The sequence below is a fragment of the Embiotoca jacksoni genome, unplaced genomic scaffold (assembly GCF_022577435.1).
Source record: "Embiotoca jacksoni isolate LCO1_2020_lvr unplaced genomic scaffold, fEmbJac1.0.p SCAF_16, whole genome shotgun sequence".
NCBI lineage: Eukaryota > Metazoa > Chordata > Actinopteri > Embiotocidae > Embiotoca > Embiotoca jacksoni.
In genome coordinates, this window is record NW_027185296.1 from 7,702,914 (window position 1) to 7,844,757 (window position 141,844).

A 141,844-nucleotide genomic window follows, 5' to 3' on the forward strand; every position below is an offset into this window, starting at 1 on the left:
TACACATCAGGCAGATATATATTGGGAAAATATTAGATCAGATTACACTATATTTTCAGACTGTCTCGCATCCCGAGCGCATGTCACATAAATAGTAAATACTTTCAATTCTCTTTATGGAGTCGGACTTTCTCCATCATAAACCCCAACCAACTTTTTGTTAGCCTCACTCTGTCAGTTTGTATGACATACATAATTATTTTCAGCGGACAGAAATGTTTAAAAAACAAAAAAAAATAGTGCCAGTCAGTTCTTAAAGCCATTTCATAAGGAATCCAGTAAACATACTGCATGTTTTGCCTTTTATTTATTTTTTTACAAGACAAAAATCACGAGAAAAATAACTGACATCCACATCAGCATCTTTTCTATCAGACTGCTTGTGTTTTTTGTGAGTTTAACCGGAGTCCAGAGGAGATGGGAACGACATGATGAGGTCACTGATGGTTAAATGGTGGAAAGTATATATACAGATATACAATTAGAGTCAAAACACTACTATGGACATTTAAACGAGGACAGATGGACACCAGAACCATAAACTGCTGTCCATGCGCTAAAGGCCCATCATGAACAGAAACAATCTGGTCTCAGTGGAAATACAAATGCTACATCTCAAAGCATTACTCTTGATTATTGACATTTTTGTGCACAGCTTTATCGTCATAAAGTAGATTAAGGCCACACTGTTTAAGTACACTTTTTTTCCCCCTATTGCTAGTGGCTATTTCATTGAAAAAAAAGAACAACCCGGCAGTTCCTTCCTGCTGCTTTATCTGTGCAGGAAACGTGCATCAGTAAATGTCTGGCATCTGGCTGTACGTCCTGTCCCAGTAACCACCGGAGAAGAGCCAGTCCTGGGAGCTGGTGTGGGGGTTCGGTCCCTGTTGAAACCACCTGACAACACAGTTGAGAGCATTCAGAGAAACCGACCAGACAAATACAACTCAAAGCGAATCAGAGGAAAGCGAGGGAGGATGGTCAGGCATGCTTCATCTCAAGGTCATGAAGGATTTCTATGGGAGTTCGCAGTTTCTGGTTGTTAGCTTTTAACTGGCATTAAATGCACGTAAGTAGGGACGGAACAACTCGGAGGGAAGACGCATGTGGAGTTTGAGTAATTGCATTTAGTGCCAGAGAGTGGAGCTGTCATGCTGGTGGGAGGAAAAGAGGCTTATTGACATCGTCTGCACACTGATTCTATTGTCTGTGATAAAGTGGGACACGGTTACAGATAAGAATTACATTTAGAGACAGAGAGAAAGAGGGAGGGAGGGAGAAATGTCTGGAAACATAGAAGATCACACGATCACATCAAACATTTCAGGCACATCAGTCAAGCAGCTCTAACCTTGGGCCCAGGGCAGGACTCCTTAACATCAAAGCAAGGACGCAGCAGGAAAACAAGACAAAGTGAAGAGAAAATTTAGCTCGAGTATTTCAAAGCAACACAGTGTGACAGAGTACACACAGACATGATACAATGGCAGCGTTAAAGGCAGAAACCAGAATTCACCATTCACAATAAAAAAATGCATGTAAAGTAAAGGCATGACAATGGTACTGTTTCCACCCTGATGAAGACTGTTGTCTTAATATTGCCTGTAGCTGGTTGCTAGCTAGCGCGTGCATTAACTGACTACACGAAAGCTCGTTGAGTAAATTTAAGAGAGGAGAACGCTCACCTCGTCTTCCACTCCTCGTTGGACTTGGAGCGGTTCTTGCGAACAGCTCTCTGTTTATCCTCGAGCCTCTTCTTCTGCTCACTGGCGAGGTCTGTTTGAATCACAACAGTGGGGTTAGTGAGAGGTTTTTTTTCTTCAGTTAATTACTTAAAACAATTCTTACCGATGTCGCCGTTCTCCATGGCTCTGATGTCCGGTCTGAGCCTGCAGTCGGTCTGAGGAATGACTCCCTCCATCTCCTTACGCAGCTCGTTCAGCTGCATCGCAAAGGATGTGAAGCTGTACATCTGCAATTAAAAGGAAAGATTTATTTGCTATTGTAAAGTGTCATTATTCTTTTAAGACTACACTCTAACGAAGGCTTATTGTAGACGAGTGAGGGTCAAAAGGGTCAGAGACTGCTCCTGTTGCACACGAACAGAGCGCAGTGTAACTTTTGTGAGTAAGTATTCCAAGTTACGTCTCTGGATCAACATCAGCACCTGAGTGTTAGTGACCCTGACGTGTTTACATTTGCACTGTCAATGTGGACACGAGCAGAGAGCGCACATCCCATCGGCAGCAAAGACCCTTCAAATGTTTCAGAAAGCCTACGACAATGAAGCAGTGAGCCGGGTGAGGTGGCTTAAGTGAGAGGGGCACAACGTCACTGTCCAAGACTGAAAAGAGAGTCAGGTCAGGACGATGGCACTTTGGTTCTCCAACATTGCAACACACCCGCTCACAGCGCTCCCCACCAGCCCTACTGATCAGATTTGTCTCCCTGCAATTTCTTTCTGTTCCCCAAAAATTTGAAACAAAATTTGATGTGCACTCTTTGCTCAAGATGGTCACCTTTGACTGGTCCCAAAAATGTGTCGAACTCAGGTGCTGATGTTGATCAAGAGCCATAACTTGGAATACTTACTCATGGAGGTCATATCGTCCCCCTGCTCTGTGCACATCACAAAGCTGCGCTCCGTTCACACACAACAGGAACAGCCTCAGAAACTTTTTCTATCGCCCCTTGTAGTGTGTATTAATCAGTGGAACCTCGGCAGAGTTGGCCGGTCTGGGTGCGATCTTCCACAGTAGCTGGCTGCCAGGAATTGCCTCCACAGTGTCTGCAGCTGGTGAGGGAACCTCCTCCTGATCTTCACTGGCACCCTAAACACCAGCAGAGGCAGCACACAGAAATAATGCTGCACTGACAGCTGTACTCTCAGCAAGGTGCATTATTAAAGCAGAGCTCAGAACGGATGCTCGCTTTTTGTCTTTTTTTTCCTTCATTGAAATACATTATTTATGTTATGCATCATAACAGTAAACTGAGAGGACTCTCTTCTGCTCAGTATTTCATACCGCTTTGCTGCCTTTCTTCTCCTCGGACACTTTTTTGTCGTTTTTCTTATGCGCTTCAAACGCAGCCGAATCCACGACATAAAGGCGCTCCGTCCACTTCCCGTAGAGAGCGCACAGCTTCTTTTTGCTGTGACACACAAACACACAAACACACACACGTCCTCAGGCACAAACTGTAGTACTTATTTCAGTCAGTTTGAGCTAACAGATAAAAAAGAGCACTTTGATGTGCGATAGATTTCTGGAAGTTAAATAGAACGTTCCCAGGAAAAGAGGAGCCAGAAGTCCGCTTCAGGCTCTGCCAGCATCCGACTTAGCGCATATTTTCACATCTGTTTGTTTCCAGCTTGTATATAACTTATCTCGGTGTCATTGTGTGCATTATGTTTCTATATGTCCATATATCTTTATATCTGTCTGTATATCTTTCGGTGTATATTTGGTCTAGTTCTCGTAGTCGTTATACCACACTAGTTGTGTCCAGTCATTTATCACTGGCTCTGCTCGTGCTCCATCTGAGAGCACCATCTGCTCCTCTTTGTTTTTGCTGTTATTAGCTGCCTTTCAATTTGCACCAATGCACATATCTCTTAAGGCTTGATTATCAATGCCATGAACTATTAACTGCGTGTGTTTCTGATTGATAATTTGCATGAGGATTTGATTTTGTAATGGCTTCTGATGTCACATTTAAAGTTAAAGATGTGCTGAGCAGAGGGCAGCTGCTTTACTTTGTATGTCCTGATTTGCAAACGAAGCATCTTTAAGCAGCTCTAAGTGGCTTATTGAATCATATGTGCTCTAAAATGTGGGCAAAGGAGGACATACTATTTGGAAACCATCATCCAGATAAATTAGCAATTTGACACTGACTCTCATTCAATCTGATAGTGAAGAAAACTAATCTTTTCAGGCACTCGTGGCATCCTAGTTCATGTTACAAAGTGCAAAGAGTATTCACAGTGATGAATAATCCAACATGTGTGAATTGTGTATTAAATATTAGCGGGGCAGCAGTTACTCAGCATTCAAGATTAGAATAATGTTAAGTCTCCTCACAAGAGATGACTAATTATTCATCACGATGTACCTTTTGTCCAAAATATACCCTTCGACCTTGTGCAATTCTTTTCCAAAAAGGCCACACGGTTTGAAATTCAGGCAGCATCTCTCACCAGTTCTGCATGAAAAGGGAGCAAATGAAAGCACATTTTCTTTTCACTCTCTGACGGTTGAGTCATTCAAAACTTCCTCATTCACTCTGTCCATTTTCCTCCGTGACGGTCAAACTTCCTCAAAATGTTTTCAACAGTTGGATTAGACTTATACTTGATAAATATTCAAAACTTCAATTTAGGATTTTAGTATTTGTATGAAAGATTTTAACTGCCTAAATAAAAACAAATCAAAGAACACACTTTTCTATGTTCCTTTTTATGGACGCGGTTAATGTGCCATATTGAAATGAACAAATGCAAAACAAGGCATTAGTAGTTAAAAGTACGGTCCCTCTGGCTGGCTGGCACACAGGAAGCTGTTTTAAATGTGAATGTTTAAAATAACTACCACTACAGCTGTGATTGGACTGCTAATTTTTTTCATCCATCTCTAAAAATGAAAAACCTCTCCAGAAATTTCCCATGACAACCAATGACAGTGCTTTGTATTGAGAATTAAAAAGTCCTCGCTGCTCTCCACAAGACAAAACTGAAATGCAACAAACCTCCTTACTTTGTTTTCTGTTACAATGTTGGATGTTAATATTGACTTAATTTCATTGTGTGATCATTAAAAATAATTTTATTAAAGTGGAACAATTGTGCTTATTTCCTGTTTTTATTTTTTTAATCAGGGACTCCAATAGACGAGTTGTGAATTGTCCTTTAGCTTATACTGGCCCTTTATGCAATCCGGAGCAAGCCGTTTTAGCTCCTATCTCTTTTTTGGGACCCGCCTCCTAAAAGTCCAATATCTTCTGATTGGCCGACCTCCGGACACCTGCTGAGCGTCAGCACCCAGTGGAAGTGTGAACAACTTCAGAGACAGACTGAAAGGATGGCTGGACTTCTACTTGGGCGTGTTGTGCCCGCAGCAAATGACCATATAAGGAAATCTGTTACAAGCTGATGAGTGTTCAGAGCAGTGTGAGAAATGAGGCTTTTTCTCAAAGGAATTACTTTTACATTCATTTACCTCATTATTTGAGACTTTGCGCACCTTTAATATGAACATGCAACATTGTAACATGGCAGCAAATACATAGAAGCATAATAGGTCCTCTTAAGAGACAAAAAGCTGTTTTACCATTTAATTATGACACAGCAAATGCCTGCATACAAAGGAAGTACATATAACAATATGTATTGTATATAATTTATTTCTTTTATTTGTTTTAATATAAGCACTTTCAGTCTTCCATATTATAGTTCCCACAACATATATGCAGACATCTTACGAGTTATTTTTACCCTCCTACCTGTGGTTGACCACCTCCACATTTCCATACTGCTCAATCCACAGCTGACCCACAATGATATTGTGAACACAACATGTGGGATTTGTCCATGTGTAAGCTTCATTGTACCTGCACAAAAAAAATAATAATAAAAAAAAAAAGTAGTTAAAGACTGCTCATACAGAAGATAAACTTGGTTGCAAGTTTTGTTTTATTTGGCTAGAAGCTCTTACTTGGGCAGCTCAAGTGTGATGAGGCCTTTTGGCTCAGCTTCCACACTCTTGCCCCAGAACTTTAGCTTGGGGTAAATGGATCCATGAAACACAAAGTCCTGCTTCAGACCTTCAGCGTAAAAGGCGCTGACTGGAGGGTGGTGGCTCACCTGCTCCGATATGAGCCGAAAGCCCAGATCATCTCTGGAATCACCACGGAGACAGCAAGGATCAGAGCACGGACAAGCACACAGCTGTGATGCATATGTTTGGTAAGCTAATGTATATACAGTTGTATGCAACCTTTTGGGTACCTTTTGATGATGTTTTGTTGATTTTTGAGGACAAAGCAGTAAACACAACCACTGCAGTAATTGTGGTATGTGCAAAAGTTTTGGCACTTTGAAAATCAACAGAATATGTCCCCAAATACAGCTTTTCCCACTTACCTGACCAGTTCGTAGGTTTCTCCCAGCAGAGGGTTGAAGGGTTTACCAGTCCGCTCCCACTGCGAGGCCACAGCGGAAACTGCAAATGCAGCCACACACTGCCGACAGCAGATAAACACACACACACACACACACACACACACACACACACACACACACACACACACACACACACACACACTCCAAATCAAACACACCGAACTCAAAAGCAAAGCTAAAATCCAGTCACATGATATCTGCAGGATGTTTCAGAGCTCGATCACTACCTTCATCCTCTCAATCGAATCTGAGGTGGCGTTGGCCTGGTGGATGAGGTACGTGTGCTCCATGTACTCTGTGAGGCGCTGCAAGAAGCTGAGCGGCTCGTTGAAAATCACTGGCATTGTAATTTTGGACAGCTCCTTAAAAGAGACATGAGGAGGAATTGAGGGATAAGGTTTCATTGCAAAGAGAAAATGAAGTCCTCTCACATGGCAATCTTCTGAAAGTGTAATATTAATGTTGAGTGTTGAAAAGGCTGAAAGTACACTAGTGTGTATGTTGCTCTGAACAAAATCATGTACGAAGTGACTATAAATAGGCAACATTTATTGCTGTATTTACTGTATCCCACTCTGGCACCAAGAATTACAAATGGCTTCAGAAAATACAATCCACAAATACAAGATTTATAAAAATAGCTTTTCAATATTCCACTTCAGGATTGTGGTGCCTTGAACTCTTTCATGGCCTAATCTGAAAATACAGAAACTGTCACAGTAATGCTAAACACCCTACTTAACTCAATACAATAGATTTTTTTTTTTTTTTTAAAGATGATAATGAAGTCTCCAGCAATGCAAGCGGCTCTGTGAGGCTTTAATAAGCACTAAGATAAATGCTAATGCTAGCATAGCATTATGCTCACAATGACAATGGTAATGTGTTGACGTGAAGTAGGTATCACGGTATGTTCACCATTTAAACCTGCGCCAACTGTCGTTAATAAGACATTAATGCATATTGTTTTGACAGTGGATATGGTGAACTTGTTAGCAGACACCTTTTAATGTTGTTTTCACGTTGCCATTTCATACATTTTTATTTTGAAACTAGAGATCATAGCTGCTTACGGTCAGCACGATAGCCTTTGCTAATTTGCATTAAATACAATCTGCATCTGACAACATCTCATTTGGCTGCTATATTTGGACAATTTAAAATGTCAGCTGACTACTGTCAGACAAAAATTAAGATAATGTAAAATTTATAGTGAGGAGGAATATAAGGTTTTGGATCCAGACATTTCACAAAAGGCCTAGAAATGTCAATTACTGGAGGAAAAGTTTGGGAATCATCAAGGTCACTGGGATTTATCCTGTGGGCACAAGGATTTTCTTTACAAAATATCACACTTTGTCCATAAAGATGATTTAGAACCAAAGCAGACCGACTGACTGACACCCGTGTGTCACGGCTAATAAAAACAACATTTAAACGTTATTCTCACCATTCCAATGCAGTTCCTCAGGATACTCCAAATGCTGAAGTCATTTCTTGAAAACATCGGTGCAGGTAAACTCGTCCTAATAACACACAAACATAATAACACACAATTCCATTAGGCATATATATATATTGCAGTGCTCGTGCCCTAAAAATAAACACATTTCATTAAAAGTGAATGCATCAGACATATAATAGCTGCTGATGTCATATCAAGTGAATATGGTCAACAAAAGCCTGTAATGTATTATGTGACATACTGGATCTAAGCCCAGACAGACAAACAACACCAGCAGGAAAGGTGGTCAGCAGCCTTGGTATCATCCATCAGCGGCACTTATTCCTTGTAAGTCTACAGACTGGAATTTGGCTTCTGTACTTAAAAGCACAAGATTATTGTATATAATCCATGTAAAAAAATAAGATGTTGAAATAATGATTCTGTATTAAAACCACCCAAATAATCGGAACCACATTCTAAAACTGCCGAAAGGGTCAGCCAACAAGGGATCATACTGCAAACTGATTATTGCATTATACCGTAGCCGTATCAATATTTAATAGCTCCAACACAGAGCTCGGTCCTTTCAATACAACTCTTTCTCGTGCCTACCCGACCGGCCCTGACTGTGAATTATTTACACTATGAAGTGGAAAGATGTGAGGGAGGACATAAAAAGGAGAAAGATCACCAAGAAAACAAAACTCTCAAAGCAGGTTGTCAAATATCTAATTCTAGGAAGAACAACATATTCTAGCAAGAAAAAAATGAAACAATAATAGACTAATATGCGAAGACAGGCCTTTGCACAGTGAGGTCAGTGGTACATTTAGAAAACTGTGGGGGCATATGACCTATGCTTTGTTATCCCATTGGGATGAGTATCATCCTTGTCGCCATGGTGATCCTCCTTTGACATGCTGGTGGGGCTGCTGCAAGAGCTGCTTAACATGACAGAGCCTTCGTCCTCTTCCTCGTCGTCCTCGAAAGAATGGCTGGCCACCGTCTCAAAGCCGCTCAGAGAGAGCTCCGAGTCTGATTCTGACGGAGACAAACGAACCGCGACGATTTAGTGAGCAAGAGATCGTTTCACAGACTCAGAAAGTGAACTGTTACAGAGCATAAAGTCCAGTTGGTTTCATTAAAAGAGAAAATTAAAAAAATATTATTATTCTTATAGTGCTATGGTTTGGTGGGAAAGCAGGTGTCAACAGTCCACACAGTTTGACAAGTGATGTAAGCCACTATAAACGATAAACCACTATCTGTGTATAGATCGTCTAATAAGTCGCAAGAAACTGCAGTTCAAAACAATTTCTATCCACCAAAAACATCTGACAAGTTTACTTTTTAACTGCAAATCATAATTTTTTTTTATATCTTGGTCAAAATTACATGATGAAAGGTCCTTAAACTTTACTTGATTCTGTATATTTTAGGCATAAACAAATACATGGATGTAATGGTGGACTAGAGTGAGACAGATAAATTATCCAGGCCAATATCGGCTGATATTACAGTTTTTATGTCAAGAAATTTCAATATACTGAAGCCACAATTGGTTTGAGGCCACTTGGAGACCATGTTTAAATTTTAACTGTAAAATGACAGAGATTGGTCATAATTCTTCTGTATCACATTGTGTTTATGTAAAAAAAGAAAAATAAACTTTCCGCAAATACAGTGTTATGAGATTTTTTTTTGAATCCCAAATTTTGTTATCAGTATCGCCTAAGTAGGGAATGTAAATGAAGTAAATTAACAACAAATTAGTCATTTAAAAACCATAATTAAGTGAAGTGAGAAAAGTAAAAGGTTAATTTTGTCACTTCTGCTTTATTAGTATTAAAAACATAGATGCTATGCAACAATGAATGCAAATCTCCCTTGCAGATCCGTTTAATTTTATTCTGCTGTGATGTATCAATGTTCACTTCCTTTCATCTATAAAACTGCAAACTTTATAAAATGCCACATTTTCTGTTTTGCAGACACTTTAAAAAAACGTCAAGCATTATTCAGATCCACATTTTTAATGTTTCTACACCATGCAGGTTTTTTTTTCACATCAAAAACACCCATTAAAGAGAAAACTCTTTTAAAATTTTTTTTTTTTTTAACACAACCAGGCAACACTTGATGCTCGATGAGCGGCAAACATACCAAAGACATTCACTGGCAGGAAAAAGTATTCCAGTGTCCTACAGGTGAATGACAGAGCAGCGCGTGTGAGCGGCAGCTTGTCACAGAATCTCCTGCATGTCCTGAGTGTGTTTGATAACTTGTCAACTCACCAGACAAGGCGTCGTGGAACTCATCCTCACTGAGGGCACTCCGCGGTGAAGATCCTTTGACGACGGATTGCTCAAGTTCGTGGTGCTCCGTGGCGAGAGTCTGCAGTGCCTCAGAGAGGATCTTGTTCTTCTCTACCTCCTGCTCCAATTTCAGACTACGCACCTGAACTCGCCACACACAAACACAACAACACATGCACACAAACACAACAACACGCACACACACACACACACAAGCACAACAACACGCACACAAAGACAAACAGACTGATCACTCACAGAAACACAACAATTGTTAAAGTCTTCTCACACAGCCACTAAAATTTTATTCCAACTCTCATTACAGACAGAAGACAAAATGTGTGTGAGTGTCAGACAGGCTGTGATGGCAGCAAATAAACAGAATGGTGACTGATTGATCCTCCCCTCTGCCCCGTCCTCTCATTATCAGACCCACGCAGAGAGAGGCAGCAATGGAGCTGAGAGGGATGAGCCAGGTTTATCTGTAATGGAGGACAGCTGCCTCGACGCTGCCGTCTCAAATGGCCTGCCGGAGAACATGATTCTCGGGGAGGAGAAGGGATCGAATGACGCGTAATGGACATAAACCATCAGCTAAACCTTCCTTTTACACAAAACAGTAGTGTTGATCATATGAGGGTGCGCTTCATCGTGCAGCAGCACCTTTACAAAAAATATCTAACTGAAGTGACAATGTGTAAATAGAAAGTTAGAGACCACTAAGAAGGCAGGTTTTTTTTCTTTGGGGCGTCAAAGAAAGAAAAGTAGGAAGAAGTGAAGTTAAATAAATTGTAAAGTGTGTTAAAGTGCTGCATACTGACAGACGATCATGTCATAATACTGCACTTTAAAGAAGAAATTCCTGCTGCTGACCTCTCCTCAGGTGGTGCTGAAGTGCAAACCAAAGCTGCAGGAGCTTAAAGTGATTCAGTATCTTTCCTTTGCACGGGGAGCGAGCGTAAGGACCTGCCGCTTCATTCACACTGCGAGCCATCATGTGCCGACTGAGCCATAAACTGCACATGTGTAAATTATTCCTATTGGGCTCAGGCCTATTCATGGCGAGCTCTGAGATCCTATGGGCCTTTCATCGCGCTCTGCCTCTGCAGATCGCAGTTCAAAAGGCTTACACAGCTGAGCGATCGAGGCCCGGCCCAGGTGTAAACCCTGAAAGCACCGGACCGGCTGTCAAACCCAGAACATTCAAAGAGGTTTTTGGCAGCCTCTGCTTCACCAGCAGTGACGTTTCCTCAAAAGATCCCGCAGGAATACGACTGTCTTGATTGTGAGATGAAGCTGGGTGAGCACGAACGAGGAGACGCTTTATGTACAAATAAACAAAACAACGCTCACAAACATCTTGACTGGGAATGATTGTGTTCCCAACACCGAGTGCGTTTAATAATTCAGCCCTCGGTAGTCAACAATTTTGTCCCCGTCTTTATTCATGTTTAGCAGAAAATGACAGGCAGTCAGAATGTCACGCATAAAAGGGCTGGATCTGTGCATTATCATGTAAACTCAACATTGTGTTGATTTACATATCCAACAACTGGAGAGTGCATTAATTCGGTCCATCAAAAGCAGCAGCACAACCCCAAATCAGCGTGAACAATCAGAGGGGAGGAGACAGCGACTAATTCTCATCCCGACGTGACGTTCAGATTCAAATCTGGTTCAGAAAAGTGCTGCAGCTGATCTCAAACGGGGACGGGCGATAATGCAGGACAAAAATGAACACTCCAACTCTTAGATCTTCAGAGCCGGAAAACTACATTTTGCTTTCCAGCTAACAAAACAGAGGTAAGAGATTAGGATTATTAGATTTTTTTGTGAATTAGTTCTTCCCGAAATCTGTCCCTAAATCTCCTGTTGTCTCTTCAATCTCTACATATCTCTGTTCACATCTTCCTCTTACATACGCTGCTTCAAATTATAAAAACATAACCACATACGTTTACTTCCATTAAATAACTTTTGCGCGCACGCACACACACACACACACACACACACACACACACACACACACACACACACACACGCACACACACCCTGCTGACTTTGGTGATCCTCTGACTTCCCCCCCTCAAGCAACACTGTCAGTTTTATATATATATATATATATATTTTTTTTTAACATTTTTGCAAAACAAATGACATTTTTTTCAGCCTTTCTGCTGCTGTGAGTGGTGTTAGCATGCTAACACACTGAGCTAAGACTGCTATCATGCTAAACATTAAACCTGCTCTAAATCAGTACATAGTGGAGATTTGTCCTCAAACTAAACAATAAAAATAAAAATAAAAAACTCAAATTCAAACAATCACTGAGGCACCAAGGAGTTCAGGGAAGAAAAAAAAAAAAAAAAAAAAAAAAAAATCCGTTTCACGTGGTTCCTTTCATCATTTCAGAAAGCAAACAGACAACAACAAAAACAAACATGTCTGTGCCTGTCTTGCCCTGATAAAGAACATAAACCACCCTGGTGCCTGGCTGTCCTAAAACTACCTACCCATATACAGTATGTAGATTCACCTGATACGCCCAAGCTACCCTTCAAAATAAAAGAATGAACACTTATTTAATTAATCAAAATAATATAAATATTGTTGTCAAACAAATTCAGCCATATCTTTCAAACAAAACATCAACAGAATAAATAGATGTGATTTGAATTATTACACACTACAAAAATACCAAATGGCCCCAACACAGTAATTTTACCATTGTTACTGTGAACATGCTAATTCGCTCACATGACTAAAGATTGTTGTTGTTGTTTTATGGTGTTTGGATTAATTTTATGAAAAAAAAAAAAAAAAAAAAAAAAAGAGTACCATCACATTATCAATGTCACAAAAATGCATTTTGAAGATACATTGGTGAAGGATTAAAAACATATTGTCCTCCCTCGCTGAACCATGTTTGTCTGCTGCTGTGACTGACAACAGCTGAGCCGGAGTGCTGCTGGGCCTGAAGCCAGCGTAGTAAACAGGCTCACCACGGCCTGTGTATTTGCTACTAATGCAGTTTCACAAACTGATGCCTTCAGCTCAGCATCAACTCAATTGCCGTGAAGTACGCATCAAAAACACACGGAGCAACTCGAGAAGTCTCCTTCACCAGACGCAAGAAACAGATCTTATCATGTGCATCACCATGTGTTGAGTCAACCACTGTCGAAATATGTTTTACATAGTTATAAAACCCATGTCCAAGGTTGCTGTGGGCTGTAAGCAGTGCCATTCTACTTTTTTCTTCTTGGGGGGGGGGGGGGGGGGGGGGGGGGTGTAATGTGCCCACCGAATCCTTCCATTATAATCAAATCCATTGAATCAGTCACAAAGAAAACCCATCTGACAGCTAATAATCACTGCGCTCCACTCAGCTGCTTTCATAAGGAGGTGGGAATTATACAGGCGCTTTCTTATGAATGATGTTTTGCTTTTACATTGCAAGCTTAAGAAAAACACCACTATATATCTGAGGGTCACAAACAAGAAGGATCCTGTTGATTACAATATTTATAGTCTGCATTTGTTTTTTTTACAGGGTCGGTGCACTCAGATCATAAATAATATTATCTTTCTTAGCCTGCATGGTCTCTTACAGAAGCCTTGAAGACAAACTAAACATTTATTTGTAGAAACAATGTCCTGCTTACATAATATTCAAATATCAAAGCAGACTGGAGTTCTTTAAAATGTCCTTCGAGACCAAATATTGTCCCATTTAATGAGTTGAGTGAACTCATACAGTGAAGGAAATAATGATTTCTTGCTGGTTGGTACGGGATCAAATATTTATTTCACACAATCAAATGCAAATCAATTTATAACTTTTATATGATGTGATATTCTGGATTTATTTTTTTTATATTCTGTCTCTCATTGTTAAAATAAACCTACCATTACAATTATAGACCGTTCATTTCTTTGTCAGTGGGCAAACTTACAAAATCGGCAAGGGATCAAATCATTATTTCCTTCACTGCAAGTATTCTGCTACAGGAAAGAGAGAGTAAACTGTTGATAATCATTTACATGACGCACATAAACCTGACACATTGCAGCCACTCGGCATTCAAATGAAGCCAGACGTCTGTCAAAGGGAAGATGACACTTACCCCGTCCTGTCTGGAGAAGAGGCTGAGACACACACTGAGGCTGGACGTGGTCTCACTGGACAGCTCACAGATTTCCTGCATTGTTTGCAGAACGGTCGATGGAAATCCTGAGTGAATCAAAAACACAAACTAATGAGTGAAATAGTAAAAGTCACAAAACAAGTTCCCTAAAAAGGACAAACTCAAAAAATGTTCATGCTGTCAGAAAAGCAACAAACAACATGCGTAGAAATCTCTAATGACAGGGACAGATGACGCAGCCTCTTAATTAAGAGTATTTCAGATATTATACTTTGTATTTGAATCGGCTTGATGGTGCTTGTAATTTTAATCATAAGGTTTTCATTTCCCCTCTTCCCTCTGCTGCATAAATTACAATTTATAGAAAAAAAAAACCATAAACAGCAGTTTAATGACAGGTTTTTACTTTCTGACAGCCCATCATTTTTCAGCATGGACAGGAAAACTGCCACCTCCTTCTCCAGTTTCTTCTGGCTGACCTCTGCTGCCTGGTGATTCAGAGAGATGGGAGAAGACCGCCGATGAACAAAAGCTGCAGGGGGGTAGGACTTTTGTAGTTCGGGGAAAACACTGCGGATCATTATGCTGACATGCTAATTATGGATGTTTTTGTTAACGGCCACCTGTAGTGAGTCTGTTAGCTCCCCAAGTGACATCGCTTCCTCCTCCTCCTCCTCCTTCTCGCTGCCCTGCTCTTGGGAGCAGTAGTGTGTGCTGTAGGCAGAGTGCTCCTCCAGCGCGTCTAGCCATGCCTGGGAGAAAATAAATGATTTTTATGTGGTTTGTCAGGAAAATTAAACAGGTTACTCATATATTATACAGATTGTGACCTTGCAATTACAAGGTTCAAGGTTAGCACAAGTTGTCCAGTTGACATTAGCGAGACAGCTGTATTTAGCAGGTAGAAGTTTAAGGCGAGATTAACTAAGGTGACTCACCTCAGTTGGCATTTTTGCTAGTGCCTTTTACAATGTTTTTGACAAAAGGATTAACTTTTTTAGCAATATTTCGTCATTTATTTCAGCTTGTTTAACCTCAGCTACAGGGCGTCGGGGGTGACACACATAAAAAGTGGAACTAGATTGGTTCTCCTGTTTTCAATCTGAGCACTCATAGATGCTTCACAGGTGGAACCTTATAGTAGCACCTGACCAATATATTGATTTTCTTGCCCAATATTGGGCAAAAAAATAATGCAGAAAATGATTGGGGAAAATTAGAAGCAGTTATATTTGTGTCTTTTTTTCTATGTTTATCTGAATTCTTAGTAAAGTTTACTGTTTCAGTGCACTGATGCACGTTCTTTCTTTTGCAGATGTCCCGTCATGGCGCTGTATGTCTCTGCCCTGCGCTTGTCATCTCCACCAACAGTTCTTCTCTTCTATCTCTATGCTGTCCTTTTCTCTCTCTGCTCTCCTCTCACCCCAACTGGTTGAGGCAGATGGCCGCCCACCTCTGAGCCTGGTTCTGTCGGAGGCTATTTCCTGTTAAGAGGGAGTTTTTCCTTCCCTCTGTTGGAGGTTTTCCTCCCTTAAAAATGAATTATTTCCCTCCTAGCTTATGTGGGAATTGTTGAATTGTTGGGTTTCTCTATAATATTGTAAAGTCTTACTGTAAGGACTTTAATGTGTTAAGTGCCATGAAATAACCTTTGTTGTGATTCGGCGCTATATAAATAAATAAAATTGAATTGAATTGATGTCAGTGTGGACAATAAACTCTTAGATATCCTGCTTCTGGCTTTGTCACACGTGTCAAGTGTTTAATAACCACCTTTATGAGATCATTGGATATACAGTATAAATGTAAACAATATTTGGCTAAATATTAATATCTAAATAATTTTACTCCCTAATGTCGGTAACAGACCCAAAAATCCAGTATTGTATGGACGATCGCTTTACTTTTTCCAAATTTCAGAGCCACTAATAATGTCAATAATTTGGCAAAAAAAAGTCAGGAAATAGTTGATGAAAAGCGTGTTTGACGTTACAGCTAGAGGATAAATGAAACTCACTTTTCTTGTTGCCTCTGGGTCTGTTTTAGGTGATACTTTGAAGTGATGCACGCTGTCATCGAAGCACTTGAGGGTAAAAAAGCAGTCATCTTTGGCTCGTATCTGGAAATAAGAAACGATGAGAAACATTCCCTTTGTGAAAAATTTGTACTCACTTAAATTGGGGTCAAAAAAGGGAGTGCAATTCTTAAAATGTTGACTTACCAAACAGTGGGCGTGTGTGAGGGACTTACAGCCCTGCCTTCTGATGTTGGCAGCTGCATCTGACCTTCATATGGAAGAGACAGAGGTGAGGACTTTTCTTTTGAGGAACGATCCTCAACAGATGACAGATTTTCAGTGGAGGAAGAGCAGACAGGATCGGTCTATTTTTAACTAATTTGTCTGTCACCTCCAGCATCTTTCCAATCAAAAGTGTGCAGTACTTCCATTTATCTGTTGCTGAGATCTGTTCAAACATCTGATTCAAGGAGCACAGCCAAAGTGAGAGATGCACTTACTGTTTTGAGTACCAGGATAAAACCCCGTCCTGAAGGGAGACCCAGTAGGACCCCCAGCCAAAAAATCTGGAGCTCTGCAGGATGGCACGCAAGAAAATAATCAGCAGTCTGATTTTCAGTGACTTCTATTATTGTTCAGTCTTTTCTGATTTCAATGATGACTGAGAGAGCGACAGATCACAGACCTCAGAAAACTCATTAAACTGAGAATACAGTCACAAATCTGATAACACTTGCTGCAAGTAGAAACATGCTGCAAATGCTAAAAGCACGCACACACACACACACACACACACACACACACACACACACACACACACACACGAGTTACATCCGAGTTTGTTTTCTAACTGATTGGCTCAGCGGGTGAAAATGGTTATTTTTTTTAGGGCTTCTCAATGCTGCACTCACAGAAATTGGACGCTGCCATAATTGGATTCTGACTTTGAAATAGCACTCACATCAATATCCAGGCAGTAATTAGAACTGGGCCTATTTTCAGCTGTGGAATAATACACTTTTGGGTTTTTTTTCGGGTTTGAATGAAGGAACATCATCCAGTGAAACGATGAGGGATTGATGTGTTTAAAAAAATGTTTTGGCACAGAGGAATTCATTTTCAAATAATACCTGTTAGCACAATAAGTTCACTGTCGCCTTTTTGTTCTTTGAAGCTGCTATGATCAATGTCTTTGAATCACATGACTACTATGTGTAAAAATTCGCTCCTAGTAATGACACCAGACAGAATTATCATGTGACTCTGCATGACCCTTCAGCACTGTTTTGGTTTTCTTTACTCTCAACACTCTCATTGTTTTTGGCTGCCACAGGCAGCTACTTTTCCACAGAGCACATCTAGAAATGTATCATGCATTACTTTCTCTGCAACTAATAAGAAACATCAAATAGCTTTTAACATAGAGGCGCATAAGCAGAATCGAAAGACAACAGTGGAGACCAAAAAACAAAAACAGAGCTAAAAGGAGAGTGATTATAGAGCTGCAAAGTAGGAGGAGTCGCTGGTTCAGGAAGTGGTTTTCCAAATTGTCTATAGTAGGTCAAACCTTCAGGAACAGTGCAAGGCTGCATAGCCATTTTGCCATAGCGGCCAAACAACATGACTGTAACTTCGACATTTGTCACGATTCACGCAGGCTCGAAAAGTATCTTTTCCACTCACAATGATTGGAAAGGGAGTGGCTAAAAGCATCACAGACCACGTTAAGTAATTATTTTTATGATCAGAATTTTCTCAATAACTTTTGGGAAGCCTCAAAAACTGCAAGACATTTTAAATTTTATTCCATTGTGGAGCAAACAGGAGTCAGCCAGCCCGACCTGCACTCAGCCTTAGTGGAGCTTGCTCTTTACTGGCTCAGCTGAAGCTAACGCATGTGCTTTGTGGGCATGTGAAACATCCAGGTACCACATACAGGAAACTTGAAATGTTTTCCGGCATATTCTCAACTGAGCAGCTTTTCACTGACATGAATGAGGAACTATCTTGTCATCTGGCATCTAGTTCTTCTTAATAAATTCATGTTATATTCTCATTTAAATATTTTCTGTTCATCAATATCATTCATGTTACTGAACACAGAAACCATGTTTTGTCATCATTGCTATGGAGAAGAAGTCTGTCAAATCTGGAACAAAAGGGAATTCAAATCACTTTATCTTTTTAACTAAACGTGGCCCTGCAGCTGCTGACTTCAAGAAAAGAAATCTGCAGATTGTGTTTTCAGTTTTCTCAACACCATTATCTTTAGACAGGGACAGTTCCATGACAGGGTTTTAAAGTAGATGTTTCGGTATGTCTCACTGAAGTCAGAATATGTGCTGTGAAAAAGGTCTATTATCACACTACATCCAGCATGTTACAGTTTGTTTGTAGAGATTATTTTTTGTTCTCAGCCCTCAATCACCACATGCTGATGAGCCTGCAGTATCTTAGTAAAGCCCGTGCTATCTTCTGCTGATGTGGCCTCTTATTGTGAAAACCTGGTAATCAGTGCGAAGGTCAGTGCCCCAACATTTGATGAAGCAGTAAACTAATCAATTTCCTAATTCAGCACACTGTGGAGTGACACATTACACTGGTAGACCACCATGTTCCATTTGTTCGAAACCTTATTTAATTTTAAATGACAAGAGCCAGATTTTTCATAATAAAAGCATTGTTACCAAAAATGGTATCTTTAAACTAGAAAAAGGTAAATTAAAACAAGCCCTCAAAATCATTTAATTGTCAAATAACAACAAACCCACAGCAAGAATCCAAAATGCTTGTCTACATGTTATTGTGTTGCTAAATTACACATTGTACGGGATATTTTGTTTTAGAAGAGTCTTTGAATACATTTTTATTTTACCCATTTTTTCTACAGCCTGGTAATAGAGTACACCAATAAACATGGTGCTATGGGAATGCTTTGAGTTTTCTGTACCAGCAGGGTCTCTAAAGTCAACATGTGATGGGTCAATTTCTCCACTTTGCTTGTTATTTCTCAATCTGTAATAATTTAATTAATTTAATTTTAATTTTATTCAATTTAAATTGGGTTCTGTCAGCCACCAAAGTAAATATTTCTCAAACTTTACCTTCCAGAGGAGTCCCTCGTACTTCTTGACATGACGAGTCGTACCCTGCAGGGGTGACAGAGGAGACAAAGTAAGAAATAAATCAAACAGCACATCAAAGAAAACGTCAGGAAGCCGGCTGTCAGCTGAACACTCACTTGATGAACGGCGCCTTCGAGAAACTGTGTCATTGCTGTGTCACTGGCCAGGTCGAACACTGTCTGGCCTGGGAGGTAGGGATATACACAAAACGAGTGGAGCATTATCACAGAGCACATTTATACAAAGGGAGAAAAATACAGCTTGATTGAACGATATTTACATGCTGGTGACAGAATTATAAATAACAAGGATTCATTTACATCTGAACCAGCGCCAGCTTGTGCCTCACATGTAAACATAGTTGTAGTTTTTCCGAAGATAATCATGTTCACAGAAATAGCCAACATGCTTGGCAAAACTAATTAGTTTAAACTTTGAAAATCTTCCGGAGAAATGACAGCTACATGCCAAGACAGTTGCTATTTTTGTCTGGATGAAGGAAGAGAGACAAGACCCTATGAAATGAGCTGAAACTGTCACTCAACACCTGAAGCTACAGTTTTTGTACAAGCAGCATGTGGAGATTAGAGCTTGTAAAAGAAAAAGGTGGTGTTATTCTATATTTTTCTGCTTGACAGATAGTTTTCTTATTTTTCAAATCCTCAGAAGAGACTAAAATGAACATGTTAGCTGGTCTCTCAATACTCTCCATCCTCCTCCCTGTCTGTGGCTGCCAGCCCAGAGCACATTTATTCCTACTGAAGATGCACAGTAAATAAAGCATTCTTGGCAGAATATTTACAGCTGTGTATTAAGCATACACTGTATATAAAAATAGACATCGACTCTGCGTTTGAAAAGTGAAGCCAATGTGCCTAAAGTGCAATACCATTGAGGGCCACCAGAGGCTGGCTCCAATAAAACCCTCAGTAGACCTCCTGCAAAAAGTGTCAACTTCTCTAGTGAAATACAAAGTCGAGAAAAAAAAAATTTAAGTAATTTTTGTGTCATTCGCTAAATGTACTCCTTCTGATCAGTGCTCTGTTAGTTCTACTGAAACGGGCTCTTTAATCAATTAGATATGAGGCTTCAAAGAGAGGTTTGTTTGGGGTCGTGCCTGGTTTGATTGACATGCCTGAGGTGCAGTCAGGTTGCCGGTGGAGGTGGATGTGGCGTAGTGTCCCTGGGTTCAGTCAGATCCACCCCCCGCTCCCCTAGCTCATCCAAATATGGTCACTTATGGCTTATGGCGACCACCAAAATGCCAAACTCGAGGCTACACAAACCAAGGGGTGAAGTCACTGTTGGTTGCCGTTTGGTGGCACCAAAAACTAAGAAGGAGTGACTTTAGCTAACCACATTATAATAACTGTGGAAAAAAAAAACTTGACTTTGTGTTTCATGAAAGAAGTTGAATGGGAATCTGTGGAGCTAGAGCCTTTTTTTTTTAGAGCCAACCCCTAGTGGCCCTCAGCGGTATTGCAGTTTAAGGCCCCTTCACATTGGCCTCATTTTTCAGATGCAGCTACGTCCACTTGTAAATAAAGTCTATTGTTGCCACTTGGTATTAATGCATATTTGACATGGCAGTATTAACAGAAACAGGGGAGTGTGTGTGGGATTGACTCAAAATAAAGTAACTTTGCCACATTCCTTTTAATGAAGGAACATGTCAGCCAGTGCTACGCTGTGGCTCGTTGATGGGTTTTAAGCACTTTTTAGCCTCGGCTGAACAGGCAAGACTTATCACAGAATCAGCTCGTTGTTTTTGATCTTTTCATGTTATTTGTTGACAAAAAAAGAACAATATTGAATATAACCAGTCATTGAGGGCTGCCAGCTTTTTCTGATGCACCATACCGTTCTTGTTCTTGACGCTGGGGTTGGCTCCACCCTTCAGCAGCTTCAGGGCACACTGCATTTGACCACGATAGGCTGCACAGTGCAGCGGAGTGTTACCCAGCAGATCTGTGCAGTTGATGTCTGGAGGCTTCTTCCTACGGAGCTGTAGCAAACATATAGGCTCATAACAGATGTATTGTTTGAACCCCAGTGGCCTGCATTTCTTTATTATTCTGCTAAGAACTGAAGCATGACTCTCTGAATTCTCACACTGCGACCAATAGCTGGAATAATTAGGACTGCGACGGCTTTCCAAAATTTTACTGCCACTCTTCTTTTGATGGGTCTGAAAAACTCCTTTGGCACATAATTCAAATATTGATTTTTTTTTTTTTTTTTTTTCCAGTTCTCTCTGAGGTTTTCATGAACTATTGTGTTGTTGAGATTCAAAGGGTGTAGTCGACTGTTTACTTGTCTGGACTTGAACTTGAACATGTGGTGATACTTGAAAGTCCAGATACGAGTCCATAGCCAAGCTGACATGACTGCTAACAGGCTATTTAACAGTATTGTTATTACCAGGTTTAACATTTTAATGTCCCCTGTTAGCATGCTAACTTTTTCTAATTAGCAATGGTGGATGAAGTATTCAGCTCCTTCACTTAAGTAAAAGTACTAACACCACACTGGAAAAATCACAACACGGGTTATTTCATGGTACTATACTGTATACTATTATACATACAATACCATTAGATTATTATTACTAAGCAGCATTTTACTGTTGTAGTTCATCGAGGTGGAGCTATTTTTAACTAGTTTCTATAGTATTGAAATTGATTATAGTTTTCATAACCTGCTGGTTATTTTCTGAATTACTCAATTGATTGATTGCTTTGTAAAAATACAAAAATATGAAGTCAAAATTATGGAAATAGCTAAAAGTAAATGCAGCAAATTGTCATGTTTGAGAATATTAGATCATGAAATTTGGGGCATGTTGCATCTTGATTTATAACAAACCATCATACTTCATAAGCAGCTATCCAAAGAAATAATAATCTTAATTTTGTGAAGTAAATATTAAATAAAGCTGTCACGTAATTGTAGTGGTGTAAATATTTCCCTCTGCTGAAAATTAGAAGTATAAAGTGGCCCAAAAATCAAATGAAGTACACATACATCCAAATTGTAATTAAGTTCAAAACTTTTAGTATCTGATGCTGGCAGAGAAAAATACCTAAGAAAACTTTTTGCACTTTTTCATTATTATAATGTCTGTACAAAATTACAATCAATATTTCCAATAGCTGTCAAAACATTCAACTTAAAATTACAACTACTACATTAATTACCCTGAATAAGCAGTGGACATTTGACACTATTAATGGACGAAATGCAAGATTCAAACTTTTGCTTCATGTCTGTGGCAGTATTATATCAGGTATCAGTGTCTGGCACTAACCAACTGACTGAGCGTTGAAAGGTCTCCTTCACGCGCAGCTTCCAAAAGTTTCTCCTCCAGTTTCCTCTCCTCTGTCCTCTCCGCCGCTGGCATCAGCGACAGGATGCATTTACAAAACGAAAATGTAGGATGATTTTACAATTCATTCATTACGTAAAAAACTTGTATGAATGAATATCAAAACATGGAAATTGATTAAGAACATGTTTCCATGATATCTGAGATGACAACGCGTCTCTCTCACCTTCCAACATGCTTCTGATCTCTGCATTTTGAGTGACATCTTTGGGTATCTGTGCTGTCCCATTGATGACAGTGGCACATGCATCATAGTGCAGCAGCAGGATGACAACCTCCTGATCAATACGTGATTGATTGATTGATTGGTTGATTGATTGATTGACTGAATGGATGAATAAGTGCATGCACAAAATCCTACTATCAACAAAGAGATGCAAAGAGTAGAAGGAAACTTCAAATCTGAATGGGTGATTATTGATACATTAAAAGGTACCTTTCTTCCTGTGAAGGCTGCTTTGTGCAGGGGAGTATCTCCAATATTATTGGGCAAGTTAACATCTGCCCCCGCCTGCAGGGTGGAACAAGACACAACTTGCATGTACAGTTGATTACACTATCCAAGTTCGCAAAAAAAAAAAAAGAATAAAGAAACCTTACCTTAAGCAATTCCTCCACCACGTCTTTGTGTCCGAAATAACAGGCCAAGTGAAGAGGTGTCCATCCCAGGTTACACTTACTTTTACCTGAGGAAACAGCATAAACTGCATCACACCAGCACACTAGAACTGATATTATCTCCATGTGTGAGTCACATACCTTTGCAGTTGATGTTGATCTGTGTCTCTTCCCTTATTTTGGACATGAGGAGCCTCTGAACCCCGCACAGATCTCCGTTCCGGGCAGATCGCAGGAACTGCTCCTCCGGCTCCAGCTCCTCCATGGACTCCTGCAGGAGAAAAGCAAGCAGGGAAAAAAACAACTGCTTTTTGTTTTTATTACTGTGACTGAACTGTAATCAAAAAGATGCTTTCAGGGGGCGCATCAACTGAAAAGAAACCAAGTACTTATTGAGATTTATACCGAGAGCATTGAATGAAATATATCGGTAAAAAAAACAAAAAAACAACTACATTCGGGGATCCTTCCCATTTTTACAGATTAATTTGAAAACTTTTCCAAATTTGTTTTACCTCATTTCTATGACTTTATTTAAGTAGTTTAATTGCATGGAAGAACACTAGTGCCAAAATTCACCTATGCTTTCAAACAATTTACATTAAAAAAAAAAAAAATCTATTTAATACAGTAAAACATGCTCTCTGTTTGTCTAATGAAGCATTTTAATGTACCTTATTAGAGCACGTTAAAACATTTTGATGAAAGAAAAAGAAAAAACAGTCAAAAGTGCTGGTTTTGACGGCTTTTCAGAATGTAAAAAAAAGGTGTTTTTAATGTAAATCTTGTGAAAATATTGTCACATCATGGCAGTATTGGCCTTTCATATAAAATAGGAGGGACATGCATACCCAGCGTGAGCACCTGTAATTGGTTGTAATGTTGTGGGGGTTACGGTTAATGACGAGCTGAATGACAGGAATAAAGGTGATCGGTGCAGGGTTTAAAGAGTATGCAGATCCAGTGAGGGCTTCTCCTACGGTCACATAGCCGATGAAGCTCTAGATTTTAAAATTAGTAATACAAGCAAACTTTTCCTAAACATTGTGGTAATTCCAAACCATTTCCAGGCCTGGAAAACACTGTATTTTCATAACTTTTCCGTGAATTTCACGACCGTGGGAACCCTGTACATGATGAAAAATCCAACCCTTCATGATTGCAGGAACAGTGAACCAGTACATGAGGAACTGAAAGATAATGAGGTCTACCTGGGTGAGTTTACCTTGCTCTCCAGTGATGTCAGCAGACAGTTTCCCTGTTTCTCGCATGATGCAAATGGATAATGTTTTTCATTGGACCTTCCCTGCCAGGTGTGGCCTCTCAGCAGATATAACCACGGTGACATCATCAGGTTTATTTCCTCAGACATCACGCAACAGTTTTTTTTCACAGTTTTTCTCTGTGACAAGTTAACTGAACCTGTTGTGTAAAATCAGCCGACTGCACCTTTTAAATGACGGCTCAAACCTTCCTCGTGGTTTAATATTGCCTCATCATCTCTCATCCTTTTAGGCATGTTATGAAAAAGTCACAAGAGCTTGTTTTGTCAGAGTGAGGGAAAGGCAAGTGTCACCACAGAGAGGAAGAAAGTCAGAAGTATTTCAAAAGACAACTGTCACAAGACTAACCTTCCACGAAGGAAACAAGTCCTTTCTTTCCCCTTTAGACAGCCAAAAAACAAGCCCACATGATGTTCTGTATTTGCGATCAAACCGCTGACAAGACAAACAAAGAAAAAAAAAAGGGGAGAGCTCGCTTTAAGCAACGTTATGGAATGTCATGTTGCTGTGAGGAAGGATCAATGAACTACATCGATAAAACGAGACCAGTCAGATGCTGAAAGAAAAACTTGGACCATCACTGAAACAGGTTCAACTGGAACTGGAAAGCATGTGACAATAACAGACGGTCAGCCTGTCTCTCTATTGTATGCTGCAACTTCAGGAACACACACTCAGAAAATCACTCTATGTGATCTAAATATGTAATCAGAATACTTCAAAATTTGTTTGACAATTATTAATTAAAATCCCCTTTCACTTGTATTGTTTTTTTTTTTTTTCATTTATCATAGAGTAAAGTTTACTTTGATCTTCCATTAGACTTATTTCAGCTTTGACAGTTTTATTTTTCAACAGCAAAATGTAACACCAAGTGCATATCTTGGTCACATTCTTTAATCACCAAGTTTAAAGTATACTTTTAAATAGTTGTTCATTTTTTATTCATGCAAGATTTAGGAACTTCGAACATCCATTGTTTTGTTATTTCGTTGCACCACATCAAACAATTCATAGATGAAACAAGGACATTCATGTTATTATTGTGACCTCAGTGGGACCTTAGTTCTTCAGTGCTTATAATTGACAATATAAAGGAAAAGCATTTATTCAAGTATAATTTAGATGTACTTGTAGGTCCCCCCCACATTCACTTCGTGACCCTTTAGAGGGGGGCCAACCCCTTTAATTGGTTAATAAACCACCTAACCGTGAGCACAGTGGCTCCACCTCGAGCAGCTACAATAAAATGCTGCTGACACTGATGCACATACAGCCTTAGTCCCAGGGGATCCTTCTTTCTCTGCTGACAGTGCACTTTTACGAATGATGCTTTAAGTGCAGCTAGCTGATGACATCTCAGCGTGTATGTTTACTTGTTAAGTGAGATTTTAATGAATATATTTGTGACTCTGGCAGCTCTGATCAGATAGCACGAAATAGGTGACACGGCAACAAACACATATTGACACTTACTGCTTCAACTAGTCCAGTCCTGTGAAGTACAATCCGGTGCGTCCAGACAGCAGCTCTCACACGGGCCCTCCGCGGAGCTGCATGTGATGTTTTAAGTCCCTGTGAGCCGCTTCCTGCTGCCCCACTCCGCTGCAGCGCGTCACATCACGCTGTCAATCACACACCTCACCCTCCCCATCATCCACCGTCCTCAGCCGACGCCAAGATCACCGACATATATAGCTGCCTCTATCACCCTGTCTCCCTCACACACACACACACACACACGCACCTCTGCGGTCTGTTTACACTGACATCAGCTGATCCCCGCAGAGCGGAACACGGCCGGCCAAGTTGTTCGTTTCAAAATAAAAGACTGATATTTTACAAAACGATTTTTTTTAAATAAAAACAATCCAATGACTATCAAGTCGCGAGTCGTCTTACACTTTATTTTAAATGAAACTCCCTAAATACAGTGAAACTCTCAGTTCATGATGCTTTATTTGCTTTTCGTCCTTTGCTTTGTCTGACGGCGGAACCCGGAAGTCAAAACACACGCACTCGAACTATTTTGCCCTGGAAGCAGTTTCACACTGGCTGGACTTTAAACATCATGTGCTCATGTGGCTGGTGTATGTTTTCTTTACTGACAAAACTAGTTTGTATATTTTCAATAGTTAATACTGCACAATGAGATGACTAAATGGCGGATCTGATGAATCTGGAGAATGAAGGAGATCTTCAGGCTCAAGTAAGATCAAAATCTTTGCTTTGACAACCTCTTACTCAGACAAAGTTGTGTTCACTGACAGCTTGTTGCAGCATTTTGAATTGGCCTGCAGACAGCGTATAAGCCAAATAATATCTGCTGGCAGGTGTGACACAAACACAGTGGTGGTATTTATAAATTAAGATGCACGTGAATGCTCAGACCACAAGGTAAACACACACACACACACACACACACACACACACACACACACACACACACACACTGCAGGCTGCTCCCAAGGTGTCTGGATTCATTAACACATATTCAGGTGACGTTTGAGGCTCAGCAGGTGCAGCACAGAGGCCACACATCGACACACAGTGCAGGAACAGCCCAAAATATTGGACACAAATGATCACCATCACCTGCATACATAATTGGACTTTTATTTTAGTTTTTTGTGTGCTGAATCAGAGTGTATGTGTACCCTGGGTCTGTGTTGTCCCCTTTGTCTGGCCATTACATTCAGGTCACAGCATCCAATTTTCTATAGAAAATTAATATCAACAACGCTTGTTCTGGAAGTAAAATCATTTTGGGTGAAACAAGACAAAAGAAAACAGGAGGAATGGCCCAATGAGAGCATTTATCAATACAATGTGATTAATCAATTCAGCAGAGATCGTAGACGGTGGATTCAACATTTCCCAAACCTCAGTCAGATAAAGGATCAATGAAAAGGACGAGACCCTCTGCACTAACTGCTACGAGGGGATAGAGAGTGAGATTCAGGTTAAAAACACCCTTCGTCTCCTCTTTTTTATGTTGTGCCAATTGAGCACTGATATCTTTTAATTAACCATCTTTTATTGTCTTCTGACAGACAGAAAGTTAGAAGAGTCTTTAAGGATTCTCTTTAAGATGAATTATTGAAGCACTAGTTTACCATTTTGGGAAATGTACCGTCTTGCTGAGAGTTTAAGGAGAATATTGATGCTGTTGTCTGCCCACTAAATATGACGCTACAGTCAGCAGGCTGTTAGCTTAGCATTACTATAAAAAAAAAAAGAGAAATCGGCAGGCCTGGCTCAAATTATGTTTCATTTCCTGAAATCCAAACAGCAAAAATGTCAGTTCATCCTTTCATGGGAGAATATGTGCTGGACTATTTGTCTAAGAAGTTACTGGTCTTGGCCAATAAAAAGTCATAAACCCAAATCCTCCTATTAACTTATCATCCAACAAAACTTCCATGGCCTCCGGCATTTCCTAAAACATCAGCAAACATGTCACAAATCATGAACGAGGAGCTTTCAGAAAATGCTTAGGTCTGCTAAGTCGTGAATACCACAAGAGGGGAGCGTTGATATGAACTGTTCTCGTGAACATGGTAAATATGACCCCATTTGAAGGCAGCATTTTGTCACCTCCGCAGAGCCCCGCTACCCTCCCCCTGCTTCCAGTCTTTATGCTAAGCTAACTAGCTTATGGCTCCAGTGTTTACTGAACATATGCAAGTGTGGTATTGATTTTCTCATCTAACTCTTGGCATCAAAGTAAGCAGAAGTATTTCCCAAAATGTAGAGCAACTGCTGTATACGACTCACTGGGTATTTATTACCTAGAAAAACAGACTCGTATACAATGGAAATAAATGGAAGGCACAAACTGAGACTAGTTGTAGTTCAATATTTATAGAATTTGTTTTTTTGGTGCGTTGTGTATGGTTATTTACATTTACGTAGTGTTAGACTTTGAAGCCTTCTGTAGATCTCTGGTCCGAATGCTGTAATTGCTTCATAGACTATTCCATAATTAATGTCTACAGATGACTGATGTTTTTGCTTTATAATTGTTTTTTTTTCTCTTTTAGATTGAAGAGGTCGAGGCTTTGTCTTCTATCTATGGTGATGAATGGTGTGTGATAGATGAAGCCTCCAGAATATTTTGCATCAAAATATCCAACGGCCTGGAGGAACCAAAACTCGCAGCATGTTTGCAAGTAGAGAAAAAAAAATAAAAATCTCTCACATCAATCATAAGTGTGCGTCCTTACAGTTTGTTTGTGATTCAGTTTGTGATGTTTTTCTCCTCTATCAGATAATTCTCCCACCTGATTATCCAAGCGCAGCTCCGCCCATCTATCAGATCAAGTAAGTCCATTTGCCTTTCAAATTTAATATAGAGGAGATCTCCTAATTTCAAAGAACAGCATTCCACTCAAAAACCCACTTCTTGACCCACTCAATAACCCCGTGTTTGTTCTTGGCTTTTGTAGTGCAGCATGGTTGCGAGGCCCTGAGAGGGCCAAATTGGCAAACAGCCTGGAAGATCTCTATGTGTGAGTGCTTCTCATAATTTCTGACTTCACGAGGAGATACTGTGGAATGATATAAGCCACAACAAAAGCTTTTCATTATTGTTACCACAGTGCAATATCTGTGTAGTGTAGTGTGTGTGTGTGTGTGTGTGTGTGTGTGTGTGTGTGTGTGTGTCGATTTGAGGATCCATCCTCACGTGAAAATATTTCAATTTCAACAGGGACCATGCGGGGGAGAGCATCCTCTACCTGTGGGTGGAAAGAATTCGAGATTTTCTTGTGGAGAAATCCCAGAGCTCAGAAACAGGTGAGGTGTAAAAAAATTAAATTCATGCTGAGATGAGATCACACTCTTCCAAGCAACTCGTAATGACTTGATAGATGTGTACCAGTCCAGAAGAGCTTGCTTTATAAAACTGTGAGTGTGTGCATTGCCATTAGTTTCAGTTGACCATTTTCTAAACTACCCCTGCAGGTACTGATGCTTCATCTGTTGAGCTTTTTTCTTTCACACCACACGTCCAGTTTACAACGTTAACGGTGGCAGGTTTTTTCATTTGCAGCACTTTTTTTTTTAATAATGAATATTTGAAATTTTACACAGGCACAAGCTATTGCTCAAGGTAAAAATGCAGTGAGTGTTGTAAACTGTGTCCAGTTGACTTTTTAATATTTCTAGAGGATTTTGTTGAACTAAAAACCCTTTCAAAGGATTTAAAATTTTTTACATGATGGCTACATACTGTATGTAATATTATACTGAAAGACTGAGGCTTAAAGGTGTCTACACAAAAAGTTTACAGCTACATTTTTCTGTTCTACATCACATATATAGCGCTATACACCCTGAATGCAACCTCAAGAATGCAAGTTTATTTTCCTGCATTTTAGACACATTACCACAATGGCTGTTTATTGGAGTCTGAGTCTTTCAATAATGGACCTGAAAGTTTTACATACAGTATATAAATTCTCTATCGATTAAAAATGTATAATAGTGTAGAGTAAGTAAGTGGCGGCGCCCTGTCCAGATCTTTTTAATACATTCACGTTCGTCGCAACAAAAATTGTTGACTGTGAGTAGATGTAGCACGCGATGACATGACCCATTGGTTACAGTGAAACCTGAGTAAAACAAGCTAACAAAGCAGCAAAACTGTCTGTGGAGAATGTATTTTCTACTCCATTAACAAATGGCAACAAAATAAGAGTAATTATTATCACAACCGTATCAAAGCATTATGTATGCAACTGGAGTTCATCGTTGAATGACCCTCCCTCCCTGCTTCGTTTAAACAGCTTGTCGATAACTCCAGACCAGGTCTCTCAATCAAGCCAGTCACACCTCAAACGTACCTCTTCTCTGCCCCTTTTCCATCACATAGAGCGGCTTAATTTAACTTGACTCTGGTTTCATCACAGCTCCAAGCGAACTGGGCCGATAACACAAGGTTAGGTGAAAACATTGAAGACCCCTGATTGGTCAGAGAGATTTGCCACTGGAATAATTGTTTCACTGCGTCATCTTTATGCAGACAGGATATCCTGCTCAAACCCACCACAGACGTTACTCTGTTTGGTTGTCTACTGTGTGTTTAATGTTGAAGATGACATCATGGTAGTTTGACATAGTGACAACTAGCCTCATGGAGGTGTTACAGTCTGTAGAAGAAAAGGAAATCCTGAAAGGTTCCTGGTACCAAAAGTGAGTGTAGCTTAGCCTGTACCATGCAGTGGAAACATCCCATTAAAGGCTGAATATCTACTTAATTATGGAATTATTTTCAAATTGATCACCAGCATACTGATCAGACGGAGTGAATTTGGCTTTTAACATCTAATTTGCTTATGGAAAAAAATTAATAATTTAGTATTTCATGACAAAAGTTTTTGAATGTTTTTTGAATGGGAGTCTATTGAAGCCAGAGCTATTTTTGAGTCCGTTGTGGGGACTGCACTTAACGGTACCTCCATATTGGCTTCACTTACAAACTATGGTTGTTGCTGCTCTTGATGGGCCTGCCATACCTAGTTACGGTTGCTAAGCTGTGATTGGACAGTCTCTTTTTTTTGGGCGGGGTTTTAGCAGACATTCAGCTCCCCACTTTTCCAACGAGCTAGGGTCCATGATAAGATCCACAATTTTGCCTTGATAAAGCCAACAGTTTATCAGCAGGTTGGTTATTAGATGAAAATGTCCACTTAGATCAACTTCCACACCTGAAGCCTTGTCTAAATGCGACGCTCTGCTAAGATGCGCCTCCATTACGAACACAACTGTCTGGTGCGGTCGAAAGCTGTGATAAGATGAGCACAAAAGGCATTAAAAAAAAAATCCTCCTGACTTTGAGTGACTGCACTGAATTAAGATCGATATCTATGTAATGCCTTCTGTTACCTCGGCAGAATCTTTTGAAGTATAAAAAGAAAAGGTACCGAGGGGGCGGAGGAGGGGTCTGGTCTGGTCGGTCTCTGTTATCGAGCACCGATCAGTGTGTGTATTATTGAGGCAGACGGTTTCTTCTGAGCATCAAGCCCCAAAAAATATGAACCCTGCTCGCCATTGTCGCGTGTCATGAGTTGTCTCTGTGATTCATGTGGTAATAAGTATAACTAGTCACAGCATTTCAGCTCAGGAGTGGAAATGATGGCTTATTCATTCAAATGACAGGCACATGGTGAGAGAGAGGGGGGGAGTGGTGGTGGTGTGTGTGTGTGTGTGTGTGTGTGGGGGGGGGGGTGATGAGACTGAAGATGCACATTTCACAGAAAAAGGAAATGAAAGGGAAGTAAACATGACAGAGGGAACATGAAAGACAAATAATGTGTGAAGTTTGTATGAATGAGTAGGATAAAAAAACAAACATTGTTAGCTTACTTCTAATGAATTTTGGCAGCTTGTGTGTGTATGCACAGAATAAACTGTGTAAGCATTACTCAGCATTACATATTACTCACATTATCGCCGCAGGCATGATAGATGTGTAACCACTTCAACTTTATCATTTCCTGTTTTTATTCTTGTCATTGAAGATATAGCAGCTTTTATTTTCTTTAAAAAAAAAAAAAAAATCTACTACCAATGAGGAATATTGAGGTATACATGTACCTTATTATAAAGGAAAAAAACAAAAAAACAATTCCTTAACAAGTATTGTCTATGCAAACCCTGATACTGTTTATTTCTCTGTGCTATAGAACTTGTTGTTGTCAAGGGCATAGTTGTAGTTTTTTTTTTGTTCCCTGTAAAGGTATGTGATTGTTATGGTAATGTTGTATTTGCATCTTTCTGATGTGGCAATTACGTCTTTGATTTTTGGCCAAAAAACTATTAGGAACACTTAAGTGAGCCACACTGTTGCAGTGGAAGACATGTTACACTGTTTGTTTTCAGTCGAGCACACATCCAGAAATACTTCAGAGCGTCGAATGTGTATTAATCCAGACCTGAAAATTGTTCCCAAAAAATAGAGTCACGACTATTTCCTCTCCTTTTTGAGTTGTGTCTGCTTGAATCGACCAGCTGTTGTTGTACATTTTTTTACCCAATTTTAAATGAAAGTACATATTTATGACCTGCTTTTAAAGATTTACAACTTCAGTGGATCTGGGGCGGAGAGATGCAAACAAGCTGTGGAAGTATTGAAAGATGGAACAATGCATTGTTGGTTTTGATAATTTTATGGGATTTATTGAAAATAACAAAAAACTAAAATATAACCAGGCGTATACTTCAATATTTCTATCTTTGTTACTGCGTTATTTCTACGTAAATGCTGTCAGACATATCATAGCATTGAGATCATCAACTGGTATGATATTGGCTCACTGCAGTTAAATGCTAGAGGAAACTCATGCATGCCTGCAGAGTCTACTGGAGTTTTAGCAAATTTTCTTTATGATTGCATTGATAAATTATACAGCACATATATGCACACAGATTATGAGATGACTTAGGCTGGGCTCAAAGATAGTGCACCTTTGTTTCCATAACAACAGGGCACTAATTTCAGATCAGCTTTTTGTGTCTGATCTCACTGCATTAGCTTGTTGTTAGATGTGGTCAGCTGTGTGGCGACGAGTTAATCAGCTCATACAGTTCTCGGTAATCTATGGCACTCTGCTCAGTCAAATGTAGAGAATCCTTGCCGTGTCACTGTTAAGGTCATGTGATGGTAATTTGGGGATCATTTGCCCAGTGGATGTCTTTTTAATGACGGGTTGCCTGGACCGCAGGCAGCTCAGTGACGACCTTTACAGGCATCATGTTTGGGATCTAAAAAAAATACACAACTTCTCTTTTAACACCACATAATGTTTCTCACACGACCTTCTTCAGTGAATCAACCAGACAAAGTGAACATGACGGCTGAGGAGGAAGTGGATGATTATGATGAAGACATACCTGATTTCAGCACTCTCAAGCTGAACACAGAAAATGCACACCTCTTCATGGATCATGTAAACGGTACGGCTCATTTTAGTCTGCTTTGGTTATTATAAAATCAACCTGCCTGTTTCATTATGCATAACATTTATATCTTGTAGATGAAGAGATGCCTCCAATAAAACATGGAAACCCCATCACAGACCGACGCAGTAACTTCCAGCCTCATTTGGCACCTGTGGTGACTCCCAGACAGGTGCAGCACACACACGTTTCATTTTTTGATCAATTACCTCACAGCACAATGAAAATAATACACTAAAATGATACAGCTACAACAGTACATATGCATTTTTCAGTTTAAAAGCCAAACATTCACCTATTTTTTTAAACAATGAAGATAACCTGTAAGTGACAGCTCATACGAAACTCTGTAAAAAAATGGCTTGATGAGGGTGTTGTAGAAAAGAAGGATATAAATGTGTTCATTTACACAAACATCACCTGGCTCCTTCTTGGCTGCTGCTCTCCCTCTCTGGCTCTCTGCTAACATACCGGCTTATCTTAAAAGCGTCCACCTGCTGGGAAATGCTCCTAAATATTTACAGATGTAAACGTCCTTCAGAGAGCATGAACTGAATAGATGAAGACCTGGGCAGGATTTACATATTTTAATACACAGGTCTGGAAGTGTTCAGTTCATCCAAAGAAGTAATTGAGAAAAAAACAATTCACTGAGAAGAAATATGAACTTGGTTCATAGCCATTTTTAAAATCCATTAGAGCCTTGCTTATTTGTTTGAAACAAATGAACACATGAGTAAATTAATGTTATCTGCACAGATACAGCATCATTTTTAGTTACATTACGTTACATTTCATTTAGCTGACGCTTTTATCCAAAGCGACTTACAATAAGTGCATTTCAACCATGAGGGTACAAACCCAGAACAACAGGAATCAAGAAAATACAATTTCTTCAAGAAAGCCAAACTACAAAGTGCTAAAAGTAAGTGTCATTTTAAGTGCTACTAAAGTTCTACTGTTCAAGGTAAAGTCTGAAGAGGTGTGTTTTTAGTTTGCGGCGGAAGATGTACAGAGTTTCCGCTGTCCTGATGTCGGTGGGGAGCTCATTCCACCATTTAGGAGCCAGGACAGCAAACAGTCGTGATTTTGTAGAGTGTTTAGCTCGCAGTGAGGGAGCGACAAGCTGGTTGGTAGAAGCAGAGTGGAGGGAGCGGGCTGGGATGTAAGGTTGGACCATGTCCTGGATGTAGACTGGACCCAATCTGTTCACAGCACGGTACGCAAGTACCAATGTTTTGAAACAAATGCGGGCAGCTACTGATAACCAGTGAAGGGAGCCGAGGAGGAGGAAGAGGAGGAAGAGGAGGAAGAGGAGGAGTAGTGAGAGTGAATTTAGGAGGTTAAAGATCAGTCGAGCTGCTGCATTCTGGACGAGCTGCAGAGGTCGGATGGCGCTAAGAGGTAGACCTGCCAGGAGGGAGTTACAGTAGTCCAGACGTGAGAGGACCAGAGCCTGAACCAGAACCTGGACCACCTTCCGAGTGAGAAGAGGACGTATTCTCCTGATGTTGTGCAGCATGTAGGAACGTGTCGTTGCAGCGATGTTGTCAGTAAGAGAGAGTTGACTGTCGAGTGTCACACCGAGGTTCTTAGCAGTCAGAGTCGGGGATAACAGAGTTGTTGAAGGTTAGGTAGTAGTCAGGTCGAGGGTGGGAGAGTCTTTCCCTGGAAGGAAGAGCAGTTCGGTCTTGTCGAGGTTGATTTTCAGGTGGTGTGAGGACATCCACTGAGAGATGTCAGTCAGACAGGCAGAGATTCGTGCTGCTACCTGTGTTTCAGATCGGGGAAAAGAGAGGATGAGTTGGGTGTCATCGGCATAGCTGTGGTAGGAAAAGCCGAATGACAGAGCCGAGAGAGTTGGTATTCAGAGAGAAGAGGAGGGGACCCAGGACAGAGCCATGAGGGACACCAGTAGTGAGAGGACAAGGTTTAGACACAGATCCTCTCCAAATTACCTGGTAGGTGAGGTCGTTGAGGGAGGATGAGAACAGGGAGAGAGCAGAGCCTGAGACACCGAGGTCCTGAAGGGAGGAAAGAAGGATCTGGTGGTTCACTGTGTCAAATGCAGCAGAAGGTCGAGAAGGATCAGGACAGAGGAGAGAGAGGCTGCTCTAGCAGTGTGAAGCTGCTCAGAGACAGCGAGGACGGCAGTCTCTGTTGAGTGGTCTGTTGAAACCAGACTGGTGATCAAGAGGGTTGTTATGGTGGAGATAGGAGGAGAGTTGATTGAAGATAGCTTGTTCGAGAGTTTTGGAAAGAAAGGAAAGAAGAGAGACAGGTCTGTAGTTGTTTACTTCAGCCGGGTTGAGGGGGGGTTTCTTCAGGAGAGGGTTCACTCTCGCCTCCTTCAGAGAGTTCGGGAAACAGCCAGTTGACAGAGAAGTGTTGATGAGATGGGAGAGAAAAGGAAGAAGGTCTGGAGCAATAGACTGGAGAATGTGAGATGGGATGGGGTCGAGGGGGCAGGTGGTTGGTGGGGGGGGGGGGGGGTTACCAAGGTGAGAACTTGATTGGGAGACAGGGGGGTGAAAGAGGAAAGCGAAGGGGATGAAGATGATGGAAATGTAGTTACAGAAGCTGGGTTTGAAAAAGAGGAGCGTATGTCATCAATCTTTTTAGTAAAGTAGTTGACAAAGTGGCTCGGTGGAAGGATGGAGGGGGGGAGGTGGGAGGGGGGGGTCAAAGAGGTTGGAGAAGATGGAGAATAGCTTTTTGGGATTGGAAAATGAGGATTGAATTCTGGTTAAGTAGAAAGAGCTTTTGGCTGCAGAGATAGAGGCAGAGAAAGAGGAGAGGAGAGATTGATAAGTGAGCAGGTCGTCAGGGTGGTTAGATTTTCTCCATTTCCTTTCTGCCGCTCTCATAGTGGCTCTCTCTGGGAGCACCGAGTCAGACAACCACAGGGCTGGGGAGGACTTGTGGACCTGTCCTAACGTAAGAGGACAGAGAGAATCAAGAGAGGAAGACAGAGTAGAAAGGAGAGTGTCTGTGGCAGAGTTAGGATGCATGAATGAGAACGAGTCAGTTGAAGGGAGGGCAGATAAAACAGAGGAGGCCAGAGAGGAGGGAGAGAGGTGGTAGAGAGGAGGGAGAGAGGGAGAGAGGGAGCGAATGTTGCGATGGACAGGTACAGAGTCTGTTGATGTGGTCAGGTTGTCAGTTTGAGAGAGTGTAAGAGATAAAGAAGTGGTCAGAGACATGAAGTGGAGTTACAGTGAGGTTAGATGTGGAGCAGTTTCTGGTGAAAATATAGTCCAGGTGGTTACCGGCTTTGTGAGTAGGAGGGGAAGGACTGAGTGAGAGAACAAAGGAAGACAGTAAGAGCAAAAGGTCAGATGACTTCTCTGTCTGGATGTTAAAGTCACCCAGAAGGACAAGTGGAGGGCCATTTTCTGGGAAGTTTGACAGGAGGACGTCTAATTCGTCTACATGGCTTTTAAAAAAGGATCCAGTCATCCACGCAGAGATTCAATATGAAAGCAGTTTAGAGTTAACATTTTGCTGAAGTAGACCACAGGATAAAAACCCTGTGTCAGCAGTTTCCATCTACAGTAGAGTAAATATAAAGGCATGAGAGTGACATGAGCTCCTTTGTTCCTCCTGTTATGTGTTGCAGGTTAAAATGGTCCTGGAGAAGCTGTATGAAAACAAGAAGATTTCAAGTGCCACTCATAATATTTATGCTTACAGGTTAGTATTGTCATATAGATGAATATACATACAATATTACATATGTCATGACTTTATGATGCAAATCATGCCATCACCCTCTGGTTACTGTTACAGTGCATCTAATTAGTGAAGAAGAACATGAGATAAGTAAAGATTCAAGACCCCTCTGTCTTCTCTAAAGGGCACATTACTGCAATTAAAGGTCAAAGAAGAACCAGAGAAATGAGGGCTTTTTGACAGTCCCGTGCACTATGTGAATAGATGTGTGCGTGTGTCGTCTTTCTGTGTGTGTGTGTTTGTGTTTTCTCTCAAATGCCTGTGTGTTTGTGAGCTTTTTTAGCTTGGTCTAATGAGGTCGACGTCGAGCCGCTGATGCCCTGCCTGGGTGGTCATTACTCATAGGGTGGAGATGTTGACATTTAGACCACTCAAAAAAGTTCTCCGGTGAAGAGGCTGCCGGTGTCACAGCGTCATTCTGTGACCAAAATGTCTTAATGCTCTCCCTGCCTAATGCCAAGCTGTTTTTCATTCTGCCTGTTGTAGGATTTACTGTGAGGACAAGCACAGCTTCCTGCAGGACTGTGAGGACGACGGCGAGACGGCCGCGGGAGGGAGATTGCTCCATTTACTGCAGGTTATCATTTCATTGAGAGAAATACTGACCTTAACCATATAGGTCACTCCTTCAGCTGCATACTAAACTGTATTGTATGTTAGTAAAAATCCCAAAAGAACTGATAAATTAGTCAATGCAGAGCACACCATGCTTTTACCCACTATTAACACAAGCACATTGTTAAATCAGCTGGCTGCACTTGGCTCTTTTTTGTCTTTTGCATGCTTAATTGGTGTCTGTTCTAAGGTGCCTTGTTCATTTCCATACTTTGCATAATTTGCCATCTGGATATTAAACTGGGGTTAAAAGCCACAGTAAAACTTTTTACTGTTATCAGCAAGGATCTTTGTACAGAATCTCACAATATAAACCGAAAGGTTGCTTGGTATGATTTCCCATCTTATGTAAGACATATATTGTATCAAAATTGGATTTCATAAATAGCATACTTTACAACATGTACTGTTTCTCTATATTTACGGGCACTTCAAAACAACTTTCTCTTAATGAAGACGCCAGTTGCTGTGAAAATAGAAAACTAACTCCACCATCACTTTTTTGGACTTTATATTACACCACCGAAGCAGATGAGGTCTTTTTCACAGACGACATTATGACATGTCACTGCAAAAAATAAAAGAGACTGTGACAAACACCACAGATGTTCAGTACATTGGGATGTAGGGCTCCAATTAACAGCCCTACATGGCAGATTATTGATGAAGTTTGCAATGAGTTTTTCAAAAATGGACAGAAAACGTGAGTGAAAGTGACTAAAGCTGTGACTAATAAATTCACTGGAAAAGTGGCAGTTGCAAAAAGTTGGGAGTAATAGTGGATGATGATGAAACAGCTCCAGGAACAGGCGAGCAGTCTGCCTGGCAGCTCTGGCGTCATTTGGTGTGTGTGTGTGTGTGTGTGTGTGTGTGTGTGTGTGTGTGTGTGTGTGTGTGTGTGTGTGTGTGTGTGTGTGTGTAAATAGGGAAACTCTAAGGTGATGAGGCGCTATATAGACCTTTCTCCATTTATTTTGAAATACCCCAAAAAAGCAAAAAGGAATATTACACGTCTGATAACACTTCTCTTTCAGTTAAATAGGCTGTGGAGTTTGTAAAGACGCATTTGATCAACATCTGGTTGTCCAAGCAAATCGTTTCTTGTTAATATAAAACAGAAGATTTCTTGTATTGCAGCTAAAAACAGTGTATTATAAAAATTTGTGTGTGCAGTTGATGGCAAAGACAGTCTCTGAGAGCCCGCCTCTAGTGGCCCTCAGTGGAACTGCACTTTAAGGCACTTCGACAGATTCAGATTACAACCATATAAAACTGATAAACACAAATTTGACAAGCTGGATTCAGCAAATTTGTGTAAAAACTGGCTTAAACAAAGACTTCAACTAATCATTATTGCTACCAGTTGACTTTCTGATGGATTAAATTATTTAAAACATTGTGTTAAAGATACATGTTATTAACACATTAAATTAATATTATCAAAATGACTTTTTTTTTTTTTATTAGACGTGTATTTCTTTGGACCTGTTAGGGTTGACTTTGAGATTTTTTTGGTTGATGTAATGTGAAAACCCTGAACTTGTTGATCAGGGCCAAACATTAATTTAGTTATGTGTACTTATCTACACAGAGATTGACATTTTATGGTGGCATAGGGGAAATGACTGCGCTAGTATAACCCACACCACTTGTATTTACATAATGTGTAAATTTCCTCTGCAGAGAAATAGTAATTTCCTACAGTTATTTATCATTTCATTTCACATATCAAAGAGGCACTTGTCACTGGGTGGTGCTGTCAGATGGCTCTATGATTCACATACACACCCACATCACACTGAAATGTGCAAATGTCCACACGCTTTTTGTTTTCACGTAATGCTAAATGAAAGCCAGAGAGAGGTTTGTGACCAGACCTTTGAAACGCTTTGACTGCAGCAAAAGTTTTGTGTAATCAAAGCTCAGCAGTGACTAGCAGTCGTTCTGTCATACTCATTACTAGTAGGTGTCAGAGCTTTTTTAGATGAGATCCGTGACTCATGTCAAAGTTCATACTCATTCATAAGATGACGGCAGTCATCTGTGCCAGTGTGACCCTGTTAGAGAGATAAATAGCTGTGAAATAGTGCATTGGATTGTTGGTGTGGACGTGACAGTAAGTGTGATCTGCTGCGCTGAATTCAGATCAATCAAGCTGTCTTTGAGCAGTACAGCGTTTCCTTCCAAAACAGTAACACACTTAAAAAATAGAGGCATCACTTGATTCAGACAGATTTGGGTCTATTTATATTTAAAAAAAAAAAATATATATATATTTTTTTTAAAAATAAAGCTGCAAACGTATGTTAAAACATGGTGGTACATGCTCTTAAATATTTGCAGTAGGATTTTTTTTATGGCTTTCTGATAATAGCATTATGTTTTAGGTTGTCCATCCTATTTTCATGAATGTATTATCTCAAGAATGCTTTCATGAAATGTCTTCAAATTTGGCACAAACGTGCACTTATTACACATGTCCTTATTGTGAATGCGATGCCATAACTCAGGAACAGAATGGGTGATTGTGACCACATTTTAATGCAGGCAGATACTGAATTGGTGAGACTGCAGTGATTTTATAAATCTTCTGAGCTGTCGGGTTGAAGATGTGTGTGAAGCATCCACATTTTACAATCTGTAGGTTTTTTTGCAGCAACTTCCATATTTGGAAATATTGTCTGCCATCAATCAGATTTATTGGTCAAGCATGTGAACACATACAAGTATTCCTGTAAAGTCTTCACTATGTGTATCATATGAGTCTGGACAGACATTGATGTCAACCGCAACTTGACCGGTTGGTGGAGGCACACAACCACAAGGCGGTGATTCTCGTTATTTTAAAAATGAGGCAGAGAACATTGTGCAATCTGAAGAGTCATTCACAGTGACACACCCACAGTCAGTTATCGCCAACTTTGCAATTCCCCTCATCTTGATGGAGTAATTTAGCATCTTTAAGCTCGCTGTTTTGGTTTTAAAGTCTGCACCCTTATCATTTTAGTTCACGGAGATTGCACCCATTGGAGTAATTTACATACACATTATCTAAAAACCCACTGTACACTTCTCCTATCCAGCATTAAATGGTAGTCAGAGATAGGTAGCGACTAGCTGGTGAACACTGTAGAGCATTTAGCAGCTAAAGAGTTGAAATTAGGAGATGGTAGAGACCAAAAACAGAGTGAATATTGGATTCATTTGATGACTCCAAGGGAATATTAATGTTCAATTAATTTACTTTATAAAGTGATAATACTGTACTGTATATCCATGTTGTTGTGCTGCCTCCAAGGGTCCAAAATATCAATTATTAAAAAATGTAAATCTGTATTTTATTAACTTTTGATCCTTTGAAAATCTGTACTTTTCAACACAACCATTAAGTCAGACAGTCAGTACATTTATTTTAAAAACCAGATAGATCCATGTATATTTGGTCAGGTCACTTCCTGACCTACTGTAACTGAGTGATAGCATCAGGTCCACTGTTGCTATCATCCTTCTGAGCAACACGCTGATTAATCGTCTACTTGTGACACTCTCAGGGTACTGAGCAATTCACATCAAGAGCCTTCTCCTTAATCTATTGTTTTCTAATCTAATTCTTCTCCACCAGCCTTTCTTCCCATTTCCTCATTTAGATTTGTGCTTTGTGCCAGTGAATGTGGAAGTGTGACTTGATGAATAAAAGAAGGATCTGATTGATAGTGTTGGCAGCCAAATGTGAATGAGTCTCTTCAAATGACAGATTGCACTATTTGTGTGGGTTGCAGTGCATAATCAAATTCCCCTCTTCATTTTAAGGGAATAGTCTGTCGTTTTGGGAAATTGGCTTATTTTTAATTTATCGGGCATTTGATTGAAGTCAAATTTATCTCTGCGTGTTCAGCAGGGACGTGCACGACATGTTTGCACAAAAAAGCAAAGTTAAAATCAAGTATTGTTTTTACATTCAAAAATTGTTTCTTGTTAGGTGGCAGACGAGTCAACAGTACATCCAAAAAGGCTCGCCTGTGACTGTAAGCAGCCACCTATTTTGAAAAATTGGCTATAATGTTTAAAACAATTTTTTACACATGTTGGTAAACACTTGCAAGATAAATAGAAAGGAGCTTTGGAGATAAAACATCTTTGATGAAGTTAGGCTCGCTGTTGCCTCCTTCTACTTTTAAAGCTGCGATAACTGTTTTTTTGGGTACATGGGGGCAGCAGAAAGAAGCTGTCAACAAAAAATGACATATTATCCCTTAGTTCAATGAGCAGTTCCTTATTTGCTCATCTAACAAATACAAAGCAACAGTAGTCTTCATCTGGTGGTGTGTTTCTTACTCTCACTTGTTAAACAAGTTCAATATTCAGTTTCCTTGTAACATGGTTTGGTTTATGCCAAATCTGAGGGTATTATGCTTAAAGCTGCCTGCTGCTTCTGAGACTAGCAATGATGTAAGAACCACAGTGAACCAAAACCTCAAAGCTATTGGCAGGAAAATTAAAACAATGACACAAAAGATGCCAAAATGCTCGCTGTCGCTGAGGGTAGGTGCAAAGTTGGGTGACAATTATCTGTGGGTTCATCTCTTGGCGCGGCCCATTTCACATACATGTAGACATTTGATTCGTGGTGAATATAGCATTTTTATAAATGCAGTTTTAACTGTAATTTTGTATGCTATTTTAAGTCGTTTTATGGTTGCCCTTTTTAAAAGTTGTTTATTGCTTTGGTGATCATATTTTCCATGTTTAAGGTCATATTTGTATTTATTTGTTTGGGTTGATTGGGATGGGAATGCTTTGCTTTGCTTTCAATAAATTCATGCCGATTTGGCTTTTTGAAAATGGCTGCCAGAGAAGGGTGTTGTATCATAGTTTATTATATTCATCTCTTTGCCCAGCTCTTCTCATTTCACACTCATTTCACATCCACCATGTGTTTGTCTCACCACAGATTCTGGACGTGCGTAACGTCATTGTGGTCGTGTCTCGGTGGTACGGAGGTATTTTGCTGGGTCCTGACCGCTTCAAACACATCAACAACTGTGCTAGAAATATCCTGGTGGAGGAGGGATACACTGCCTGCATGGTGAGACACTCTTTGGGCCTTTAACGTACCGCTCTGTCATCTTCCACTGACATATCATCAGTCAAATTTGACTTTGCTGCCAGTTTTCTGATGCTGGAAACCACCTGGCATCTTGTGGTCTAATTGACTTTGACCTTAATATTCCTCCAATTAGCTGGAAACAACTGACGGAAGATGATTTTTATTTATTTATTTAGTGTTTCTGGCAACCAAAGCTGAGACAGAAAGCAAGTGTTATACTGTCAGACAGTACTTTTTGTAGTTACAGTGAGACTTCAATTTATTATAAAACATAGAGTGTCTGTTCGGCGTGACTTGTCTCTGCAGTAATTCCTCAGTAGCTGTCACATTAAAGATATTGGTTCATTTGAAGTGTCTGGTTGCCACATGTTCTGGAGATCAAACAGGCTTTCACCGGCCTGAAGTTAGGTGCAGTGTGCTTTGAAGTCATCTTTGTGTTCAGCAAAGTTATTCCATTGATAACATGATTGACCTATGAGTCGCAGCCACAGGTAGATTAAAGGTACTGCAAACCTTCTCTTAAGAGTGTCCTACTTCAAAACCCCATCAACTCACTGTAAAAATTAGGATGTGATTTCATTCCCACCCCAACAGCAAAGGCTCAGTTTCTCGTTGACGTCAAACCTGGACTATGTGACAGCTTCTGGGAAGCTGCTGCCTGTGGAGTGAAGACTTAACACCCCAATAACTTATTTTCAGTGCTTTAAAAATGAACATGGGAGTTTAAAATAAATTAGATTAGAAAACAAACAGCTTAGTTTTTGTCAGTGTAGGTCATGGGCAGCCTGTTTAAAACTTTTTGATTTAAGCAAAACAACAATGTAATTGTCCAGACATAATAAATATGTAGATAAATGAGGAAAAAGGAATCACCGAGGACAATTTCAGTGCCCTTAAAATGGCAGAGTGAGTCTATGCGATGCTCAAACGATGATTAAAAAGGCACCGATGTGATGTGTAAAGGTTAAGCTGCGCCAACATTTTTTTGTGAACAGTTTAATATCGCAGAAGCTGGGCAGTAATTGTGATTTACTAATGTTTCTTTGGTCAGAGTTCATGTAGTACATTAACATGTAGGTTTTTTTTTGTCATCTAGGCAGTGCTTCAGAAAGCTCACAATGTCAACTCAAAGTCTTGTTTTGATCTGCTACCGTTTGCCCTGTTAAAGTTACAGTATTACACATTAATACAAACTTTAGATGAGTAATCAAGAACAACCATTGAAATAGCAGTATTATGTGGTTGACTTTATTGACTGGCTGCATTATTGACTATTGTATGTATAGTGGTCTCCACAGTGGTTATACAGTCTTAGAAACAAGCACCCATGTTTGCATTCGTGTGCACGCTTGTGTAGTTCAACAGATAGCACCGCCTGGTTTAAACCCTCCAACCTCTTTAACTCATCCAACAGTTGTCAAGATTCCAATCAGGACCAAATTGGTGTCTTGGTGATCAGACTGACATTTATATCTCCAGATTAATGCCTCTTGTCAAACCTCTTGGTAAAAGGAATTTCATACAAGGACACAAAATAAGACCCAGAAGTGAGCCTTGAGGTACACAAGTTTAATCTTCATGGGATGACAGATGTTCTGTTGTCCAAGGAAGAAACAAAACACTTTCGATCAGTTCCTGCAATTCTGTCTCAGTTTACATGCTGTCAATCTGCAGCATGCTAAAGTCACCCCCACCCCCACCCACCCAGTGTTTGTGAGATAAAGTGTAAAATGGAAACAGGACAATAATAGGACAAACTCAGATTTGCTGTTGGTGAGTCTCTGAATAGCTAGAATGGATTTAGAAGAAAAATAGACTACGGTTAAGAAAGTGAGCTGGACCACAAATTTTACATGTTCAGCCAAAAGGTCGCTGCTGTTTACGTTGCGGCATGTGAGTCGCTGATTAAAAACAGTAATGTGGCCACTTCCTGTTGGCTAAAACTCCATGGAAACCCCAATGCAGAGGAACATTTTTAATGGTAGGGTTGGAGACCATTGCAAACACCATATTAGTTATGAAAAAGTGCATGAATATTAAAAACTTCCACATTCTTTAAAAAATGATCACCCTACTGTATGTAAAAGAGCTGTAAAAGATCTACAAGTCAGCAGCCTGGTTTACCAGTGCAATAATTAGTGGAGGATGTCTTATAAGAGTACTTAGGAATACAATGTTTGGTTTGATGTAATTATTGGAATACATTAAAACAGCATGGTGCGTGTCAATCAGTACATTGTAATTTGCACATTTGCACACACAGCAGGAGAGTCGAACCTCTTAGGCAAGAGTCTATCTGGAGCTGTAGAACATCACTCAAATATTAAGCATGGGAAAAGCTTTGGCACCAGTCAATGGAGTGCTAATGTAACATAATTATCAGTCTGTTGATTCTCTAATACTTTTTTCTTGTTTCACAGGATGAGGCCACTAAATCAGGAGGAAAGACCAAAAAAACAAAAAGCAAGAAGACAAAATAAATTTCGGGAGGATCAAAGACTTTTATTCAAACACATGTTTATAGTCTTTGTAGCTTAATTCAGCGAAAAGCTAATTTTTAGCCAGCTTAGATGGGTCTTAGAGGAACAACTAATTTCTTGCAATCGTAAATAATTCACTTACAATAAGTAAGAGAATAAAACATCATCTGGAAAGTGTGAATTGTTATTTCAGATGATCGGTTTAACTGTGGAATCTATGGTGATACATTTTGACTGAGAAGCCTTATAATGAAATGTTTACAGTGCAAACGTTTTAAGTAAAACAGTGGAGATTTGTGCAGTTAATATGATTAACGTCAGCAGAACGTGGCTTTATATATATATATATATATATATATATATATATATATATATATGTGTTTATACTGTTACTCATGTAACAGTATTGGATATATATTTATGTATATTTAATTTATATATATATATCCAATGCTGTTACATGAGGATTATTGATCCACTTTCTCAGAAAACATTATCATTACACACTAGAATAAGCGGTATTGGTCAACATTTGTTCACCACTTATTTGAAATTGTAATGCTCAGCCATCCTCTCTTTATATTGATACAGTCCTTACCCGTGCAAGTGTTAATTCATCTTTCGGCCAAATCTGCAACTAAATGAAATTCATACACAATTCATTCAGCGTTTTCAAGAAATGTGATTAGACCTCACTTAAACGAACACTCTCACACACTCGCTCACATAATTCACATGTCCATTTTCCCCAATGCATTTAATACCCACTCCAAGCCTGTTAAATATTCAACTTTTCACAGTTGCGTTTTCTTTCAGAGATTTTACCTCACATTGGCTCCTGTGGGATTAATCCTCTCCGTTTTGGTGTCACTCGATCCCTGGGAAGACACGGTCTGCATATTAACCACTCCCCGGTTGGCTTTAGGGAGCAGAGGACCGCTTTCTAAAAATATCCGGGTCGCATCTGTGCACTTGGCAGTTTGGTTTTCGCTGTCACCACATGACTATTGTCATGTAAAATTGTTTTGACTTTAATCAGTGTTCAGTATATTGAGGAAATCATACCATTGCTCCATGTACAGACATTTAATTGGAATAAAAAGACAAATGACACAAAACAGCCTGGGATATCTGAAATTTGCTCCATTTCTGTTGACAAAGCCGGCCTCTCATTTCAGCCATTTACAATAATTACAGCTAATGCACTTAACAGAGAGCTGGTTCTCCTTGACAAGCTGTCATCACGCTGAACCCAATCATCTGAGCCTTTAATCATATTTTTTAGAGGCTTGTGAGGAACGCAGACTCGTACTCAGGGTAGAGATGAGTAATTAGCCTATTTAGGATTTCCAATTTCATCCATACAGTTGTTCCCGTATTGTTGATTGTGATAACACACCTCAGGAGAACTTTGGTGTTCTGGAAGACTTTTAGGTCATTGTTGCAGCAAGAATGTACACATCCCTTAAATCATGAAAGTATGAAGTGCTCAATATTTTTCAAATAATACATAAAAATGGTAAAATAGAAATACTCATGCTGTGTAAAATGTATAAATTAGACAATTAATAGTGAAATAAGAAATTATTAAAATACTACGATTGCAACATGTTACTCCATCATTTATACATTACTTTCAAATTAAGCTTGATTGAACTTGATTAAGAAAATGTATTATGAAAAAAACATTAAAATTATCTCAAACGGCTTTTTTCTGAAATTTGGTTAATTTCACTGTTCACGATGAAACCCAGATTTTTTTTTTTTACCAATAAAGACATTTTTTTTTATGAAATCTTACTGCAGCGTTTTCACCAACAACTCAAACATACACTGAAAACTTCAGGCTCTATCTTACACCTGGCGCAAAGCAGCACCAAATACAATGCAAGTATCTTTGAGACTGCTCCCGCTGTTTAAATAGCAAATATATCTGTGCCCATGGACATGTAGGTCTTTCAGCGAGGTGTGGTCAGGAAAATTATTGCTGCATCTTGAGGTAGCTGAAACTAATTGCTCCATTGACCAAAAAAAAAACCTGGTTTTGAATCAACGTTGCAGCATTTTACTGTTATTTTAAGGGCGCATTATTAAGATGGTAATATGTGCCTACGTAGGGAGGTGTGCAAAGGCATACATTGCTTGACTCACAGGCACATACAGAAGCACAAACATACATTCGATTACAATGTGAAACATTATTATTGTGTACATAAATCTGATCAACCTGCACACGAGCAGATCTGTTTCCTCTGCAGAAATGATTTCTTTCCTACTACTTGAATAATGCATTATAATATCACTGCCAAGGTGCAAGCAGTCCTGGCTTTTAAAGTGAATGGAGAATGACACTCATTGGTTTATTTCTAGTTATGCCGAAAGCACACTTATGATTAACTGAGACTAAGTACAACCCCTTCAAACCATGCGAGTTACTTTGCGCGCAGATCGCCCGCCGTAAAACGAGTAAAAGTGGATTTTGACGCATCCTAAATACATCCATACGCTGTAGCCCACAGATTTAATTTGTTGAAATATAGCCCTTCAACTTTCCCTTTAACCCTAAGGCTCTTTAACAATCAGCCCTTTGACTTTTCACCTGCTTGCAGTGATGTGCAGGTTTAGACCTGAACCCTGTGATACCACTGTGTGTGGCTACAGGCTCAACAGAGGACAGTTTCTCCACACATGACCAACTACACCTGTCAGTGATGCTGGATGTGTCAACATGATTGCAAGTTTTAAACAGAGCGGTCCGGTGGCCCCCTAAGGAGTTTTCAGTTGAACCACTATGAACAAGCCTCACCTGGATAAACCTAGCTCCGTTTTTTTTTTGACAGTGATGTGAGAGAATTTCAGAATGAAAAAATTATTTATGAAAACCAAAGAAAACAATGATGGTCATTCACATTGGACATTGATCTCCGAGTCACTTTCAATCAAATGTGAACTTGACACTTGCTGAAAACATCTCTGTGCTGGTGGTAACTGGCTCGTTGTAGTCATCCTGCAGCCTGCAGCTCCGGATCATTTCATCTGCGTCTGCTTCCCGTGTCAGGGCCACTTCAGCTTTTGATTGCAGACTTCGGCCTTTGATCAGCTGCTGGGCGGACAAAAAAAGCGAAACGTCCAAAGAGCAGAATTTTCCTGAAGGAGACCGGACTTGGTTTTGTCTTCAAAATAAAAGCTGAAGAATTTGTCACACCTCTTTGTCTCAGAAAACACGTTTTTATTTTGGCGGCCCTGTGGGTCACATTTTGCCGTCAAATATCACATGTTCCTGTAGTCAATATGTTGCCAAAACAGTCACTAACTTAACACATTACATTTGCTTCTTGAAAGCGTTTTCCTGAATGTGTGGTGACATTCGCTCGTTTCAAAAACGTTGCTGCAACGTTGCTTTATTTTGAAAATATGACCGGATATGGTTCTTAAATCCACCCTGGCAGGCTTGACATCTTGGATAAAAACAACTGTGCGCCTCGACCGCACTAACAGTAGCCTCGACTGTAGATAATTGAGTATTCAGATGGAAGGGAAGACCCAAGGGACCTAAATATAATTGATTAAAAAAAAAAATATTTAACTTCAACTTGTGTCTCTCTAGATCACACACCCATTTTACGGGGAGATGGGCGATTTTTGAAAAGTGTCTTCATTCAACCACAGGTCTTCACACATGTTTAACTACTCGGTAAAGTGGAGCGGAGCGTACGGGGGCGTTATTGGACTTGTCCGGTGTTTCTGTGCGTGCAATGAAAAAAGTCTACAATGATTTTGGCTTCGTATTAAGTATGGGCGCGCACATTCTGGAGTCCAACTCCAGCGGCAACTTGACGCCTGCAGTGACTGAGGCTGGGGCTGCCCTCCCCGGCTACTTGGTGGTGATCTTATCGGTGCTCATGGTGACTCTGGTGGTCGTTGTGGTGGCTGGGAACGCGCTGGTCATCATGGCTTTTATTGTGGATAAAACTCTGAGAAATCAAAGCAACTACTTCTTTCTGAACCTTGCTATATCCGATTTTCTCGTGGGTGAGTTGGTGCCTTCTTCTGCTTCTTTGTGTCTCCTCTGTCACTTCGCTCAAATTCGGCTCTTTGAAGTCTTTTGTTCCGCCACATGAATGAAACGCTTTTCCCCCTCACGCCCCAAAACACATTGCAATTTCAGTGGAATTTAATAAGTGAGTCACTGTTGATCACTGACGAGTTTATGGTGACCTTGCCATCTTTTATGCTTCATTCACGTGTTACATTTCCATGTACTATTGTGCGTAATTACAGCATCCCTCTATTTTAATTTTGCACGGCACTCACACCCCTCTCGTGCTGCTCTTATCTGCAGCAGTTGGAAAATGATCCCTCCTCCTCAATGAAACAAACACGTCAAAGGGATCTCGTTTCTAAAATGTCTTTTACTTATACTCATTGCAGGGGTGTGCACTAGGAACATGCTGTGTAGTATTTGTTTTGTCTGATGTAATAGGTATCACATCCAGACTGCATGGAGGTCTGGAGAGGGGTTCATGCAGCATTCATCATGCAGTGTGTGTGTGTGTGTGTGTTTGTTCCAGGTGCCTTCTGCATCCCGGTGTACATCCCGTACAACCTGACTGGCAGGTGGATGCTGGGTAAGGGTCTCTGCAAAGTGTGGCTGGTCATGGACTACCTGCTCTGCACCGCCTCAGTCTTCAACATTGTCCTCATTAGTTATGACCGCTTCCTGTCAGTCACAAGAGCAGTAAGTACAGGCTGTGGAGGTTCTCATTAACCACACACACACACACACACACACACACACACACACACACACACACACACACACACACATGTAATTCACATCCTACTGCAGTCAATTCTAAAATGTGTCATTCCTCAGAGCAGTTTGTGCAGCACTGAGAGTCATTTACATCCACAGCTTTACACCCTGAAAACGCTGGCTGGTTTCAATCTATAATTTTGTCCAGTCAGGTTACAGCAAACATTTGCACTGGACTCAACAGTCTGTGTGGACGAATATGTATCAGCTAAAGGGGCACTCCACCTAATTCACTTCAGTTTACTCTATCTTATGGTCTCCATGGATCTGGAAGGAGTTTTTAACCCTCATGATGTCACAGTGATGTTATTGGAGTCATCTCAGTTTGTGGATTAAGAATTTCATTTTATGCAAATTTTTCAGGGGTGTAGGAGGTGGATTTGCTGGAAAACACTGTTGGGTTGCATTTTGGGAAATGTCGGAATGAGAGCTTTTTTGGAAGTTAACTCTCCCGTTGTCAAAGGGTCAAAATGACCCGCAGCTGTGTTCAACCAAGTTTTGTTTTATTTTTAGATTTTTTTTTTTTTGGGGGGGGGGGGGGGGGGGGGGGGATCATTGGTGACAAGGAGGCTGTGAGGGTTTCTTTAAAGAATAAAAATACAAAATACAAAATATAAAAATAAAATAGAACTTGGTTGAACACAGCTGCAGGTAATTTTGACCCTAGGACAACGGGAGGGTTAACACATACTTAAAGGCTAAAACTCATAATATATCTCCTGCCGTTGCTTGGATTTGGACAGTTCTTGTTTAAATCTGCCTCTTGTGAGTCTGCCAACTTTATACTGAGTTGCTGTGAAGGTTGCCCTTTAAAGGGGTCTTTCATCCAAGCAACATTTTTGAAGTCAGTTCCAGTGTTAGTCAAAATTTAAAATAAGAGCTTTTAGGCCTGTTTGTTTGTTCTTGAAAGCCATAAAGCTGGAATATTTGTATTTGAATGATCCTGCTGCCAGTGTTCTTTTGAATTTACTAAAGCTGTCAGATGCCACATTTACAGAAAAATCATGTAATTTAGCTGCCTACTGAGCAGTGGATGGCAATAAAGTCTCCTTACTTGTGGCTACTTATTGACTGATGATTGAATATCAGTAGGGTAAGGGTCTCTGCAAAGTGTGGCTGGTCATGGACTACCTGCTCTGCACCGCCTCAGTCTTCAACATTGTCCTCATTAGTTATGACCGCTTCCTGTCAGTCACAAGAGCAGTAAGTACAGGCTGTGGAGGTTCTCATTAACCACACACACACACACACAAACACACACACACACACACACACACACACACACACACACACACACACACACACACACACACACACACACACACACACACACACACACACACACACATGTAATTCACATCCTACTGCAGTCAATTCTAAAATGTGTCATTCCTCAGAGCAGTTTGTGCAGCACTGAGAGTCATTTACATCCACAGCTTTACACCCTGAAAACGCTGGCTGGTTTCAATCTATAATTTTGTCCAGTCAGGTTACAGCAAACATTTGCACTGGACTCAACAGTCTGTGTGGACGAATATGTATCAGCTAAAGGGGCACTCCACCTAATTCATTTCAGTTTACTCTATCTTATGGTCTCCATGGATCTGGAAGGAGTTTTTAACCCTCATGATGTCACAGTGATGTTATTGGAGTCATCTCAGTTTGTAGATTAAGAATTTCATTTTATGCAAATTTTTCAGGGGTGTAGGAGGTGGATTTGCTGGAAAACACTGTTGGGTTGCATTTTGGGAAATGTCGGAATGAGAGCTTTTTTGGAAGTTAACCCTCCCGTTGTCAAAGGGTCAAAATGACCCGCAGCTGTGTTCAACCAAGTTTTGTTTTATTTTTATTTTTTTTATTTATTTTTTTTTGGGGGGGGGGGGATCATTGGTGACAAGGAGGCTGTGAGGGTTTCTTTAAAGAATAAAAATACAAAATACAAAATATAAAAATAAAATAGAACTTGGTTGAACACAGCTGCAGGTAATTTTGACCCTAGGACAACGGGAGGGTTAACACATACTTAAAGGCTAAAACTCATAATATATCTCCTGCCGTTGCTTGGATTTGGACAGTTCTTGTTTAAATCTGCCTCTTGTGAGTCTGCCAACTTTATACTGAGTTGCTGTGAAGGTTGCCCTTTAAAGGGGTCTTTCATCCAAGCAACATTTTTGAAGTCAGTTCCAGTGTTAGTCAAAATTTAAAATAAGAGCTTTTAGGCCTGTTTGTTTGTTCTTGAAAGCCATAAAGCTGGAATATTTGTATTTGAATGATCCTGCTGCCAGTGTTCTTTTGAATTTACTAAAGCTGTCAGATGCCACATTTACAGAAAAATCATGTAATTTAGCTGCCTACTGAGCAGTGGATGGCAATAAAGTCTCCTTACTTGTGGCTACTTATTGACTGATGATTGAATATCAGTAGCTTAGTGTGAAATCGTGTCTGTTTATTTTTTTCATTTCTTACCCATAGAGAGCAGTATTTCTTTAATTTGCTATGGAAATAAGAAATCTTGTGCTTTTCTAGTGAACACGGGAGAATGGGGCTGCAATCAATCATGAAGTGGCTCTGTTTTATTATTTATCGATTTCTTAAATTGCTCTTTAACCACAGTCAGATAAGCAGCACTATCGTCCCACAGCTGTTGCAGCCGCAGAGCAATTTGATGGTCTGAGACAAAGAAAAGATAAAGTAAAAACAACAGCGACAACAAAAGAGAGAGGGGTAAATAGAGGAGCCCTTCCAGATGATAGAGTTTAAACTGAGAGGAGGTGAAGTGAAAATGGAGCGAGTAAAGGAAATGAGTGATGGGTGATGGCGAGGGACGAGTGTATTGGAAGAAACCAGATGTCTCTTTCATACTCGTGTTGCATCAGTGAATGTGGCTCTGAGCCCGAGATTCCCATTCTCTCTGGCTTCAGTGACACACCGTGGAATAAGAGCTTCATGAGTGGGTTTTATTTAGAGCATCTCTCTGCTGCTCTGAGGCATCACAATACAAAAAGGGCTTCATTGGGAGAAGATACTCAGAGCAGAAGCCAGTGTGTTTGTCAGCCTGTTAGTATGTGAGCAGCTGCGGCTGTTTGAAATGTTACAAACAGTTATTATGGAGCTGAGTTTCTGTTCACATCTCTGTTAGTCACACTTGTGCCTCTCTTTTGGCATAGGTTAAATACAGAGCTCAGAGGAACATGACCCGCCAGGCTGTGTTCAAGATGGTGGTGGTGTGGGTGTTGGCCTTCCTCCTTTACGGCCCTGCCATCATCTTCTGGGAGACAATCGTCGGTCAGAGCGTGGTGCCGGCCCACGAGTGCTACGCAGAGTTTTATTTCACCTGGCACTTCCTGCTCAGTGCTTCTACCTTTGAGTTCTTCACCCCGTTTGTGTCGGTGGCCTTCTTCAACCTTAGCATTTACCTGAACATCCATCGCAGGAATAAGAACAGGGGCGCCTGCGCTGAGGACGACCCCAAGCAACCGAGGATCACTAAGAAGCAAAAAGACGGCACGGGCTGGTCTGTGTTTTTTGTGAAGACTCGGAAGGTTTCCTGCAGCGAGCCCACTGCTATCTCTGCAGTCATAGAGGATGACGTCCTGCCCCCCTCTTCCACTAGGGACCTTAACACTAGTCATATACTCATGGAGAGGGAGCAGTCCTCTTCAAACAGAAAAAACTCCAGGCTGTTCCAGCCCACGGCCTCCTGCATGGAGCCCAGCCGAAGGACTCAGATGTCTCGTCTTTCCCGTGACAAAAAGATTGCCAAATCTTTGGCCATTATAGTCTGCATTTTTGGGATATGCTGGGCACCGTACACCCTTATAATGATTATACGTGCCGCCTGTAGCGGTGCATGTGTGACGAACTACTCGTACGAGATTACTTTCTGGCTCCTGTGGCTGAACTCTGCCATCAACCCCTTCTTGTATCCTCTGTGCCACAGCAGCTTTCGAAGGGCTTTCTCAAAGATACTGTGTCCTAAAAGACAATCGGTCCAACCTCAGATCGAGGTGCAGTCTTGTTAGAAGAACTCAACTTCCATATTTTATGAATGCAGTCAATGTCGTTGGTCACACACTGTCCATCCATCCATCCATCATCTTCCGCTTATCCGGGGTTGGGTCACGGTGGCAGCAGGCCAAGCAAGTTGACCCAGACTTCCCTCTCCCCCGCAACATCTTCCAGCTCATCCTGGGGGATCCCGAGGCGTTCCCAGGCCAGCCGGGAGATATAATCCGTCCAGCGCGTTCTGGGTCTTCCCCGGGGTCTCCTGCCAGTCGGGCGTGCCCGGAAAACCTCCAGAGGGAGGCGCCCAGGAGGCATCCTGATCAGATGCCCCAACCACCTCAGCTGACTCCTTTCGACGCAAAGGAGTAGCGCATCAACTCCAAGTTCCCTTCTGATGTCCAAGCTCCTTACCCTATCTCTAAGACTGAGCCTGGCCACCCTACGAAGGAAACTAATTTCGGTGGCTTGTCGCGGCTACGAGCGGCAGCAGTCACACACTGTAGAAATCCATATAATGCTCTTCCATCAAAAAAAAGAAGAAAACCAGTTTCTGGAAATAAGATAAATGTTTGTATTTAAGTTTGAAAGCAATATGACAATGCAACACAGTCATGAAAATGTTACATTTTTAATGACAGAGTAGAGCAGTATAAATAATTGTCCTTGATTAAAGCGCCCCTAAGAGCCAATGTCAAATTTTTCAAATGGTGTACATCATTTTATAATATTCGCTCACCTTCAGAGACAATTTCTGTAACCAGGACAGGAAGGAGCCACGTAGTTTCGGCTTTTGCACTGCAGACTTCTTCATGTGCTGACTGCTGTGAAATGATGACTTGTGCTGTCAGAACGGAGGTGATTAGCCTAATTTATCCAAGATTATATGACAACTATAGCACAGCAAGTTGTTAAACTGTGGTCCGTCTGAAAGTAAACACAATGGGAGAGAGCGATGACAGGTCCAGCCAGTTTTTTAAGGGCTGCCGTGACGAGAAAACCTTTTATCTTCCATTTAGATGAAGCTAAAGTGAAATAAGGATTTAACGGTCTTTTAAGGGTTTTGAAAATCTTTCCACACATGAAACCCTTTCACTTTACCATTTCAAATATATCGCTAATTTGAAAAAGAGGGCCTTTTGCTTATGCCTTTGAAAGGACTGCAAATTGAAACTTTACTTTAGCAATAGAATAGCAAATGTAGAGCCCTCAAAGTTCAAAGCACCAGAAAAGAAGAGAAGAACCTGTATTTGTTTACTGACTATTGAGTGTACTTTTATCACAGTGACATTTTTATATTGTTTTATCTGAAAAGTGTGTTTGGGCAGGAGAAATCTGCTTGTTATCTGCCGACACTGAATCTGCACTTATATTTAAAAAGATGTTCTTGTTGGTGTTAAAAATTCAAAGCACTATGAAATGAGAGCAACATTAACTTTTGTACTGTAAGATCTATGCCAAGCTAGATGGTTGTGTTCACTACTGGCAGTATTTAAAGAAAGACTTGACCGGTGTATACCACCTTAAAAGTACTGTCTGATTACTTTGTATCTTGATTATGAATGTGTTTCGATGTACATAGCCAAAGAAAGAATAAAAAAGAAGAGTCCCTATAGGCTTTGTTACTGCACGTTATTGGTCAAATTTGGCAGTATAGAAGGAGTAGTTCAACCTTATGGAAACATGTCTATGATTTCCTGCCAAGAGTTAAATGAGAAAATTGAACCCTCTTGTATGTCTGCTAAATATGAAGCTACAGCCAAGACAGCCTGTTCTCATTCACGGTGCATCAAACAATACGGTTTAGTCACAGCCATTGGCGTCTGAGAGATACGCACAAGGTACCAATGCCTTATGCATTGATGGAGCCAGTCCAAGAAGGTCATGTGATGAAGTCCAAAGAGGGCTAAAGTCCGCACAGGAAGGAGGTCGGGGGTGGTTTGATTTCACCTGGGAAAATGGAGTCCATGAAAAGTTGTGGTTTACTTTAGGCAATCCAAGCTATGATAATTTCCTAACCCTAATCAAGTAGTTTTGTTGCCTAAACCTAATCAAATGTCAACCGTGTCACATTGAACCCAAACCATGATGTTTTCCTCCCCATCACCATGTAGTTTTTGGTGCCTGGACATAAAGCACCTTGTGTATGAGACGCGAAGAGCTTTGCAAAGGTGGAAGGAGAACACCTTGACCATGGCACGGGTGGCTTAGTGTACTATAAAGACAACTAGCAAGCCTGGTTCTAGATGAAGGTAAAAACAATCTGCTGTGTTAATACAAGTGAAGCAAGTCATGTAAATGGAAAGAATAGATTAGATGCAAAATGCAGAAGGTGGCACGGACAGAGGCGTTTCCACGTGAGCCTCTTGAGTAAAACATTTGAGCTAATCTGGTGGCTTTAAAACAGTTTCCTAAACAGACAGAATGTTTGGTGACTTCTGTGTTGAGTTAGTGTCTAGCTGTCTAGTGCAAGCGAGCTGCAGAAGGTGTCTACAATTGGTGAATTAGCCGATTGGGGCTGAAAAATTACTACACAACATGTAAACCTAAAACTTAATGGTTAACACAATAAATCTATTCTGTTTTTGACTCCAGGAAGTCATGCACCTGGCCTAAAAATGGTCATCCATAAAACCATAATGTATCAGTTGTACATTTAAATTTTTGTATGGATTAAACAAACAAGACATTTGAACTGTAGGCTACCAGGCTAGCTGTTTCCCTCTGTTTCCAATTTCTATGCTAAACTAAATTGAATTGAAAATTAACTTTATATTTATACAAAATGAGTGGTAAGGTTTACCTTCTCATCAAACTCTTGGCAATAATAAGCATATTTCCCAAAGTGTTTATACTGCTTTAAAGGTTTTATGGCAGGTTAAAGGTTTCTAATTCTTTTAGGTTCCTGTGATAAGATAGGATAAGATAAGATAAGAGGGACCTTAGCTGCTTCAGGTATGTGTGAAGAGGATTGCTATGTTGTGTGTGACTGTCAACTATATCAGTGTATGATACACACCTGGCAAATTACAGTGAAAAAGTATATAAATATAGAGGAATGTTGCTTTAGAAAAGTTCCCCAAAAAGCACAGACCTAAAACCCTGCAATGGAGTTTTGTTTTGAAGAATGCTGTCAATCTTTTATAATCTGATACAAGTACACAATGAGTGAAAGGCGGGACAGAAGGGGTTTGACCTTCGTAACATATTTCCAGCACAGATTAAGAGAATAAAAACATATCCGGAAAACCATCCATGGGGATTTAAGACGACCAGGAAACAACAGTATTGTTCTGCGCTGTGGGAATAATGTGGGACATTTTACTTGAGAGCAAAATCCCTTGAACATTGTTGAACCACGGGACACACATACAATTTATGGTGTTGAGAGAAATATCATTCTTTGAATAATGCTGGCTTCAATCATGCCTTCTTACCGCCAACAAATTCAACATATTGTTGTGAAATAGATCTACAGAAACAGCAAGACAAATAACACAGTGTGTGTAAATTGTTTTGGTGGTGCCACTTTGAACACGGGGATATATAGAGATCAGCAATCTATCACAGCAACATCTCAACCTGGAGATGCTCCCATTATCAGATTTTCGATTTCGACTTCTGACTGGGAATACAGGTTTTAGTTTTATGTTCTTTGCTACCAACTACCAAGCAGGAAAAATGCAATTTTTAGTTATCTTCTGTGGCAGGAGGTCTCGAATATAAATAGATTGCAGTGGTGTTGTTCTCCCGCTAGCCCCATTTAATAAGTGGCTAAAATGCAGCGCTTACTGAATGTACATGAATACAAATGTTTTGCATGTAGAAAGCACAGCTGAAAAGTCAAAATGCTTTTCTTATCAGATCCAAAATGGAACACACAGGAGACACAACTTTCATAGATGTTTCTCAAAATTAATCAGCCAGAATGGAAATAGGCTTTCTGAGGAGTACAAATGACTTTTTATCAACCTCACCAAAAACGGGTGACAAAGTCAATTTGGAAGCATTTCGTAAAAGGTCAGTCGAGAATGAGATGAATAGGCTGTGGTTTCAGTGACCCGTGAAGAGACGCAGGTGGACTTGCAAATAGAAAACAAATTGGCCCGCGCGAGTATTGACATTGTGCCTGTGCGCTGTGGGAAACCTTAGCACCAATATTCACAGCCTTTCAAAAACTAAATTGGAAGCTGTTCAGATCCTTCTGGTTACCGTTGGGATTGTGCTGGGATTCAAATATGGTGGCAGTAATGTAATTGTTAGTGAAACAAATGTCTGGTGAACACAAAACATAGATGAGATCCTTGAGGACGGGAGAGTGAATACACAGACCTCAAGCTTTTCTGAACAGATGATTGTTCGAGAACTGCACAAATAGTAGTTTCCACTCACCAAACAAGACCACATGTGTTTGGAGAATGATAAGCTACATGCAAATACAAGTCATTTGGAGAATACAAAAGAAACACATCCTTTGAGTCCATTTCAAGGGCTTTGAAAGCAGTGTCCCACTGGTTGGTTTCTTTACTTTGAGTCACTCTTACTATTCACAGTCGCAATTAATGAGCCTGTTTTTGAAGGAACTGACAACAACTGAGAGCAGGTTCAGTGCTGAGACTATAAAGGTTTGTCCAATTAAATGACTTAAATGAGCAGTCTGTAGGATTTAGTGGCATCCAGGAGTGAGGTTGCAGATAGTAACCAAATGAACACACCTCCCCTTAAGGCTGTTTCACACCGTTTCCAACTGCCTCGTGTTTCAGCTCCAGCACAGCCGATCGCTGGCATTCAAACCGATGCTTGATATTCCACCAGATGAGCCACGGCAAGAGTCAGCAGCGTCCCAGAAACAGCCCGGCACTCCTGTACACAAGGCGACAATACAATTGCTGACGGAAGATCACGTCACACTGGCAGGAAATCAGACAACTAGTTTAATTTTGTAGGTTACAGCATAAAGTTGGAAATAACAACATTAAACACAACACAGACCAAATGAAGGAACCTTTTAACAATGCTTGTGGGGTATGAAGCTGTGCAAAGGACGAAACGACCCAGTCACACACGAGACGTGACAAACCCAGGTTTAATGGAAACTAACTGTGACCTTCCCTTTCCAATTGTGTAAGAGAATCTACGGTGGCCACAAAACTCGTGAGAAAAAGGCCCTCTTAGGAAACAGTGTTTTGGTTGTTTGTCCTGGGCTACTGTAGCAACACAGCAATGCAACATGGTGGGCTCTGTTAGAAAGGATCTGCTCCCACTTGAACAGAAGGGCTCATCTAATACCCTCGTTGCACCATCTATTGCTCACAGCTTCAGATCGTGCTGTAATTATAGTCTGGAAACCCTGTTCGCATGAAGGTTTGCTCACCATCTACCAACAGTGGGGCTTGGCTAAGTGTGTTAACGTTGAAGTCATGCGTTTATTTTGATATGTAGTTCTCGCAATGGCAGCGATAGTAGAGGTAAGCAATACGAACAGTTGATGCAAATATCAAGGAATTAAAACTAGAGCAAGAACAATTCCCAAAAATGTAAGTACTCTACTCACATTAAGGAAGGGCCTCTGTGAAATATTTCTTGTGGTGGTAATTTCTGATTGGTTAAAGACTGCTCCAATATTCAAAAGTAATCTGAGGTCTACCCCCTTTAGGATGCAATGACTGTCAACAATCCCCAATAAAGCTTAATACATATCTATTCACTCAGTATGTCTGGTAATACCAGGCTTTGTTCTAAACAAAATCACAAAAGCTCTTCCTTTCAGATGATTATACACCAATGAAAACATGATCATAAATTTGATATTCAATCTCTGCCAATAGAGCCCCATAAATTCTACAAACTAGTCCTTTAGAAATGAATTCCAGTTTATGAATAATGAATGCAAGCAGCTGATGTTCCATTTATTTCCCACAACAGCACACAGCAGAGCCTCCAGGAGTTATGAACAAAGACATAGCCTGGCTGTCGCTGTTGAAGGTGTTATTAACGCTTTAATGGGCCTCACACAGCGTGGAATCATGGTTTATATGGTGCAGATGTAGATAACAGCACCCAGCAGCTTATCATTGAGGTCAGTGTGGAAATGTTTTTCAGATGACTCTGCCACAGTTCCTAGTTAACCCATGTGCGTCAATTTGTTTAAGTGAAATTTTAATTCAGGACTTCAGATATGTAGAAAAACATTTCTCATACTCAGTTTCACCTCATGACTTTGAGAAAACTTGTGTTCTGCAGATTTCTCAGCCAGAGTTTGGGCTCTTCCACTTTTATTAGTTTAGTGCAGTCGGGCTGAGTGACAGCCTGTGAGGGGACTCAGACAGGAAACACCCCACTTGTCTATCCAATGACTCTGGTGGGCAGTTTCATGGAAACATTTGTTACAAATCATAAACTTCAGTTGTAGGTTTCTGACCCTTGACAACACAAGTAGGTGTAGTATTTTTATGTTTCTACTATTTAAAACAGGATTAAGAATTTGTAAGTAGCAAATAGTTATTGTGATGCCTCAAGTTCAGCATTTTTGCTGTCGCCGCCTTGCTATTTTGGAGGCAAAAGAGACCATATTTGGACGAGCTGGGAGGGAGCAAGCAGTAAATCTGATTGATAAGCTAAGGACACTAGGCCACGCCCCCAAACATACATTTTGAGACATCATATCTAACTAATTATGGGATTATTTTCAGATGGACCACCAGAAAACTAATAAGAAGGAGGGACTTTAGCAAATGACACCATTATGACTTGTGGAAAAAAAATGTGATTGTATTTTATGAGAGAAATTGAATGGGAGTCTATGGATGGAATCTAGAGATCTCCATCTGGGGCTACTTGGCAAATGAGTTGAGGACAGATATGTTGGTAGTAACCAAAAACACAGTCAAAAGAGAGTGAATATTGAATGTGAATCTATGCACCCAATAAACATAAAGCAACCTGCTGGTGGCAACATAAAAAGTCAGGGTTTCACCATAGAACCAACTAACGGGGCTAATAAGTGTGAGGTGATGGAAAGGCATACAAACAGCTAGACAACATGACAACCCAACCATAAACATTTTCAGACGAGGATTAATTATAGTCCCTTAAATCACTTTGATAGCATTTGTTGGTGAATAAATAAAATTAGCAAAGGATTATTATTTATTAGAAAAGTCAGATTTTGTTGCATGTAAAAATTTGACTCGACAGAGGATTACCAGATGTTTTTTGCACAATAATATTTTTAATAAGTGAGTGCTGTTGTAACTGACTGTTTTTTTGTGCAGACAAACTGAAATATGCAATGAAAAATGAATTTAAAGTAACAAATGACTGCAGAGTGCTTTTTAAAACTCTTTTCTTTATGAACAGAATGTCGTGGAAACTTTCTGCAACATCCAAATTATACAGTTTTAGACTTTCACTCTCAATGCAAAATAGAAAGTTTACTGTAACAGAAAAGATCTAAAGTTTGTCCAAGCTGCTGCAACGAGATCAACTTCATCCAGGAGTTGCTTTAAAGGGTTAACCCTATTCTCAATTCACAGAGATATTCACCAAGATAACACAATCTGCAGTAATATCATTACCCAGTCCCTAAAAAAAAAAAATTGATTCCCCCCCTGTTATATTCATTAGAGTTTGTAACACCTGGGATTTTGCACTTCATGAAAGTCATTTTTCCAGTCAGGAGACAATTTACAGGGGGATAAGGTTCAATGGGTAATTTTGATGATTTGAGAGCTGAAGAAAGCCAATACTCTAATGTGATGCTCCGGACACTATTCACAGAGATCCTCTCCTTAAATTCAGATGGAACCATCCAGAACCACAGATTCATGAATAATAAAATAATCAAGTTGCACTCTCAGCAGTGGATTTTTCAGAGAATCACACTGAAATATACTGTATTTTCTTCCAGTTTACCCACTCTAGTAGATCAAAGATTACTGGGTGCAGAAAATTGTGGCACAAATGGCTTTCTATTTGATCGATTTGTTTTTTGTGATCTACCATCTTGATTTGACAACCTGTTATTTTTGTAATGGTGCAGGCCTCAGTGTATAATGGGTCCGCCATCTGTTCCACTTGATTACTGTCTGTGCAATGAGCCTGCCACTCCATGCAGTAATACTGCCACTCCATGCAGTAACACTGCCACTCCATGCAGTAACACTGCTACTCCATGCAGTAACACTGCCACTCCATGCAGTAACACTGCTACTCCATGCAGTAATACTGCCACTCCATGCAGTAACACTGCCACTCCATGCAGTAACACTGCCACTCCATGCAGTAATACTGCCACTCCATGCAGTAACACTGCCTACACTGAGCAGACTCTGAAAATGTTGTCAGTTTGTGGTTTTAAAGTCATCAGAACAGAGCGGCAACCAACTGTGATGTCACGGATTGGTTTGTGGACTGCTGTTATGAAGCCCCAAGTTCGTATATTTTGGCCTTTGCCATCTTGCTAGTTCGGAGCAGTTTGGAGTACAAAGTGACTATATTTGGATGAGCGTGGGAGGAGCGAGTGGTGGATCTGACTCGATCTGATTGGAAACTGAGGACACTACGCTGCGTCCATCGATAGCGGAAATCTGCACTGTTTCTGCTAAGATCTATCCTTTTTAGTTTTGCTGCAGTGTAGTTTGAATTACAGTTCCATCACATATAGCCAGTGTTTTGACGTATCAGTTGAGCTGTGACTGTTTATAATAAGAAAGTTTGGTATTAACACAAGTGGTTATTCTCCATGCAGATAACCCTGTGAAAATAATCAAACTATGGCTGCAGCTGTCGCTCATTAAAGCTGTGTAGGTGTTGTTTCAGTCCAGATAATTTGATAATGCTAAGTGCATCACATGGTTTTACATGATCAGTCACAAACTTATGAGGCTGATCAAACTGTGGAGAAAAATATGAAGAAATGTCAATAAGTGGATCTGCATTTTGAAAGACAATCTTTACTGCTTTTACCAGTTTTTGCCATAGAAATAAAAGACAGGAGCCTGATATTATGTGCCCTACATTTACTTGTCATGTTTGTCACTCAATTGTCACGTCACCCAGCGACGCTGTTACAAAGTTGTTTTCCATTTTGTGGCCTGATTAGTTTTGACCTCGTTTTATTTATTAATTCAGCGCACGGGAGTAAAAAGCAAGGTAAAAAAAAAAAACTCGTCCAAATGAGTGTACAGAAAGGGAATCTGCCTGGCAAGAATACGGAGAGCAGTCAAGCATTGAGTTGGGGAAGCTTGCTCTGACTGTGGAACATGATGTGATCACACTCATCATCAGGACCACAGCCGTCTTCTGACTGTGAGCTTTCATGTTAAGAATTCATGCAATGCAACACATTTTCAGTTTTCTCAGCAAGGTGTGTTTTTGTTAAATTAACTTGATTTGTTTTTTAATTGCCCTTGAGTCAGCAATTATTTTGGCTTATTACAGCATCCAGATACGTAGTCATTTAAATCCAAATTAAATTCAACCAAGGATTCACTGAGAGAACAATGGATTACATGACTGCACAAAAGTGAGCAGTGTCCTTTGTAGTGATGGATTCACACAGATAATCATCACCCATCTCTGCTTTTTTTTTTTTTCCTTTCAGCTATGTGGATCATTATAGTGCTTTTCTTTGTTTGGTTTTGTTCACTCTCAGCAGACTAATAGTATAGTAGCAGAAAGTGACAAATTACCAGCTCAGTTTTTGGTCTCCACTAAGCTGTAACTACCACAACTGGAGATGGAAGTACTTTAAAGTGCAATACCTCCAACAGCGGCTCGATGCTGGCTCCAATCATCCAATATGACTGTTATCGGAGTGCAGAATAAACAGTTGTTCCAAGTAAACAGTTATCACCGACGTACAGTGCATTCGAAAAGTATTCCCAGCGCTTCACTTTTTCCACATTTTGTTTATGTTACAGCCTTATTCCAAAATGGATTAAATTCATTTTTTTCCCTCGAAATTCTACACACAATACCCCATAATGATAACGTGAAAAAAGTTTTTTTTTTAATTTTTGCAAACCTATTTAAAAAAAAAAAAAACACTGTATTCACAGCCTTTGCCATGACACTCAAAATTGAGCTCAGGTGCATCCTGTTTCCACTGATCATCCTTGAGATGTTTCTACAACTTGATTGGAGTCCAGCTGTGGTAAATTCAGTTGATTGGACATGATTTGGAAAGACACACACCGTCTATATAAGGTCCCACAGTTGACAGTGCATGTCAGAGCACAAACCAAGCCATGAAGTCCAAAGAATTGTCTGTAGACCTCCGAGACAGGATTGTATCGAGGCACAGATCTGGGGAAGGGTACAGAAACATTTCTGTAGCATTGAAGGTCTCAATGAGCACAGTGGCCTCCATCATCCGTAAATGGAAGACGTTTGGAACCACCAGGACTCTTCCTAGAGTCGGCCGCCCGGCCAAACTGAGCGATCGGGGGAGAAGGGCCTTAGTCAGGGAGGTGACCAAGAACCCGATGGTCACTCTGACAGAGCTCCATCGTTGCTCTGTGAAGAGAGGAGAACCTTCCAGAAGGACAACCATCTCTGCAGCACTCCACCAAGCAGGCCTGTATGGTAGAGTGGCCAGACGGAAGCCACTCCTCAGTAAAAGGAACATGACAGCCCACCTGGAGTTTACCAAAAGGCACCTGAAGGACTGTCAGACTATGAGAAACTAAATTCTCTGGTCTGATGAAACAAAGATTGAACTCTTTGGCCTGAATGCCAAGCGTCATGTCTGGAGGAAACCAGGCACCGCTCATCACCTGGCCAATACCATCCCATTACAAGTGTACAACAGAGACACAGCAAGAATTTATGGCACTTTAATTGTCTAATCTGAAATAGTTACTATCGTAAAGTACAAATATATCGTGTAGTCTGATCCCGGCATAAGGGAAGGTCTTGTGTGTTGATCCCTAAGCAGATTTGTTCACTCTTTATACTATATAACCTGACTTCATCCTTTGCTCACAATAAATTATTATAATCACTAAAGGGCACAATACATGTAACTGTCTGCCCGACTAGTGCAGTTTTCCCAGTCTGAACATTGGATCAATGAAATAAATATGTGATAACAACCTTCTGAACCTACTCATTGGTTTAGTAGGCCCACAATATCTCATATTTAATGGTCTAGTAGCACACAAATGAGGCCCTCCAATTGATTCACATTCAAAATGCAACAACTTCTCTCTGAAAATGCTTCACTCTTTTAAAGCTCAATACTATTTTGAATGAGTCACTATGGTCTCAATATCTGCATTTGGCTTACAGAGATTTGGAGGGCTTTGATGTTTACTGTGTAGCCACTGATGCTTGCCTGTTGCTTTCTCCAGCTTCTGGCTCAGACTTCTGGGGCTTCAGTTGAAGGACCTTATGTGATGGATTCAGGGGGATCTATTGGTAGAAATGAAATATGATATTCATAATTATGTTTTCTAAGCGTATATTCACCTGAAACTAAGAATTTTTGTCTTGTGTTTTCATTACCCATGAATGCACCCATACAGTAGGGAGTGGGTCCTCTTCCACGGGGTTCACCATGTTGCACTGCCATTTTTCTGTAGTAGCTAAGAAGGAACAGACGAGACACCTAAGTGCATCACTTCGAGGTTCACGTAAAACATTGGTATTATCAAAATGATTGATTTTAACCTCTTTCAGTTTCTATAATTTAAAAGGAGAGAATAACATTTCCTTTCACTGCAGCTTTCAACCAAAAAAATGCAGATGCATTCTCCTTGTTTGTTGTATTTTAGTCAGCTGAGACTGTCAGCCTGAAGTGCTGCATTTACAGCTTGTTCTGAATCATTACAAACTGAAGATTAGGCTTAGACCTTATTGACTGCGGTGCGCTGAGTGTCTGCCAATAATAAACAACACCTTTACAGTGACACTGCTTTGGTCGTGGCGAGGTGCAGGCTGATGTTTTTCTTTACAGAAACCATACGTCATTCTGACATTTAGGTGTTTCCAAACAAAGATGTCCTAATTTTCAAAGTTACACAGGTTCAGAACTTTTTTTTTTTTTTGACGAATATGTATATATCCATTCTGTCTTTTGTGAAAGATCTCTATCGTATGCATGCTGCTGAATTCAATTCAATTCAATTCAATTCAATTCAATTCAATGCAGTTCATGTCATTTAAATTTTGTTCATTCAATTTTATTTTTTTATTCCGTTTAAATCAATGCAGTTAATTTCAGATCAATTTAGTTCATTCAATTTTATTTTATTTTATTCCGTTTAAATCAATGCAGTTAATTTCAGATCAATTTAGTTCATTCAATTTATTGATGCAGTGTAAAATTGCAACAAAAGTAATTTCAGGGCCCTAAACATCGTAAGATCCTTCAAACAGAACTTTACAACCTTATAGAGCGGAACAACAACAATTTCCACATAAGCAACAGCTAGAAGGACAAAACAACTTTGGTTGGGGTGACAGGAGAGCAGAGAGAGAGAATAACAGCATAGAGAGACAACAAACGATAAACAATGGGTTGTGTTGCGAATTCTTCACGGACAGAGACAACACGGTTACGACGCTCTTATCTTGAAACTTTATTTTGACGTTGCGAACTGTTTACACTTACGGATGCGCTAATCGTATATGCTACGCAGGACCAACAGTACAGTCAGATCGAGTCATTGATGATGTAAGTCATAGTACTGTAACTTTTGGATTTATGTGGTAAAACTGTTCCGTTTATAGCTGTACTTATGCTCTTAAGTGCATTTATTGTTAGTAAGTGTTTGTTATGCAAAAAAAATAATAGCCCAACGTTGAGCTAAGTGGCTAATCTGGCTAGTGAGCTTGTATTCCTGTATGTATGTGTATTAATGCTTAGTTAAGGTTAACTGTTGGTGATAATTCGGTTCTGTAATTCGCTTTCTGTGTTTATTTCAGAAACTTCATCTTTCCATCTTTCGAAATCATTCTCCAAAGTTCAAATCTGTCACCATCTGTCTCCAAGTTCAAATACTGTACGCCAAACTCAATACAGTAACGTGTGGAACAATCAGATGTCTGTGTTCTCTGACCGGAACCCTGTAGTGGTCAATATTCATCTTTACACCAGTCTCTCAGGGGTCGAATCCCCAACAGGTTAGTTGGTTGAGATGGTTCAGATCAGAAACATGCAGCTCCAGAAAAACCTGCAGATAAAGTGCAAAACTACGGGAGAGAAGCACAACATTGCTGTAGTGTTTAAATCAGCCTCCTGAGGTCACTTCTTCCTGAGACACACAGCTACCTGTACGTCCACACATGCACTTGTTAAATTCAGACATATCATGCATTATCTGCAGGGACTTCATGTCAGCCAGAACTCAGTATTGCATCACATAACCAACAGTGGCTTGTGGATAACTTTGTGTTCGTGCTGAGCGCACTGACCGCCTCAACCCCGACGAGCATAACTCTGTGCTCTGTCACTACAACCTCTACAGGAGAAAACACCTGGAGGAGGAGTGCTACACATACTGTACCATTGAGCACCCCTGAATCATGTTTTTTTTTTTTTTTTTTACACGGTATCTTATGAGGAGACGCAGCAAGCGCAGCACGTTTAAGGCGCAGCGAGGAGATCCAGCAAATTTCTGCTCTGAGATGTGTGCTGTGATTGAAAGGAGGGAACTAGGTGAGCAAGCAGATGCTTCTTGCTGATAAAACATCTGACACGAGCTGGAGAGTGGGAGTCCCAATGCAGGTCTTCAAAGGAAGCAAATGTAAAAAACAAACAACCATTTAGAACAGCGTGAAGAAGAGAAGCAGCATCTCTAAAGGGGCTGTATTGATTCCACAGCCAGGCAGTCGAAGCATAAATGTTGTTGTTCAGCTATGCGTGCAAACATTTTAACAGTGAAGAGCATATTGCAACATTGATGGGTGTTTATCACCCATATTCTGGCACAAACAACATCAGGCCAAGGATTTAAGACAATTTTGTACAGTGTGCCTCCCATTCAGTGAGGTTCCTGTTGGGGAGACTGTTTATTGAATCACTCTTCTTGTCAGAGCTAGACAATCCTGCAATGCTGCTCAATCCCTCTTGCCTTTCAGCTGTGACACCGGACAGTCCTTTATTGTGTCTTGGCCCTATGGCAACCCACTGTAATTTTCATGTTAAGAATCTGGGTGTGATTTTTGACTCATCTTTTAAATTAGAGCTCCAGATTAAATCCATTGTCAAAGTCGGTTTCTTTCAGCTAAAAACTTTAGCTAAGGTCAAGTCCTTCCTCTCCTCGAAAAACCTGGGGAAAGTCACTAATGCATTTATCTTCTCTAGATTGGACTATTGTAATTCTTTGTATGCTGTAATTGACCAAAATCTTTTGTCACGCCTTCAGTTGGTGCAGAACGCTGCAGTGAGACTTTTAACTGGTACATGCAGGTGTGAGCACATTTCACCAATATTGAAATCTCTTCATTGGCTACCAGTCCAGTCCGACCTGCCGCATCCTTATACCCCACCTCGCTGACTCAGGTCTCCCGACCAATAGCTTTTAGTTGTTCCTAGAACGAAAATGACAACCTGGGCCGACCGTGCCTTCTCTGTTGCTGCTCCTAAGCTCTGGAACAACCTTCCCCTTCATATTAGGTTGTCATCCACTTTACCAATGTTCAAAAGCCGTTTAAAAACCTATTTATTTTCACTGGCCTATCCGCTTTGATCTCTACTTCTGTGTGATTTGTGTTAGTTTGTCTTGATTTTACTATTTGCTATACAAATACATTTTGATTGATTGATAGAGAAACTATTACAATATCAGCCCGACCAGTCCAGATCATTTTACTCTCATATATAGTCTCAAAACTGTTTTTAATTCTTGAATTAAAAAGACACACAAATACCTTCATAGATCTTGTAACGGTAAACCATGTTCCCGTTTTCCATTTACCATTACTTCACAGGTAGGTTTTTTTAGTTCTTACGCAGACCATAAAACGAGTACCAGATTTTTTCCGTTTGATTGCAGTTTATTGAAGTTTTGTAGTTGAACAGGATGAAGAAAAACATACCATGAAATTGTCGGGTTGTGAGATTCTGTTCTGATGAATCTGAGTTCTGAGAACTGTGTGCTCCTCCTGTACCTCCCTTTATATGCAAAACCCACACACATCTGTGTCTCCAATTACTGCCACCAGGTGTTCAAAAAATAATGTTGCAAAACCCTTTAACAAAATAATACAATATGCCAACAATAACAGAAATAGCCCCTACACATTTGTAATATGACATCAACTGCACATAATCTCCAGATATCCATCTGTAAAAAAAACATACAGCACTAACACAAATTAGGCTTCTATCTAAAAGACTGAAATTATAAACAAACTGTTAAGTGAGATTTGTGCATAAAAGTGTTTCATTTCAGAAGTAAATCCCCCTGTAATCAGTTTACACACATTTCTTTTTAACTTTACACAGGAATCTGACAAAACTGGCATTGCAGTTTTTAATCCAACACAAGCCTCTCCTCATCCTGCTTCACAACAAATCTTTCAACATCTTCCCCCCATGTAGGAGAGGAACATTTCTATTGTGTGATACCTGAGGAAATGAACAGTCCAATACTGATTATATATGGTAATAAAACAAAATCCTGAATTACAGACAAGATATCATTTGGTGTGCATCGCAAGCAGGCAGATGTCAAATCCCCAGGGAAGAACATCAGGCTGCTCTTTCAACAGCGCCACACTCTATTTCTGCAAATGCTTGGAAACTGTCTTTTGTCAGAAATCGCTCTGATAAACAACAGAGAGCTTTGTGAGGTCAACACTGTTTGTGCTAATATCCAATCGACATGCCTCCAATGTATGGAAGACATGTTTAAGTGAATTCACTGAACAAAGTGCTACTGTCATACATAGACAAATAACTCTGTCACAACTAAATTGGTTTCAGGAGCAACATCAGACATAAAGATTAGCTTGGTGGCCATGGTAAAAAAAAAAACACAAAAGAAAAAACACATCAGAGCTGATCAAAGTACAAACAATCTGCTTTTTTATGTCCTCCTGCAGTCTGGGCAATCTTGTCGCAGGAGATCTGCACACAATCTATCAACGCACAAAACAGATGAATACAAGGAATGACCGCTCTCCCCTAGCAAAGGGACAAACAAGACAGATATTATCCCACACGAGAGAAACAAAAGCATCTGCTTATCCTAAAATCAGGCATAGAGGGCAGACTTAAAATTCAAAACATATGGAATAATTATGAAACGAATCTTATACTGTACTAAAGCCTGTAGTTTAGTCACCACGACTTGAGGCACACTTGTTTTTATCATCATTAAATCACAAAACTTGTAGAGGAATTACAACAGCGTGTCATATGTAGCAGGATCATAGAACGTTTATAAACATGAGGAGTGCGGCAATCGATTTGTGTCAGCTCAAAAGCATCTCGGCTGTCTATTCAAACTATTTAAACCATAATTTCCACTTGCTTTTCACAGCCCATCAAATCAGATTACTGCTCACCAAGAAGTCGGAGGATGAGTTTTAAGAGATGTGGCAGTATAAGTAAGCTTTATTTGAACAGTTCTGCTTTATCAAATATATTTGTAACATGATGACATACTGTCATCGAGCTGAGCTCTCACCATTTGCTCTGTGCCCAAAACACAACAGTGTGGCTCAAACAAAACAAGAATAACTGAATTACCGCCTTGAAGTTGGATGCCGTTGCCAATCGATCAAGTTGTACTGTACATTCATGTGTGTCCAAGTTGACACAAACTTACGATAATATTTGGGGTGAAAACTTTGAGGGAATCCTGATGAGTGTTCACATGTTTTGCTAAAAAAAGCTGATTGACAGTAGAAAATGCTTCAAATATGGGTGTTGCTGCAAAGAAGATACAAGTTCTAAAATTTAGATGCTTTACACAACTTCAATCTGACTGACAGAAGATCTTTGAAATCACCACAGTTTGAAGTTTGACAACCAAATTGAGTAACACCAATTCAGAATCTGACTGAAGGTAAAATATGGTCACAACTTTTCCTTCTGTTCCTGAGTTATGGTGTTTAATGATGGCTGAAAAATGTGCAGAACATTACAGTGTCACAGTGAAGTTAACCTTTGACCTTTTGGACATAGAATGTCATTCCTGAAGACCGTTTTATCATATTAGAAAGTCATGTCAAATTTAGTCATAATTAGCGTATTAAATATTGAGTTATGGCCACAAACATATTTTGTAAGGGCACATTGGCCTTTGCCCTTTGGCCACCAAAGTTGAATCAGTTCATAAGGAGACCAAGTAAACATGTTGTGCCAAATTCAAAGAAATTCCCAGACAGGCCTTCCTGAGATATTGTGTTCATAAAAATTGGAAAGATGTGAGGTGACAGTGACCTAGATCTTTGACCTCTGACCCCTGACCCCCAACATTGAAACAGTTCATCCTGGAGCTCAAGTGAACGTTTGTGCAAGTTTTGGAGAAACAGACAGACGACTAATTTCAAAAAGAAAAAACCATAATGCTTCCAGCGAGGCAAAGGAACAAAAATATGTATTCTTTTGTTCTTGTTTCCAAAATATTTGGCCCTTGCGCTTCTCTTTTTAAATTGAATATCTGGGCTTTTGACAAACGAATGGTTCATCAAAACAAGCAACATGAAGACATTATTTTGGGCTATGAGAATCTGTGATGGACATTTTCCATGATTTTATGGCATTTTAAAGGAAATGGTGAATCAAAAGAAAAACTGGCAGACACTTTGACAATAAAAATGATTGGTTGCAACGGAGACGTAAAACGACACAAGAGTCTTCACCACCCATACACTCACAATAGAGCCAATTCTTGTCAGCATGTTCTGTTATGCAACAAAGGCAAAACTAGACTGGTTCAAGTTTCAGAAACAACAATTCCAAATTGAACTTCATTATGTAAAACATCAAACTCCACTGCACTTCTCAGTGGGGGGAAGCCACTCACATTAATCAGCACACACCCCATCAGCCCGTCTGACACGCACAGCACAACTATGTGTGTCAGACATGAGAGCTTAATTACCCCTGCTCAGGAGAGGTAGCTGCTTCCGAAACTATTCCGCACACTTCACTGATGTTCAGGGAGGATTGGGCAATGAGCCAAGTTTGAACTAGTTGCTTTTGGTAATAATAATGCCACCATGTGGCCGTTTACATAACAGTTCATGTGTTTGCACATAACCCCTTTAAAAGTATTCCTCCAACTATATTTATGTAAGCCATATGGACCACAGATATTTCGGACCTTCTTTTTTTTTTTTCCCCACAGATTTCATCCCATCTTTCCCCAGTTTTTTTTTTAATTTTTGGTTCTAGAGTCTGTAGCTGTGTTACTGATTAATGTATGCATGGCCTTTGTGGCATACAATACCATTATTAATGAATGTTATGTGCACTTGCAGCCAGTTTTGGACAGTACAAGTTCTCTGAACAATCCTGCATAATGGAATGTTAATTCACCCGTGGGTGGCATTACATCAAAACGATTTTTAATGATTCACTGGCCATAAGTTATTGTCTGCCTTTATGTACATGTGAAACATCTAGCATTTAAATAAGGCATTAAGAGGATTCTGCAGCTGTATTGAAGGCGTTCCTCTCTCTGAGTGCTTTTACTTTAATGACATGCAACACGTTTGCTGTTACCTTTGAAGCTTTGAGTTTCTTGCTCTTGTGTTGCCCACATGCTGGCTGGCCTTAAGATCTCAAATAATGGTGACCCCTATTAGTAGCTGGTAGACAGGTGTGACTTGAGACTTCATATAATGTGACAGGAGATAATCCCTTTCTGAAAACTGGCTGTTGGTCGGTATCAGTGAATCTCTACATATTTTACAGGCCGAAATGCTTTCATACACATGCATACAGCAAGCACAGGAAGTGAATAAACAAAGTCATTTTAGCTTCTTGGCCTTTTGTTTGTGCAGTATGTAAATGAGGAATATGCACTTAGTGAACCAAAAAGTAGACACGTGTATGATGCGGCATAATTCAGTCCTGTAATAAATAATACTTCTGCAACATATATTTTATTGTTGTTCACATTTGTTTCATAAAATTATGTTAATGTTTTTGTTCCTGACATTGTCAAAAGTATTTTAATATAAAGCTATAATTATATTAAAATGCAATAGTTGCTACATTCAAATGGAACTTGTGATTAATCCATTTTAGTGCAGCACATCAGGGCCGGGCTGATGCAGATGCTGGCACTCAATCTCAGCTTTAGGCACCTGAATGCAACAGCCATCATTAACATTATGGATGAAGCCTGTGCTTCTCCACCATGCAAATATCCCCCAGGAGGGTCTTTTTTTTTACATGTCAGAAAACTATTGTGAAAGATGGATGAAAGTAACCTTCAGTGTGAAAATACATTGAGGTAAGCTTGGAAAAGAGGCCGGAACGGGGCCAAACACGGCAGTCAATATGTTAACATACCACCGCAAATGATACAAAACTGTATCTGTGGCTGTTGATGTCAACACCTATGAAAGGTCAGTTAGCTCTGCGGATGATCAAACAGGCTATAAACATTTCTATTTGCCAATATAATGTGAAAAATTCAACCACTCAAACATTGCTCGAGATTATCCAACAATGTCAACAAACAAAGAGGTTTTTGTAACAGCCTCTGCTCTGTATGTAGGACGGAAATATAGAGAAATACACTTTATAAAATAACAGAGGGAGCTGGATGCTTCATGGAGTCATGCACTTATTATTATGAACTGTCAGTCACCTGTCAATGACAGTAAACTCTGCAGGGTAGAAAACATTCCCACATCTGGCTTGTGGCGTCTGACCATGGTCCCATTATGGATAATGACAAATATGCCACAGCTACAGGGATGGACCTTTTGGGTAAAGTCACTTTATCAGATGGTGGCAACCAGAACATACATTGATCAGCCACAACGGTAAAACCTCTGATAGGAGAGCGAGGAACACTGATTATGTGATGTATATGATATAATGGCAGCTGCCAGGGTAGGATGTAGCAAGTATGAAGTCAACCTGTGTTCAGTTTACCTCTGAAAATGAAGCTGGAAATTACGTAACACCTGAGCTGACTATGGTACAAGTCCTTAAAGCCAGGTTAAACATTGATAGTCATTGTTAGCAGTACCAGTCATGTCCACAGAGAGACACTGGACAGTACTGTGTGTACGACTGAATTAATGAGCCACAAATAAGATAGTAGTAAGGATCTAATCGACTTTGACCAACTGTGATGGCTCGACAACTGGATCGGAGCATCTCCGGAGGTCTTGTGGGGTGTTCTCAGTATGCAGTGATTAGTACCATTGTTGACCTCTGTCCACCACCAAAAGCCCCTACAATGAGCAGGTGAGCATCAGGACTGGACCATGGAGCAAAGGAAGAAGGTAGCTTGGTCTGATGAATCTCATTTCCTTTTACATCATGTGATGGCCGGCTGCGTGTGCCTCAGGGTTGTTTTTACTGCATGAAGGGAACCTGCACAAAATTACTTTGTTGTGAATGATTGTGTATGTGTTATGGTTGATTATTTCACCCAAAGGGCAGAGGCTTGCCCACTGAAGAGTGAAACAGCTGATGGGGTGAAAAATTTTACATTTTGGATTTGGTGCACCTAAAAGATTACTAACAGACTGAGGCTTCGAATTTCACAACAAAGTACAGTGCTGATACATTATAAATTATTATGAATAAGTAGCTTTGAAAAATAGCAGGTGGTTGAGGACTGGGCTGTATCAGCTGGACTCATGACGGACATGCTGATGTTCATCTGTTAGATTGTTCGAGAAAATGGATTTAAAGTTATTTCAGTATTCAAAAAGCCGACCTTACAGCAGTGGGAAGAACAACTGAAAGGAATGCTGGACTCAGACCCAGTGATGTCAGTTCGGCAGGGACTGTTTGTTTGTGTATGTAATGTGTGTATATATATATGAATATATACAGTATCTACAGTAAATGTTTGTTAAATCTGTGTGTGCATGTATAGTGATTTTTGTCTTGTAGCTAAAAATCTATCAAAATAAGACAAGTCTATGACAAGGGACACTGTTTATGTTAAGTCACAACCATGAGACTGTCAGACAAAATCAATTTGACAGGACAAGATCTTTTTGGGGCAACACGGGATCAAGTGCGTGAGTGTAAGGATGTAACAAGGTGAGTGAAATATCATCTTTAATATTTGCATTAAACTACAGCAAGCCACAATAAAGTCATCACAACTATAAACACACTTATCACAAACTTGTTCCTTTGCAGAACAAATCTTGGGTTAAGACGTTCAGGTCCCCGTGCACCAGGAGGGTGTCACCAGGTTGAGGCTGAACATTGCAACGTCCTCGCTGAAACAGTCTACTTAAGGAGATAAATGACTGTGTCTAAATTAAACTATTTTACATGTCATTTTTCCAGATGACCTGTCCCTGCTGTCAGGCTTGTGGTTCAGTGAAGCTCATCAGATGAATTGAGTCGGTCAGGAGATTAATTCAATTCAAGACCAAGGTTCATGTGGAAGACTGGGAAGCGTTGAAAGGGTTACACACCATCGGCTGAACTGTCACATTGATGCATATAATGAAATAGAACATCTCCAGTTTAATTCAGTGTTTCTCAACTGGTCCACCCTCAAAAGACAAATTTTTCCACTGTCATTAGGTTGTGACCAAGTGACAACCAACAGCGACGTCACCCATTGGTTTGTGAACAGCCGTTATGAGTTCGGATTTTGGCTGGCGCCGTCTTGCTAGTACGGAGCGGTTCGGAGCCGGAAGTGACCATATTTGAACAAGTAGGGGGAGCGAGTGTTGGATCTGACTTTATCTGATTGGAAACCCGGCGATACTACGTCCCGCCCGCTCATATTCCTAACCTGACTGCACCACAGGCCTGTCAATCAAACAGACCCCCCCCCCCCCCCCCCCCAAAAAAAAAAAAAAAAAAAAACATAATTTTGAGGCATATTTTGTAATTAATGACGGGATTATTTTCAGATGGACGGCTAGAAAACGAATAAGAAGGATTGTCTTTTGCTCGCAAAACTGAAATAACTCATGGAGAAATTGTATTGACTTAGAGTTTCTAGAGTTTCAAGAATCTAAATTGAACTGTATTTAATATGAAATAAAAATGCAGACTCTTAACTGTGTTTAAATGTTTGAATGAGAGTTTACTACTGATGTGACATTACAGCTGGCAGCAAATGACTACTGCATGAATTTTGCATCATGGGAAACACATATCCTTTAAGATAAAGGAGAAATTCTCTGGACTTCAAAATAAGTCTGCCTTTTTTTTCACAAACCACTTAAAATGGGGCCGCGATCCACTAGTTGAGAATCACTGGCTTAATTCATGTCTTTGTACTCTGTCACACTGGAACACAAGATGAACATCACATCAAGAGGCTCTTCGCTATGAGCTGTGTCACTGACGATGCTCTCAACCTGTATTTAGTTCGGGCTGGGAAGGATTTGACTTTCGAAGCTTTGCTGACTGTTCCTGTTCTATTCATGTCCTTTTGGAGCCCGGCCAACATTACTGTAATGTTAATGTTAGCTTACAGCGAGAACACGGTTGGTGCTAGATTAGATCAGCTGCAGGGAAGCACACTCTAAACTCTAAAATGCAGTGATTGGTTGATTCACTATCAATCAACTGTTTCCTGACCATATCTTTCACCTTAATCCTCTCACAATGTAACAACCAATCAAAGCAGAGCCTCCATTCCGCTGATCCAATCTAGCTTCAGCCAAAAGAGTACCAGTGTGCAAGGAAAAGAAGTCACCAATTGAGCACTGATTCCGTCGAAATCTAATATTCTGAAACAATAACACAAAAATCAATGAATCTCCAACTCTAAGTTTTGAAATAATTGGTATTTTAATAATAACAGCATTTGACAATTGAGGAGATGTTTAAATAAAACACTTCTTACTCTCAATGCATGGCAAAATAAACAAAATAAATATACTTTATGTATAAATATAAACATAATCTAAGCATTGATCCTGTCTTTACAAAAGCACAGCTCTTTCATTAAAGCTGCCACACTGTCCAACCTCCGCAACTACCGCGGGACTCGAGAATAGTCATTATAGTTGCACCTTACGAGCCTGCATATTGAAGAACCATACCACAGAATCTTTACATTAAAATGCAAAGGAATTTGATGCAAGCCAATATTGGCTTTCATATAATATTAAAAGGTTCTGTCTATCTGATGTGACATCCCATAAACACTGCAGTGATATGTTAAGATTAGCTGTCTGTGGCCATTAGTTGTTTTAACATTCTCATGCAAAATAAAGCAGCAACAGTGGGTATCACCTTTATGAATTTCAATACTGGCTCTCCATATAAATAAATGGAAAAGGATGTCATGAATAGAGAAGAGATTCAGTGCTTATACGGAGGAAATGAACATTCGGAGCCTCTGTTTTCAAACGGCTTTCTCCACCGTGATCTCGCTCACACCGTGAACCTGTGTGAGCTGCTTGCAGTCCAACGAAGCCAATAATTTCCTCGGTCCAGGAAGGGTGGGGACGAAGTGCTCAGTGACAGACACAGAGGCATGGCTGCCAATATCTCTGAGGGTAAGACAGGAAATGACAGTAGCAATCACAAAAGAGAAAGATAGACAGGGTAGTTCAAAAAACAAAAAACACAATATAAAGTGAATTTTTTTTCTCCTCACCCATAATGAATCTTTTGAGCAGGTAGAAGGCCGAGTCCTTCCACGTGGAATATGACTGCTTTCAGCACCCGTGGTAATGGGTTAGTAAATGAAATCTGTACTGACGTCTTCTGCCCGACCACGGCCTTGCCGACCGGCTACGTGACAGAAAAACAGAAAGAAGACAAAGTCAGATCGGGAACTGTATTTTAATCTTCTTCCCAGAAATATTTGCCTGTTCAGCTGCCTGGTTTACCTTTATGATAAGATCTGGAGTCCTGAGTCGGAAACTGAACTGAGTGGCCAGGACCTGCTGCGTTTCTTTGACCCTGCCTGATAGTGTCAGCATGAGTGCAGCCTGATCTATCAGTTGGTCCTTGTAGTCTTTGTACTCGAGCGCCCACTCCAAAACATTCTCTGTTGACAGGAGATGTAGGCAGAGAAGTGACGTTAAGATAAACTGTGTTAAGTACACTTACAGAAAAACCACAAGTTTACCATGTTTTCCACATGGGACACATATTATCACATGTATGACACGTTATCACAAGTTGCAACATATGATAACATGGAGAAAATATGTGGAAATGTTTTCAACATATTTTAATTTCAGACAGACAACTCACGTTTGAAATGTTTATTTTAACAGCAGAACACAGTTCGAGTTTAGCGTCTAGCCCTCCGGACTCATCGCTCCCCGTAGATGGGATTACACTGATATATTTTGGGAGTGATGAGCAAATATCTTAAACTCCCCCAGAGCCTGCAAGTGGATGCCGGGGTGGTCGCGGGGCTGAGCAAACGGGCAGCAGTGTCGTTGACAGGCAGAGAGGGGGAGATGGGGAATTTCCCAAGTTAAATAGACCATCAAATTTGGAGGGTGTGTCTGTCAGATGATTATGGAGCATGTGGCATGTCACATGATGCTGAGCAGAAAAGCTCAAGTTGACTGCCCGAACTAGCTCGCAGGCGTCGCCCCATATGTGGTAGCACGTGGAGCACGTCGAAAACATTTAATGTGCCACAAATACTGTGAATTTTTACCAACACATTTTCAACAAGTGCAGTAATGTGAGCACAAACACAAAGATTCCGCAATAATAATAAATTTGGTCAATACATACAATACCCGTGTAAAGACAGGGAATTGTCGGGGAGAGAAGACAAAGCCTGGACAACGACAAAGAGCCAGAATTGTTTGCACACTTAATTTTTGGGGGCATTTTGATCCTTTTGATGGACAATTTTGTCAATACATTTTGAATGTTTGAAAATATAAACTTGATTTGTATCACATTTTTGTTTTCTTGTTTTCTTGCAGTATGATGGGTTTCACATGTAATTCCATGGATTTCATGTTATATTTGGGTTTAGAAATATAGATCAGTTTTACATGTTATCTTAAAGGTTTTACATGTGCTTACATGTGTTTTTGCACATAGGAAACGCGGGTGTTTTTTTTTTGTAAGGGTACCCCTGTTTCCAGTCTTTATGCTATGCTAAACTAACCAGGTGCTGGCTTTAGCTTCCCTCTAACTCACCCTCGTTGGGCAGTATGTCCAGGTCCATCTTGTCCTGCCTGACCGTGGCTTTGTGGACTCCGGTGTAGTACATGATTCCCACCTGACTGTGCAGGGCGACTTTGCGTTTCTCTGAGCTGCTGTTTCGCAACACGATGCTCAGCTCTGCATCGCTTCCCATTTTAGGACCTTCACCTTCCATGATCACTTCCACAGAGACGTCCTCTGCGATGGGGGACGAGTAGGCCTCGGCTTTGGAGCCGTAGCGACATGCAGTTTCCACAGCAATGCGTTCCTTCTCTGAGCCTGAGAATGGAAACGTTCAACAATAACCATCTTTGACACGAGTGCTTGTGACCTCCAGTGAATTACGTTGTATTTGAGCGTCTGCACTTCGTTGGATGTTACCTTCAGGATGTTTGTAAATGTGTGTGATATCATTGCGTTCGTCAGAGCCAACAGCCTTGGTGCTGATGTAGTGGCCCACAACCTTTTTCTCACTGTAGATTTGACTGAAAGTCCCATCTGCATTCCTCTGCCAGTAGATTTTATCACTGTTCACCTGAAAATGCGGAGAGAGGGATCAGGAGAGGTTAGAAAAGATAGCCCTGAAGAGATGGTAAATTGTCATGCATATTTGGATAGGTACCATAACTCATTGTTAAACAAACCACATTTTCTTCTTTTTCAAGTCTTTTAACGTCATAAAAGTACAATACAACATTTGTATTCTTCTAACCTCAGCAAACACGAATGGAGCGTCGTGTTTGAGGTAGACCTGACCACTGCGTACAGAAGCGAGAGAAGCGGGGCCACAGCGGAAGGTGCCCTGGCTGGTCTCCTGAGGTGTGGAGTCGACAACCTGCCAGCCTCCGTTGCCTGGAGGCAAGTCTGGACGAGCCATCCAGCAGTCGTTCCACACATGGAAGTTCCTTCAGGAAAACACTTGAGATTTAATAAACTGGACAGTGATGTCAGACATGATGAGTGCAACGGTGTTGTGTGAAGCCACACGAAAAAAGCTGGCGACTTCGCATACCAGATAGAGTCTCTATTGAGGTTCTCTATAGGATCTAGGTTCTCGTCAAGGTAGACATCGGTTGTCAAGGAGACGTCTGTATCATGAGCTGAGCTGAAGTTGGTCACAGTTCGACTTGGAATACCTAAACACCGTAAAACTGAGAGGAAGATGGAGTGAGAAGACAACCGTGATCACTATATGTGAAGAATTTACACGTCACACACGTACAGATCACATGTCAAAATAAACCAAACTAACCTGTAGTGACGATGCCAGCAAAGACCCAGCACTGGCCGTACTTAACAGGGGTGCCACTGTTTTTATGGTACTCCTTCAGGATTTCCACACTTCCACTCCACACTGTCGGAGAATTTCCACTTGAATAGTCTCCTGACCAGTTTCCCTCGAGGACACCGCGGTCATCAAGAGAGTTGATCTGGATAAATTAAGAGAGTGTTTGACTTTGAAGCTACAAAATCAGTTACCAAAAAAAGAGAAACCCTTCCTGTCCCAGAACCTCCCTTTTCATTCATGTACGATTTCAACTTTGCTTACAGTCCTAACAGACGTTAACAAGCAATATTTTGTTCCCTGACTGCACCATTAACAGTCCAATGTGGTTAGAAAAAGCAAACAGCTAAAAGTAATAATAATAATAATAATAAACTTTATTTGTATAGCACTTTTTTGAACTTCAGTTACAAAGTGCTTCACGTAAAATAAGCCATTAAAACAAAACAACAAGTGAAAGTCTTAACAACACAATGATGGTATAAAACAATCAAAAACACATTAAAACAAATTATAACAGGATATAAAAGAAATAAGAATTGATCACTAAAATCAGCAAAGGCTGTCCAATAAAAGTATGTTTTAAGAAGACCTTATTTCCTCAGGCAGCTCATTCCATAATTTGGGGGCTCTGTCACCTTTAGTTTTAAGACGTGTCTCTGGAATAGATAAAGGTTTTTTGTCTGAGGATCTCTACGAGCAGGCTTATATGGAACAATCATGTCAGCTAAATAGGAGGGAGAGAGGCCATGAAGTGTTGTAAAAGTCAACATTAAAATCTTCAAATGAATTCTAAAACATACTGGGAGCTGGTGCAAGGAGGATAAAATAGGTGTGATGTGGTGCCTCTTCCTGGTTTTAGTTCAAAGTCTGGCAGCTGAGTTCTGTAGAATTTGAAGTCGACTGATGGATTTTAGATTGAGGCAAGTGAAGAGGCTGTTGCAGTAGTCAAGGCGTGAGGAGATGAAGGCATGTATAATGGTCTCAGCATCATGAAGTGTTAAGATAGGACGGATTTTTTTAGATATTTCGAAGGTGATAGAAACAGGACTGCACAAGCTTTGTGGTATGGTGTTCCAAACTAATAATATTTGTTCTATTGGAGTATGAAACAATGGTTGTACTGTACATATAATGACCTTTGGTTTACAAGACAAGAAGTCTACAAACACACTGGACTGTTTGTGAGACTGTGTTGGATTCAGACAAAATCAGTGGCAGCTATTTTTTTTTATTTAGCAGGAAACACATCGCTTTCACATTAACAAATAAATCCACCATGAATTTGCATTTTTATGGATTTGATTGGTCAGAGCAGCGCCTTATTAGATGACGTCTTGTTGCACTGGCAACTGAAGAAGAACCTGTTCAGCCTTCTGTTTTCATGAAATGGTTCTTTGAGATAAATGCTAACATCAGTATACTGAAATACTCGCAATGACAATGCTATGATGTAAAGTAAGGAAATATATACAATGGGGAGTTAATTTATGTTCCCAAGGTCCTATGTTCCCCAGTTCAACCTCAACCCTTTCCTATAATAGCCCATGTCATATCGAGTGAATACAGAGCTAGAGAACATAGAAATGACTCCATACCCAATTCATACATTTTATGTATTGTGATAATCATTCTAACTATTTTCTAATTTGCACTACACGAAAGAATCAGTAACGATGTCATAAATTAGAGCATCGGACAAATATAAATTTTGACCTGATGATGGCACTATAGAAAATGTCAGAGGCTCCACAGTGTTGTCGCAATTCTTTTAGAGGTGACCATGAATGACTGAACCAAATGTCATAGCAGTCTTTACAATACTTTTCAAGGCATTTCCCTTAAGTTCTGAAATGTCGACCTTATGCTAGCACTAGAGGGAAAGTCAGGGGTCACCAAAGTTTCACGAGAACCGTGAATGTCTGTTCAAACCTTCTGACATATTTCACAGGATTGCTGTAAACTTTCACAAGCTGGTGGCACGAGAGGTAAAGGACAACAAAGTCAGTATCAGTCATCCTCTGGGGACCATGAATGTCCTTACAGGCTATCATGACAACCCATCCAGTAGTTGTTGAGCTATTTCAGCCTCTTTGAACCCTTTTGACTCACACTGTTATCATGGTTAGAAATGGCAGTAAGATTAAATCACTGCATGGACTTCTGGATCTAAATGGACCATTATGCACTAATGCTCAAAAAGTATTCAGAGGAAATTGATTCGGTGTAAGTTATTGAGCACGGTTCTGCAACATCATGAGGAGAAATATTTAGGAAGGTCGATCAAGTGCAGTCTCACCATGGCTGAGATGACTCGCACCACATTAACCGGGTCTCCCCAACCAGATGGAGGAATCCCACTCTTGTCCAGGACAAAGAGACACGCAGCAAGAATCCCATCATCAAACTGAGAGCAGAAGAGAAAAAAGACATGAGGTGTGTGTTGGAGAGCACGTCAGTTCCTGCTGCTCAGCTTGTTTCCCAAACACTGACAGTGAAAAATCACGCAGCCACTCACCTGTCCGTAGTTCCATGTCCTCACTCCAATTTGATTCTCAGTGCCGTAGTAGATCCGTCCAACATCGTTCAGGACGTACTCCTGCCTCTCCTCTTCAGAATCCATGAACACAGGATCATCTGACAGAGAGCGAGTAAGAACAGTTTTGAAAGTGGAAATAATCAATCCCATCTACAAAGCAAGGCCTTGAGCAAAATGACGTAAGCTGCCTTTTTTTTCTTCCTTTACTACAATTTTATGGATGTTTTTGTCAGTTTAAAGTATGCCTGTTGAATATGCATTGTTTTTACTCTTAACTGTTAAGAACTGTCAATTTTGTGCAGCTAAAAAGTATTTACTGAGGGCAATAGTGTTGTTAAGCGTCCATATTGGAATACATTGGTCTATGTCTTATCTATGAAGAATGATGGTTTCCTCTCTCTCTCCTTGCTGATGTTCATGTGCTGCTCTTATTATCTCCACTACTGTAATGCAAGTCGTCAGAAGTAGTTGGAGACTCACTGTCTGCTGTCTCTGGTGTCCAGTTTGACTCCTGTGTTGCAGCTCAGGGGGACAAGCTGGATTTGATTGCATCTGTATGTTTCACTCATTGGACAAATAAATTCTGATTCTATTGTGTTTTCACAAAGCAGGCTGCTCTGTCCACCAGAGACAGAGTACCAGTGGGACATCATGTATAAAGTCACCGAGAGGTTGGATGTCAGACGGACCACTTAGTGGGGAAAAGAACTGCAGCCACAGGACTGTCATACTGAACACTGAACACCTTCCAGTGAGGGGGCGGAGCTTCAGCTCCTTCAGGACACGCCCCCCCAGTCTCAGCAGAGAAGACTGATGATTTTTTCACGATTTCAAAGCCTAATTTAACAAACTTGGTGGTGTTTTTTTTTCATTCAAATTTGGATGGGTAGTTAACAACCCATACTTCTGTGGTGTGATGAACTTAAAACTCATTTTCATTTCTACTTTACAACATCTTTAAGCAGATTAATAACTAATGTTTTAATTATTCTGTAACTTTATTTTAGATTTAGAAGGTTAATTTTCTGTAAAATATATCACATTTTAATGACATGTAATTTCACATAACATCTACATTTATTTTTGGGCCGCAACCCTGCATCCAAATTCATCTTTGGCCCTTCATCATGTTATTTTGACCAACCCTTACAGTACATACCAGAGATATAAACTTTATACCGCAGCAGGGTTATACGGAAATGTTCTATTGCCCACAAGAAGATGCCTGTCTGTGCCCAGAGATAAAGATAAAGCAGTCCTAATGTAACTTATTTTAATGTTTACCTTCACACCAGGGGTTGAACAACATGTGGATGTCGTTAGCAGGGTTATGTGTGGAAACGGCCGGGCCATTTGCACAGTTTGTTTCAACGGTGAGTTGATATCGGCCGATGACCGCCGTGGGTGGAGAGTTCACAGACAGCTTTATTCTTTTGTCATCCTGTTTCACAACAGCAGCCTCCCACCGCTCGTCCTCCAAATCCTCCACCAAGGGGACGATTACATGGGTGCCTTTTGACACGGCTGGCAGTGCCCCTAAGAGAGTGGGAGGAGACACGCACACGAAAGGAAAAACAAGCATGTGAAAAGTATTACAGCTTGTTCTTCATGACGTGTCCAAACACAAGCAGAACTTGACACTGTATTTTCTCACCTCTTCTATTAAAGCCACACCTGCATTCCTAACATGTTGTGTATGTTTAAATGAACCGGAACCAAACAAAGATTACAAAATGTGCTGTCCTGACAAGATGCACACACACAAACACACACACACACACACACACACACACACACACACACACACACACACACACACACACACACACACACGTACACGTACACGCACCTTGTCTGATAGCAATGCAGCTCTCTTATAAAAGTCTTTGCTTCGGCAGCAGCTTTCTGTTCAGCTGCACTTTTACTGCTCTCTCTGTCATGACCAATACTGATATGTAAGGTGACTTCAGTGTTTCTGCAGCCAGCGTAATAGAAGAGGTGCTTCAATCTTTAATTAAAACAAATAAAATGTTTTCTATAATAAATCAAATTACGATTTTCAGCAGCACATAGAGCAGTTGAGAATTGGTTAATTTGTCACTGTATTAAAGAGTTTTTGCTCTGAAGTGATTGTGGAAAACTACAGCCCTCCACAGCTTTTTCGCTCTGTCCTCAGTGGGTGTGACCTTGTCTTTGTGTGCTGTGCTTTCAAAAGCCTTAACAGAACAAATTTGCAATGCTGCAGGTTCACCATTAGATGTTCATTTTGATGTGATTCAGTCCTGGACAGATGGGCCAATGAGTGGGTGTGACAAAAGGAATTGCAACCTGCTTGCAAAGAAATGAAAGAAACAATCATTGTAAAGAGAAACACTGTGACCCTGTGAAACACAGCCACCAAGAAGCACAAAAACAGCAAGGAGACACCGGGGCAGCCAAACGGGCTCGGACTGATGGAGATGCAGCTGCTGCGCACCACTAGAGGGGTGAAGATGGGCTTTCTGGCAGTAAATTCATTAACATGGACAACAAAGACTGCACCAAAGCAAGCCTACAGATATTAATACACCATGAGGCCGTCTCTAGTGCGCCTGGTTGGCCAGACTTTCCCTTCAACACTAATGGATAAATATCCTGTAGATATTCACGGACCCCAGACGACGATACATACCGTTTTTGGGGACGATTGCATCAGAATCGGGCTAAACTTCACACTAAACTTTAACTTTAATGGTAAATATGCTATGCTGGTTCGATATCACCCTCATGACTGACCAGTAAATATACAGATAGAGCTGCTCCCACCCAATAATTGATCCATCACACTTCCACGTTGTAAAACCACAACTTGACAATGTTACACTTTATACTTTGCACAGATGAAACAAACAAGTTATCAAATGTTAATTACTGAGCTTCAGAGGTGCTTGTGGCAATGTTTTTCCACCTACATGGACAGAACCACTGTCTTCCTCTGTTTTCCAGGCTTCAAGCTACGCGCCTGCTGGCTGTCCTTGGTAGCCAACTCTCAGCGATTCTCAGAAACCCTAAGAGCTTTCCTCACACACAGCCCTGAAGCCCAAATTGGAACTTTACATACAGCATATCTCATAATCTAAGAGGCACACTGTCATGAGATTTGGTGAATATACGTTGATGCTCCCAGTGGGGATAAACACTTTGCTTTTTACTAATACCAGGACCTTTTTATCCCCTGCACCCTCAAGTAAGAGGTAATACTTTCAGCCCTGCAACAGGTAAGACTCTAATAATAGCCACATTGTTAGTGTGGAGTTCACTCTGTCAGTTCTTAGGAAAATTACAGCTTCTCCGAGCCATGAGCGTGGCTTCAGACTGCAAACCTCAAATTTAGAGCTCAGCTGTCACTGACTTTCACCTGAATGTTAATAACAATTATCTAAAAGTGTGCGTTGTTTGAGCTTTGATTTACTCTCATGCCACACAGAATAGTGTTTGGACTGAGTGCAGGTTACTGTAGGTGTGCTATGGACTCAGATATGAGCAGACAAATCACACATTCCTGTTAAACAATTGGTTTTGAAATACAGTGTCCACCACTTGAAGAGCGGTGGCATGATTGTCAGAAGGTTAAATACTGGCAACATCTGCAGCTGCTATTATTCTCCTGCTTAATTCTGGTGTGACAGATGGCTTTTTTTAATTGCTTAATAATGATTCATGATCAGTGATTGTTGTTTTGTTATCACACCCAAATGTAAACTGGCTGGAAAAAAAATAAAATAATAATTACTCTGAAGAAAACAATATAGAATAAAATTAAAAAATGTTTTTGACACCATACACATTTCCCCAATATTAAACACTGAACATGGGATAACATTTTCAGTCCTATTATAGCTGCACAGCCTCTCTGTAAATAAGACATTTTAATTATTGTCTTCAAGCCTCACTTGATATCATACACAGCTGTAATTGCAGGATCTATGTTGGTCTGCGTCCTCCCTGTCTTACAGCACTCGATACACTGAGGCAGAAAGCAGCGACAGACATGCTCCGGTCAGGTGAGGCTCAAACAGTTGGTGGTGGCAGTAAGATGGTGAATTATCAGTACGAGGGATTTTTAGTTCGAGCCGGACTGAAGACTGTAAAACACTCTCCCAGAAGCATAGCAACCAGAATTGTTACCATAGAAATAGTAACCAATAATCCCTCTCCCTCTCTGTGTGTCTCTCACGCCCTCCCTATATATCTATTAATTTATCCATCTCACACACAAATGCAACCAATTCTGTGTCCTCTTCATACACGAGCAGCCACAGTAAAGACACGAGCACAAATGAAAAAGCTCCAGCTCGTACCGCTTGTTTCCTCCCACAGCTCTGAACCCTCCTCAGTGCACCTGAACTGACTGTTAACAGACTATTGAATAGGTGGTTATCATCTCACATCGGTCCCAAATACATGGACTCGTAGTGAATCGAGTAATACTAAACCTACTGGGCAAACTGCACCTACTGATAGACCAGAAGATTACATTAATGGCTGTAGTTGTTATCACAGGAGCAAAAGAGGAAGTCTTGTGACATAGTGTAAGAAGTGACAAAAGTCACAAAGGATGGTGAGTTGTTCATGGTTGGACAGATCAAAGACGTTTAGCCCGGTTCCACCTGACTGTTGCTCACAGGTTGTCTTCACTGTGGTTGTAATCTGGGAATGCTGCTCAGCCACTCAGAGGAGCGGACCAATCAGTGACCACCGGGGGTGAGCTAAACGTAGTTCCAACGAAGGTGGAGGCGGTGGGTTTTCGGCCATAGACTGTGTAAGAAGGTTTATATAACGCAGGTTATATGACGGTCATTACCGATTGGTTAAAGGCTGCTCCAACATTTTCTAAATTCACCCGCATTCAAAGCATGTTAGGATGCAACAGCTAGAAGCAACGCTAAATGGTTGTTAATGCAGTGAATTTAGGTCTATGAAGACTTTCCTGTTTGTGTCCTGAGTGAAGACAATTGTAAACGTTGAAAGGTGTGTACGTGAGTCAACTTACCTAATGTTTCTATTACGTAACGTTGGTCACATTACAAATTGGTTAATGTAAGTAACGAACATATTGTATCCCAAACCGTAATCTTCCTAAACCCAACTACTTTTGTTGCCTAAATGTAATGCATCACTGATCACGTCACGATGTGAACCACGTGCTTATTATTGTTACTATGACGACAAAGGTCCAGTACACTTGTTGCTGAAAGGCTGGCACACCTGTTGCTGTCACTGTCCGATGGGCATAAGTCACTGATGATGGCCTACTGTACCGACGTTTAGTTGGCCCCACATATTTGGGACAGATATGTGATAATACTATTCACTGGTCTGATAACTGCTCTCTTTGATGTGGTTGCCCAGAGAGAGGGAACTCTTAATTGTCATGTACAGCTCTGCACAGCGGAGGCCGGTGTACTGGCCAAGTTGGATTGTGTCCATCCATTTTCACGCTTGGCCTCTTGTGATTTCTGGCCAGTCATGTAAGAAATTCAATGAATTAGTATTCATAAGCCTTGCTGTTGCCTGTGGAGTCTTAGTCTGTATTGTTGTTCAGCTTAAGTGATAACATAACACTTTTAAATTTACAGATTGTAGAGGTGAATGTCGGTGTTCAACTGCCTCTGACTAACCTGTTTTAAGATCGAGATGAAGCTTATCGCTCTTTGGGTTAAAAGGTCTGGACAGGGTTATCCACATCTGGAAAGTCTGTCCTCTGCGGATAATGAAGTTATCACTTTGGTAGAGATCTGTGTGATGCTCCATGCGGTTCTCCCCTGATTTTCTTTTCATCAGGTCTATTGATCCAACTTTCAGAAGCAGTTCTGTGAAAACAAAGATATGAGAGATTTAAGTCTGATATATGGCTGACATTTTCTTTTTTAGACAATATATAACACATTTCTGAGTTCTCCAATCACCCTCGAGCTCGCCGTCATCAGTCACAGGGTTCTCGTCATTCGTCCCTTCATCCTTATCGAGCTCATCAATCCCTGTGACCACAGTGTCCGTGATGTCGTCTTCATTTGGTTTGGGACAGCAACACGGACAGACCTTCTGCAGCCACCGCCAACATGCATTTTTCTCCTCAACATCATTTTCCTCTGCTTCTTCCTTTTCTTCTACTGTGTCCTCCTCAAACCCAAGAGTGACAGACGGAAACCGACCCACTGCAGATCTGTTTCTTATTGACCGCGTCTCCACAGGCATCCTGAGAAAAAACAAACACGGTGAGGAAATCCAAGGCTTTGTCATTGATCAGGCACTAGTTCACTGCAGACACACACGTTTTTAATACTCTCTGAGACATCTATTAAAAAGCAGTCCAGCCCTCAAACCAAATACTGCTATGTGTATTTCCCTTTGGAGTTCAACACATATCAGAGGTCTCCAAAACTGTCACATCAGATTAAACAACTCCAGTCAGCTACGCTAAGGTAATCCGTTGTCCAATTAATTCATAAGAAGAAGAAAAAGGAACTGTCCAAGAATTGAAGAAAAACATATATAAATTATGGAACGAGGGAAAGTCATCCATCATATTTCTCTGTCGTCTTCTTTCCACTTGTCTCTCCTTTGCTCACCACCCTCTGATTTGACCTACACTTTAGACACTTTACATTTCTCGGCAGCAGTGGCTGTTACATCTTCACCAAACAGGTTTGGATGAAGCAATAACAAGACTGACAATGAGTTCACTCCTTATTCATGTGCCAATGAAGTTGAAACTGTGAGTGCACTAAATTCCAGGCAGTAGGAGGGGAGGAAACACCTCCTCCCAGCTCAGGATTGTGCGACATATTGCTGCTGACATACGAGGCTAAAAACAGATGAACAAAACAACGTGCACAAACAAATGCAACTCAATCAATATGCTAACTACCATTGTGGAGGGCAACTTCATACAGATTTGTCTCTGCCAGGAAAATGTACTGTACAAAGTAACAACGCTGATGCTGTTTTAATTTTAAAGCAATCAAAACTGGGCTATTACTATACAGTATATTTTAAACTACATTTAGTAAAGCAAATGAATGAAAGGCTAAATGTGTTTTCTTTTACAGCTACTGCAAACCTTTTAAAGTTTATTCAACATCATATGAGTTTTGTAGATGTAAAACTAGCTGATTTAAAGGAATTCTAAACAATTTAAGTGCACAGATCAATTTATGAATATGAGATTAAATCCTGAAGGCTGTTTTTACGATCATCTGCTAGAGGGGGAAAGTTTCCCGGAGCTCAGCGAAAATCCGATTTTAAGAGGCGAGCCCACAAGCATGGTTTGTGACATCATAGATAGTTTGGAAACTGATCCTGGTCCAGTAATCCACTTATACAAGTTTGATGTGGAAATTTGAAACCTCCTGTGCACACACACACTGTGAACTTTACAGTGAAGTACAAGATATTTTGTGTCCAGCAGTTAAACTTTATATAAATAAATTAAATTAAATAAATTTGCATGTTTATATACCCTGGATGTTTGAATGTGAGAAAAGCAGTAGATGCCATTTTAAGGTAGATGCCATTTAAGGACTTTCTGATTATAATTGAATTGAATTTTTTATTTTTATGTCTATTTAAAAACATACACCAATTAATATTCAAAATAGTGTATTTGATCTACAACTGGGTTGTTAAAATTGTTACAGACTTGATCTCTTTTTATATTTTCTATGTTTAAAGAGTTTACTTTTCACTCTGAACAACTTACAACTGTAGCTGTACAAAGACACATGATTTTTTTGTAAAAAAAAACAAAACAAAACTAAAGGCTCACAGGATTATAGACATAATTCAGTACTAATCATCATGGTTTGCACTGTTTTCACAACCGTGTAAAGAAACTGATTAAATACATTAAGGAGACACCAAATGTGGCAGCACTGTGGTGCAGCAGTTAACACTGTCACCTCACAGCAAGGAGGCTCTGGGTTCAATCATTGGCCAGGGGGCCTTTCTGTGGGGAGTTTGCATGTTCTCTCTGTGCCTCCGTGGGTTCTTTCCGGGTACCCTGGCTTCCTCCCACCATCCTAAAGACATGCATGTCTAGTTAATTGGTGGTTCTGAAAATTGCCCTTAGGTGTGAATGAGAGCATAAATTGTTTCTGTCTGTTTCTATGTGTTGGCTCTGTGACAGACTGGCCTGTACCCCGGCTCTGCCCAAAAAGCCAGCTGTAATAGGCTCCAGCCCCCTGACCCTGTTCAGGATAAAGCAGGTAGATAATGGATGGACACAACATGTGTTGAGCCATTTCATTCATTTACCTCATTATTTCTAGTCGAATGAGCTCAAGTTATAACCCATATTTCTAAGTTCTAAATTGTTTTTAAAATAAATAACTTGATAAATAAGTTGACTCAACTTATAACTAACAAAAGTTGAATATTCACAAGTAAATGAAGTTAACAAAAAAAGACTAATTAATGCCACTTAATCCCTGTATGATGTTTTCCAGTTTTTAGTGAGGCTGTCCTTAGGTACATTACTATCATATATGCTGTGAACATGCTGGCTTTTAACAAATTTACTGTTTACCATTTTCACCATGTTGCTAATTAACACAAAAAGAAAATTAGAGCTGGGACTGATGAGAATGTTATGACTTTTTTGGATACCTGTTCATAGATCTTAAGAAATAAAAAAATCTTGATAACCACACCAGATGAAAGGTTATGACAATTTATCTCTAGAGACCTGCAGAGCCCCGTGTGTCATACAGAAAACCAAAACTTTATATTAAAATGGCTGGAATTACTTATTTGAGTTTAAGATGTAATATAATTTATATTGTCCTGAAATCCCTTTGGCGTCGTGTATTCTCCACATCATGAATTTTGAAGAAAACGACAAAGGAGTCTTTTATAAAGTTCCCTAAAAGTTTAAAACTGAGCTTTTATGTGTTTGATGATGAACTCAGAGTCATCAAACTTTTTTTTTTTATAGTGAACCCGACCATTAAAGATAACAACACAACACAACAATGTTTGTGATTTTTTTTTTTTTTTTGTGCCAATTCATGCATCAGTTACTGAGACTTCAGTCTGGGCTGAAGAGGTCGATCGACTGACTAACATTAGTACCAACAGAGCCATGTCAGTATTCTGTCTAAAAATTGTTGGGATAAATGTGGCTTGGCTTTAAAATGTGTTTTTCTTTATAACTCGGTTAAGTCTATAGGGTGTGCCCTCAGATCTGTCACACAACATCTGCCTCAGTGTCAGAAATATGAGGGCTGAGGAGAAAGACAGCATGGAGCCAAGCTGTGTCCTCGTGGCTGAGATTAGTCTGCTTGCTGGGTGTCTCAGACTCAGAAAACAATTCATCTCTGCTGCTACATCCAATAATATGTTAAATAAAACCTAAACTGTTTCCACTGCACTGTAAACCAACACAGTGCCATGAGGAGAAAGAGTCGTCATGCACAGCAGCCAGAGGGTGAGAATGTGTGACGCATTGTGGATGATAAGTAAGCCGACAGCTCAACCTGCTATGAGATGAGATTGTCATCACTTCTTCATCTGCTGTGTTGCGTGTTCATACGGGTCTAGAAAATGGGGTCGGATATCGGGGTCGAAGTTCACGCTAATGACTTTTGCTGCAGATGTAACATGCCCAAATGCAATTGATCACAACTGGGTATTTTCCTCCAGGAGGGTGGTGATCTAGTAAGCATCCATCAGCAGCACTCATGACCTGTTTGCCTGGGGGAGGTTTATTTTTTTATTTTGAGCTACAAAGAGACTTCTGAGACATCTGAGAATTGAAATATTCTCAGGGCTCACTTAAATTTAGTTTATGGATTTCTTACACGTGGATACACGTGTAACAACTATTAAGATGTGGCTGCTGTATACATGTACACACATACATACTGTATATATATATACATATATATATATATATATATATATACACACAGAAAAAAATACAGTGTATCCTTTACACCTGTCTTAAAAGGTGTCTCATGCACTTGTGAATAAAGAATGTAAATCCATTCAGAAGATTGACAGTTTAACAGAGTTAAATCAGTAGACTTTGATATTGTTACCTGAATAATCTTCACATGCTCTTAAAGACAGCAGTGCATAGCTTTGTTAGTGACTGGCTCCTGTTCCTTCCCATGAAGTAACGTTTTTGCACATTTAATTCACTATTTGTGAGGGAAAAAAAGCCTAAATGTAAAATAATCTGAGCTCAGTGCACTAAATATTGTTATAAAGTTTAAATCAAAGGTCTAACGATGTGGTAAAGCAGCTGATTCATACTCACTCAGTTCAGAGGAAGAATAAATGTGACGATGCAGACTGGACGGAGAAATCTTCTGTTCGCTGAGACTTTCTTGTCTTTCACAGACAGGCTACAACTTCAGCTGCTTTAAATACTTAGCTGAGACCGTGAGGACACGCCTTCCCCCTGTGGAGACAGCAGCCGAAACAACAACTGAAATCATTCAGGAATGGCGCAACTAACTTCAGTATTGTAGAAAATCTGGTTTGACAATAGAAAAAGTGTGCAAGCTTCTTGCCATCCTCTCTATAGATCATCTTAATATCGCAAAACCCAAGTTTACTTTTAATTCGAATGAAGCAGCAGATGTGTCTCATCTCTGATCAATGACACACTATTACCTCTAATCATGAAAAAGGTTATCAAAGCTCTTAATTTAGGACAGTTTTGATAATTTAACTATAGCTTCTGTAATGAGTCGGGCAAAAATACTGAAGCAATGCCAACTATTCTACAATTTCAGCCCCTTATGTGGGATTTGTTGCTTTTCTTTATACTGTATATGTACATGATGTTTTAGGTTGTTGGTTGAACAAAACAAAAAATGTAAAGAAGTTGTCTTTGGCTCTGTAAAGTTCTGATGGGCATTTTGTTTCATTCTTTTTAATTCATTTTTGACAATTTGTTGATGTTTTCAAAATAAAATGCAAAAACAATCCACAGAGTCCCAATATAAATAATCCTCAGCTGCAATGTATTATATACATGTTAATGTCAGTACAATATTGGAGTCCACCCGTATAGCCTGTTGTATCCCATTATTAATTAATTAAACAGACTTGAAAGAAAGACAACAAAAAAAAAACATAGAATGAGAGTAATAAAAAAAAGTCTGCAGGTAAATATAGAATTCAACCAAAAGGCCTTTTTCACTGTCACACACATATTGACTCATCATTGCAGGAGGAGCAGCTTCAACGGGTCTGTCCTCAGGGATGTCAGTCTTCAATACTGAAGCAGCAGAACTTCTGTTCCTCATGCATCCTCATTAATGTCACTGTTCCCACCTTTCTTTCATGTGAAAAAGGCCCATCCAGTTTGTGCTGACAGGTGAATCACCCTCCGTGCGGGTTCATTGGAATTTCCGAATTTGCCGTGAGGGAGTGGACATCCACTCACTTTTGTCTGACAGACATACGGGACTGAGACGCCTGAACAGTCTACATTGACAGGTTAAGTAGGTTTCCACAGCAGGTTGAGGAGGTCGTTTGAGAGGTTCGACTCTGAGCAAACTGACCAGGTCCCAGCAGGAGTATTACACACATATTTATCTGAAAACACTGGAACCAAACAAAAAAATCAACAAACACATAAATGCCATCATAAATCTGTCATCAGAAAGACCTGTGTACACATCTATAAAATGTCATTGAGACTATTTCACTATATATGATTTTATTACTATCATGGTGTTTTTGGTCAGGCTTTTTGACAGACAGGTTCCCAGAGGATGAACCCCGGATCTTTCCTCTAGTGAGGTTTGCTTTTGTGTTTGTTTGTTTATTTATGTATTTGTAGAACATCTTGACAGCTATTGAAAGTATTTCTATGAAATTTGGTGCAGATCTTCATGGTGCACAGAGGATGAATCCTTCCGTGACCTCCTGACCGTTTCTCTAGATAGCGCCACCAGCTGGCCGACGTTTGTTGAGAAATGTTTTAGCAAGTATTTGATGGATTGTCATTTCATTTCGTTTTGTTTGACATGTACGTGTCCCCTGAAGGTGCCAGTGCCACCATCAGGTCATTTCAGATTTCAGTTTGTCCCATTCTTTGGTAATTGAACAAATATCAATCATTTTAAAAAACTGGTTTGAGCCTTTGTCAATTAACATCTTTTAAACAAGGGACTCTGTTAGGATGTATTGGGGATGTAATATGTTGTCTTAAGTATAGTCCTTAATGGTGCAATATGATCGTGCAGTATGAGGAATACCTAAGCTGTTGAGTTTTTTCTTAGATCATGCAATATGGAGTACTGTATATACATACTGCCTTTGAAATACTGGCTTTGAAATACTGCTATTTAAGGTAGTATACACCTCTAGATTTTAAGCTATGAAATGTAGTCATTTGTGAAATATGACTTAAGTGTAGGAATTGTTTGTCTATTTTCATGTGAAGTGCAGTTTGGACTGGATATTAAGTCATGTGGACTTAATATTTAGTCTTTTTTTTTTAAATACATACATTTCTCTCGCTATGGCACACAAATGTAGGTTTTTTTTTTTTTATAAATACTGTTAAGTCCAAAATGCGGAATTGTAACTCATGCAGCAAAATTAGTTCAACAAAAATTTCCCCACTGGGACAATAAAGTATATCATATCATATCATATCATATCATATCATATATCATATCATAATACCTGCAACACTTTCTCATCAGGCACAGCTGTACAGCAAATGTTAGCATTTAGTTAAGTTCTGCTTTGCCTGAGGCCACATTCACATCATATGGGATGGATGGTAGAGATGGAAAGAGTCCCATGTTGACGAATTGCAAGAGTTCATGTCATTAGGATGGTCGTGTCATTTCAGACGTGGTAGTTGGATTATTAGTGCAAAAAACACGTGTTTCCCAGTCGTAATTACAACGTCTGAGTTGACTTCAATGCTACTTAAAAGTTGGAAACGTGATTGATATTCTGACATGACTTGAGCACAGCATTAGTATAAACCCACAGACCTGCTAGCATGACCTTTAGTTCTGTTTCTCTGTGGGTGGTGAATCTCGGTTTCCTAATGTAGAAGAAACTGATGTTGTATTTCTTCACGTGTCTTTGTTGCGACTCTCCCAAAACGGCCCAAAGCTGTCCCAGTTGAAAATGCAGTGACATCACAGTTACGCAAACTCAATGTGTCATTAAATCAAATCTGTCATTTATAAGGTAAACAAAACAAACAATGACAGTGGCGCAACCAGAGGCTGAACCTGGTGACACACTGCTCGTGTGCCTGACACACCTTTCAGCACCCAACGGGCAAAAATGTCAATTTATCGTACACATATTTATTCATATACTCCTTGATTCCATTTGATTTTGTCAAGTCAGACAGCAGAAGCCTCATTTTAATTATGGCTACAGTTTGAAATGTTTTTTTTTTACACCTAACAAGAACTGTGCAGTCTGTCCTCATTTCTGACAATGAAGTCACGAAAGAATGTCCTCATCGACAACACAGGGAGGAGAAATTATTAATTAAAAAACTGTTTCCTTGTGTGCACAAGGGAGGGAGTCAAATTAAAAATGACGAGCCAATCCTTTCTTCTCAGGTGCATTCAGGAAACCCTGTACGTCTGATAAAAACCACATGAAGCTCATCGGAAGGCAGTGACACAATGTGTGCTGTTTATTACTGGATCTGTGACTTACTGTGCAACAGTATAATGTCATATATTAAATGCTTTACACACCCTTTTAAAAAAAAAAAAATGTGTATGAGAACTATGCAGTGCTCTGATCATCAACCGTTGACCGTAAGCCAGGACTGCTGCACGCCAATCCATGTCTAATGTACTCCACTATCAATGTGTCTGCATGCATCTGGGTGTGTTGTGTGAAAGACCTCCGTACGAACACACAGTTGAAGAAATGCAACATCAGCACGCACGCACATACACACAAGATGCTTTAAAAAAAACAAAAACAAAAAACCACACCCACTTCCTCATTTCGCAAGCAAACACGGCCGAGAATGTGACGGAGGACTGAACGACGGGGGACGATGATGGCAGTGATTCCTGCCCTGCGTCTGGATCAGAGCAGGAGGTCCGTGACTGAGGGCAGCAGCTCAGCCAGTGCCGACTCCACGTTGGTGGTCTGAGCGACGGGGTTGCCACGGAGATCGAGGCGCTTCAGCTTGGGGCAGGAGGCCAGCGGCTGAAGGTCTGCCGGTGTAGAGATGTCTGTGCGTTTGGGTTAATGGAAAAAGCCTTTCTGTGGGCTGTGGAAAGGAGCATCAGCAGCAGAGAATAAACAGGCGATCTCACACACCTAGTCTCATCGCTGGTGCAAAATTAAGATCCTTATGTCAAATACGACACTGACATACGAATTCCCTTTCTCTAAAAATAAACCATGGAGCCCTCAAACTAAATTTCAACTGTCATTACAAGCAAAATAAAACATAGTCTCAATGTCATAACCTGCAAAGCTCATTAATTCCTCGAGTGTATCAGGGGAAGTGAAGCATGAAGGGAAAGAGTCTGTGGTGATGATGTGTTGTTCAGTGTCTCTTCCCTTCTTAATGATGCTGTTTGCTTTCTGAAATTGCAGCCTTGTGTTTATTTACACTATCGTTTTAGTTTTCGGGAAAATAAATGATTCATGCATTGAGCTCTCATTACTTCAATTTTGTCTGAGCGCTCCGAACGCCGTCCTCATGCGTGTGGCACGTCTTTCGCATCACACACCGCCAGCTGCTCGCACCCGTTATACCTGCGTTGTATTTGCAGCGGGGCGGCACAGTGGTGAAGTGGTTAGCGTTGTCGCCTCACAGCGAGAAGGCTGCGGGTTTGAATCCAGGCCTTTCTGTGCAGAGTTTGCCTGGTCTCCAGCTTCCTCCCACCATCCAAAAACATGCATCTAAGGTTAATTGGTGGTTCTATAAATCGCCCTTAGGTGTGAATGGGCTTTGTTTCTGTCTGTCTCTGTGATGGGCTGGCAACCTGTCCAGGGTTCACCCTGCCTTCATCCCAAGTGAGCTGGGCTAGGCGCCAGTGACCCTGTTCTGGATAAAGCCGGTATAGATAGTGGATGTTTTTGCAGCCTTTGAACCACTTCAGAGCCGAATCACACGTTTGTTGATTCACTGGCACACAAGAGTGTACAGATGAGAATATAAGATGATCTCTGTGACACCGGTGCTGCAGGATAAACACAGATCCCTCAAACAGACAGACTACAGAGTATGAAAATGAATCTCTGATTTAAGGATACTATTATTCTTCAAGAGCACTTCCTCCAGTTTGGGAAGGTGATACACTCCCTCCAGGTTTTCTATGGAGTTGTTATCAGCCTGCAAGACCTGCAGAAAAAGTCAAATTAAATTAATCAAGATGTCTCTTTTCTACTTTCATTTATGAACACAAAAGAGGAAATCAAAACACTGTTCATGTAGGAGAGACAAATGGAGTTGAATTGGAGCTTTATCACCTCCAGACACTGCAACATAGCGAACTGAGGAGGCATCCGCTGCAGCTGATTGGAGGACAGATTGATGTGGGTGACCAACATTAGCTGGTCCAAGTGGCATAAAGTGGTCAGATTCTGTCAGGATCAAAAGAGCGAAATCTATTTTTCAGCGCGTCACTAATCAGTAATATCAAGTCTGATGTTTTGTAATAACTCAGAGAGCCGACCTTGTCAGAAATACTGAAAACTCGCACTTCAGCGTACTCCATTTTCAGGATGGTGTTTTCGATCATAAACTTGCTGCACAGGTCGCTGTAATACGCGGAGCGCATGGAATCCACTTTCTGGTGGAGAAAGTGAGAGCAGCGATCTGTGTACAAATACATTTGTTTTCAGTGACAGAGGCCATACTGTACATGGACGGTACTCACTTTGAGTGTTTGGAAATGAGCAAGCGTCTCCTTTTCATATCCCAGCGGGTCTAGCGCCCTCATCAGGAGGATGATGGTCAGTAGGCACCCTGCCAAGGCAAAGAGAACAGGGTCAGTGGCTGCAGGGGAACGTCTCGGCCAGCAGCAGCAAACTTCATGTGTCTCTGTGAAGTTTTATACGCGTTCCTATAAATGTAAAGACTTACACTTATTGAGTGGCTCCAGTTCTTGTAGCTGGTTGACCGACTGGAGCTCCGACTGTAACACCGAAGTCTTCTCTACTGAGAGTTCACTCCTACAGAGAAAGAGTCCACTCAGTTCTTACTTCCTAAAAAAACAAAAAAACTACATAATGTGTTGCCATGGCGCCAAAACAGTACCTGAAAAGTTCCTGGTCGGTCGCAGTGTCCCGACACCAGCTCTCAGTTCGACCTTTGGAGGTTAAAGTTCACAGTGAAATGAAGTTTGAGGAAACACAGATTGATAATATAAAGACGTACAGTATGTATCACCTGTGTAGAGAGCACAGTCCCGGTGAGTGTGTTTCTCCGTCCAGTGCACGGTCAGATTGTGTTCGTTGCTGATGTCGTTTATCGTTCCAGGAGGGAAATCGCAGATCCGAGCCGCCGTTAAGGTTAAAGAGGGACCTGAGTGGACACAGCTGAGGGTGGACTGACTCTCACTGTACTCACAACCCCCCCCCCTCCCATGGTCTAATACAGCTCCAGAGGAAATGCAAACATTATGGCCAAGTAATAAGTAATACGTTTAGTGAGGAAAAGCAAAAGAAGTCCTAAAAAGTAGTTCCTGTCGGGGGTTTCACGGATTAAATTCCATGACATGTATGGTTGAAAGCTCAAGAAAAAACACTAACAAGATGACTTGGAACTGTGTGTAGAAATCTTAAAAACTCTCCCAGATTAATTATTTTTTAATTTATAATTAATTGAAAAATACCCTGTCATTTGTGTATTTCTTCAGTTTAAACTGAAACCTTCCCCTTCTGTCAGCTCAGCCTGTGAAGTCAGACACAAAGCAACACTTCTAGAGCTGTGGGAGTTTCAGTGCCCTGCTGAAGGACACTTCAGAACAACCGATTCCTCCTAAAAAAAAACAACATCTACTTTAGCTGTCAGTCTGACTAAAGTCTGTCCTGAGTCACCGGCAGTCGCAACACACTTGTGAGGTAGAAAGTAGCGATAACATTCTGTCATGACTGATGAAACACTTTCTCTTGATGCACACACCGCGGTGTCTTATCAGCGTGGAGTATGTGAGGAATGAGGACAGCATGTTAAACCGGTATCCTGTTCAATCAGCAGCGCGCAGCGACAGTCGCAGCTCGTCTCTGTGGGGGGAACCTGTCAATTTCCAGCCACAAAAGGAAAAGGATACCCAGACGGGGCTGTGTTTAAAGCGCGGGTGGACACTCCTCCACTCCACTCTCTGGGGCTGACCGTCGAGGACCAGCAGCAGCCCGACTGACTGCGCCTGACAGAACAAACGCAGGGACAAAGAAAGTCAATGCAGGGGACCATATGGAGGCTACAATACAGTCGTGTACCTGGTTGAAACACGTTTTCCTTTCATGATTTCTCTTTTTCAAAACTATTCAACCAGTCAATACAACAGCTCTGGATATCTGTTTTTATCACTTACATCAAAACTGTATTGACAGTACAGTTTGAACATCATTACAGACAGCTTTAATAACAGCTTAATCTCCATTCATCACCGACTACATCATAAAATGGCTGTAAATTAGACCCGAATCTGCTGCGGTCAAATATATAAAAGACAAGTGCGGGACAAATGCAAAGTCTCCTGAAGCACACTGTAGCATTTCATTTATGTTGTAAAATCCATGCAGTAAATAAATAAAATTAAATCATGACAAAAATAAACTTCCAAGACAGACACTGTAATGCATTTTGTTTGTGAAGAATAAGTGAAGTTACTGACATTGACGGGTCTGGAGAAGGCGACAGCCACCCTCTCCTCCTCTCGACTGACGTACACACAGCTGATCATCTCTTCACGCTCGGCTGGTGAAAAGACAAAGAACTTAAGACGTGTGGAACTCGTGTTTGATACAGCGGGTGATAAAGCACAGTGAATATCTGCCCGCACAGAACAGCTGGACACGAAGACAAGATGACAGACATACCTCTGCCTAATAACCAGCGATAGTAGAACCAAGCGCTCTGGTCGTTGGGGTCAGTGAAGAAAGCATTCTGTACAAGCTCATATTCTGAAAGACATGAATGTGTTGGGGCGGCACAATGGCGCAGTGGTTAGCGTGAATGGTCTTTGTTTCCGTCTGTCTCTATATGGCCCTGTGATGGACTGGTGACCTGTCCAGGGTGAACCCTGCCTTTGCCCAATGTGAGCTGGGATAAGCTCCAGCCCCCCCCCCCCGTGACCCTGTTCAGGATAAAGCGGTTATAGATGATGGATGGATGAATGTGTTGAATCACGCATCAGACCAAACTTACAAAGTACAACTACTTTGCAGTGATTAAAAAGACTCAGACTGCCCCCTATCTGTGGCTTTTGGGTGTTGCAGATTACAGTTGAGTTTACCTTTGAGGAGCTGCTCTTCACAGACTCGATGGGAGTGGGTTTGAGGGGAAGGTGGAGGGGAGGACCGGGGAGGCTTGCAGCACGGTGACGGGGGCTCGGGAGACTCCGGGTGCAGCAGTGGCAGGAGGGTGCTGCGATAGTGCCAGCTGGAGTAGTTGGAAAAGTTGGAGCCAATAAGGCGATCGGTGAACTCTAACTCCTGATCCACGGGAACGCCAGACATCTTCACAACCATCCGGCGATAATCCCAACAGTGGACTGGGTGACATGGGAGGATATGCAGTAAGAAATGAATGCACACCAGGTGTAGATACAGTACAAGAAAATGCAGAATATCTCACATTTTCCACTGCTTCCTTTCCTTCTACTTACAGTTGCGGTCGTCCAGGCTCAAGCAGCGGTCACACAGGCTCAGCTCTCTGGCCCAGTCCGGTCGAGGCAAACGGGCTGACACCCAACCTCGGTGGTGCCAGCTGCCGTAAGACTTTGGGTTCATCTTCAGGCAGGACTCCAGAAATGACAGCTCGGACTCGTAAATCTTCTGCACTTCAGCCTCGTCTCTAAAGCAGACAATCAGGAACGCAACTGTCACTCTCTTGTCACATCTCAGATGGTTTAAATTAAAAAAAAAATAATAATTTTTTAAAAAAAAAGGGGGATTCAACTGTAAATCTTTGAGTAGCAAAATAACTGCAAATGATCGTACTTCACAGTTTCCAGGTGCATTAGGATTTCTCTGCGGTAGTTCCAGAGGGTTGCAAAGTCCGGATTGGATGAGAGAAGCTGCTGAGTCAGCTGGAGAGCCTCATCATCCCAAACACCTTCCTTCCTCTGTCAAACAGGAAAAGACGAGGAGGGTGAGGCAAGTACACTGAACGGCAGGCGGGATAACAGAAACCTGAGAAGGACTTCAGAGAAAGAAGCACAAATATCACAAACATCTGGGACAGTTAAATACGCACAGCTCAGCCAATGAAACTATTTAGTTAGCACCAAACATGACATTTAATTTAAATACTGTATATTATATATCATCAAGACGGCTATTCAAAGAAGTCTGATGTTATTCTCCATTTTTGTTATGGTAGACAAAATCACATGTATTAATGGTTTATAGAGCTCCTACAATGTCTGTAGCACTCAGCCCCGAGACTATCAGTTCATACTGAGGACACAAACCTTTAACAGGTCAAAGGTACGTTTTCATTTTAAAAAAGAAAACGGTATTCTCCTAAAACGGTTGTAGTTTTTGACATATGTAGCTCAAACAGAGAGAAATAGTGCATTTGTTGGGGTCTATTTTCAGCAGATGAACACATATTAATCAAGTGTTTGACTCGAAGTGAACGATGCCTTTCTTTATTGCAATGAAATCAAATCACATGGTGCCTACGATTTTCATAATGACCTTAGAAAAGCAAGCATCGCGTGCAGCCACATATATCTTCAGTTTCTTCTCCCGCTCCTTTCTCTTCTCCTCCTTCTGCTGGGCTGTAGATTTAATCTTCACTCGACCATGCTGTCAAAAGCAGAAAGAGGGTGAGGGTACTGTGGCTGCAGTTTAATCTGCTTGCAAAAGGTTAGTATGAATAATTAATATAGGCGTAGGAAATTGAGGAGGACGAAGGGCAAAAATGTCTCAAGAAATCTCAGAATGACCCTAAAAACTATGATCAAGGGGTAAAATTTCCTCCCCAAGATTGTAAAAAAAATGAATGTCTGAAAGTTTAGGCCAGTATCCTGTCATAAAGCCATCAGTTTATTTTCATTTAAATTCCGTCTTTGCACTACTGCTCCCAAAATGTTGTAAACAAACCACATTTTTTTGATGCAGTGTGTGTGTGTGTGTGTGTGTGGGGGGGGGGGGGGGGGGCACGTTTTCCACCCAAATACGTTTACTATACTGACTGTCCCACTGCAGGGGATGTGCCAATATCTCAAATAAAAAAATTTTTTTAAAAAACGAGGAAACAAGATAAATGACTTACCATCCTTGGTGTTCGTGAAAGGAGCCTTCAGAGATCTGGGAGAGAGAGACAGTCACAGTTAGGCCTGAGTCACGTTGACGTGACACAGCAGCACGGAGCTGTCGAGACCGACACACAAGTTACGATAAAGTCCGTTTTGTGAGCTCTCAGTTTGGAGGTCCTCGGTCCTCAGACCAGTTGAAACACTGGATAGAAACGACCCTCGGTGGGAAGTCAGCCGAGTCCCGCGGCAGCTCGCTGATTAGCTCCGCTGTCGGTCCGCACCGCTCGTTCAGTTCACTGAAACGGGATCACGTGAACAGCAACCCGCGACATGACGTGCATGTTCATCGCTGAACGCCGTGTTGTTTATGTTATTATGTTGTTTGAGTGTAAACACTCACCTGTTTGTACCGTCCGTGCTTGCTGTTTTTCAGAGTGCAGATGTATTTGTCACGTCACCATCAGAGTCCCTAACGACTACAATTTTCCAACTTCCGTCTCATGGCGATGACGTCTGGAAAACGTTTTGTTTTTTTTGTCCCACCACCCGCGGTGGTTTGTGGCTCTCTAGTGGAGAAAACTGCAAACAGCAGCGCAGGAACATTAAGATCAGGTCTGCTGGAGGTTCTCCACGACAAACTTTCTACTATGAGAGAGGGAATGAGGGAGCGAGTCTTTCTTCTCATCCTTGAGCTCAATGACAACAATGTTAAAAGGAAGTAGACCCCAACTAACACGTGTGTCGTGAAATCTCTGCAAAAGTTTTAATAAAATGTGTCTAAGCTGCATCAGTTCAAGCGCTGTGCATTGACATATGTAATGCTAAGTGTTATTGGCTCTTGGTTCCTGCTTTTTCTGTTGATATATTATTTACAGAACCTACATTGCTAAAAAAAAATAAAGGGAACACTTAAACAACACATCCTAGATCTCAATGAATTAAATATTCCAGTTGAAAATCTTTATTCATTACTTAGTGGAATGTGTTGAGAATAAAATAACCTAAGAATGATCAATGCAAATCAAAATCATTATCCCATGGAGGTCTGGATTCAGAATCATACTCAAAATAAAAGTGGAAAAATCAGATCACAGGCTGATCCAACTTCTGTGGAGATTCCTGAAGACAAGTCAAAATGAGTCTCAGTAGTGTGTGTGGCCTCCACGTGCCTGTATGAACTCCCTACAACGCCTGGGCATGCTCCTGATGAGACGACGGATGTTCTCCTGAGGGATCTCCTCCCAGACCTGGATCAAAGTATCAGTCAACTCCTGGACAGTCTGTGGTGGACGTGGTGTCGGTGGACGGAACGAGACACGATGTCCCAGATGTGCTGGATTGGATTCAGGTCTGGGGAACGGGCAGGCCGGTCCATAGCATCGATGCCTTCATCGTGCAGGAACTGCTGACACACTCCAGCCACATGAGGCCGAGCATTGTCCTGCATCAGAAGGAACCCAGGGCCCACTTGTGGACGTGGGGCCCTCGTACCACCCTCATGGAATCTGTTTCTGACAGTTTGAGCAGAAACATGCACATTAGTGGCCCGCTGGAGGTCATTTTGTAGGGCTCTGGCAGTGCTCCTCCTGTTCCTCCTTGCACAAAGGAGCAGATAGCGGTCCTGCTGCTGGGTTGTTGTCCTCCTACGGCCCCCTCCACGTCTCCTGGTGGACCGGCCTGTCTCCTGGTATCTCCTCCGTGCTCTTGACACTGTGCTGACAGACACAGCAAACCTTCTTGCCACAGCGTGTATTGATGTGTCATCCTGGATGAGCTGCACTACCTGAGCAACTTCTGTGGGTTGGAGACACCTCATGCTACCTCTAGTGGTGAGGACACTGGCAAAATGCAAAAGTGACCAAAAATCATCCAGAAAGGATGAGGACAGAGAAATGGTCTGTGGTCACCACCTGCAGAACCGTTCCTTTATAGGGTTGTCTTGATAATTGACTCATTTCCACCTGTTGTTTGTTCCATTTGCACAACAGCAGGTGAAATTGATTCACAATCAGTGTTGCTTCCTAACTGGACAGGTTGATTTCCCAGAAGTGTGATTGACTTGGAGTTACATTGTGTTGTTTAAGTGTTCCCTTTATTTTTTTGAGCAGTCTATATTAATTGATTTATAATAGAAGGAAATCACTGACATGTAGGCCTACAGATTGTTTCAGCGGCTCAGTTTGAATGTGTCTCCATCACTTCCGGGCATACGCTCCTCTGACAGATGACAAATACGGATAACATGAAGGGAAAATGGATTTGTTTTCTGATAAGGCACATTTACACTCAGGACAAAAGAAGAGGCCTCTCACATCACAAACTACTTATTTCACGATGTGATTAAAGCTGTCTCATTCATAATAATAACAAACGTAGTCTCAAAAACATTTTTTATTATTTGAACAGAAAAAGAACAAGCAGAATCAGGATCGGCCTGAAGTTTCATGACATAGTTGACATTATGTGTAATCAACTTTATAATCTCAAAACATTAAGATGTAAATAACTTTGATTATTAATGAGTCTGATTCACAATCATGCATCACAATTGGCAATCATATTACATTTATTTTTGGTATATCATAAATTCAACATATTTTATTATAAATAGACTTTGAAATAGAAAATGTCAACTTAAAAAAAAAAGTGAAGACAGGCATATAATTCACCAAAAGAAAATGAATCCAGTGCAGTTTAATGACAGGAAAGGATCTTTAATGAATCATACTATTTTTATCTGTTTTCTGTCTCTTGTCGTATAGTGTGTCTGCAATACAAAGTACTTTGTAACTTTTTTTGTTAAATGCTTTCTCAAGAAAGATAATATCAATGCCATTATTGTCATTATTATTATTAGTAGTCGTAGTTCAGTCGCTGCTCAGTCACAAACTGAATCCCATGGCTATGTACCTCTATGATGTTTAACCCAACCTATTCTTACACCTCTGAAAGCTCCCTGAGTCCAATTACTGTTTTACAAAACACATTTTCTGTCATTTCTATTGAGACTATTCATTTATTACAGTGTCTGTGTCGAAGTCTTTGTTGTCGTGTGGTACCACAGATCTGTATCCTGATGTCACAGAGAAGTTGAGGGTCTGCTGGTTCTCCACATTGGTGCCGATCTCAAGACTGGATATCCAATCCAGAATTCTGTCAAAGCTCCTGTTTGATTTTCTCATGTCTGACAAAGACTCGGTGATAGATGATCCTGGAGCTTCTCTTTTAACTAAAAATTAAACACAAAAAACATTTTATTTTGTGCTTGGTACCATCGTCGATGCTAAAAACGATGATATAATTTGTACTTACAGTCAGGGAGCAGAAAGTCTTTGCTGTCCCGCAGATTATCTGTGGATCTCATTATGTCCTTGCTCAGTTTTTCGATTTCCTGGCAGATTTTTTCTTCTAGTTTTTCCTCCTTTTCATCTTTCTTCTTCTGACCAATACCCTTGGCTTTGATTTTGGTCACGTCACCCACTAACAATGATCATCAAAACATGTCATTAATACAAGAATATATTTACAGTACATTATTATAGATAAAGACTTATTGCTCCTCCTCCTCACAGTGTAATACTCACTCAGTGACTTGGTTTTAGCACTCGTCACATATTCCCTGATGTTACTTTGCAGCTTGAGGAGTGTCTCCCTGAAGCCTATCATCAGCTCCAGCTCTCTCCTGCTGTACTCCTGCTTCAGTTTCTCCTTCAGCACATGTTTCAGCTGCCGCCTCCTGAACTTGTCATCGATTCTCAGGTGGATGTCGTTGATGTTGGGGCAGAAGAGTCGGCCGCTGTTTGCTGTCATCATTTCCTCTATCTTCTCAAACAGCTCTGTAACTTGACTCATGTCAGTTTTCTTTAAGTTGTTCATGACATGGTACTTGTTCTCACACTTGTCGACCAACCAGCGCAGAGCCCTGTGCTCCCTCTCAATGTGCTCCTCCACAGATTTATCTGCAAGGTTGTCTCCATATGTGAACAGAACGATTGTGTGTTTCCAGACACTGGCATCAAAAAGATTCATGTGTTCCTCCAGGGCGACCTGCTGAGCTTCTCTGAACGTCAGGTCCAAGGGAACAACCAGCAGAACAGCATGAACCCCTAACGGGCTCAGTGACAGACTGCGGGTGATTTCCCTGTCCATCTCTTTGGTACAGCAGGAGGACTCTTTCACCCAGCCCGGGGTGTCGATCACTGTGACCAGTCGGCCAGCAACTTCCCCCACGTCCACCTGACACTGCTCATTCTGACAGGTGGCAAACACTTCTTTACGCAGGAGCCTATTTCCTGTTGCACTCTTTCCAAATGTCTTCTGACCGAGCAGCACAATCTTCAGCTGCTGCAGCTCAATACTGCAGCCTACGAAGAAAACAAGTGTCATTCCAGGGAAACAGGAAAATCTCATGCTGCACTCACAATACTAATGAACAGGGGTAGGTGACGCTGGTCAGTCTTTGGTGAGACTGTAAGAGGTGTTGAGTTATAGCTCATAGTTCTCCTGAATAATAAACCTACAGTTAAGAAACTCTTGTAAATCAGATGATCAAATGCAACTACTCTAGTGAATCAGCTGTTGACTGTACATGTCAACTCTCTCAAGAAACAGGAGAAATCTCTGTACACAAGGGAAGAAGAAGAAAACCAATATTGCCGTGACCTTCGGGCCCTCAGGCAGCACTCCATTAAAAACAGACACAAATCTGTAGTGGAAATCATAGTTTGGGCTAAGAAACACTTCTGAAAATCATTGTCTGTGAACACAGTTCATCACTGCATCTACAAATGCTGGTTAAAACTCTACCATGCAAAGAAACTACATATAAACATGATCCAGAAGTGCTCTCTGGGCCTGAGATCATTTAAAATGGACTGAGCCGAAGTTGAAGACAATTCTTTAGTCTAAAGAATCAAAATTTGAGATTAAATCATGGACACTGCATCCTCTGGGCTAAAGAGGAGAGGGACCATCCAGCTTTAGATCAAACACTCAGATCAAAAGCCAGCATCCTTGATGGTAAAAGGATGCATTTAGAGCAGCTGAAATCCTATATCAGGCAAGAATGGGACACCATTTTACTTCCAAAAACTGGTCTCCTCAGTTCCCAAATGTTTACAGAATGTTGATTAAAGAGGAGGTGATGGAAAACAGTGGTAAACATGACGTGTTGCGTATATATTTTTCATAAAACAATAAAAATGTGTATGTTGTCTTTGATCTATTTGCAATTAAGTATGGGTTTATTTGATTTGTATTGAATTCTGTTTTTATTCACGTTTTACACAGCATACAAAGCTGAACATTATGAGGTTCACCCAACTGGTATCTACTGCTGCTCTGTTGTATTTTATTGTATTTCTGTAATTCTGCTCACCCCTGTTATCTGTTCACTCTAAAAGTGTAGAAACAGCTCAAACATCGTCAAGCTAATTATCCTGTGACACTAAATGACAGCGAAGCATACCTCTGAGGAGTTTTTTTTTGGCCTTCACTTGACTTTGCCTCAGCATTGCTCCTTCTTCGACTCTTCTCCTTTTCTCTTCAATGGTCTGAAATATCTTCTGGTCGGGAACAAAGTAGTCCCAACCATTTTCAGCCACAGTCCCAGTGACTTTCTCCAGCAGCTCTTTGATTTGTGTACCATCATTTGCCTTCTTGTTATTAAGGACATGATATCTGTTTCCACATTTTTCAATTAGAGACTGTAAGGCCTCCCCTTCACCTTCAATGTACTCCTCTATGGTGTGTGCCCCCAGCCAGTCTCCTCTGGTGAAAACTATAACAGTGTGTCTCCACACTCCTTCTCCGAGCAGCTCCATGTGTGTTGTCACTGCGTTTAAGTGTTTGGCATTGAAGGCTGCGTCTGCGTCTATCACTAGCAGGAAGACGTGGGGCCCAGGAGGGCACAGAAACATGCTGCGCATCACTTCCTCTTTGATCGCTTCAGGTGTGTCAATCACATGGAAACCTTTCCACCAACCTGGCGTGTCAACAATAGTTATTTCAGTTTCATCCACAAAACCCCTGCGGGACACAGAGTGTGCTGTTCTTTTTCCATCTTCTTGCTCTTTGAATCCCAAGATGGTGTTCCCTACTGAGGTTTTCCCAACATTTCGACTTCCCAAGAGAACCATCTGGAGTTTTGGGATGGGTTTCATCTCTTCTGTTATCAGACAAAACAAATATCACAAAGATCAAAAACATGCAGCTCTGGAGGAAGAAATACTGGCAGAAAGGTACAGGGAGAGAGAGGACAGCGAGGAAAAAGCACAAACGGGGTGGGAGAAAACACAAAGGTAATGACATGCAATGGTGGCATATACCTTGTAAATGCAAGAGAGTGAAAGAGAGAGAAGAGGAGCTCAGTGAATGAAGGGAAGTCCCTCAGCAGGTCTATTGCAGCATATCAAAAGGATGGTTCGCGGTAACTTGGCCGGCCCTTTCTATCAGCTTTACCAAAACGGTTTAGGCCAAATCTTAAAAGTAGAGAGGGAGTCTGCCTCCTCAACCCAAACTGGGAGCTGGTACCTCAAGTGAGGGCCCTGAAAGCTAAAAGCTCTACCTCCCATTCAACCTTTGGAAGCTCTAGGAACCACAAGTAGGTCTGGACTCTGAGAGCGGAGCGCTCTATTGGGATAACAAGATGCTGTATTATGAGGTCTTTAGAATATGATGGAGTCTGCTCACTGAGAGTCTATTCTTGATTCTACAGGAAGCCATACACACAATCACGGGGCGGTAATTCCAGTTAATTGTGGATCACATGGTGGACCATTTCTTGGATGTGAGACTTTAACATTCCAGGAAGTTATTTTAAGAAAATAACTTCCTTCTTTTCATCGAAACTAATCTAACCGGCTGCTGGCTGTAGTTGCTGTTCCGTCTAACTTGTCAGTAAAGCCTGTTTCCCAAAATCAGAGATGTAGACAATGATACAGGAACATACAATGCAGGAAGTGGTTGTCTGATTATACTTACTGTCACCTTCACCTTGAATGAGTGTTATCATGTGCTGTCTTTGCGCCTCGGCCCTCCCCTGTCTCTTTTTTGCCCTTTCAGAAACGTCTCGATGTTTCTCTTTGATGATCTTTAAAGTCTGTTCGTCTACCTCGTAGCAGCCGCCGTTGTTACGCCGCACCATCTTGTCTATCTTCTCCAGCAGCTGTGGGACCTGAGATGAGTTACTTTTCTCCTTGTTATTAAAAACATGGTACCTGTTCCTACATCTGTCTACCAGCCACTTGAGTGCCTCTCCCTCGCTCTCGATGTGTTGTTCTATTGTCTTCTCACCAAGGAAATCCCCACAGGTGAACAACACCATGGTGTACCGCCAAACCCGCTCCCCCAGGAGCTTCATGTGCTCCTCTAAGGTTCTCCTCTGCTCTGAAGAGAACGCTGTGTCCATTGGAATAACAAGGAGAAAAGCATTGGGTCCAGGCAGGCACTTGGTTGCGTTGAGTTTAAAGTTTTGCTTGTCCACCTCTGGGATCTCAGCGAGGGAGCGAGAGCTGCTCCATCCGGGAGCGTCGACCACAATGAGCTTCCTGCCCTCCACCACCTCATGTCTCATCTCAGACTCAGCTGTTCTGGTTCGGCCACACTCAAACCTCTGCTGTCCCAGGATGGTGTTACCAGATGAACTCTTGCCAGCCCATCTCCCGCCAATGAGTAAGAGTCTGACCTCTGATTGGGTGATGCTCTTTGTCTCCTCTGAAAAACAAAGAAAAACATGTCACTTTTTTTCTCTAGATACGCAGAAATAAAGAACAACAGTTTTACCAAAATGTCACGTTTTCAATAATGTTGTGGAGCAGCTTCATTGGCTTGATGATAATGCATTTTGTTAGGCTCAAATTATTGTAGAAACTTTCAGAAAAGAAAGAAAGGAAATTTGCTCGAGCTGAGGAGCAGAATGCAGTCAGTCACTTCAAACCCAGGGTGACGCAGTTATCAGACGTCTCTGCTGTTTTAGATGACTGACACAAGAGGAATGCCCTACGCCACCTGAACTTGGCTGAGTTATTTTTGACTTGAATTCCTTTCATGTGTCAAAACAAAGAAACATTTTTAGAATCAAATTACTTTGCAACATTGTGATCAGAAGTTACACGGAAAAAAAAGATACAAAAATAAGCTGAGTATGACTCATCACCTCTGTGACACCAGATGTGACCGAAATAGACAACTGAAATGCTGGTATGAAGTTGAGAAATGCAACACAGCAATCAAATGCATCATGTCTGATAGTTCTGTTCTTGGCTACAACCTGTCTTAACAAGCTTTAACCCTTTAAAAACAAAACCTATTTTTTTAGGCTTCTGCTCGAAAATTGCAAAAAGGATATATCTCTGCAACCACAATAAAAAATAATAATAAAAAAATATTTTTAATAATAAAGGGAACACTTGTGAGATTTGTTCAGATGTGTAAATATCAATATATATGTCCATATTTTAATAATAGTTTAGTCCCTGGCCCCCAATTGGGGACCTCTAGGGCTTAAAGGGTTAATGTGATTCAGATCAATGTTGAGGGTGTAGTTTGTGGTTATATTAAACTACAGTGAAAGTTTCTTATATTTTATCCACCTCATCTGTAAATATGTGATTTTATATTGGATTACCTAACCTTACCAATATCAGGCGGGGGGTCCAGGGATCCCAAGACAATGGATTGGACTTTGTTTCTGTTCTTTAATCTTGATTTCAGTTGTTTGTTTCTTGTTTTATTTTGAAAACCCGTTCATCTTGAGTCTGTCTTGTCTTTTTGTCTTTGTGTTTTTTCTTTTACACTTTCCTTTGTCTTGTTTCCTCACCAGGACTCTGTGTATTTAGCTGTGCTTCTTCCCCATGTTAATGTCAGCCTGTCGTGTCCAGTCCCGGGTCTTGCCCGTCAACCTAGTCAGTCTTGTGTTGTGGATTTTCATCAGTTTCTTAGTATTTTTTTTTTTCTGTAAGTCCTTTTACATTCTTTGTGTCAATTTGTTTAGTTAAAATTTTTGAATTTTGTTTTTGGGATGCAGCTAGCTTGGCTTGCTTTTTGTTATTTTTTTTCCCCTTCCAAAGCTCCTTGTTTTGTGTTTAACTTTCTTCTATGTCTTGTGTTTGGGTCCTACCTGCCCCTAATCACAACATTATTGGTATGTGAGGCTCCACGAGGTTTCTCACTTGCTGAAAGGTCTAACAAATGTACTCCAATTGTCCCAAGTCAAAAATGTTCTAATAGAATTTCTTTTCATTTTATTTCATGTATACATGACGTCACATTCGACAAAAAAAAAATTCAGCTTTAAGAAGTCGGATTTGGACTCTTCGGTCATTAATTGTAGAAAGTGGAATGAGAAAAAAACAGAGGTGAAAATAAAGAGGAAAGTGCCAACGCTTGACCTTTTTGTGACTTGATTCTTTTTGAAATAGTAGCTTTATACTTTTATTTAACCTTTCTGAGGGTGTCGCATGGTCTGAGAACCTTTACGAAGGAATAAGATTTCAGTGTTAGCAACAATTAATCCATCCATCATCTATACCCGCTTTATCCTGAACAGGGTCACGGGGGGGCTGGAGCCTATCCCAGCTCACATTGGGCAAAGGCAGGGTTCACTCTGCACACATCACAGAGCCAACACAGAGACGGATGGAAACAAAGACCATTCACGCTCTCATTCACAATATATATATATATTTTAGGTGCACAAAAGCAGCATTTGCAAACCATTTCCATTTAATTGCAATCAATTAACTGGTGTACTTGTTTATCTAATCCATCAGTAAATACTCAAACTCGTTTAGGGAGGAGTTCCCTGAAGGAAGATGGTTGGTTGGTTGATGGGAATCTACACTGCAAGGTGTTTTCAGCATTTAAAAAGGAGGTCTAACTGGTTTTGTGGTTCCATTGTGTCTCAGAAATACATTACCTGCTTCTATTTTTCTAACTTAGCCAGCGTTAGTTCAGAAAAGAGATTTTTGTTGTTGTTGTTGTTGTTGTTGTTGTTGCATATTTTTCACTGTTGCCGCAACAGGTTGATTTTTTTTTTAATCTCCAAACCAATATTTATGTGATTCAGAGAAATTCACACTATATTCTGCATTATATTAACAACACATTTATGATAAAAACAAACGTATGTAAATGTCCAAGCTTTAAGTTTATGTATCTTGAGCCACTTAAACAACGAGTCTACTCATTTATCCTCAACAGCACTTCAAGAAATGCCATTAATCAAGTTTAACTCACCCGGAGGTATTTCCATTTTCTCTGGTCTTGTCTTCTTACAGCTTCGATACGATCAACTGAACAAGACCAAGCTCCCTGTAGAGGTCAGAGTGAAGGAAGTCTGTCTTCAGGTAAAAATATTTGAAGAAATTTGGTGTCTGGGCACATTTTACTGCCAGTCCACACAGCCCCGACTGAGAGCATACTGTCCAAAACTATCGAAGACACTAAGTGTCACTGAGGTTGGATTAGAATGCAGTCTAACAGGTTTTTCCAAAGACTGTCAACTGTGTGATACTCCCAGTGTAGAAAAAGTCTACAGAAAACATCTTGCTTTCAAAAGCTTTGTTGTTTGTTTACTTCCATCTAATCAAAACTGAAAATTAGAGAGCAAATAGCAATCTTATAACAATGAATAAGTGACACTGATGTTCATAAACCAAACGTGAAGCACAGCAATGCTGCATTCATTTTAATCATACTGTAGATTGTCTCTTCAGGACTGTGCTGATTGTGTTTTTATAACATGCCTGATCACAGTACAGGGACCTGTATGTCTTTACTAACCGCGGCCCTGACACTTCTCTGTGCCAGAGTATATCTGTAGAAACTGAGAACAAAACTTCTGCCTTAACCCGGAAGATGTTTTCTCATGTGATCTTGCATACTAAGAGTCATAGTTTCGATGACACTGATGGAGATCGATGATGTTGTGTTTATTCTATGCTCGCTATCTGTCTGAGCTCACTGACTCATGCTGCTTATTGTATAAAATATTGCTCATCGATAAAAAATTTGGTCATTGATAGAACCAGTGTTTAAGACTGTATCCAAAATTATTACTTATTGTAATCTCAAACTTGCTCAATGAATATAGAATGAAAAAACTACTCTGATCAATTTCTTTTTCAGCCCAAAACACAAGAAAAAAAACATAAAATCCTTGAAATAAATCCAAGAGTTAAATAAATAAAACTAAACATCTACTGCATCTGTATTTTGCCGTAATGTACTTCATTTAAATTACATTGATTGTATATCCAAGGCTGAGTCATGCAATGTGTCATTCCAGTGTAATTATCCTGACAGACACATTATAGTTTGGGTCTCCACAGAAAAATGGCTTAATTTAAATCTAGAGCCTGAATTAGCATCCAGTGGATTGTGAAATTATAAACCTGTCTTTCACTTAGTCACTCTGAGTGGAATAGACTATTATTTGTATGCCGAATATGTAGCGTTCATATGTGACATCGCTCCCCAAGGTGAGAGGTTCAGCACAGCTAAGATGGGAGTTGGGAGATGTTTTGTGTCGCTTAAACATCTGCAAAACAGTTTAGTTGCAAATAATCATGAATGTAAGAAAACAAGAGAAAAGATACAGAAAATAAAAAAAGAGTAGTTCAAAGGAAAAAAGCAGGAACAAGAGAAACCATGAAGAAACACAAAGAAAAGGCAATCTGGCGTTAAATGAGATGTTTTTTCAGCTCAGTCTTAATTCTTGAAGGCATTTAACAGAGCAGATCGATTTAAATTCTATTTCAAAATATTCCCAAGTGAGCAACCTGTGTATCCAGTGAAGTATTGACATTGAGAAGTGTGACAGTACAGGAAATAAATTTATGACCTGTTGAATATGAATGAAGATCTAAGAGGTCAAACAATATTTATTATCAAAGTGTCAGTCTTGTTGGTCTTGGTAGAATAGATAGCACTACAAACAACTTAGAATAGTGAATATATCAATAAATTAAACTGTAATACAGAGTTGAATAAGAAGTCAGTGAACAAACTTTGTATAACACTTTTGGTTAACTTGTAAAATATTTAAAGTGGATTTTTCAAGTATAATAGATTGTTGTTGTTTTTTTTAAAGTGATTTGAAGCTCATTTATAAATGTCTAAGATTCATATAAAGTCTCTGTGGGTCTGTAAATGTATTATCAGCAAACAGAAAGATGTCTACAATCCATCAGTAGGTCATTGATATAAAAAAAAATTTAAAAGCAAGAGGCCAAGAATAGACCCTTATGGCTCTACATTACTCCTTTTTTTTTTTTTACAAATGTAACTAAAACAATGTTCTTACACCATGTTAGAGACTGCGCTGACTGAACTCACTCAGTTCTCACTCTGTTTAGTATTTTCTAAAAGCGTCATCCACTAAGTGCCAGGATACAACTGCTTATCCAACAGATTGGACATCTCCATCCAGGACAGGTCCCACTGCACTTCTGTCACGTCCTGCTTCGTCGCAGGAAGCGCCACAGCCGGTATGTCCTCTTTAGACAGCGGCCAGCAGCTGCGGGTGCAAAACGACTGGGACCTGTAAACAAACACAACAATCAGTGAAGCAGCTGACAGTCTGTTTTATTCACGGTTCATGCAGACAATAGAAAGTGAGATGCACTGTAACTCACCTGGAGCGATGAACAAGCCAAATGGTTAAAAAAATGAGAAACAGAAGTATAACCACACATGACACAGTGATCCACTTCCAGGAGCCTGATGGGAAGAACAAATAATATACGTTTCCATGTTAAAAACATCAGATGATAAAAAAGTTTTACCATGAAATACATCATTACATCATTTTGTCAGATTTCTCATTAACAACTGCAATCGAATCAAGAAACCTGTCTATATGATAAACAGTAATCAGATTTATAGGATGCTTCTGTTCGATTCAATAATCAGGAAAAAAAACAACAACACTGTAGTTTAAAAAGCAGCTCACTTTCATTTCTGTGGACTAAATATACATGTTAAACCTCAGCAAGATGCCTTTTCAGACAGTTGAAATTACTGACCATTGGAAATACCTCTGTGTTACTGCCTCACCTTTTGCTGAAGAGTTACATGATTTTAGGCAGGAACTACAGTAAATAATGTCTTACAAATAAAAACTTTAGGCAATAAGGAGAATGTAAGAAACTGTAACCATGAAACTACAGTTTTTTTGGGTTACGTTGTCTTTCTAAGGCTTTAGAATTTGTAATTAACCAAAACGTTGTAAAATCAGTCATAATCCTTGAAAAGAATAAAATCCATTTATACAGAACTTTGAAATTTGATGGCGTATTAGGAGGTGAGAAAAGCTAGCCCGTTATGAATAAGGATGACTAAATGGTTTATCAAATATTATACCCCAGTGTTACTCTTTGTTTAAACCGGTGAATATTATCATCCAGATAAAGTAGTAAATTCATGTATTAAGAATAAGAAAACATTTTACCACTAGTGGAGACTGCTGTTCCATTGGTTGAAGTGAAATTGCCTGAAATAAATTAAAATGGATATACAATGATATCACACAAAGACATGATAAATATTGTCAGTGAATACAATCTCACCACACAGCTGACCTTGGTCAGGTGTCACTGATAACCAGCTCTCTGGACTCTCCATCTTTCTGTCCTGAGACGCACACTTATAGAGGCCGTCATCCTCCCGTGTCACATTCTCGATAGTCAGCTTTATTTCTCTGCCGGAGGAACTGGATGTGGTGATTTCTACTCCATTTTTAAAGAAGGTTGCTTTATTGTGATAGCCTCTTAAATACTGACAGTACAAGACCACGTGGTCACCCTCAAACACAGGGAAGGCTGGAGTCCTCAGGATGATGTCCCCATCTGTCGATCAATAATAGAGATTATTAAATTCCTCACTTCCTGTTATAACATTTTAAAACACGCGTATTGGTGTCTGGCCCAGTTTGTCTTAAACATCCCTGTTACACAACACTCACAGCTCACTGTGATGTGGACCGCGCTGCTGCGACCTTCCCCGCCCTCACACCAGTACAGCCCACTGTTCCCTCCGGCAGCTTTGAAGACACACCAGTCGGACTTGTTGGCACTAACAGCACCCCCTGGTGGTGAACACCGCTCACTTTGGAGAGCTGTGGTCCGATCTGAATGGCCTGGAGGGAAGTGCCTCAGCCTCCAGCCTGTGGAGTTGGTCTGAGCTGTGGGGCACTGCACAGTGAGACGCTCCCCTCTGGGGATGTGTCTGGTGCTGGGAGTCAGAGTCAGAGAGGGGGGGGACAGCTCTGCAGGAGCAACAGACACACAATCAGCACAATAACATCCCAGTTTGGCTGCAAACTAATGGCTCACACAGGACCACAAATGATGTAATTACATATATTTGTAAAATACATCATAATTATCACACAATCAGAGTTTGTATTATCACAGTAGCTGTGGTCAGTGCAGTAATGAGAGAAAGAGCACCTTCATCTGACGCTCACTCAGCTGTGGAAAAGAAGAGAAGGCTGATTTATTTGTAAATGATGTCATGTTCTTTTCTCCTGCAGTTCAACTTTAAATTTTCATCCATTCCAGTCCAGTTGAAACTTGGTTTAGACATCGATTTTCCCATCTTGATCTGTTTAATTAACTTATTAACTAATCTGATGTGTTGTGTCATTTCCTTCAAAAGGACGAATATTTCTGGGTGAACAAACTAAACCAAATCAATTTCTGAAACGATTCATTCATTTCTCCGTTGTGCGTGAACGTTCAGGGATAAACTCACTCCCTGAGGGACTGATTTAAGTCACTAATTTCCAAGGATTCATCCCAACGGTGGCCGTTCTTTTCTATGAGCTCACGGCTAATGTAGGTAGGAGTTAGTCAGCGGCTTAAACTGCTGGATGGAGGCACAGTAAGTTCAAGAGGAATGGCAAACTGTAGTTAAAGAGACTTTAAAGTCATTTAAAACAAGTGTTGATTTGCAAAATTCAGCGAGGAAGAATTTCGATCTGAGTTGGGTATATTTGTCAAAGCAACAACACTTATGCTTCTTTAAAGATCTTGTGGAATAAACACCGTTGAGCCGTGTTTGAGTTCAGTGAGAGGGACGACCAGTCAGAGTGCTGCTCACGCACTGAATGATTCAGAGAACAAATACATTTAATTGAATTAGTGTTTTTAATGCACTGATTCTAGTTATTTGTAACACTTAAAAGAACAACTTGTGCACATTCTTAGTGATCTTAGAATCCCCATTTGTTCAAAATGTTGGTTTATTTAGGACTCCCATCAGCTTCACTGGTGCTAGTATGAATTAATGAATGTTTGATAGCTAACAGGCCAAACTAAGAACATGGTAAACATTATGTACGTGGTTAGCATCAGCACGCTGGCACTGTCAGTATGAGCATGTAGCACAGCCTCATAGAGCTGCTACAATGGTTGTAGCTTCTAGTGTTTCTGCTTGGTATAGATAGTGAAGAGGGTGGATCAAAAGGTTCAGTTGCATATGAAAGGTGCGCAGCACCGTGACGTGCAGGGAGCAGAGGGAAGCTAAAACCTCTGTGATTAAGTATTCAGAGTTACGTCATTGGATCAACGTCAGCACCTGAGTTAAATGTGGTTTTTTTAGCAGTGGTCTGGTTGCATCTGCGATTTCTCTGGAGATGAGGCCCCGTTCTGGACATGAGCAAAGAGCATACATCAAATGACCTGAACTGTGGTTGATTCTCCAACATGACAACATGCCTGCAACAACAGGATTGTCGCTCCCCACCACCCCTGCGCACTAGATTTGTCTCCCTGCAACTTCTTTCTTTCTGTTTCCCAAAATTTCACACTTAAAGTTTGATGTGTGGTCTTTGTTCCAGCTTCAGGTGCATGGAGAAATCTCAGGCGCTTTGCAAAGTCCACATCAAAGTGTATTAGCTGTACATTGATAAACACAATTTAAAACAGCAGTGAGTCTGACAGTTTAGTTAGTATGAACCACAATAGGTTAAAGTTATGACTTCAGTGTCTGTTGTACATTTTGAGGTAAATATAAAAGTATCTGCAGATGTGTATTTGAAGTCAATCCTGTGCCACACAACCTTTCCTCTTGTGTGTGCGTGCGTGCGTGTGTGTGTGTGTGTGTGTGTGTGTGTGTGTGTGTGTGTGTGTGTGTGTGTGTGTGTGTGTGTGCATACAGGAGAAACATGATGCCTCCCTGTGCAGCTTGTAGCTGCAGCTCACCTGACACATTGAGCACGACAGGCTGGCTGTTGAGCAATACAGTCGTGTTGCGTTCCTTGCTCTCTGCTTTGCACCAGTATCTACCTGCATCCTCCCTTGTTACCGCGGTGATGGAGTAGCTGTCACCAGAGACCAGGTGCCTGGGGTTCGGGGTCGCAGCAGTGTGTGGTTTGTGCCTGTACCACTGGTACCTCAAGGTAAAGGAGGAGTTTGACTTCACGGTGCACAGCAGCAACACACACTCACCGAGGTAGATGTCCGAGCCCGGAGGCCACACGGACACAGTGAGCTTCTGAAGCTCTGCGGGAGCAGGGAAACTTAATTATGGTCTTTTTCATGCTTTTGTCAAAGGTACTGTCAGTGTGTGAAAGACAGAATGCATGCTGTCTTTACCTTCAAGTGCAACAACTTGGAGAAACAATCCAGCCACAGCTGAAATACAGAGAAACAGTTTTATCTCCTCGTATTCTGCTACATCGATGACATTTTGGGTACATCACGTTGTATCTGCTGTCTGCTCTGCCAAACAGGACTAAAATGTAATAACATGAACAGAACTCATAGCTTAGATGGTTTGTTCCCACATGGCTGCGTGCCAGATAGTCATGGTCCACTGCTGATTTAGGATTACATATTCGATACAATATAAGGAAACATTTCAAAACAGTTCATCTTTACAGGCAAACTGAATACGTCAACAACAAGCTTGTGTGTCTGTGAGAGGCAACACACACAGTCACGGTGCTGCCACACAGTGTGACGGAGAGCAGAGCTTCCTATTCGTTAATGAGAGTGTTTAAACGCTTGTCATCCCCATGGGAACAGAAGGAATGTGCACACATTTTCTGTATTTTCCTGTTAGACATCCACATACATGCACAGCAGTACCACTACAATCACATCGTTTTAAAACATAACTCAAGGCTGTCAAGGAGGAAAGAACCAACACAACAATTTGGCAGCCCTGTCCAAATCATTTCCATTAGCTCTATTCAGATTCTGGCTGATCCACATTGTTTTAATTTCGCACTGTCTGAAAGTCCCAGCTGCAGGCAGACAGCCCAGTCAAATTTATAACCCTGCATACCGTACCACTGATTTCTGCATCAAATAGGAGAGCACAGCTTCAGGTCATCGCTGCTTTGACAGCAGAATGCAGATGCTTCTTAAAGTGGACACCGTTTAGTCCACTAGTAGATTTTTTTTTTTAGTGGGAACACACACATGTTTCTTGTTCGTGTGCCAAGCATAGGCCTGTGTGAAAAGGTGTGTGACAGTCAATCTGGTTTTATCTGTGATACTCACCCAGCAGAGAGGAGATAAGGAGGATGTTCATTCTGTCTAAGATTGAGGGTCCAGAATTAGATGTGCAACTCCCCGTTTGTGCTTTGAAAAAAAGAGAGAGTGAGACAAAATTATTTCCACCGTTTAAAATGATGCTTGTTTCAGAAGTCCGGTGTTGTTTTTGGAGAGCCGGTTTTATTTTTAGAGGATGTGAGACAGAGAATAATAAGATGTCTTAGGAGGAGTTTCTACTGACTGTCACAGCAAACCACAGACAGAGATGGTCATCTTGGTGGAGACATTTCCTTCCTCTGCCGACCAGCTAACAGGTGGAGCCATCAGACAACAGAAACCAGCGACAGACAGAGAGGCAGTGAGGTGAAGATTTCAAACAACAAAACATCCAGTTTAGCATCAACACGCAGCTCTACATGTTCTCTGTTTCTTCGTTTTTCTCTGCTTTTGTCATGTGACCTCACAAATCTTCCGCGAGAGTGAGAGTATTTTTAATTCTTTGCTGTTTGAGCTGTCTCAAATGATGCTGCCGCGGTTTTCTACCTTCTGCTGAAATCCTGCGTTTTCTCCTTTTTATTTACTCATTCAGGTTATTCAAAGTCTTCTGTTATCTTTTGTTTGCTCTATTTATATTCTGATTTTCATTGCAGCACCTGCTGATGTGAAAGCTCATTCTCTCTTTGGGGACTTTTTCATTTTATTCAGTATAACCTGGTAGGTTAGAGTCAGATAAAGGTTTGGTAAATTAAATAAGGGGAATCTCAACCCCCCATTTTGTTAGGATTCAGCCAGCCTGCAGAACAGTCCAGCACTTTGGTCTAGACTGAAATAACCCAACAAATATGGGATGGCTTGCCATAAACTTTAATATGCACGGATGAATCTGAATGACTTTGGTGATCCTCACACTCTATTTGGTGCTGTTGTCTGATCAGTTCTAAGGACAGTTTTGTGCAGACATTCATGATCCTCAGAGGATGAATCCTGATGACTTCCTCTGACCTTTACTCTAGCACCTCCAGCACACTGACATTTAAAAGTCTTGACAGCTATTGAAATGGCTGTGACAGGATGAACGAGGTGACTCCTTCACTTTTCATATGACATCACCAGTGGGTCAAAATTTTGAAATTGGTATGACCTTTAGCTGACACATGCTAATACACTAAAATAATCTGGTAAACATTAGCTATGCCTACTTAAAGAGGACCTGTTATGACTTTCTGTGTAAATGTGGCAAAAGTTTCAGATAATGTTAAAGTAAATCCTTTAAGGGAACAATCTCAGTCTTCATACTGCTCTGATAACACACTTGCGACAAGCTGACGTCAGCTCATCCAAAGTACTAAAAGCCTTTCAAACTACACTCTGGCACATTTCCTACATATACACCCCTTGCAAGAGGCATATAGAGAAAAATTTAGGTTATGATTGAAAGACTAAATCCATCACAAGCAGATAATGAGCGTGATATTAGAGGTTCGTGCTGTAGACTCTCGCATCATGGATCAGATTTGGGCTCAAACATTTGGATGGATTTGAGAAGTGGTAATTTTCAATCAAGACCAAGAAGAGTTTCCTTTTCCACACCAGAAAGAGAATGAGGCTGGGTTGTTGCTAGATTGGATTGGCCGCAGATGATTGGTTGTTTTGCTGTCAGGCAACCGATTATGCTCCGGCCATTGGAAAAGGTCTGCTGCTTTGCTGCTGACTGGCGTCCTAGACAGGTTTCACAAACCTGTGAATTGTGATTTTCCACCCCTGATTGAAAGCAAGAATGGTTTTAGCAGATCTTTGTACCCAAAAAAGATACTACAGGCGAAGGAATGCATGACAGGCAACATTTAATACGCTACAACACAATTTTCACAATGGGGCAATCGCCTATGAGGCAACGTGTTAATCAAGAAAACTGTAATCAAGTTGCATCAGACATGATGACACTCTCAATCATTTTTGCATATTCTTTATCAGCTGCACAAGAGCTTACCCTGCAATTTACCATGAAATGAACTCAAACATTTAAGTAAACAACTGCAATTTCAGCAACAAAACAAAAACTAACTTATCTTGTATCTTGTAGTGACCATATTTGGATGAGCTGGGGAGGAGTGAGCGGTGGATCTGACTCAATCTGATTACCCGAGGACACTACGCCCGCCTACCTACAGCAGAAACCTGACTGCACCACAGGCCTGTCAATCAAACAGACAATTATTTTTGGGTCTGATATCTGATTAATGATGTGATTTTCTTCAGATGGACTGCGAGAAGGCTAATAAGAAGGAATGACTTTAGCTAATGACACCATAAAGACTGTATTGCCTTTGTATTTCATGAGAAGTTTAATGGGAGTCTAGGGAGCCACAGCCTTTTCGGAGCCAACCCCTAGAGGCCCTCTGTGGTATTGCACTTTATGGCACTTCCGCATCAATCACACTTTTCAGACACTGACTATAAAAGCTACGTCCACTTTACAGTCTACGGGTACGTCCAACCGTCCTCACAACTACAGATCACATGTAACCACGCTAGCCCAGGACCAACACATCTGGAGGCTTCATGACTGTCTAAGACCAGAGCAACAGTTGGTTTGTACAGCCAAAGAATTTCTGCTCAAACTTTTAGAAACCGGCTCAGGAAAGCTCATCTGAGTCCTCATCGTCAGACGAGTTGCTGACGTAAATGTTGTGAATAGAGTACGGTTTGGGCAGGCATAAACTACACACAACGAACACAAGTGCATTTTACTGATGGCAATATGAATGCACAGACATATCATGCCCTTGAGGCATATTGTCATGCCATTCATCCACCGCCATCGCCTCATGTTGCAGCATAATGCACGGCCCCATGTTACAAGGATCAGAATTCCTGAAAGCTGAAAACATCCCAATTCTTGCATGACCTCCATGTGCTGCAAACACGTCACCCTTCGAAGACGTTTGGGATGCTCTGCATCGGCATAAACAACAACATGTTAATATCCAATATCCAACAACTTCACAGCCCTTGAAGAGGATTGGACCAGCACTCCACGGGCCACAATCAACCACCTGATCAACTCTATGCAAAGAAGATATGTTGCACTGCAAAGAAAAAATATCTGTAGCCATATGTGAAAATGTGCCTAATACTGTGAAAAGAAATTCCAAATAAACATTGTACATTTAGAGTAGTCCTTTATACTGTGACCGGTTATTTAAATTTGACAAATTTTAGTAAGAGCAGGATAAGAATTCCAGCTATTGCTCATCATAATCTTTGATTAGCTCCATCGACATCCTTTCCTTCACCTGCTTCTCCGGTGGAGTACCAGGGGCATCAAACATGAAAACCACAGTAAGAAAATATTTTTAAATTCATTTGAAAGATTTCCAAATTGTCTTGTAACACAGTAGCAGTCTAGTTTAGGTTTCTGCTGTAATCTCTATGAATTTCTGACTTGTGTGCGTGCGCTCTGTGCTCTCACAGGTAACTACAGCTACCTCATTATCCCTCAGTGATCCCCGCCTCCTCCTCCTCCTCCCTCCCTCCCTCCCTCCACCTCCCATCGCTCCAACATCCAGCCTTCCAACATCCACAGGGTCTCTTCCAGGAAGCGCGTCGGGCAGTCGGATGCTCTGCTGGAATGCCTGGGAGAGAGACCATCCCTGCTGTCCGTTTCTGAGAGAGAGGGGTGGGGGGGGAGAGAGAGAGAGACCCAGCGGGGAGGAGGTGGAGGAGAGGAAGAGGAAGAGGAATAGGAGGAGGAGGAGGAGGGGTGGCGATAGGAGCGAGGAACAGACATGGCTTCGAAAGAGATCACTGCCTCTGGTTTCGTGAGTGTGAGCAAGGATATCACAGGTGGGTAAAGACTGCCGCTTGGTTATTTTGCTCCCCCCCCCCCCCCCCCTGTCTTGTCGCGGTGTGTCTCGCGGTCGCCCCCGGGAGCGCGTGCGGTCAGTCCGTCTCGGGATGCTTCTCTTGCGCGCGGCTGTTGGAGGCTGCGACCGAACAGACGCATTGGATGATTGTTAGGAGCTCCACCTTTATATTTGGTCCTGAAGCTTTCCGGGGCGCTTCTTTCTCTCTCAGTGCGTGCGAATTAATGAATGTGCAGATGAATTATTTACATTGCGGGGAAATATACCTTGTGTGCCCCTCGGGGAAGGATCAGGTAATAAAAAAAAAACCCTCAGCCTTAGGCCAGAGAGGAAAAGGGGCGTTGTGGAAATGATGGTGTGTACTCGTGGGTCTGGTAGCGTTTTGTTCCCTTGCACGTTTTCACCAGCACACCTATTTCACAGTGCACGTCCTTCCCCTCTAACCCTGGACTATTTCATCTTGCAGCCTAACCAGTCTGTAGTGATTCCGCGCGTGCGTGCGCGCGTGCGTGCGAAAGTGAAGCCAGGGGGACCGATGAAGGCAGGTGTTCAACCGTGTCTCGCCAACAAACATGCACGAGCTGGACAAACCCGACAGCGCGACAGAATGCACAAATATTTGTCCGTTTTTCCTCAAACAGCAACAGCTTACACGCGTCAAAGTCACGGCGCTGCCTCGCGCTCCGTGTCGTGCACGCGCGCGAACACACTGACGCACGCGCCTACTGCACACACGCTCAGGGTAGCGGGGACTCTGCTGCTGTGTTAATTACTCCTCATGGCTCTATTAGGCGCACTGTGATGATTAATCCAGTGGAATCCCTGCGTCTTCATTCAGTCACCTGCCGGGCGGCTGCACCGCCTCCTCCCGCCCTGCATGCACTGACTGACAGGAGGAGCACCTGGTGGCCTGCGGGCCTGCACAAGGTCACATGAAAGAGACTTCAGTTGCATCTCTTCTCTGGATGGAGTTTTGTCTATTCCGAGTTTTGTCTGTGTGGCTCTCATGTACACGGATGTAGAAAAGTCCTGCATTCAAAAAAGTAAAAGTGTCAAAAAGTAGCAGGAAAGATCCCCCAAGTGTCATAATATTATATTGCTGGATTATATTGTCTGCATCAATGTCTGAGCATCCTCTTAATGTTGTAGCAGGTGCGAAGCTCGATCTAAAGTAGTTTAGACATGGGAGATAAATGCAGAGTACAAAGTGTAATATTTCTTGCTGAAATTTGGTGGAGCAGAAGTTCAAGGGGGCATAAAATAGAAATACTCGTGTAAAGTGGGTACAAAACTTGAACTTTGCTTCACAAAGAATTATGTTCGCCTGAAAATATGGATAAACACGTTCATAAAAAAGAAATGGCTGCTTCACTGGCCACAGCGACTGTGTTCGCTCCATCCCCAAATCCCACCACCCCGGCTTTAGTATCGATTTCCTCATAAACCTGTCAGCCGGGATGCTGTGCAGCTACAGTCATTGAGAGGCTGAATCATGTAATTCCTGCCATGCAGCCGCTGTATGTTTCGGTGATAGCGCATCGGTGCCGCGTGTTCCCACCCTGCGAGTAAAAGCGCTTCCTCTGGTGGTTACGTGATGTTTCCAGAGTCAGGTGTCACAGCACCAGCGCTGATGTTGTTTGACAGGAACAGTTCTCTGTGAATCATAGACACCGATGCTCGGATGTGTCATACTGGTCCTGTGAGGAACACTGAAGCGTACTGTACTATGAACCGTTTTCATGATACCTCATGGTACAGTAGCGCTGCAACAGCACAGGGGTGAATTTAGAGAAAACATAGTCATAATTCAGTCAATCAGTAATTAATCCATGAAACATAGTAATTTCCTACCATGTGCCTTTTTGTTTTGGACCTAAAACCCCGTCAGTGTTTTTCCTTCAGTGTTACATTCAGATGAATAATCTAACATAATCTAATTTAGCATGTGAGAGGTCTGTAATTTATTTATAATCATGCCCTTCATTGGATTATTTGATCACCTGAAATGCCACGACAGGTCCGTTTAAATGGCGAGCCTGATATCTCCCTCACTTATGAGATGAAGATGTGACTGCAGGCTTGTCCACCCACTGGTCAATATGTTTGATTGGTGTACATTACCTCACTTATTTTGTCTTCTCTCTACCCATGTACTTTGAATTTCTGCCACAATGCTTCAGATTTCTGAATGTGTTTCTACTTCAGGCGATTTCAAACCGATGTGCAGAGACAGGAGGTCCTGCGAATAATCCTGCACAGTGAACATTATGTCTCATTTTATGTTCGTCAAAGCGATGCTGTTGTTTTGTGATATTGCAGTGCCTTACGACGTCACATGGTTGTGTTATTACCAGACAAAAGTATAATTTAACATAAATAAATGCAGACATGATGTTTCCAGGTTCTCTGCAAGTTGGAAAGAAAAGAAACACATTCAGAAATATAGGAGACAGCAAATGACAATTTTAAGGTTATGAAATGTGCTGGTTTGGTCCTTTAAAAGACTGAAACGGAGAGAAATGATGTTCTAACTTTATCTGCTTGTTTCTTCTGGTTTTCATCCACAGAAAGCATCAGGAAGATTGTTGATAAATCATCGATAAAGTTTGTCCGTGGCATAAAGCTTGACACCAAAAATGGAAAGACGGAGGACAGAATTCTGGTAAGCTGCTGCTCTCTCTGTCTTCTTTGAGGTCTGGTCTGTCTTAATGGGCTTCTGTTTAAACCACTGGGGTGGCTGATGGAGACGATGCTGCCACATAACGCAGCCTGATGCGTGCATCATGCATGCACAGCATCTTTGATGTTAACTTCTGCTTCAGTGTTAATGGACGTCTGCCACAGTGTTGGTCTCCACGGCAGCAGAGGCAGGAGATCTTCATGATTTACCAGCGAGCGCAGGCGTGTTGCTTCTGTGGTCACTTGCGTTACGACTGCTGCCCCTCTGCTGTGGCTGCTGCTGGAGCCTCGGCGGGATGAATATTGGATAGACAGTGTCTGTGGGAGCGGCTGTACGTTCCTCTGTGTCTGCGCGCCCCACCACGGACGCAGTTGGGGGGCTGGGCAGCCCGCAGCCTTTGATATCAGGGTGCTTTCATCACAGAATATGGAACAGAGATATGAAATCTCTATTTGCGTGAGCGAAGCTCAGCCAGCTATCTGAATGAAATCGGGAGCAATCAGCTCTTACCATGGACCAGAACTTAGACTGGACCTTTGCAAAAGGCAGCGCACTTCCTCCGTATGTGCAGGAAAGCATCCACATCCACCATGCAGCAGGTTTAATTGATGGTTTTCCTTTAAACAAAGCCCGAAGTGCAGCAAAATCAGTGTAGTTTTTATACTTTTTAACAGACTAGTGGCTCCTGTTGCCTCTCTAGCAATCTGCCAATGAGCAAATGAGCTTTCACCGAAAAAATAAAAAGGCTCCTTGGCCCTGTCGGAGCAGCTCTTCCACTCAATGGATACTTTAATGATTCATCGCGCGGCGGGAACGGCCAGTTAGGAGACTTTCTGCATGTACAACCTTTGATATTCAGACACTTTGAAATGTCTATCTGCCAGAAACATCTTTCCAATAATCTCTTTCCAATCCATGTCTCATTTATGGCTTACTCTTAAAAGCTGAACTGGAAAGCAAGATTTCTCTCTCCTGCTGGGTGCACATGGACGACAGGAGGAATAGATTGGAGTTTGATCAAACGTGCCGGATTAGCGTTTGATGCGGGCGAAACAGGAGCTCGGATGTGTTCAGGTTTTGTGTTGAAACCAGCGTTGGAAGTGAGGAGTCGGATGAAGCTCGTTTGAGGTGGATGGTTTCTGCTCCGTCACTGCGAGTTACATGAATTTTACTTGACGGGTTTGTCACAGAGGCCTCACCCAAACTGTCGAACAAAACAAGATAAGAATATCTGTTCTGGAGCAGCACTCCTGCATAATTATATGCCACAACAAGCGTGATGCATGTGTGGTCTCTCTTTGATGTGGAAGACTCGGATAAGTGTCTCTCTCTCCTGCTGAATCAGCATGATTTACTCCTGTTTTGCTCTCCTAACTAGCACCCGTAACCCAGACTCATCACCCTAATGTGATACAATCTGGTCTTCCTAATCAACTCCTTCAGACGTCCTTTGAAGTGCAGCGCACATCCTCTCTGCCGCTCTCTCTCCATCTCACATGCACAGTTTGAATTTTGAATGACTACATTTTAGACACCTCACTTGCTGTGTGGGTGTAAGAGGCTGTCAATGTGCGCTTCAGACGGTCCCATGTCAAGCTGCTCTCTCCGAAAAACACAACAGCGGAGTGGGAGAGCTGTAATTTAATTACTGCTTTCCATTGGGGAGAGACACATGGGCTGGGTGTGTGTGGGTGGGTGGGGGGGGGGGGGCTGTGTCCTCAGGGAGTATTTTAGCAGGGGCCATCAGAGAGAATGGAGTAAATGATTGAGAGCGACGGAGCAGAAGAGGAGAAGAGAAAGAGCAGAGGGCAGAACTCAGGGGTTAGTGGAGAGCAGCGAAATGCCAAAGAATCACTACTCTTTGTTTGCCTTGATGGAGAGACACTGACTTTTTTTTTTTTTTTAAGGGTGTGTTTGCAAAAAAGAAAAAGAAAATAAATTGCTTCTCACTAAGAGGAGTCAGGGGCAGAATCACATTTACCCAAGAGCTGCATGACGCAAATGTTCTCATGCCAGATCAACTTTGCATTGAACTAAAAATGATCCAACACACCTCGGGCCACATTTTATTGCCAAATCATCAGAGATAGTGCACCAAAAATTTGCTTTTGGCGTCCTGACTCAGCACAACTGGTGTATCTGTGTTATGGGATATCTTTTAGTCGTGAAATTTGTCAGTTCTTCCCTTTAAGTTCCCATTTTAAAGACCTGGGGAGATGCTAAATGACCATTGCAGATTGCTCGGTGAGTTCAAAGCCACACTCTCAAGTTAAATATATGAGCCACTTTCACTAATGCTAATGAGATGACATGTTATGTTTGTGAGATTGTGGTTAAAACGCTGCAACACGTCACCATGTCTCAGCCTGAATCACAGGATCGTCATCTATTAATGTTAGACAATGTGCCTCTGACATCGAGGGCTTTTAGCTGGATCAATACATGAATATTCCTTCTCATTATTACCATGGAAACCCCCGGGACTGTTTTCTCCCCATGGGGACTGTGGGTGTGCAGTGAACTTTTCCACAATCTTGATTCAATTTGCTTTATTTCTTCTTTTTTTTCAGGTCCTTACAACGTGGCGTCTCTATTTCCTGGCGCCAAAGACTCCCACTAAGGTACTCATTACCGCTCTCTCTCTCTCTCTCTCTCTCTCTCGTTACTTCATAGTATGAGTCTTTTCATTTTCTAATGCCAGCTGAGAGCTTTACTTTGTCGACTGTATCTTTGACAACAGGCAGAAGCCACATTTAACTTCTTGGAGATCCGAGCTTTGAATTCTCATCCTGATCATCAGGTGAAGACCGAACTCTGTGTGCACTCCGCTCGTCTCTTACAGCTAAGTTGTCTGTACAGTTGTATAATGCAGCGGTTACATCACTTTGGCCTTCAAGGCAGGACAAAAGTATTTAACGCATTCATCAGCGGAGCCACAATCAGTGCTCTCATATTAGCTTTTTCTCTTCTGTCTGATGATGTTATGGTCAACAGCTAAAGGAAATTAGGAAAAATATTTGGCTGGGACGAGAAGCCAGGACAGGGCGAGGGTCACATTATTTTATGTATGGTGGTGGGTGAGTCAGATTTTTTATTTTTTTGGCATAGCATAAAATGACAAATCTTTCCTTCAACCATGGCTGATAAGATTAATAAAATACTTTTTCCGCTATAGCAACTCAACGGCCACTTGAGTCACTAAAAAAATGTCCCCTCGGGGATTAATAAAGTAACTACCTAACCTAACCTAACCTGACCTAAAACTATTAGGGCAAATAATGGAACCTAGATTTTTGGCCCGACTCAGGAGTTGTATATATGTAAAAAGAAACAGCTGGTTTTTGCTGCTGGGAAGTGTGTTAACAGTTAAATTACATTTCTTCCCTAACTTCGAACTCCGATTGACAAAATTCACATATAAGTCATAAATATGCTGATATTTACAAATGATCAAATTCAAAAAGATGATGTATTTGAAATGTTCTGGTTTGTGGGTACGCTAAGGAAGTAGGAAGACCCGAAAACCAAGCAGCGATCCCCGGGACTGAAAAATAAATCCAACGTGTAAGTAACAAAACTGCAGTTCCTCAAACAGCCACTTGAGGCAGCCTACAAAAGTGAGTCAATCCTCTTCGACTACACTTCAATGTTAAAATGCCCAACTTTAAAGCAGAAGCTAACATGTTAACGTGCTGGTACAAAAAACGGTTTTGGTCTCTGTAGCTAATTTCCCCGTTCATGACAACTGTCTGGGGAGTAAATGTAACTCACCCATTTAAATTGCATTAAAGCTTTAAAGTTATGCAGACTTCTAAGTGGGGCTGCTTTGAGTGACAGGGTGGCTGACAGTTGGTAAACTGCCTGCAACCAGGCTTCATTCAGCCCATCTCAGCTCCACCCACGCACCACCTCTTTGCCCATTTTTGGATCAGCCTGGAGTACGGCTGAAACAGGAACTGCCAAGAGAGCAACCACCAGAAACAGTACAGGCTGGAACTGAGCTTCAAAGCCGCTCTACAGGAAACCTATGGGCGATGTCCATCTTTTGTATACAATCAATTCCTTAATCAACTACAACCTCGACCTTATGGGTTCTTGCAGGTTCGGGTCATAAGAAGCTCCAGGTTAGGGGTCGTTGAGGTGCTGTAGTGGAAAAGAGCTACAGTAGAACAGAGTAAAGGGTCAGATATAAAGCTACACTCTGTAATTTGTTTATGCAAACACTTAATTTCTACCATCACAACCAACTACTTAGTAATAGCCATTTCTACAAGTCATTCCCGCCTCCACTTTAGTCTTCATCACAACAGAAAGTAAATAGATTGTTTAAAGTGGTATCAAATAATTGAAGAACAATACTTTACTTCCTCCTCCTGTTCAGCATCAAAAGCAGTACAACCATTTAATAAACACAATATAAGTGTAAGCCTCTTTAGGAAGTGAGATATAAGCTATACCTGGCTCCCTGCCACAACACTTTGCCTACAGTGTCTCACAGGTCCATTTTCTGTGCAGGTCATTATCGACACTGACAAGTCCAGCTACTCCCTGAGGTTTGAGTCGCGCGAGCACCTCAATCACGTGGTCAGCCATATTAATTACGCTCTGTCTCGGATATTCAACAACTCCATTTTTGCGTAAGTCTCGCCGTTTGGCAAGATCAAATCAGAATAAATGCCTGCATGTCTGTGTCGTGGTGTATAGCAAGAAAGTTTAAAGAAGAATGACCTTTATTTACGGAAATTATCAAAAGATGGATGATTTCGCCGTGTGTGTGTGTGTGTTTCTTTTATGTTTGCAGTCCATCCATCTGTCATTCAGACAGCGACCTTTCTGAAGGCAGCAGGAAGTATTCACCCAGCTCCGAGACTTCAGTGGAGACCCAGAGGGCTTGTGGTAAAAGAGACGTTATCATCAAACACGGGAATTTGCTCACATGCATCCACGTGCAGTCACACACCAGAGATAGGAGTACATGTACGCCACTTGGCACACTCAAGAGGAAGTTGGCACACGTTCTTCAAAAATGGCCTCCCAGATGTTCTTTTTAGTGCCGTCACTCCAATAAAAGATTGATAATTTGGACAAATGTTTCTGTGAGCAGTTTCTCTGCCTTTATCGCTGAAGGATGCAGCTGTTCACATCCTCTCAGACTCTTTTCTTCTCCTTTCTCTCTCTGTTTTTCCTCTCAGGAGGCTTCTCAGAGACCTACGCCGCTCTATGCGACTATAATGGCATCAGCTGCAAGGAGGAAGTGCAGTGGGTAAGAGCTGTGGGACTGTGCCTGTGTCACTGGGAGTGCTTTTGAGTGTTGCGCACAAGCGCTGTGCACAAAATGAGAGGGTCATGTACTGCAGCACACAGGCTCATGGGTAATGTTGCTCTTAGGATGTGGACACCATCTATCACTCGCAGGACAACCGAGAGTTTAACCTGCTGGACTTCAGCCACCTCGAGAGCAGGTGAGGGACGAGGAGCGGTCGAACACTATTACTTCCAAAATATGGTGCCATTTTTTTTTACATCACTTTGATCTTTTCCAGAGATTTGGCGGTGATCGTCGCATCGATGGCGTACAACACCTGGTTCACTAAACTGTACTGCAAAGACCTGCGCATTGTGAGTACAAAACTCTCTGGTCCACCTCGCTGTGTTTCTGATGAATCCCCGAATGAGGCTGCAGGCGGTTTGCTTTGAACGTATTCTTTTTTTTTTGCGTCAGGGGTCAGAGGTCGCCGAGCAGGTCCTGCACACGGTCAGCAAATCCTCCAGCCTGGAGGAGATCACTCTGGAGAACGCTGGGTTAAAATCGTGAGTTTTAATTCCAGCACTTGTCCTTTACTTTACGTCTATTCAGCTTTCTAGTAGCTCTTTTAAAGGATCCTCCACTAATCTCACCCCTGATAACATCAGTTTTCCTTAGTCTGTTTTTTAAGCAGGAGGCTTGTGAAAAAAACTTGACATGTTAAGATTTACCAAGTGCTGAGGGTCTAATGAACAAGTGTTCAGTTGCATTATGGGAACTGTATGTATGTTTGGGAGCTTGATGAAAACTTAAAGAGAGATTCGATCCAGACGATTCCCTTATTATCTTGTGAATCTCCCAGGTTAATGAGACTGTAAAGTTAAATCGCTGTAGTGCTGCTTTAAATGCTTGTCTGTGAAGGGAGTGCTGAGTCCCATTACAGCTAATAGTGATGCAACAAATCAATGGGAATTGCTAGAATTTGCTGTCCTTAACAACTTTATGTTTTGGACTGTAAATCAAACAGAAGACATTGAAAGATGTCACATTGAGCTCTCAGATCTTAATTGTTGAATGAAGGAAAGGATCTGCGTTATAGTTGATTATGAAAATAGTCTGTTGCAGCTCTTATGTGTCTGTCTGTATGAAACTGTGCACTCGTTTTACAGAGACTTCCCACAGAAGATGTCAGCTGCTCTCTCCGAGAACCCGGCTTCTGTCATCCACTCGCTCAACTTGGCCCACAACTCACTGGACAACCAAGGTATCATGAAACCATTAATCATTCATTTCCTGTAGCTGCTTTTAACCCTGAGGTTTGGGTGCGGAAAAGGACCAAAGACTGTATATAAAAATCGACATAGTATCCGGATCTGAAAAGTGAAGCCAAAGAGGAAGAAGTGCAATTCTTCCTCTCAAAGACTCAAAGATTTTTTTGTTCCAAAAAAAACTCTGGCTCCATTAGACTCCAATTCAAAAAGCGTCAACTTCTTTCATGAAATAAAAAGTCAAATTTTGATTTTCATTATGATGTCATTAGATAAATTCCCTCCTTCTGATAAGTGTTGTGGTGGTCCTTCTGAAAATAGTTCCACAATTAATTGAATATTAGTCCTTACAGAGAGGTTTGTTTGGGGTCGTGCCTGCTTTGATTGACATGCCTGATTTGATTGACATGCCTGGTTTGATTGACATGCCTAATTTGATTGACACGCCTGGGGTGCAGTCAAGTTTCCAGGGCCGGTGGGTGGACGCAGTTTCCTCAGGTTCTCAGTCAGATCCATCCCTCGCTCCTTCACAGGTTGTCCAAATATGGTCACTTCTGAATCCAACAAACCAAGATGGTGACGAAATGCTAGATTTAAGGCTTCAAAACAGCAGTTCACAAACCACTGTGGGACATCATGGTGGTTTTCCATTTGAAAGAAACTGAGGAAGAGACAAAGAGAAAGTCCTGTTTTTACTGAATCTTATCTGACCAGATCAAAATCGTACCTGAATAAGGTCTACTTGAAACATCGTTAAAAAGAGTGTCTGTCGGTTTCTTATTCTATTAAATCCACATTTTGTTCTCTAGTTTTGTTAATTTACCAATCAAGGGGAAAAACATAATAATGTGGAAAAAAACAGTCATTGATTTAGGAATAAATCCCATCTGCTGGCTCAGAATTTATGCCAGAAAGGGTGATAAACTGAGCATTATTTTCAAGTAACATATGATTCTTTAACTCAGTGTCTCTTTGTATCTCTTGTGCTGCAGGTGTGTCCAACTTAATCCAGCAGGTGTGTCGCCTCAGTAAAGGACTTCGTCTCCTCAACCTCTCCAAGACCTCGCTCACCTCCAAAGGTCTGTGCCCGTCCCTCTCTAGTTCCTTCTGTGCTTTCCCTAAATATTGCCTAAAAAGTGTGAGCATAGTTTGTAGGATTTGCTACCATGCAGTACCAGGAGGAACTTAGTTGATCCACCTGCAGCTCCTGCAGCTATTAGATCAAACTGTGGGTTTGGGGGATATAAAACCTCCAAAGTCCCTGATAATTCTCCCCTGAAGAGCTCAGATTCTTTCTTTAGCCCTGTTACGACTCCATATTGACTTATGATGTTTTGCGCTCGACTGCAGGCAGCGTGTCTCCTGTTACTGTCTCATCTTACCGTGTACCCAGTGGAGAATTTAAATATTACATTGAACTGCTTCTCATAACATCTAGTGACATCTGCTGCTGCGAGATGTTGTATGAATAATATGAGGACACAAAATGTTTTGAGGCGTTCTCCTGCTCGTCTTTTAATGTTGTACAACTTCCATCTCTTCTCTTGTCTCTCGCTTTCTTCTCCTTTTCATTTCATTCATCTGCACCTCCCCCCACCCCCTCCACCCCTCCTCCTCTCTCTCTCTCTCTGTCAGGAGTGGTGTCTCTGTCTCAGGCTCTGTGCTCCAGCGATGAGTACTCCAACTCCCTCCTGCACCTGGACCTGAGCAAGAACCCCGGAGTCCTCTCTGGGGAGGATGCTTCGGTGAGAAAGCTCGACCCTTCTGGAAACAAAGACAACACACACTGCTCCATTTGTATGCCACCTCCCCAGCCTGATGTGACGTCTCTCTTCTCTCTCTGTTTGCAGAACTTGTATCTCTTCTTGTCTCAGCCCAACTGCCTGGTCCACTTGGATCTGTCAGGCACAGACTGCTGTGTTGACTCAGTGAGTATTTAATGGCTGCGTATGATCAAATGTTTAAATGTACAGTTACAAAGACACACTTCTCTCAGATTAACCGTTTTCACCCTGTGTCTCATGCAGCTATTTGGGGCTCTTCTGAGGGGGTGTTGCGCTGATCTCTCCTTTCTGAATCTTTCAAAAAATTCCTTTTCGCACAGGTTAGTCAAATCTTTAAGATTACCTCAACAACAAAGGCAGTTCAGAATCCAGATCTGGCAAGATATCATCCTTATTTCACCCTCAAAGGCCTCATCTTTCGTCTCGCATCATCCGCTTCCCTTCTTTCTTCTCTGTCCATCGTAATCTTCACGTCTTGCTTAATGGGAAATCAGAAACGAGCTTTGTGGGAATCACTGGAACATTGTGTTTCCTCTCTCTGGGTGTGTCTACCGCCATTTAAAACCAGAACTCCCGGCGCTGTCTGCATAGATAAGACTCATGAATATTTAAGCAGAGCTATCTATCATTTGACCCCGCTTGCTTCCCACCATCTTACACCGAAGCAATATTCACTCATATTCCTAATTCTGTGTTAATGCTTATATTTATCCAGCATGTCAACAATGTGACTTCATCTCCTGCGCGTGTGGCCGGTCTCATCTCGTCCCAGTCTGTTATCTCTCCACCTCTCCTCTCTTTGATCCTGTGTTTTTTTTTTAAATCCGATAGGAAGGTGAAGGACACGCTGCCGTTGTTCCGTCAGTTCTTCAGCTCGGCCTTCAGCCTCACTCACGTCACCCTGGCCTCTATGAAGCTGCCCCCCGATGTTCTGAGGTAACTGTCTTCTCTTATTCTCTGTCCGGATCTCCTCCCTTTTATCTGAACTCCGACACATTATGGAGGTAAATTGGAGGCATATGGATGTGCTCGGCTGTGCCAGCGAGGCCTCCACTGCTCCCTCTCCTTGTCTTTTCTTTGTCAGTCACTCCTCTCGTCTCCACAGGGCTCTGCTGACTGGGTTAACCTCCAATCCTCATATCAACGACCTTCATCTGGACATCAGTGGCTGCGAGGTAAGAACTCATCTTCACATCTGAAGTCTGAAGTCGTGTCCAAACAGGTGGTGTAACTTGAGCAGCACATTAGCAGAGCAGCAGCTTCAATGTGTTGACACAGCAAGTGTTTAGGTACAGTATTGAACTGTAGATTATCTGTTTCTGAAGTGCTCAGGGCCAAGTACACAGTCACTGTGGTGGGCCAATGGACCTTAAGTGTAAAAACAGGGTTTGAATCAGAAAAACAGAGCTTCAGGGGGAACGAAAAGATTAGACTTGCACTTGCTACTATAGGTGATGAGAAAATAATAATTTGACTTCATATCTGCTGGTTGTGTAAATCGGCAGCTACTTTGCAAACAAGCTTGCTAATTGATACTTAGTGCTTATGATATCAGCACATTCATTTTCCTTTAAAATTCCCTCAATGAATTATAGCTTCCCTAAAACTTTTCATTTACATTGCAAATTTCGCTGTTAATCAAAAAAGTAATTTGACAAGCAGGTTTTAGATTAGATTTGATCAAACTGGTTCCAATCTGCACTCTCAAATTTGACAGTGGAAACAAGTTATTGGGGTACATCGCGTGAGTGTAAAGTGCCAAGCTAACAGGTACAAAGGACTGTGTAGCTTGAGGTGTTTTCCTCCCTATTATGTAGAACTACTGCAGATCGCAAGCAAACCAAAGCTCACTGTTCGAATTTACAGAGACATAAAATAGCCTCCATAAATTTGTTACACTGAGGAAAAATAGAACAAACCCCCAAAGACTGAACCTAAAACGACTCTGATTCATGTCTGTGCACATGTTGGTTTTCCCTTTTGTCTCCCTCTCGCCAGCTAAGATCTGCAGGAGCTGCTGTAATCCAAGAACTCTTCCCCAGAGTCGCCTCCATCGCCACTCTGGATATCTCTGACAATGGTACCGTGGCACGCTGCAACACATCCCACTGTGACCTTGAATCTTTGTCCTCGGGTGGGAGAGGTTTGAGTGGGCTGCTAATGGATCATGCCATGTTGAGTTCTGTGTATGTGCGTTTGTTGACAGGTCTGGATGCAGACTTGCTCACAGTACTGCCGGCCCTCTCCAGACACCCCTCCCTCAGACACCTTCATCTGGGCAAGAACTTCAACATCAAAAACAGGTGCTGCCACAGCTCCATGTCACGCTTTACTGCAGTTATTTATGGACACACTGTGATCTGAACTCCAGCATGCGTGCCCTGCGTATGCCAGCTTGAATATATACGTCCGTGGTTCTACTTCTGTGTTCATGGCCGGCTGCCGCTCCTCGGGCAGACGGCCCGCTTGCAGCAGGAAATGACTCGCGCCAGCTCATCCGGCCTCGTCTGTGTTTGTCTCTGCGCTTTGTGTCTGCAGGGTTCTGGATGAAGTCTTACAGAAACTGGTTCAACTCATACAAGAGGAAGAATGTGTGAGTGATTAAAGTATATCATAAAAATATCCTGCACTGTGCTCATGTAGCAGTTTGAAGGCAAACACTGTGCAGCTGATTCACAGATTTGTATTTACAGACACATAGAAATGCATTATATTCTGGAAAGGAAAAAAAAAATGATACACTTGTTTAACTTTAAGTGAGATTAAGTTGAAGTCATTTATTCCAGTAAAAGTATCAGCATTGTGGTTATAGTTAAAATACGACACAGATTCAAAGACACATCATTTTTTCATTATGTTTCACTGTAGATGTGTCACTGTATCATCAATTATTACTGTTCCTCTGTTCTCTTTGAGGGTACAGTGTCGATATCACTACACACATATATGGTAAATAATTCACGCACACAGCATGTAGAGTCATTTTGGCGAGCTGTCACACCACCATGCAGTAAATTTCTCTTTATCCTCTTGGCTGGCCTTGTCTTCTCTTTCCACTACATAGTCTTTTCAGTTTGTTTTCTCAGTCTCATTTGTTTCTAAATGTATTTCTAAATGCCCCCAACACACACACACACACGCACACACACACACACACACACACACACACGCACACACACACGCAGAGCTTACTCACATGATTATCTCATGCCCCTCCAGGCCCTACAGTCTCTGTCCCTGTCCGAGTCGCGCCTGCGCTCCCGGGGCACGGTGCTGGTCAACGCTCTGGGCAGCAACACCTGCCTGAGAAAAGTGGACCTGAGTGGGAATCACATGGACGACATCGGCGCCAAGATGCTGAGCAAAGCCCTGCAGATCAACACCACGCTCAGGTGAAGGAAACTAACATAGAGAATGAGGTTAGGAGTGTCTTTTTTGCACTATTTGTTGTGACTTGTACAGAGGTTTGTGTTTTGCCCTGCAGGAGTGTGACATGGGATCGCAACAACACCTCCGCAGCAGGATTTCTCGACGTGGCCCGAGCACTTGAGCAGTAAGAGCATTAACACGTCATCAACATCTATTTTATATATATATATATATATAGAACATTAAAAATGTGCAACGTGAGCTGAGCAAATTGTTGCTTTCCACTTTGTTATCTTAAATGGTCCAGACTTCCCTTCAGGCTAAGGATGACATGGCTGCAAAGATCAAAGTATTACTCACTCACTGCATGGCACAGGAAGAACATTTTTGGGATGCGCTCTGTCCGGTGGGGATATTCAACTTAACTAACCCTGGAATCTGTAACCCACTTTATTTTCTCTTTTTAGTCCGCTTCTGTCTCCCTCAATGACTCGCCTCCTCCTCCTCTCCTCTGCTCTCTTCCCTCTCAGTAATTTCACCTTGCAGTACATGCCTCTACCCCTAAGTGACATCAGCCAGGCGTACCGCAGCGCCCCCGAGAGGACGGAGCAGGCACTGACCAAGGTTAGCATCTCACACTGGACGTCATTGCAGTCACTGTCTGGAAGAAATACTTTGACAGAACATCCTCAAGTTTGACTTCTTAGATTTGCATTTAAATTCATCTAGTGCTTTGAGGTCAGAAATGAGCGGCCGTTTAAAGTTGCAAACAGACTCTTTCTAAAATAAGAGATAAAAGACGCAGCAAATGTGAGACTCTATAAGATCTTAGTCAAAGGGCAGATATTCAGACTCTGTGTCATAAAAGAGGCATTTTATCATAAAAATCCTAAAGCTGAAGAAATCAGTATAGTTCCACACAGACTGGTGGAACTGTGTGATTCACCAAACGAGGAAATAATCTCATCTCATCTCAGACTTACAATCATACAAAGATCATTTTAGCCTGAAGCTGAAAGAGATTTCTAGAAGAGTTTCCCAGAGCAGCACTTCAGATCAAATGCAAGCACATACCATGAAGAGCTTCTTAACGTCCACTGTCCGTGGTGCTGAAGACAGCGTGGAATACACTTTAAACCTGCAAAAACTCCATCCAGCCATTCATTTATTTATATGGAAACTGAAAGCATGAGAAAACCAGCATTTCAGCCAGAGGACATTCATATATTAGACTTTAGGTAAAGATCATTTACTTTGATACAGCGAGCATCAATGTCAAGGAGAAAAGTAAATGACTAAAAACAATAAAAAAGTATCTGCATGTTCTAGAGTTTTCTGCTCTTATCCTCCTACAGGGAGACATTATGTTCATTTTTAAAAGCTTTTAGGACACAACTCTGACACTTAAAAAGGTTTTCAGGTCAATCATCTTAGCCTCAAGGTGTTTTTGAGAACTGGGGCTGAGATCTAAAATGAGCAATGAACATCCCTACTTTTTGTTCCCTCTGCTGCATCATCGTCTCCTATTTCCTGTTTGTCCTCACGTTTTTGTTTATAATTGTGTCTGTCTCCTGCCCCACAGATCCAGCGTGCTTTGGTGAGGAACAACCAGACCCAGCGCTTCTCTCAGAGACAGGCTCTGCGGCTGCACCAAGGCCTGGTCACCAGCACTGCCGAACAGGTTGCAATCATCTCTGTGTACAGTATGTTTGCCAGTTGTTTTATGAGTGTTCGCTCCCATAACACGCCCCCGCCTGTCTGTTTCCAAGGTGATGGAGCGCCTCTGTGTGCGCGTCCAGCAGCAGGTGTGTTTGCTGCGAGGCGTCGGGGAGATGGAGGAGATTCAAGCTGCTAAACAAGTGCTAAAAGAGGCCAGGAACTCTCGCGCTGTGAGTGATGTGAAATGTATGAGGGTAATATTTGCATTATTCTCGTGCTGCACATGAATGAATGATTTCTCTCCACAGCTCTACCCTTCACTGTGTGAGCTGGCTCATGTGCTGTCTGTGGACGGGCCGGTGCGGCAGAGACTGGACTCTCTGGCCGGGGAACTTGCCAAAGCTGCAGACAAGGAGCTGCAGGTAGATCCAACAGCCTCGTTTTCACACTGTGATCCATAACAGACGACAGAGTCACTGATAACCGGCGTCCATTTCAGGTGATCGTGGACTCGATGGTGTCTCTCTGTCGCGAACTCTGTCCTTTATCTTCTTCTGCGGCGGAGAGATTAAGTCCTCCACTCTCATCCGTCTCCGAGCGGGTGTCCATCCCTCGCTCTGCCATCCGTACTGCCCTGATGGAGAGAGCAGCGCAGGACATCCACAGAGCCTTGGAGTAAGAGCGAGGATAAAGCAGCACCAATAAGTCTAA

The 141,844-nt window shown here is 41.2% G+C and overlaps 8 protein-coding genes across 21 annotated transcripts in view; 3 read left to right on the top strand and 5 right to left on the bottom strand.

Moving 5' to 3' along the window:
• Nucleotides 1–288: 288 nt before the first annotated feature.
• osbpl1a (oxysterol binding protein-like 1A) lies at nt 289–26,284 on the bottom strand. Of its 4 annotated transcripts, none has more exons than XM_069150638.1 (29): nt 25,996–26,284; nt 23,378–23,507; nt 23,219–23,304; nt 23,055–23,129; nt 22,785–22,896; nt 22,541–22,626; nt 21,094–21,238; nt 19,350–19,417; nt 19,213–19,257; nt 16,609–16,682; nt 16,313–16,376; nt 16,109–16,210; nt 14,715–14,843; nt 14,498–14,579; nt 14,071–14,177; nt 9,923–10,085; nt 8,483–8,669; nt 7,632–7,707; nt 6,409–6,543; nt 6,143–6,240; nt 5,715–5,897; nt 5,503–5,610; nt 4,117–4,206; nt 3,027–3,153; nt 2,718–2,831; nt 1,849–1,972; nt 1,686–1,776; nt 1,352–1,372; nt 289–897 (listed from the first exon to the last, which is right to left on the bottom strand). In XM_069150638.1, the coding sequence occupies exons 2-29, from the start codon at nt 23,499–23,501 to the stop codon at nt 795–797; spliced, it is 2,919 nt and encodes a 972-aa protein (XP_069006739.1). In that variant the 5' UTR covers nt 23,502–23,507; nt 25,996–26,284; the 3' UTR covers nt 289–794. The 4 variants fall into 4 exon arrangements, with proteins under 4 accessions (XP_069006739.1, XP_069006740.1, XP_069006741.1 ...); XM_069150639.1 differs by having other exon boundaries at nt 23,378–23,540; XM_069150640.1 differs by lacking the exon at nt 1,352–1,372.
• A 280-nt stretch (nt 26,285–26,564) lies between these two features.
• impact (impact RWD domain protein) lies at nt 26,565–45,768 on the top strand. 3 transcript variants are annotated; one of them, XM_069150644.1, is made up of 11 exons: nt 26,565–26,728; nt 28,563–28,691; nt 28,790–28,842; nt 28,968–29,030; nt 29,231–29,316; nt 33,349–33,477; nt 33,558–33,652; nt 37,100–37,173; nt 37,699–37,789; nt 42,779–42,913; nt 45,355–45,768. In XM_069150644.1, exons 1-11 carry the CDS (start codon nt 26,681–26,683, stop codon nt 45,412–45,414), a joined length of 963 nt encoding a protein of 320 aa, XP_069006745.1. In that variant the 5' UTR covers nt 26,565–26,680; the 3' UTR covers nt 45,415–45,768. The 3 variants fall into 3 exon arrangements, with proteins under 3 accessions (XP_069006745.1, XP_069006744.1, XP_069006746.1); XM_069150643.1 differs by having other exon boundaries at nt 37,699–37,785; XM_069150645.1 differs by lacking the exon at nt 26,565–26,728 and having other exon boundaries at nt 28,597–28,687; nt 37,699–37,785.
• Nucleotides 45,769–48,924: 3,156 nt separating this feature from the next.
• On the top strand, nt 48,925–55,837 carry LOC138198903 (histamine H3 receptor). Its single transcript, XM_069150647.1, has 3 exons — nt 48,925–49,446; nt 49,986–50,152; nt 53,398–55,837. The coding sequence occupies exons 1-3, from the start codon at nt 49,170–49,172 to the stop codon at nt 54,250–54,252; spliced, it is 1,299 nt and encodes a 432-aa protein (XP_069006748.1). The 5' UTR covers nt 48,925–49,169; the 3' UTR covers nt 54,253–55,837.
• A 21,307-nt stretch (nt 55,838–77,144) lies between these two features.
• Nucleotides 77,145–93,689, bottom strand: LOC138198899 (protein-glutamine gamma-glutamyltransferase K-like). The gene is made up of 14 exons (XM_069150642.1): nt 93,618–93,689; nt 89,266–89,555; nt 88,978–89,169; nt 84,602–84,853; nt 83,297–83,415; nt 83,078–83,185; nt 80,746–80,923; nt 80,506–80,644; nt 80,206–80,398; nt 79,875–80,028; nt 79,488–79,772; nt 78,203–78,363; nt 77,968–78,104; nt 77,145–77,860 (listed from the first exon to the last, which is right to left on the bottom strand). The coding sequence occupies exons 2-14, from the start codon at nt 89,552–89,554 to the stop codon at nt 77,713–77,715; spliced, it is 2,355 nt and encodes a 784-aa protein (XP_069006743.1). The 5' UTR covers nt 89,555; nt 93,618–93,689; the 3' UTR covers nt 77,145–77,712.
• Nucleotides 93,690–96,962: 3,273 nt separating this feature from the next.
• On the bottom strand, nt 96,963–104,246 carry rabggta (Rab geranylgeranyltransferase subunit alpha). The gene is made up of 17 exons (XM_069150646.1): nt 104,159–104,246; nt 103,776–103,810; nt 103,196–103,306; nt 102,494–102,618; nt 102,160–102,347; nt 101,788–102,045; nt 101,372–101,455; nt 101,167–101,249; nt 100,601–100,695; nt 99,717–99,826; nt 99,585–99,636; nt 99,411–99,499; nt 99,205–99,293; nt 99,001–99,117; nt 98,795–98,908; nt 98,579–98,666; nt 96,963–97,545 (listed from the first exon to the last, which is right to left on the bottom strand). Exons 2-17 carry the CDS (start codon nt 103,776–103,778, stop codon nt 97,397–97,399), a joined length of 1,755 nt encoding a protein of 584 aa, XP_069006747.1. The 5' UTR covers nt 103,779–103,810; nt 104,159–104,246; the 3' UTR covers nt 96,963–97,396.
• Nucleotides 104,247–106,134: 1,888 nt separating this feature from the next.
• Nucleotides 106,135–116,166, bottom strand: LOC138198905 (GTPase IMAP family member 8-like). 3 transcript variants are annotated; one of them, XM_069150657.1, is made up of 7 exons: nt 116,153–116,166; nt 113,995–114,069; nt 110,740–111,471; nt 109,226–109,924; nt 107,343–108,122; nt 107,071–107,238; nt 106,135–106,987 (listed from the first exon to the last, which is right to left on the bottom strand). In XM_069150657.1, exons 2-7 carry the CDS (start codon nt 114,008–114,010, stop codon nt 106,767–106,769), a joined length of 2,616 nt encoding a protein of 871 aa, XP_069006758.1. In that variant the 5' UTR covers nt 114,011–114,069; nt 116,153–116,166; the 3' UTR covers nt 106,135–106,766. The 3 variants fall into 3 exon arrangements, with proteins under 3 accessions (XP_069006758.1, XP_069006759.1, XP_069006757.1); XM_069150658.1 differs by lacking the exon at nt 116,153–116,166 and having other exon boundaries at nt 110,752–111,471; nt 113,995–114,172; XM_069150656.1 differs by lacking the exon at nt 116,153–116,166 and having other exon boundaries at nt 113,995–114,172.
• Nucleotides 115,372–123,359, bottom strand: LOC138198907 (Fc receptor-like protein 3). Its single transcript, XM_069150659.1, has 8 exons — nt 121,269–123,359; nt 120,357–120,395; nt 119,964–120,263; nt 117,722–118,024; nt 117,339–117,605; nt 117,209–117,250; nt 116,394–116,478; nt 115,372–116,299 (listed from the first exon to the last, which is right to left on the bottom strand). Exons 1-8 carry the CDS (start codon nt 121,297–121,299, stop codon nt 116,137–116,139), a joined length of 1,230 nt encoding a protein of 409 aa, XP_069006760.1. The 5' UTR covers nt 121,300–123,359; the 3' UTR covers nt 115,372–116,136.
• Nucleotides 123,360–124,840: 1,481 nt separating this feature from the next.
• LOC138198904 (capping protein, Arp2/3 and myosin-I linker protein 3-like) overlaps nt 124,841–141,844 on the top strand; it is a 29,042-nt gene continuing 12,038 nt past the window's right edge. For 6 of the 7 annotated variants that reach the window (XM_069150649.1, XM_069150652.1, XM_069150654.1 and 3 more), the window contains exons 1-27: nt 124,841–125,108; nt 127,696–127,790; nt 130,379–130,429; nt 130,549–130,608; nt 132,324–132,445; nt 132,610–132,704; nt 133,001–133,071; nt 133,197–133,270; nt 133,352–133,427; nt 133,531–133,619; nt 134,223–134,317; nt 135,314–135,400; nt 135,957–136,066; nt 136,172–136,249; nt 136,349–136,425; nt 136,937–137,041; nt 137,211–137,280; nt 138,104–138,185; nt 138,312–138,408; nt 138,644–138,698; nt 139,325–139,497; nt 139,590–139,658; nt 140,005–140,098; nt 141,057–141,155; nt 141,244–141,363; nt 141,442–141,555; nt 141,633–141,808. In XM_069150649.1, the coding sequence (XP_069006750.1) occupies nt 125,051–125,108; nt 127,696–127,790; nt 130,379–130,429; nt 130,549–130,608; nt 132,324–132,445; nt 132,610–132,704; nt 133,001–133,071; nt 133,197–133,270; nt 133,352–133,427; nt 133,531–133,619; nt 134,223–134,317; nt 135,314–135,400; nt 135,957–136,066; nt 136,172–136,249; nt 136,349–136,425; nt 136,937–137,041; nt 137,211–137,280; nt 138,104–138,185; nt 138,312–138,408; nt 138,644–138,698; nt 139,325–139,497; nt 139,590–139,658; nt 140,005–140,098; nt 141,057–141,155; nt 141,244–141,363; nt 141,442–141,555; nt 141,633–141,808 (2,492 nt within the window). In that variant the 5' untranslated portion in view covers nt 124,841–125,050. The remainder of the gene's footprint in view (nt 125,109–127,695; nt 127,791–130,378; nt 130,430–130,548; nt 130,609–132,323; nt 132,446–132,609; nt 132,705–133,000; nt 133,072–133,196; nt 133,271–133,351; nt 133,428–133,530; nt 133,620–134,222; nt 134,318–135,313; nt 135,401–135,956; nt 136,067–136,171; nt 136,250–136,348; nt 136,426–136,936; nt 137,042–137,210; nt 137,281–138,103; nt 138,186–138,311; nt 138,409–138,643; nt 138,699–139,324; nt 139,498–139,589; nt 139,659–140,004; nt 140,099–141,056; nt 141,156–141,243; nt 141,364–141,441; nt 141,556–141,632; nt 141,809–141,844) is intronic. The other variant, XM_069150651.1, reaches the window with a different exon arrangement.

Coding starts and splice junctions, on each gene's coding strand:
- LOC138198903 (XM_069150647.1), top strand. CDS start 49,170: ATGAAAAAAGTCTACAATGATTTTGGCTTCGTATTAAGTATGGGCGCG. Junction 49,447..49,985: donor TATATCCGATTTTCTCGTGG/GTGAGTTGGTGC, acceptor TGTTTGTTCCAG/GTGCCTTCTGCATCCCGGTG. Junction 50,153..53,397: donor TCCTGTCAGTCACAAGAGCA/GTAAGTACAGGC, acceptor CTTTTGGCATAG/GTTAAATACAGAGCTCAGAG.
- LOC138198899 (XM_069150642.1), bottom strand. CDS start 89,554: ATGCCTGTGGAGACGCGGTCAATAAGAAACAGATCTGCAGTGGGTCGG. Junction 89,170..89,265: donor TGATGACGGCGAGCTCGAGG/GTGATTGGAGAA, acceptor TTGTTTTCACAG/AACTGCTTCTGAAAGTTGGA. Junction 80,924..83,077: donor TGCGAGTCATCTCAGCCATG/GTGAGACTGCAC, acceptor TAATTTATCCAG/ATCAACTCTCTTGATGACCG.
- LOC138198907 (XM_069150659.1), bottom strand. CDS start 121,299: ATGAACATCCTCCTTATCTCCTCTCTGCTGG. Junction 118,025..119,963: donor TGTCGTGCTCAATGTGTCAG/GTGAGCTGCAGC, acceptor TTGCTCCTGCAG/AGCTGTCCCCCCCCTCTCTG. Junction 117,251..117,338: donor ATCAGTGACACCTGACCAAG/GTCAGCTGTGTG, acceptor AATTTATTTCAG/GCAATTTCACTTCAACCAAT.
- impact (XM_069150643.1), top strand. CDS start 26,681: ATGGCGGATCTGATGAATCTGGAGAATGAAGGAGATCTTCAGGCTCAA. Junction 37,786..42,778: donor GGGAGATTGCTCCATTTACT/GCAGGTTATCAT, acceptor GTCTCACCACAG/ATTCTGGACGTGCGTAACGT. Junction 42,914..45,354: donor AGGGATACACTGCCTGCATG/GTGAGACACTCT, acceptor CTTGTTTCACAG/GATGAGGCCACTAAATCAGG.
- LOC138198905 (XM_069150657.1), bottom strand. Junction 109,925..110,739: donor CATTCAAGGTGAAGGTGACA/GTAAGTATAATC, acceptor GTCTGATAACAG/AAGAGATGAAACCCATCCCA. Junction 106,988..107,070: donor AGACTTTCTGCTCCCTGACT/GTAAGTACAAAT, acceptor TTTAATTTTTAG/TTAAAAGAGAAGCTCCAGGA.
- rabggta (XM_069150646.1), bottom strand. Junction 102,348..102,493: donor ATGCACCTGGAAACTGTGAA/GTACGATCATTT, acceptor TGTCTGCTTTAG/AGACGAGGCTGAAGTGCAGA. Junction 101,456..101,787: donor TGAAGAGCAGCTCCTCAAAG/GTAAACTCAACT, acceptor CATGTCTTTCAG/AATATGAGCTTGTACAGAAT.
- osbpl1a (XM_069150638.1), bottom strand. CDS start 23,501: ATGGAGGAGCTGGAGCCGGAGGAGCAGTTCCTGCGATCTGCCCGGAAC. Junction 10,086..14,070: donor TCTTCTCCAGACAGGACGGG/GTAAGTGTCATC, acceptor TGGCGAGTTCAG/GTGCGTAGTCTGAAATTGGA. Junction 5,611..5,714: donor ATCACACTTGAGCTGCCCAA/GTAAGAGCTTCT, acceptor TTTTTTGTGCAG/GTACAATGAAGCTTACACAT.